Source organism: Pseudoliparis swirei, unplaced genomic scaffold, assembly GCF_029220125.1.
Source record: "Pseudoliparis swirei isolate HS2019 ecotype Mariana Trench unplaced genomic scaffold, NWPU_hadal_v1 hadal_27, whole genome shotgun sequence".
Lineage (NCBI taxonomy): Eukaryota > Metazoa > Chordata > Actinopteri > Perciformes > Liparidae > Pseudoliparis > Pseudoliparis swirei.
Window position 1 is genome coordinate 44,799 of NW_026613263.1, and position 143,462 is coordinate 188,260.

The 143,462-nt window shown below is 48.2% G+C and overlaps 8 protein-coding genes across 15 annotated transcripts in view; 4 read left to right on the top strand and 4 right to left on the bottom strand.

Annotated features, from left to right (window-relative positions):
• The window catches only part of LOC130191145 (chloride anion exchanger-like), a 22,552-nt gene extending 19,388 nt beyond the window's left edge, over positions 1-3,164 (bottom strand). Inside the window, exons 1-2 of the mRNA XM_056410812.1 lie at positions 3,034-3,164; positions 2,276-2,415 (exon numbers count right to left, since the gene is read on the bottom strand). Of these exons, the coding sequence (XP_056266787.1) occupies positions 2,276-2,415; positions 3,034-3,164 (271 nt within the window). The remainder of the gene's footprint in view (positions 1-2,275; positions 2,416-3,033) is intronic.
• Positions 3,165-17,942: 14,778 nt separating this feature from the next.
• On the top strand, positions 17,943-41,386 carry slc26a5 (solute carrier family 26 member 5). 3 transcript variants are annotated; one of them, XR_008831131.1, is made up of 18 exons: positions 17,943-18,344; positions 18,676-18,941; positions 19,452-19,591; positions 20,005-20,115; positions 20,772-20,950; positions 21,032-21,196; positions 21,265-21,500; positions 24,152-24,299; positions 24,990-25,103; positions 25,177-25,254; positions 25,319-25,414; positions 25,547-25,653; positions 25,728-25,797; positions 25,879-25,971; positions 27,737-27,841; positions 28,177-28,385; positions 28,858-28,912; positions 40,789-40,814. XR_008831131.1 is itself a non-coding variant. In XM_056410810.1 (18 exons), the coding sequence occupies exons 2-18, from the start codon at positions 18,709-18,711 to the stop codon at positions 40,962-40,964; spliced, it is 2,292 nt and encodes a 763-aa protein (XP_056266785.1). In that variant the 5' UTR covers positions 17,948-18,344; positions 18,676-18,708; the 3' UTR covers positions 40,965-41,386. The 3 variants fall into 3 exon arrangements, 2 of the variants coding, with proteins under 2 accessions (XP_056266785.1, XP_056266786.1); XM_056410810.1 differs by having other exon boundaries at positions 17,948-18,344; positions 28,177-28,362; positions 40,789-41,386; XM_056410811.1 differs by lacking the exons at positions 17,943-18,344; positions 18,676-18,941; positions 19,452-19,591 and adding an exon at positions 19,605-19,875 and having other exon boundaries at positions 21,032-21,500; positions 28,177-28,362; positions 40,789-41,386.
• On the bottom strand, positions 41,341-44,774 carry psmc2 (proteasome 26S subunit, ATPase 2). The gene is made up of 12 exons (XM_056410824.1): positions 44,616-44,774; positions 44,360-44,397; positions 44,181-44,262; positions 43,948-44,047; positions 43,647-43,778; positions 43,503-43,575; positions 43,349-43,444; positions 43,115-43,279; positions 42,944-43,031; positions 42,582-42,784; positions 42,409-42,505; positions 41,341-41,601 (listed from the first exon to the last, which is right to left on the bottom strand). Exons 1-12 carry the CDS (start codon positions 44,683-44,685, stop codon positions 41,444-41,446), a joined length of 1,302 nt encoding a protein of 433 aa, XP_056266799.1. The 5' UTR covers positions 44,686-44,774; the 3' UTR covers positions 41,341-41,443.
• A 111-nt stretch (positions 44,775-44,885) lies between these two features.
• Positions 44,886-57,680, top strand: dnajc2 (DnaJ (Hsp40) homolog, subfamily C, member 2). The gene is made up of 16 exons (XM_056410813.1): positions 44,886-45,210; positions 46,061-46,251; positions 46,638-46,713; positions 46,803-46,901; positions 46,970-47,192; positions 47,251-47,316; positions 47,506-47,597; positions 47,676-47,797; positions 48,230-48,379; positions 49,640-49,728; positions 50,006-50,075; positions 50,541-50,731; positions 56,039-56,139; positions 57,082-57,192; positions 57,263-57,411; positions 57,527-57,680. The coding sequence occupies exons 1-16, from the start codon at positions 45,156-45,158 to the stop codon at positions 57,590-57,592; spliced, it is 1,851 nt and encodes a 616-aa protein (XP_056266788.1). The 5' UTR covers positions 44,886-45,155; the 3' UTR covers positions 57,593-57,680.
• pmpcb (peptidase, mitochondrial processing subunit beta) lies at positions 57,609-62,243 on the bottom strand. Of its 6 annotated transcripts, none has more exons than XM_056410819.1 (13): positions 62,125-62,243; positions 61,811-61,915; positions 60,847-60,933; positions 60,631-60,760; positions 60,137-60,335; positions 59,987-60,066; positions 59,795-59,901; positions 59,578-59,721; positions 59,346-59,506; positions 58,314-58,399; positions 58,141-58,229; positions 57,843-57,956; positions 57,609-57,750 (listed from the first exon to the last, which is right to left on the bottom strand). In XM_056410819.1, exons 1-12 carry the CDS (start codon positions 62,206-62,208, stop codon positions 57,843-57,845), a joined length of 1,386 nt encoding a protein of 461 aa, XP_056266794.1. In that variant the 5' UTR covers positions 62,209-62,243; the 3' UTR covers positions 57,609-57,750. The 6 variants fall into 6 exon arrangements, with proteins under 6 accessions (XP_056266794.1, XP_056266793.1, XP_056266798.1 ...); XM_056410818.1 differs by having other exon boundaries at positions 57,843-57,918; positions 62,125-62,241; XM_056410823.1 differs by having other exon boundaries at positions 57,843-57,918; positions 61,811-61,957; positions 62,125-62,204.
• Positions 62,244-62,758: 515 nt separating this feature from the next.
• On the top strand, positions 62,759-64,399 carry phax (phosphorylated adaptor for RNA export). Its single transcript, XM_056410828.1, has 2 exons — positions 62,759-62,856; positions 63,020-64,399. Exon 2 carries the CDS (start codon positions 63,056-63,058, stop codon positions 64,187-64,189), a length of 1,134 nt encoding a protein of 377 aa, XP_056266803.1. The 5' UTR covers positions 62,759-62,856; positions 63,020-63,055; the 3' UTR covers positions 64,190-64,399.
• Positions 64,400-78,083: 13,684 nt separating this feature from the next.
• ccdc107 (coiled-coil domain containing 107) lies at positions 78,084-92,999 on the bottom strand. Its single transcript, XM_056410832.1, has 6 exons — positions 92,607-92,999; positions 90,665-90,870; positions 90,519-90,588; positions 88,036-88,126; positions 79,257-79,360; positions 78,084-79,173 (listed from the first exon to the last, which is right to left on the bottom strand). Exons 1-6 carry the CDS (start codon positions 92,743-92,745, stop codon positions 78,869-78,871), a joined length of 915 nt encoding a protein of 304 aa, XP_056266807.1. The 5' UTR covers positions 92,746-92,999; the 3' UTR covers positions 78,084-78,868.
• A 37,511-nt stretch (positions 93,000-130,510) lies between these two features.
• cmah (cytidine monophospho-N-acetylneuraminic acid hydroxylase) overlaps positions 130,511-143,462 on the top strand; it is a 29,761-nt gene continuing 16,809 nt past the window's right edge. The window contains exons 1-4 of the mRNA XM_056410793.1: positions 130,511-130,530; positions 131,088-131,369; positions 131,532-132,093; positions 135,477-135,527. Of these exons, the coding sequence (XP_056266768.1) occupies positions 130,511-130,530; positions 131,088-131,369; positions 131,532-132,093; positions 135,477-135,527 (915 nt within the window). The remainder of the gene's footprint in view (positions 130,531-131,087; positions 131,370-131,531; positions 132,094-135,476; positions 135,528-143,462) is intronic.

The following is a 143,462-nucleotide window of genomic DNA, read 5'->3' on the forward strand; positions in this document are numbered from 1 at the left end:
TCTTTAGATCCTCCAAAACCTAATTATATCTCATGTTTAGCCGCTACGGAGACGTCAGAGCCAGCAGAGCATTTCAAAAAGTCCTGCCGAGATCAGGCTTCTCTCGGCGGCCGCACAGCGCTGGCGCCCTGGAGCTCACTGGTCCCAAGAGCAGGACCTCAAATCTCCGTCGCATATCCTTATTAGGCTGAATCTCGATAAACCGACCACAGATTTGATGCTTAAACTACTAACTTCTCGGCTGAAAACATCCTTAAATTACATTCCGTGACTCAACAACAGTAGTATTTAGAATGTACAGACAAGAATGCATAATAAACGCTGTTCGTCTACAGGTCCTAGTGCTAGGGATCGATTGCTTCTGTCTTGCTCTCCGACTTGACCAATCCTGTTCAACAATGAGGTTCGGACCGCCCCAGCTCATTTGAATATACGGACACGTAAATGTCACACATAAATAAATGAAGAAATACGTGTGGACACATAAATAGAGATATAAATAAATGAAGAAATACAGAAATGTAGAAATACATTTATTTAATGATCGCTGTTGAGTTATAACTTATATTTATTAATTTCTGTATTTATACATTTATTCTTGTATTTATTTATACATTTATTTAAGCATTTATTTATTTATTCTTGTATTTATTCATGCATTTATTTATTTATTTATACTTAAGTAATTTTAAGTCCTCCATAGATGTATAAATGTTGCGCGCACCAACATTTTTTTTGGGAGCACCGAAGACCCATTTTGACCCAGGAAAAACCCTGCTAACTAGCTAACTTGCTAACAGCATGAAGCTAACGAGCTAACAGCATGAAGCTAACTAGCTAACAGCGTGAAGCTCACTAGCTAACACCATGAAGCTAACGAGCTAACAGCATGGAGCTAACTAGCTAACAGCATGAAGCTAACGAGCTAACAGCATGAAGCTAACTAGCTAACAGCATGAAGCTAACGAGCTAACAGCATGACGCTAACCCTGTCTCAGACCGAACTGCATCGAAACACAAGGAAGAAGTTGTGAAACAGACACATTCCCTCAGAATGATGGAGGCTGATTACAGACATGATGACTTTAACCAGAGAGTTATGGAGACGACCTTTAGAGAGAGGAGCTACTTGTCTTTACTGTAGTGAGTCGACTCTGTCAAACAGTTAGAAATGCATTCTGTCATTTCTTGTCTTCAATGTATTGTATTTTATTTTTGTTTGTTGTTCAACGATATTGTTGAGTGTTTGTGAATTTTATTTTAATGAGCTATTTTTATTTAGCGTTATTTTAAAAAAATCTGTTTCCTGCGGCATTGCTTTCCATCTGTTGCACTTCCTGCTCCTGAGTCCCGTCTTTCCCTCACAATGGTTTCATATTGCTGAGGGTGAGTTGAGTGAAAAACGATGTTGAACTATTTTGGCTATATTCTTTAATAAAAATTAAACCGTTTATGTTACATACAGTAATGGAATGCTAATGCGATCACGGCGTCCAGCTGTCGTGTCATTTAGACCGTCAACATATACGTTTGGTGGCGGTTTCTTTGAGCCACTTTGGCACCGTTTGTTTAGCTACATCCGGTCGCCCCGACGTATATTTTCCTTGTGTAAATTGTGTTGTTTTGCGTGTATAGGAAGTGGAAGTGCAGAGACAGACCAGAAGGCAAATGTGTGTGTTCTGTTGTCTTCTGCAGAATAAATAAGTGCTGGGAAAATCCACCATCTGAGCCGATTTCTTCCATGCCCGTTCCACATCTGTTACATCTGCTCTGAACCTCTTTCATGTGAGGGTGAAACTCTTTTATTTTGTAAACCTCTGAAGCCCCGCCCCCCATGTTCCTTAAAGTTGCTCTGAACCTCTCATGCTAAAGTCACAGTGTGTTTAGTTGTTGTTGGACCGTGTTGAGCACGCTGTGTTCTTGAAATAAAGCTTTGTTTTTTACAATATTCTACTCAAAACCTCTTTTCTTCTCATTGTTGAGTGATATTTAAACCACGTCGCCAAACTGCGTCCCCCCCCCCAAAAAATTCACCAGCCGCCACTGGTCAGAAGTAACTTCAGAAACACGTCTCCCGTCTCTTCCAACGCCAACGCTCAGCGCTCTGAGGCTCTGAGGCCCTGAGACTCTGAGGCTCTGAGACTCTGAGGCTCTGAGGCCCTGAGACTCTGAGGCTCTGAGACTCTGAGGCCCTGAGACTCTGAGGCTCTGAGGCCCTGAGGCTCTGAGACTCTGAGGCGCTGAGGCTCCGCCTCCGGCTGTGGCGGCCGCTCACCTTGCAGCACCGCCACTAGGCCGGTGCTCACGCCGGACACCAGGTCGCTGAGCAGCCACTCCTTGAGCCGGTACATCTTCATCCAGCCGACGACCGGCAGGAGGGAGAGGCACGCCGCCTTGGCTCGCTTGGCGTCGCATCTGTGCAGCGGCAGAAAGACGTTAGCTAGCGGACTCACGGGCTCCACCGCGCAGGTGTGTCCACCTGGGGAAGACGGGGACGCTCTGCATTACAGAGGACTGCGTGTTCTCCAAGCCGCTCCTAGAGTCTGTCCGGCTGAGCGTGTCTCCATGTCTCAGAGGGAGACCTGGAGTCCTCTATAGAGGACTCACATGGGAGTCCAGGTGATGAGTTTCACAAACAGAAGCAACACGTCTCTCGTCTCGTTGGCTGATCTCACATCGTCCATCGTAGTTTCAACTCAAATTTAAACCGTTGAAATTGAGCCAAACGTTAAAGTAAATGTTTTAATGCTGTGAGAAGAACAAGAACAAGAAGAACAAAAAGAACAAAAAGAACAAGAAGAAGAAGAACAAGAACAAGAAGAACAAGAAGAAGAACAAGAACAAGAAGAACAAAAAGAACAAGAAGAAGAACAAGAAGAACAAGAACAAAAAGAACAAGAAGAACAAGAAGAAGAACAGGATGATTTAACCCTCTACCTCCTCCCACTCGCCCTTTCTTCCCCTTCATCTCTACCTCCATGAAGACGAGGCCTCTGGTTAAACTGAGCAGCCATTGGTCAGGAAGCCCCTTACGTGAAGTACTGCTTGACGTGGTCCAGCATGGTCTTGCGGGGCCTGTAGACCTTCTCGTGGTCCTGGGCGAAGGACTCCTCCGAGTACAGCGGCCTGGCCACCACGTACTGCTGAGCTCCCCGTCGGTTCATCTCTGCTGCCGCCGGAGCGCTGCTGCTTCCTCTCTACGTGGCCCTGGAACCAATAATCACATCATGGGGAGGAGGAGCGAGCACCTTTGAACATCACTCACCAGACCAGGTCCACGGAGGACTACAAAGGGCCAGGCGGCCCGGCTGGAGCCAGGGCACACCAGCCAGCCCGGGTCCTGTCCGTCCTGTGGGAGGGGGTAGGGGGGTAGAGGTGTAGAGGTGTAGAGGGGAAGAGGTGTAGAGGTGTAGGGGTAGTGGTGTAGAGGGCTAGAGGGTAGTGGTGTCGAGGGCTAGAGGGTAGTGGTGTAGAGGGTAGTGGTGTAGAGGTGTAGTGGTGTAGAGGGTAGTGGTGTAGTGGTGTAGAGGGTAGTGGTGTAGAGGTGTAGTGGTGTAGAGGGTAGTGGTGTAGAGGTGTAGAGGGTAGTGGTGTAGAGGTGTAGTGGTGTAGTGGTGTAGAGGGTAGTGGTGTAGAGGTGTAGTGGTGTAGAGGGTAGTGGTGTAGAGGGTAGTGGTGTAGAGGTGTAGAGGGTAGTGGTGTAGAGGTGTAGTGGTGTAGAGGGTAGTGGTGTAGAGGGTAGAGGTGTAGTGGTGTAGTGGTGTAGAGGTGTAGAGGTCTAGAGGTGTAGAGATGTAGAGGTGTAGTGGTCTCGAGGTGTAGTGGTCTAGAGGTGTAGAGGTCTAGAGGTCTAGAGGTGTAGTGGTGTAGAGGTCTAGAGGTGTAGTGGTGTAGAGGTCTAGAGGTGTAGAGGTCTAGAGGTGTAGAGGTGTAGTGGGGTAGAGGTGTAGAGGTCTAGAGGTGTAGAGATGTAGAGGTGTAGTGGTGTAGAGGTCTAGAGGTGTAGAGGTCTAGAGGTGTCGAGGTGTAGTGGTGTAGAGGTCTAGAGGTGTAGTGGGGTAGTGGTGTAGAGGGTAGTGGTGTAGAGGTGTAGAGGTCTTTGGGTCTGGAAACAAGACCACCGGCCCCTGAAGCCCCTCTGGATCCCGGCTCCTCGTGTGGACCCTCTGGTCTAGAGAGCCCCCCCCCCGTCACAGAGCGATCCCACGTACCTGTGGGGACTGATCCGTCTCTGGTCCTCGGTTCCTCCTCCTGCTGCTCCTGAGATCCACTGAGACCTGCGACCTGGTTCCATAAATGCCACCTGGCTTATCACGGCTGTAATTATTAACGTGAGGATGATGAGTCCCCGTTAGCTTATCGCACCATTGTCCCCGTTAGCTTATCGCACCATTGTTTCACTGATACCTGCAACCTGCAACTTCAGGAAGACCTCCCGCCCCGAAGAGGAAGATGTTGTTCTGATGGGCAGGATAGGAGGAGGAGGAGGAGGAGGAGGAGGAGGAGGAGGAGGAGGAGGAGGAGGAGGAGGAGAGGAGGAGGGAGAGGAGGACAGGAGGAGAGGAGGAGGAGGAGAGGAGGAGGATGAGGAGAAGAAGTAGGAGGAGAGGAGGAGGAGGAGGGAGAGGAGGACAGGAGGAGAGGAGGAGGAGGAGAGGAGGAGGAGGAGGAGAGGAGGACAGGAGGAGAGGAGGAGGAGGAGAGGAGGAGGAGGAGGAGAGGATGACAGGAGGAGAGGAGGAGGAGAGGAGGAGGAGGAGGAGGAGGAGGAGGAGGAGGAGGAGGAGGAGGAGGAGGAGGAGAGGAGGAGGAGGAGCAGGAGAGGAGGAGGAGGAGAGTAGGAGAGTAGGAGGAGGAGGAGGAGGAGGAGGAGGAGGAGGAGGGGAGGAGAGGAGGAGGAGGAGGAGAGGAGGAGGAGCAGGAGAGGAGGAGGAGGAGGAGGAGGAGAGGAGGAGGAGAGGAGGAGGAGGAGGAGGACAGGAGGAGAGGTTCGGGTGAGGCCCGGTGAGGCTCCGGTGAGGCCCAGTGAGGCCCAGTGAGGCCCAGTGAGGCCCAATGAGGCCCAGTGAGGCTGAGTGAGGCCCAGTGAGGCCCAGTGAGGCCCAGTGAGGCCCAATGAGGCCCAGTGAGGCCCAGTGTGGCTGAGTGAGGCCCCGGTAAGGCCCCGGTAAGGCTCCGGTGAGGCCCCGGTGAGGCCCCGGTGAGGCCCGGTGAGGCCCGGCTCTCACAGTGAAGCGGTGTGGGCTTTGATCAGCTGGTGTCGGCGAGCCTTCCTTTGATGGCGCCGCTCGCTGATGGATGACTCGATATCTGAGGGAAGCTGCGATCAGCTGTTGATTACACTCAAGGTCAAACTGTTTCCACTGGGCACAGCTCCTGTTTCCATTGGCTGAGAGAGGAATGCTCCTGCAAGAGCAGCCGGTTCTCACAGGCCTGAGGAAACAACTCCACTGCTGCATTTTTGATCCTCAAATTTGCACCATATTGCTTTTTTGGATCAGACAGCAGAGAATGACACAAAGAATCCAACAACTGGCAACTAATGCACACACCGTGTCCTGGAGCTCAGGCTGTGAAGCCACTGCAACACTGTAGTGTCACAACACTGAGAGCTGCTGCTGGGAGGAAGACGAGGAGGACTTCAGGAGACAGCCGCAAAGCTTAAAGGGACACTACTCCATACAGTTTATTTATCACAATACACAAATAAGAAATTCCCCTCAGAGGGCTTTACAATCTGTACACATAGACATCCCTGACCTTTGACCTTTGATCTCACATCGGATCAGGATCAACTCCTAAAAAAAGTCAAGAAACCTTCAGGAGAGAACAGAGGAGGATCCTCTAGTCTACAGGATGGATAGAACAATAGATGTCATGTGACCAGATGAACAATAGATGTCATGTGACTAGATGAACAATAGATGTCATGTGACCAGGTGAACAATAGATGTCATGTGACCAGGTGAACAATAGATGTCATGTGACCAGGTGAACAATAGATGTCATGTGACCAGATGAACAATAGATGTCATGTGACCAGATGAACAATAGATGTCATGTGACCAGATGAACAATAGATGTCATGTGACCAGATGAACAATAGATGTCATGTGACCAGATGAACAATAGATGTCATGTGACCAGATGAACAATAGATGTCATGTGACCAGATGAACAATAGATTTCATGTGACCAGGTGAACAATAGATGTCATGTGACCAGATGAACAATAGATGTCATGTGACCAGATGAACAATAGATGTCATGTGACCAGGTGAACAATAGATGTCATGTGACCAGATGAACAATAGATGTCATGTGACCAGATGAACAAAAGATGTCATGTGACCAGGTGAACAATAGATGTCATGTGACCAGATGAACAATAGATGTCATGTGACCAGGTGAACAATAGATGTCATGTGACCAGATGAACAATAGATGTCATGTGACCAGATGAACAATAGATTTCATGTGACCAGGTGAACAATAGATGTCATGTGACCAGGTGAACAATAGATGTCATGTGACCAGATGAACAATAGATGTCATGTGACCAGGTGAACAATAGATGTCATGTGACCAGATGAACAATAGATGTCATGTGACCAGATGAACAATAGATGTCATGTGACCAGGTGAACAATAGATGTCATGTGACCAGGTGAACAATAGATGTCATGTGACCAGATGAACAATAGATGTCATGTGACCAGGTGAACAATATATGTCATGTGAGGGTCATTTATTGGTTTCAAAGTGTCACAAATGAAGGCTGTTATTGTTGTCTCTTTTTTCCTGTAACTCGTGTTTTCGACAGCGATGAAACAACATGGCCGTTTCTCCCGACCCGTCCCTCTCTGTTGAGTCTCCTCCTGGCCCTCGCTCGGTGTTGATTTCTTTGGGCCAACGTCCTCCAACACTCTGAGTGTCCTGAGAGGAAGTCAGGAGAGCCTCTCAGACTGCTCTCCACGTGATGAACCACCTCTGACCCCGAGGAGGAGGCAGGAGGCTGCTGTCCTCAGTCTGGATGCAGAGTGAACAACCATCTGATTGTCCTGCTGCTGCTGCACCTTTTTGCTTTCCAAACATTTATCAGCACGAGAGCTCCTAAATGAATGGGATGCGTAGAAGATTGACTTCACTCATTATCTTTCAGTGTGAAGCACCATGACAGTCGTACCCATGGGAACTCTTACGTGTTGCACATGCATATCGGACTCAGAGCAGGAAATCACTACTTTAGTATCTTGTTACTTTTTATTATTCCTCTGACTAATGAAAAGGTTAATACATGAATAGCAAAACACATTGTCAAATAAATACACTCATAAATCACAGCTGCTACAGCCTTTTATGGTCTGGTATTACCATTAGCTTGTTCTGATATTACCGTTAGCTTGTTCTGATATTACCATTAGCTTGTTCTGGTATTACCATTAGCTTGATCTGTTAATACGATTAGCTTGTTTTGGTATTACGTTATCTTATTTTGGTATTACCGTTAGCTTGGTCTGGTAATATCATTAGCTGTTATGTGTATTTCCGTTAGCTTGTTTTGGTATTACCGTTACATTGTTTTGGTATTACCGTTAGCTTGTTCTGGTATTACCATTAGCTTGTTGTGGTTTTACCATTAGCTTGTTCTAGTATTACCGTTAGCTTGATCTGCTTATACCATTAGCTTGTTTTGGTATTACCGTTAGTTTGTTTTTGTATTACCGTTAGCTTGGTCTGGTATTACCGTTAGCTTGTTCTAGTATTACCGTTAGCTTGTCCTGGTATTACCGTTATCTTGTTCTGGTTTTACCGTTAGCTTGTTCCAGTATTACCGTTAGCTTGTTCTAGTATTACCGTTAGCTTGTCCTGGTATTACCGTTATCTTGTTCTGGTTTTACCGTTAGCTTGTTCCAGTATTACCGTTAGCTTGTTCTGGTATTACCGTTATCTTATAGTTAGGGCTGAATCAGGTTTGCCCTGGTCCAGCCCCTTGATATGCTGCTATAGGCTTATAGCTGCCGGGGGACGTTTAGGATGCACTGAGTACCTATCTCCTCTTTTTTCTCTCCTTAAGGATGAATTTTCATCTCTCCATCACACGTTACTAACTCTGCTTTCTCCCCGGAGTCCTTTTGACTTCACGTCTCATGGGGTCATCGGACCCTATGAGACGGCATAGATCCTATCTGCTGATGGATCATCGAGGTCTGGGTCGTGGAATTCCTGCTCCTGACTGCGCCACTGTCCTGTTGAGACTCCGCCCACTGTTGAGACTCCGCCCACTCCTCCTCCCCACCGCCATCTGCCTGATGGATCGTGGAGGTCTGGGTCGTGGAATTCCTGCTCCTGACTACGCCACTGTCCTGTTGAGACTCCGCCCACTGTTGAGACTCCGCCCACTCCTCCTCCCCACCGCCATCTGCCTGATGGATCGTGGAGGTCTCCATCGTGGAATATGCCTACTATGAACTATTCATACACTCTGTCACATTCATTGAATGTATTTTAACTCTAAATCTGTCCTTCTGTACACATGACATCTATTGCATCTGTCCATCCTGGAGAGGGATCCTCCTCTGTTGCTCTCCTGCAGGTTTCTTCCCTTTTTTTCCCCCTGAAGGGTTATTTGGGAGTTTTTCCTGGTCCGATGTGAGGTTTTGGGGCAGGGATGTCTATGTGTACAGATTGTAAAGCACTCCCAGACAAATTTGTAATTTGTGAAATTGGGCTATACAAATAAACTGAATTGAATTGAATTGTTCTGGTATTACCGTTAGCTTGTTCTAGTATTACCGTTAGCTTGTCCTGGTATTACCAGTAGCATGTTTTGGCTAATATTAGCACACTTTGATGCTCTCTATTTGACATTAATGAGTAAACTAGTGAGACTTTATGACCCCTTTTCAACTTGTGCAACAATAGCCATTAATTTCACCATTTACAGTTTCCAATATGGTGACGATGTATTTTATGGATAATTCACGACGTCGTTTACTGGATACATTTGTGTTCCGCAGTGTTTACCAATCGAGTCCCGCCTGCTTGCTCTTTCCTGTTGTTATTGATTCCTCTCGGCCGAGTGAACCGTACACTTTGTACCCGGCGTTGGCGCTCGGGAGGAAACGTCACCAGGCATCAGCGTGGTTCACTGAGGGCGGAGCAGTGTTGACTGTCCTCACACTGAGGAGGCAGCTGGAGGCCGCTGGTCAGGACATCAGTCACACACACACACACACACACACACACAGACACACACACAGACACACACACACACTAGGGCTGCAACTAACGATTATTTTGATAATCGATTAATCGGTTGATTATTTTATCGATTAATCGATTAATCGGATAAAAAAACAAAAACACTTTAATTTTCAACCCTTTATTCTAAACAGGGTCCGTACGGTCATGGGAAACCTGGAAAAGTCATGGAATTTTTAAATGGCTATTAGCAGGTCTAGAAAAGTAATTGAACTGTTCTGCACTATTTGTTTCTGTTTGTTCTGTGTTGTAATGTACATTTTGTGTAAGCACAGAGACACTTTACCAAGACAAATTCCTTGTTGTGCAAACTACTTGGCCAATAAAACTGATTCTGATTCTGATTCTGAAAAAAATAAAATCCCAAAATATTTGGAAAAGTAATGCAAATTAGTTTTATTCAAATGTTAATTTACACGGTATATATACGGTATGCTTTGGAATTCTCATTGTTATTTTAAATACTACATCTTCTCACTTTGTCACGTATAGACAGAGTTCTCACAAAATGTTTAATCATAGAAATTTGGTTTAAAGTCATGGAAAGGTCCTGAAGATCCACTGGTCACCATGGTGATGAACCTGTTCACTGGTCAGCATGTGGATGAACCTGTTCACTGGTCAGCATGGTGATGAACCTGTTCACTGGTCAGCATGGTGATGAACCTGTTCACTGGTCAGCATGTGGATGAACCTGTTCACTGGTCACCATGGTGATGAACCTGTTCACTGGTCAGCATGGTGATGAACCTGTTCACTGGTCAGCATGTGGATGAACCTGTTCACTGGTCAGCATGTGGATGAACCTGTTCACTGGTTACCATGGTGATGAACCTGTTCACTGGTCAGCATGTGGATGAACCTGTTCACTGGTCAGCATGGTGATTAACCTGTTCACTGGTCAGCATGGTGATGAACCTGTTCACTGGTCACCATGGTGATGAACCTGTTCACTGGTTACCATGGTGATGAACCTGTTCACTGGTCAGCATGTGGATGAACCTGTTCACTGGTCAGCATGGTGATTAACCTGTTAACTGGTCACCATGGTGATGAACCTGTTCACTGGTCACCATGGTGATGAACCTGTTCACTGGTCTCCATGGTGATGAACCTGTTCACTGGTCAGCATATGGATGAACCTGTTCACTGGTCACCATGGTGATGAACCTGTTCACTGGTCACCATGGTGATGAACCTGTTCACTGGTCAGCATGTGGATGAACCTGTTCACTGGTCACCATGGTGATGAACCTGGTCACAATGGTGATGAACCTGTTCACTGGTCACCATGGTGATGAACCGTCACAGACTGACAGCTTTCCTCTCCTGAGCAGTGGTCCCCATGTGGCCCCGCCCCCTGAACAATATCAGAGAGGCGTTCCGATTTATTATTTTTTTCACCCGCTGCCGTTGAGATTACAGTGAGACGCGGAAAAAATGTGGAGTGGTGCTCTTCACAATAAAACATCTTTGATGGGACGTGTCGCGTCTCGGCCAATCAGCGTTCAGATGTCCACAGCGTTTGGGAAGTTAGGTTAGCTTGAATGTTAGTCCGCTACATCTGCTGCTGTCACGCTGCACGGTGTAGCGATGCTAACAAAGTACTCATACGTTAAACACGATGTGATTTAGCATATTTTTAATATCGATACTCCGTTAAATGTTGTCTGCACGCGCAGCGCTCACAGCGAGTGGGGGCGTGGCTTATCTCCGTTGCCTTTCTCCGTGGAAAAATATGTTCCGCTATCCGCCACGGAATAAATAACCACATTTTCTACGTTCTACTCTTGTGGCAATGCCACACGTCGTGACATGTAGCGCCCTGGTGTCTGGGGTCATGACGTCACCCGGAGGCGCACTTAGCTCCGTGAATGTCTCCGACGACGTGAATGACTTCCGCATCCAGCGCCACGTGAGCAGCAGCAGCCAATTAGATTCATCAACAGAGGAGCAGCTCAGCGCTGATTGGCTCTCACAACGCAGCGTTCCGTCGCTCCCTCCCTCTGGTTTCTCCTGCGCCGCTCTGCGCTCAACTCAACTTTGTTTATACTCCGTGACTTATTGAGCGCCGTAATAATCGCTCGACACAACGAATCGATAATGAAATTCGCTGCCAACTATTTTAATAATCGATTTTTATCGATTTTATCGATTCGTTGTTGCAGCCCTAAATACACACACACACACATACACACATACACACACACACACACATACACACATACACACACACACACACACACATACACACATACACATACACACACACACAAACACACACACATACACACACACACACACACTACAGGGAGTCCTCTGCAGCCTGCCGCTCATGTGGAAGCTTCTAGTGCGTCGGCAGAGACGTGAGCGCCACAACTTATAAGATACTTGGAGGCCTGATCGCCATCGGAAAGTTTTAACTGCTCAATATTGACAGTTTCTCTGCGTCGTCATGTGACACGACTCTGTGAATCATTGTCCTCCAGAGCTGGAAGTGGAGAGTCAAAAATCCGCCGTTATCGGTCCGTTGTCCTGAATCTTTGATTGCATCTGCAATCTTTGTCCACAATCCCCACCGCTGGCTCCGCTCTTTATGACCGTGATGGGTTCAAAGTCTGTGCCATGAAATAAGAACAGTGTCGGGCCTCAGTGGCTGAACGTGTTTAGTGGACGCAGACATTTTATTGGGTAAATATTTAAAGGAAGGTTTCTTTGCGGTTCCCTAAACTCCTCTGGTGGGTCTGGACTGTATATTAAAGTTCCATCTTTCCTATGATAACTGTGAACCTCACTGGACTCTGGAGAGCTGCGTGCTCATGCCGAGTGACCTTCCAGTAACACCTCATCGGGTCACTGTTGACATGCTCGTCTCTTGAAGCTCTCAGTGGGTTTGTGAAAAGGAGCCGATAGAAGTCAGAACGGTGCTCTCCTTTGTTCTGGTGACGCATTCATTGTTTCATGTTGTTCATTCAGGAGAGAACCAGAAGGAACCATGACAGAGCTACAGAACCTAGAGACGCTGCTATAGGCTGAGAGGCTGCTCTCTCCTGAAGGACGCTTAGGAGACACTGAGCTCCTCTCTCCTGAAGGACGCTTAGGAGACACTGAGCTGCTCTCTCCTGAAGGACGCTTAGGAGACACTGAGCTGCTCTCTCCTGAAGGACGCTTAGGAGACACTGAGCTCCTCTCTCCTGAAGGACGCTTAGGAGACACTGAGCTCCTCTCTCCTGAAGGACGCTTAGGAGACACTGAGCTGCTCTCTCCTGAAGGACGCTTAGGAGACACTGAGCTCCTCTCTCCTGAAGGACGCTTAGGAGACACTGAGCTCCTCTCCTGAAGGACGCTTAGAGACACTGAGCCCTCTCTCCTGAAGGACGCTTAGGAGACACTGAGCTCCTCTCTCCTTAAGGACGCTTAGAAGACACTGAGCTCCTCTCTCCTTAAGGATGCTTAGGAGACACTGAGCTCCTCTCTCCTGAAGGACGCTTAGGAGACACTGAGCTCCTCTCTCCTGAAGGACGCTTAGGAGACACTGAGCTCCTCTCTCCTTAAGGACGCTTAGGAGACACTGAGCTCCTCTCTCCTGAAGGACGCTTAGGAGACACTGAGCTCCTCTCTCCTGAAGGACGCTTAGGAGACACTGAGCTCCTCTCTCCTGAAGGATGCTTAGGAGACACTGAGCTCCTCTCTCCTGAAGGACGCTTAGGAGACACTGAGCTCCTCTCTCCTTAAGGACGCTTAGAAGACACTGAGCTCCTCTCTCCTGAAGGACGCTTAGGAGACACTGAGCTCCTCTCTCCTGAAGGACGCTTAGGAGACACTGAGCTCCTCTCTCCTGAAGGACGCTTAGGAGACACTGAGCTCCTCTCTCCTTAAGGACGCTTAGAAGACACTGAGCTCCTCTCTCCTTAAGGATGCTTAGGAGACACTGAGCTCCTCTCTCCTGAAGGACGCTTAGGAGACACTGAGCTCCTCTCTCCTTAAGGACGCTTAGGAGACACTGAGCTCCTCTCTCCTGAAGGACGCTTAGGAGACACTGAGCTCCTCTCTCCTTAAGGACGCTTAGGAGACACTGAGCTCCTCTCTCCTTAAGGACGCTTAGGAGACACTGAGCTCCTCTCTCCTCTCCTCTCTCCTTAAGGACGCTTAGGAGACACTGAGCTCCTCTCTCCTCTCTCCTTAAGGACGCTTAGGATACACTGAGCTCCTCTCTCCTCTCCTCTCTCCTTATGGACGCTTAGGATACACTGAGCTCCTCTCTCCTCTCCTTATGGACGTTTAGGATACACTGAGCTCCTCTCTCCTCTCTCCTTATGGACGCTTAGGATACACTGAGCTCCTCTCTCCTCTCTCCTTATGGACGTTTAGGATACACTGAGCTCCTCTCTCCTTATGGACGCTTAGGAGACACTGAGCTCCTCTCTCCTCTCCTCTCTCCTTATGGACATTTAGGATACACTGAGCTCCTCTCTCCTCTCTCCTTATGGACGCTTAGGATACACTGAGCTCCTCTCCTCTCTCCTTATGGACGCTTAGGATACACTGAGCTCCTCTCTCCTCTCCTCTCTCCTTATGGACGCTTAGGAGACACACAGCTCCTCTCTCCTCTCTCCTTATGGATGTATCTTCATCTCTCCATCACACATTATTAACTCTGCTTCCTATCCTGAGTCCTTGTGACTTCACGTCTCAGAGGGTCCATTGGACCTGCTGGTTCTGATGTCATGGCGCTGCTGAAGCCCCGCCCACTCCTCCTCTCTACCTCCATCTGATGGATCATGGAGGTCTGGATCGTGGTCCATGACTACTACCAACTATTATACACTCTGTCAGACTCATTGAATGTGTTGTTACTCTGTAAGGATTCCTTCTGGTCACATGACATCTATTGTTCATCAGGTCACATGACATCTATTGTTCACCTGGTCACATGACATCTATTGTTCATCTGGTCACATGACATCTATTGTTCATCTAGTCACATGACATCTATTGTTCATCTGGTCACATGACATCTATTGTTCATCTGGTCACATGACATCTATTGTTCATCTAGTCACATGACATCTATTGTTCATCTGGTCACATGACATCTATTGTTCATCTGGTCACATGACATCTATTGTTCATCTGGTCACATGACATCTATTGTTCATCTAGTCACATGACATCTATTGTTCATCAGGTCACATGACATCTATTGTTCATCTGGTCACATGACATCTATTGTTCATCTGGTCACATGACATCTATTGTTCATCTGGTCACATGACATCTATTGTTCATCTAGTCACATGACATCTATTGTTCATCAGGTCACATGACATCTATTGTTCATCTGGTCACATGACATCTATTGTTCATCTGGTCACATGACATCTATTGTTCATCTGGTCACATGACATCTATTGTTCATCTGGTCACATGACATCTATTGATCATCTGGTCACATGACATCTATTGTTCATCTGGTCACATGACATCTATTGTTCATCTGGTCACATGACATCTATTGTTCATCTGGTCACATGACATCTATTGTTCATCTGGTCACATGACATCTATTGTTCATCTGGTCACATGACATCTATTGTTCATCTAGTCACATGACATCTATTGTTCCTCTGGTCACATGACATCTATTGTTCATCAGGTCACATGACATCTATTGTTCATCTGGTCACATGACATCTATTGTTCATCTAGTCACATGACATCTATTGTTCATCTGGTCACATGACATCTATTGTTCACCTGGTCACATGACATCTATTGTTCATCTAGTCACAGGACATCTATTGTTCACCTGGTCACATGACATCTATTGTTCATCTAGTCACATGACATCTATTGTTCATCTTGTCACATGACATCTATTGATCATCTGGTCACATGACATCTATTGTTCATCTGGTCACATGACATCTATTGTTCATCTGGTCAGATGACATCTATTGTTCATCTGATCACATGACATCTATTGTTCATCTGGTCACATGACATCTATTGTTCATCTGGTCACATGACATCTATTGTTCATCTGATCACATGACATCTATTGTTCATCTGGTCACATGACATCTATTGTTCATCTGGTCACATGACATCTATTGTTCATCTAGTCACATGACATCTATTGTTCATCAGGTCACATGACATCTATTGTTCATCTGGTCAGATGACATCTATTGTTCATCTGGTCACATGACATCTATTGTTCATCTGGTCACATGACATCTATTGTTCATCTGGTCACATGACATCTATTGTTCATCTAGTCACATGACATCTATTGTTCATCTGATCACATGACATCTATTGTTCATCTGGTCAGATGACATCTATTGTTCATCTGGTCAGATGACATCTATTGTTCATCTGGTCACATGACATCTATTGTTCATCTGGTCTCATGACATCTATTGTTCATCTGGTCTCATGACATCTATTGTTCATCTGGTCACATGACATCTATTGTTCACCTGGTCACATGACATCTATTGTTCATCAGGTCACATGACCTCTATTGTTCATCTGGTCACATGACATCTATTGTTCATCTCGTCACATGACATCTATTGTTCATCTGGTCACACGACATCTATTGTTCATCTGGTCACATGACATCTATTGTTCATCTGGTCACATGACATCTATTGTTCATCTGGTCACATGACATCTATTGTTCATCTGGTCACATGACATATATTGTTCATCTGGTCACATGACATCTATTGTTCATCTGGTCACATGACATCTATTGTTCATCTGGTTACATGACATCTATTGTTCATCTGGTCACATGACATCTATTGTTCATCTGGTCACATGACATCTATTGTTCATCTGGTCACATGACATATATTGTTCATCTGGTCACATGACATCTATTGTTCATCTGGTCACATGACATCTATCACACCGTACACCCGGCACGTTCGCTCCGCTCGGCAACAGCCAATCGTCTTGTGCCTCCTGCACCTCGAGCTAATCGCTCTACATCCAGACTGTTTGCTGTCCTGGCTCCTCAGTGGTGGAACGAGCTCCCCACTGACATCAGGACAGCAGGAAGTCTCTACATCTTCCGCCGGAGACTGAAAACACACCTTTTCCGACTATATCTGGATTAAAACACAGATTTGCACTTCAGTGGCACTTAAATAGCACTTATTATGGTACTTTCGTAGTTCGACTATGTTAAGGAAATGTTACTTCCTGTATTCTTGTTGTTCTTAGTTTATACTCTAGGTTGAAATGCACTTATTGTAAGTCGCTTTGGATAAAAGCGTCTGCTAAATTACATGTAATGTAATGACATCTATTGTTCACCTGGTCACATGACATCTATTGTTCATCTGTTCAGAGGAGGACATGAAGACATGAGGACAGATGTAATTTTAATCAAGAAAGTTTCAGATTTGCTTAAAATAAAATTCAAATATTGCCATAATATTAATAATATTTATTTTTCGCTAACTTTGAATTTAATTTATTCAAAATCCACACAGTAATATCTCATGACAATATTCAGGGGCCTAGCAGAGGTCACCAATAACAAGACTGCATTGTACCTTTTTTCAAGAAAGTTACAGATTTGCTTTAAATAAAATCCAAATATTGCCATAATATTAATAATATTTATTTCTCGCTAAACTTAAACTGAATTCATTCAAAATCTACACAGTAATATCTCATGAACATATTCATGGGCCTAACAGAGGTCACCATTAACAAGACTGAAGTGTAATTTTTATCAAGAAAGTTACAGATTTGCTTAAAATAAAATCCAAATATTGCCATAATATTAATAATATTTATTTTTCGCTAACTTTGAATTTAATTTATTCAAAATCCACACAGTCATATCTCATGAAAATATTCAGGGGCCGAGCAGAGGTCACCAATAACAAGACTGCATTGTACCTTTTTTCAAGAAAGTTACAGATTTGCTTTAAATAAAATCCAAATATTGCCAGAATATTAATAATATTTATTTCTCGCCAACTTTAAATTGAATTCATTCAAATCCACAGTAATAGCTCATGAAAATAATCATGGACCTAGCTGAGGTCACCACTAACAAGACTGCATTGTACCTTTTTTCAAGAAAGTTTCAGATTTGCTTAAAATAAAATTCAAATATTGCCAGAATATTCATAATATTTATTTCTCGCTAACTTTAAATTGAATTAATTCAAAATCTACACAGTAATATCTCATGGAAATATTCATGGCCCTAGCAGAGGTCACAATTAACAAGGCTGCAGTGTAATTTTCTTCAAGAAACTTTCAGATTTGCTTAAAATAAAATTCAAATATTGCCATAATATTAATAATATTAATTTCTCTCTAACTTTAAACTGAATTCATTCAAAATCCACACAGTAATATCTCATGAAAATAATCATGGGCCTAGCTGAGGTCACCAATAACAAGACTGCACTGTAGTTTTTTTCAAGAAAGTTACGGATTTGCTTAAAATAAAATTCAAATATTGGAAATATATTAGTATTATTTTCTTTATGAAGTGCTTTCATTTAGAAATCAAACGTCAGAATGTCTTGATTATCTCTGGATGACACCTTGAGGTACTCTACCATGAATCAGAAGTGAAAATATCTTATAACTACGCACCATTTTGTTCTAAATCTATTCTGAAATTAGACACATTTGCGCATGAATGTGATTTTCTGTATCTTTTATTTTGAAATTCTAAATCAGAATATCCCAATATTGGAATAATTACTTTCTTTCATTTAATGTATTCATCATTCATACCATTCATGATTTTTCATCTCTTCATTTAGTTTAATCTATCACTATATCACGTTCACCGGAAGTTCGCTCTTATTTTGAAAACAGTTTTCACACACTCGCACCGTAATGCCTGGTATATACGTGTCCTGAAAAAAATCGTGCGGGCTGGCTTGACTGTGTTTTCCGAAGTGGCGGCTGGCTTGACCGCAGTTCCTCCTGGAAGGTTAAGCTTTAACTCCAGCCGCCGGTTCCCGTGAAGCTGAGCCTCCGCGTCCTCCTCCTCCGGCAGCAGCAGCAGCCTCATCCCGCAGGAGCCGCAGGTCCGAGTCCCGTCTGAACGCCATGTTTATGCTAGCTTGATGCTCAACGGTTAGGGAAGCGTTTAGTTCTCCCGGCCAGGCGAACCGCTCGACCGACGAGCTGCTTCCTCTGACGATGCTGACTGCGAACTGAAGCGAACTGAAGCGAACAGTACACCAGATCTTGCTCGTGAGGCGCGTACGTGTTACAGGCGAGGGTTGACTTACAGACACGAGAACAGGCTCGTGAGGCGCGTCCGCGTCCCTCGGTGAAGCGCGTGCGTGTGTGACCGGCTGTTTACGCTGAGCGGCGGAGCGACGTGGTGTAGTGATCACGTGTCTCTCTCCTCAGGAGAGGAGGGTGGACCTCCCGACCCATGAAGGGATGAGAGACGGAGAGACGAGGGCTTTGGCCGCCATGGCGCCAGAGGAGGCGCCAGAGGAGGCGCCAGAGGAGGCGCCAGAGGAGGCGCCAGAGGAGGCGCCAGAGGAGGCCGACTCACAGCCCACCTACAGGATCCAACGGCCGGTCTACGATGAAGCCTTCCTCAGGTCGCAGCTGCTCCACCGCAGAGGGAACGCCACCACCCTCCGACAGAGGCTGGCGCAGCGGCTCAGGTGAGCTCACGCTGATCGGTCCTGCTGACGTGCTCTTGAGCAAACCCCGGAATCAGTGTCGGGGCACAAGTCCAACAGGAAGTCTCCTCAACCAGGCTGGTCATGGTCGACTGTGTGACTCCAGAACACTCTGAAGATGGATAGATGATGGATAGATGGATAGATGGATGGATAGATGGATGGATAGATGGATGGATAGATGATAGATGGATAGATGATGGATGGATGATAGATGGATAGATGATAGATAGATGGATAGATGATAGATGGATGGATAGATGATAGATGGATAGATGATAGATGGATAGATAGATGATTGATGGATGGATGATAGATAGATGGATGGATGGATAGATGATAGATGGATGGATATGAGGTGTGGGGTGTCCATGGAGCAGCGTAGAGACTGTGTGAAGGCGCTGCAGTATGAATGTGTCCACCAGGGGGCCAGCGAGCAGCACCTCCTCTCCCTGTGTCTCTGAGGAGTGACTCCTGCTCTCCTGGGTCCAGGTGCTCGTCCCAGAAGGCCAAGGCGGCGGCCTTCAGCGCGCTGCCCATCCTCACCTGGCTGCCCTCCTACCCGCTCAGGCAGTACCTGTTCTCAGATGTGGTGTCGGGCCTCAGCACCGGCATGGTGCAGCTGCCTCAAGGTCAGTGACCCCTGGGGGAGGAGTCATCTCCCTGGTGGGAGGAGTCGTCTCCCTGGTGGGAGGAGTCGTCTCCCTGGTGGGAGGAGTTGTCTCCCTGGTGGGAGGAGTCGTCTCCCTGGTGGGAGGAGTCGTCTCCCTGGTGGGAGGAGTTGTCTCCCTGGTGGGAGGAGTCGTCTCCCTGGTGGCAGGAGTCGTCTCCCTGGTGGGCGTCGCCCTAAAAACACACAAGCGGAACACTCCCAGCCGGCCCTGCTGCGTGATGAAGACCTTCTCACATGACTCATGTTGGTTTTGTATCTGGAGCTTGTGTTCCTCTGCTCCTCTCGTTCACCTCTGCGCCTCCTCTGCTCCTCCTCTCCTCCTCCTCTGCTCTGCTCCTCTGGTTCACCTCCTCCTCCTCCTCTGCTCCGCAGGTCTAGCCTACGCCATGCTGGCGGCCGTGCCTCCGGTGTACGGGCTCTACTCCTCCTTCTACCCCGTCCTGCTCTACACCTTCTTCGGCACGTCCAGACACATCTCCGTGGGTGAGGAACCTCCTGGAGCTGCTCCTCCTGTCACGTGGTCACGTGGTCACGTGGTCACGTGGCATCACAGCTCCAGGAGTCCAGACATGAGTCTCTCCACCGGTCTCTTTGCTCGTGACCCCTCAGTGAAGCCGTGACCTGAGGCCTTCAGGCGGACCTTTCACACCTTCATTCATGTTGAGAACATCCTGTGACGCTTGTGCCGCCATGGTTTCCATAAATAGTAAACCTGCCACTACTTTAGGAAATGCAGCAACAGGAACATGACCCCTGGTCCTGGTCCTGGACTCATACCGAGGGGCTCGGGCCGCCCGGGGGGGTCACGCGGGGTCCTCGGCCTACACGGCTGCCTGAGACTACCAGTCCATCCAAAGGATCTGCAGCTGCTCCTTAAAACCAGAGGAGACCAGAAGTGATGACAGGAAGCAGCTGGTGGAGCCCGGAGGGCCGAGGGGGGGGGAGGGTCGCAATAATGTGGCTGCTGGTCAAGTGACACGGGTTCAGCTTTGGGGTCACGGGTCTGAAACTAGCTGACCTCTGACCTTTGAGCCCCTCTGTGGACACACTGACCCTCAGGAAGGCCTGAACCCAGTGACAGAGCACGTATTCCCCCACAATGCACTCTGACAGCACGCCGCTCTGCGTGTGCTCTGCAGGCACCTTCGCCGTCGTCAGCCTGATGATCGGCGCCGTGGTGGTGAGGGAGGCGCCGGACGCCATGTTCTACGTCCCGGCCAACGGCACCAACGCGTCCGCCGTGCTGGACGTGGAGGCCCGGGACGCCAAGAGGGTGCAGGTGGCCGTGGTGCTCACCACCCTGGTGGGCATCATCCAGGTGAGCCTGTTGATTGACCTTTGACCCGTCCCAGTAACGTGATAACGTGACCCCTGCGCGTTGCGCTCCTCCTCCTGTCAGCTCTCCTTCGGCCTCCTCCGGTTCGGCTTCGTGGCGATCTACCTCACGGAGCCGCTGGTGCGCGGCTTCACCACGGCGGCGGCGGTGCACGTGGTCGTCTCTCAGCTCAAGTACCTGCTGGGCGTGAAGACGCGGCGCTTCAGCGGGCCGCTCGCCGTCCTCCACGTACGTCCCGTGAGCTTCAGAGTGGGAGGAGCCCCGAGCGGCGCGGTGACGGTCCTCTGTCCCCACAGAGCCTCCGGGCCGTCCTCGGGGGCGTGGCCGGCACCAACCTGTCCACGGCCGCCCTGGGCCTGGCGTGCCTCGTCTTCCTGTACGCCGTAAAAGACCTCAACGAGCGCTTCAAGAAGACGCTGCCCGTCCCCGTCCCCGGGGAGATCATCGTGGTCATCGTGTCCACCGGCGTCTCCTACGGCATGTCCTTGTCCCAGGACTACGGCGTGGACGTGGTGGGGAAGATACCGACCGGGTAGGCGGAGCCTAGAGAGGGTTCAGAGTCCATGACCAGCACAGACGCTTCAGACGGGGCCCGACATGGAACACCTGGGGAAGGCCTTGGCAGAGTGTTATGATATTCATCTGTTCATTACGCGGAGTTTCAAATAATTCACAAGCTTTTAAAAGAAAGCAAAATATAAGCCGCCATAAGCTCTCATACTGTTTTAATCAAACTATCGTCTCTGTTCATTGGCCATGTGGATGAACCTGTTCATTGGTCATGAGGATGAACCTGTTCATTGGTCATGAGGATGAACCTGTTCATTGGTCATGTGGATGAACCTGTTCATTGGTCATGAGGATGAACCCTGTTCATTGGTCATGAGGATGAACCTGTTCATTGGTCATGAGGATGAACCTGTTCATTGGTCATGTGGATGAACCTGTTCATTGGTCATGTGGATGAACCTGTTCATTGGTCATGAGGATGAACCTGTTCATTGGTCATGAGGATGAACCCTGTTCATTGGTCATGAGGATGAACCTGTTCATTGGTCATGTGGATGAACCTGTTCATTGGTGATGAGGATGAACCTGTTCATTGGTCATGTGGATGAACCTGTTCATTGGTCATGTGGATGAACCTGTTCATTGGTCATGAGGATGAACCTGTTCATTGGTCATGTGATGAACCTGTTCATTGGTCATGAGGATGAACCTGTTCATTGGTCATGTGGATGAACCTGTTCATTGGTGATGAGGATGAACCTGTTCATTGGTCATGTGGATGAACCTGTTCATTGGTCATGTGGATGAACCTGTTCATTGGTCATGAGGATGAACCTGTTCATTGGTCATGAGGATGAACCCTGTTCATTGGTCATGAGGATGAACCTGTTCATTGGTCATGTGGATGAACCTGTTCACTGGTCATGAGGATGAACCTGTTCATTGGTCATGAGGATGAACCTGTTCATTGGTCATGAGGATGAACCTGTTCATTGGTCATGAGGATGAACCTGTTCATTGGTCATGAGGATGAACCTGTTCATTGGTCATGTGATGAACCTGTTCATTGGTCATGTGGATGAACCTGTTCATTGGTCATGTGGATGAACCTGTTCATTGGTCATGAGGATGAACCTGTTCATTGGTCATGAGGATGAACCCTGTTCATTGGTCATGAGGATGAACCTGTTCATTGGTCATGTGGATGAACCTGTTCATTGGTGATGAGGATGAACCTGTTCATTGGTCATGTGGATGAACCTGTTCATTGGTCATGTGGATGAACCTGTTCATTGGTCATGAGGATGAACCTGTTCATTGGTCATGTGATGAACCTGTTCATTGGTCATGAGGATGAACCTGTTCATTGGTCATGTGATGAACCTGTTCATTGGTCATGAGGATGAACCTGTTCATTGGTCATGTGGATGAACCTGTTCATTGGTCATGTGGATGAACCTGTTCATTGGTCATGAGGATGAACCTGTTCATTGGTCATGTGATGACCCTGTTCATTGGTCATGTGGATGAACCTGTTCATTGGTCATGAGGATGAACCTGTTCATTGGTCATGAGGATGAACCTGTTCATTGGTCATGTGGATGAACCTGTTCATTGGTCATGAGGATGAACCTGTTCATTGGTCATGTGGATGAACCTGTTCATTGGTCATGTGATGAACCTGTTCATTGGTCATGAGGATGAACCCTGTTCATTGGTCATGTGATGAACCTGTTCATTGGTCATGTGATGAACCTGTTCATTGGTCATGAGGATGAACCCTGTTCATTGGTCATGTGATGAACCCTGTTCATTGGTCATGTGATGAACCTGTTCATTGGTCATGAGGATGAACCTGTTCATTGGTCATGTGGATGAACCTGTTCATTGGTCATGTGGATGAACCTGTTCATTGGTCATGTGATGAACCTGTTCATTGGTCATGAGGATGAACCCTGTTCATTGGTCATGTGATGAACCTGTTCATTGGTCATGTGATGAACCTGTTCATTGGTCATGAGGATGAACCCTGTTCATTGGTCATGTGATGAACCTGTTCATTGGTCATGAGGATGAACCTGTTCATTGGTCATGTGGATGAACCTGTTCATTGGTCATGTGGATGAACCTGTTCATTGGTCATGTGATGAACCTGTTCATTGGTCATGAGGATGAACCCTGTTCATTGGTCATGTGATGAACCTGTTCATTGGTCATGAGGATGAACCCTGTTCATTGGTCATGTGATGAACCTGTTCATTGGTCATGAGGATGAACCCTGTTCATTGGTCGTGAGGATGACCCTGTTCATTGGTCAGGAGGATGAACCTGTTCATTGGTCAGGAGGATGAACCTGTTCATTGGTCAGGAGGATGAACCTGTTCATTGGTCGTGAGGATGAACCTGTTCATTGGTCAGGAGGATGAACCTGTTCATTGGTCGTGTGGATGAACCTGTTCATTGGTCGTGAGGATGAACCTGTTCATTGGTCGTGAGGATGAACCCTGTTCATTGGTCATGAGGATGAACCCTGATAAATATGGTTTTCTTCGCCTCTAAAGCATTTGAAACATAACCTTTGAACTCCAGACGAGTCATATTTATTTCTGTTGGTTGTATTTTCATAAAACTCATTTCCGCTCCAGGATAACACGAGTGGCGCTCTGTCTTTAGGCTCCTCCCTCCCGCCGTCCCGGACTTCTCTCTGCTCCCCAGTCTGGTCACGGACTCCTTTGCCGTCGCCATCGTAGGATTCTCGATGGGCATCTCGCTCGCCAAGACGTTCGCCCTGAAGCACGGCTACAGCGTGGACGGTAACCAGGTGAGTCTCACCTGGCAACACCAGCTCACCATACATATATATATATGTATCACGTCTCTTGGGGTCATCGGACCCTATGAGACGACATAGATCCTATCTGCTGATGGATCATCGAGGTCTGGGTCGTGGAATTCCTGCTCCTGACTACGCCACTGTCCTGTTGAGACTCCGCCCACTGTTGAGACTCCGCCCACTCCTCCTCCCCACCGCCATCTGCCTGATGGATCGTGGAGGTCTCCATCGTGGAATATGCCTACTATGAACTATTCATACACTCTGTCATATTCATTGAATGTATTTTAACTCTAAATCTGTCCTTCTGGTCACATGACATCTATTGTTCTGTCCATCCTAGGAGAGGGATCCTCCTCTGTTGCTCTCCTGCAGGTTTCTTCCCTTTTTTTCCCCCTGAAGGGTTGTTTGGGAGTTTTTCCTGGTCCGATGTGAGGTTTTGGGGCAGGGATGTCTATGTGTACAGATTGTAAAGCACTCCCAGACAAATTTGTAATTTGTGAAATTGGGCTATACAAATAAACTGAATTGAATTGAATATATATATACACACACACACACACACACACATATATATAATATATACGTGCGAATGACGTGACGAAACCAGTCACGTGAGTAGAGCGTTGTATATTGTCGTGGTGTGAGCGCGGCCTGAAGATGGCTCCTCCCCCTCAGGAGCTCATCGCCCTCGGCCTGTGCAACTTCCTGAGCTCGTTCTTCCAGACCTTCGCCATCTCCTGCTCCATGTCCAGGAGCCTGGTGCAGGAGAGCACCGGGGGCCAGACTCAGGTAGCGCCGTACTTCAGTGTGTCGTCACCCCCCCCCAGCGGGCTGTTGTCACGGTGACCGCCTGTGTGTGCAGATCGCCGGGCTGCTGGCGTCCCTCGTGGTGCTGCTGGTGGTGGTGGCCGTCGGGTTCGTCTTCCGGCCGCTCCCTCAGGTGAGTGACGGAGAGCCTCCGCCTCCCCTCAAGCCGGTCCAGTGACTTCCTGTGTCGTCCCCAGACGGCGCTGGCGGCCATCATCATGGTGAACCTGCTGGGCATGTTCCGGCAGCTCCGGGACGTGGCGGCGCTGTGGAGGACCAGCAGGCTGGAGCTGGTCAGTAGTCCAATGGAGCCCCTCAGGGCGTCACATTGACTGTCCCCATTGACCGTCCCCTGTGCGTCCCCATTGACCGTCCCCTGTGCGTCCCCATTGACCGTCCCCTGTGCGTCCCCATTGACCGCTCAGGCCATCTGGCTGGTGGCCTTCGTGGCGTCGGTGCTGTTGGGTCTGGACTACGGCCTCCTGGTGGCGCTGGCCTTCGCCCTCCTCACCGTCATCTACAGGACACAGAGGTGCTGAGTGTGTCTTGACCTCTGACCTCACCTTTCTGTGTCTTGACCTCTGACCTCACCTGTCTGTCTTCCAGTCCTCAGAGTGCCGTCCTGGGCCACGTCCCTGGAACCGGGCTGTACTGTGACGTGGACGAGTATGAAGAGGTGCGTCTGGGTCGGCGGAGCATCGGCGGTCACTCTGACCTGACTGTTGACCTCTGACCTGACCTCTGTGTTTGTTCCCAGGCAGTGGAATACGAGGGCATCAAGATCTTCCACTTCAACTCCTCCATCTACTTTGCCAATAGCGACCTTTATGTGAACACCCTCAAGGAGAAGGTAACCAGCCATGGGAGGAGGAGGAGGAGGAGGAGGAACATGTGGTCACATGGTCACGCAGACCAGACTTAATAACTCAAACTAACCGGTGAAGTGACGTCATGTAAGAAGTTATCAGCTTTCACAGCACATGCAGGTTCTTTAGAGACATTATAATACGTTGGTGGAGTTGTGGATGCTATACTCTCATGAGCTAACGGGTTGAGGAGGTGGTGAGCTAACGGGTTGAGGAGGTGGTGAGCTAACGGGTTGAAGAGGAGGTGAGCTAACGGGTTGAGGAGGTGGTGAGCTAACGTGTTGAAGAGGAGGTGAGCTAACGGGTTGAGGAGGTGGTGAGCTAACGGGTTGAAGAGGTGGTGAGCTAACGGGTTGAAGAGGTGGTGAGCTAACGGGTTGAGGAGGTGGTGAGCTAACGTGTTGAGGAGGTGGTGAGCTAACGGGTTGAAGAGGTGGTGAGCTAACGGGTTGAAGAGGTGGTGAGCTAACGGGTTGAAGAGGAGGTGAGCTAACGGGTTGAGGAGGTGGTGAGCTAACGGGTTGAAGAGGTGGTGAGCTAACGGGTTGAGGAGGTGGTGAGCTAACGGGTCCTGCTGTAGTCCTGCTGTAGTCCTGACATAGTCCTGCTGTAGTCCTGACATAGTCCTGCTGTAGTCCTGACGTAGTCCTGCTGTAGTCCTGACGTAGTCCTGACATAGTCCTGATGTAGTCCTGCTGTAGTCCTGACATAGTCCTGCTGTAGTCCTGACATAGTCCTGCTGTAGTCCTGACGTAGTCCTGACATAGTCCTGCTGTAGTCCTGACATAGTCCTGCTGTAGTCCTGACGTAGTCCTGCTGTAGTCCTGACGTAGTCCTGACATAGTCCTGCTGTAGTCCTGACATAGTCCTGCTGTAGTCCTGCTGTAGTCCTGACATAGTCCTGCTGTAGTCCTGACATAGTCCTGCTGTAGTCCTGACATAGTCCTGCTGTAGTCCTGACGTAGTCCTGCTGTAGTCCTGACGTAGTCCTGCTGTAGTCCTGACATAGTCCTGCTGTAGTCCTGACGTAGTCCTGCTGTAGTCCTGACATAGTCCTAACGTAGTCCTGCTGTAGTTCTGCTGTAGTCCTGACGTAGTCCTGCTGTAGTCCTGCTGTAGTCCTGACATAGTCCTGCTGTAGTCCTGACATAGTCCTGCTGTAGTCCTGACATAGTCCTGCTGTAGTCCTGACGTAGTCCTGCTGTAGTCCTGACGTAGTCCTGACATAGTCCTGATGTAGTCCTGCTGTAGTCCTGACGTAGTCCTGCTGTAGTCCTGACGTAGTCCTGCTGTAGTCCTGCTGTAGTCCTGACGTAGTCCTGCTGTAGTCCTGCTGTAGTCCTGACATAGTCCTGCTGTAGTCCTGACGTAGTCCTGCTGTTGTCCTGCTGTAGTCCTGCTGTAGTCCTGACGTAGTCCTGCTGTAGTCCTGACGTAGTCCTGCTGTAGTCCTGTTGTAGTCCTGACGTAGTCCTGCTGTAGTCCTGACGTAGTCCTGCTGTAGTCCTGACGTAGTCCTGCTGTAGTCCTGACGTAGTCCTGCTGTAGTCCTGACATAGTCCTGCTGTAGTCCTGTTGTAGTCCTGACATAGTCCTGCTGTAGTCCTGACATAGTCCTGCTGTAGTCCTGACGTAGTCCTGCTGTAGTCCTGCTGTAGTCCTGTTGTAGTCCTGACGTAGTCCTGCTGTAGTCCTGACATAGTCCTGCTGTAGTCCTGACATAGTCCTGACGTGCTGCTGTCTCCTCAGACGGGCGTCGACCCCAAGGCCTTGCAAGCCGCCCGCAACGCCCAAAAGAACCGGAGGGAGAAGAGAACCAGCAACCGAGAGCCGTCACTGGACCTGTGTGGCAAGGTGAGTCCTGACCATGAAGCATCAACGATGACATCATGCTGTGTAGAAGAAGACTAGAAACTAGAGACATGTTTACTGAGGGAAGTAGTCACTATATAGACTTCTATACAACCAGAGGAGCCCCCTGGTGGTCAGGAGAGAGAATGCAGCTTTAACACATGAAGCGTAGACTACTATACAACCAGGAGTCGCCCCCTGGTGGTCAGAAGAGAGAATGCAGCTTTAACACAAGAAGCATAGACTTCTATACAACCAGAGGAGTCGCCCTCTGGTGGTCAGGAGAGAGAATGCAGCTAGTAACTAACCCCAGAGTGCCCGTGTGTGATTGGCTGCAGGCAGCGCAGCAGGAAGTGACCCATGAGGTGTTGTCCTATGACGTCGAGGAGCAGAGCAACGGGAGGTGGGGGTCCCATGAGGAGGGGGCCGTGTTCCTGGAGCCTCTGACCGCCGTCCACTCCGTCGTCCTGGACTGGACTCCGGCCGCCTTCATGGACTCCGTGGGGGCCAAGGCCGTCAGACAGGTTCTTCCCTCTTCTAGTTGAGGGTGTGTTCCCAGCAGGGCCTCGGGGTCAAGGCCTCGGGGTCAGGGCCTCGGGGTCAAGGCCTCGGGGTCAAGGCCTCGGGGTCAAGGCCTCGGGGTCAGGGCCTCGGGGTCAAGGCCTCGGGGTCAGGGCCTCGGAGTCAGGGCCTCGGTGTCAGGGCCTCGGGGTCAGGGCCTCGGGGTCAAGGCCTCTGGGTCAGGGCCTCGGTGTCAGGGCCTCGGGGTCAGGGCCTCGGGGTCAGGGCCTCGGGGTCAGGGCCTCAGGGTCAGGGCCTCGGGGTCAGGGCCTCGGGGTCAGGGCCTCGGGGTCAAGGCCTCGGGGTCAGGGCCTCGGAGTCAAGGCCTCGGGGTCAGGGCCTCGGGGTCAGGGCCTCGGGGTCAGGGCCTCGGGGTTAGGGCCTCGGGTTAGGGCCTCGGGGTCAGGGCCTCGGGAGGCTCTGGACTGTTCGTGGGTCAACGTGTGTGTCCTCTGCAGGTCATCAAGGAGTTCGCGGAGGTGGAGGTTCAGGTGGTGATTGCCGGCTGCAGCAGTGAGTTCTCCTGTGACCTTTGACCTGTGTTCTGTGTATAAGGGGGCCGATCCCCTCAGCACCAAGGCCAGAGGAACCTGGGTCCAACCATGACTCGTCATGAGGAGTCATGAGGGGTCCATGAGTCATGAGGGGTCCATGAGTCATCAAAGTCAAAGTCAAAGTCAGTTTATTTGTCAATTTTCCATATGTGCAAACATACAGAAGATCGAAATTGCGTTTCTCTTCTGTCCAACATAAAGTGAATTGTGCAACATATAGACAACATAGAGTGCAAAAATAGTAAAAAACATGTAAACATATAGACAACATAGAGTGCAAAATAGTAAAAAAACATGTAAACATATAGACAACATAAATTGTGCTAGCAGCATTCAGACATGTGAGTCTGAAAGAGGACGGAGTGGGAGGATGGGGAGTCATGAGGGGTCCATGAGGTGTCATGAGGGTTAGGGTTAGTTGGTCAAATCCACGGATGTTATCACATCTGAAGATTTTGAAGGGGACTCTATTTTCCACCCGCCTTCCCAATCACTGTTCACCCGCGTTCCGGCTTTTCCGGAACATTGTCCGAAGACTCTGTTTGTTCTTGGCTTTTTTCCAAATCAGTTCTTACTTCGTTCAATGTCCTTAACGGACTTGGAGCTGGGGCACAATGTGTCAGGTGATGCCACTTCGCACCCACCTTGCCTCTGACCTGGACCGAGTGTGACGTAACCTCCTTTACTTCGTACGGTCCAGTCCACCTGGGTTCAGTCCACTTTCTTCTGTGAACTTGAACTCTGACCCAGTCTCCTACCTTTACCGGTGTCTCCTTTCCTTCCGGATCGATCGACTGGGCACGAACAACCTGGTTGGAGAGATCTTTGATAAGAGATATTAGTGCAGCCATGTATTCACTCATTTCGATTTTGCTAACATCCAGAGATGGCATATGACCTTCATCTCTGGGTGGCCCGGCATTCTCCTGCCGGTTAACAACTCATGCGGTGACACATGCGTATCCCCACCTGGTGATGTTCTCATCGACATCAATGCCAGTGGTAACGCCTCCACTCATGTAATCTTGGTGCCATCGCACATTTTTTGCTATCTTCCATTTTATTGTCTGATTGGCTCTTTCGACTAGCCCCTGAGACTGAGGATGATATAACGACCCAAACTTGTGGGTTATGCCCAGTGCTCGTTCAACTTCTGCCAAGTGTTGTTGAAATGTGTTCCATTGTCAGACCTGATGCATCTTGAAACTCGATACCTTGAGTGTGTGCGTGTGCACTATATATTTGTGCACAACATTTTTTCAATTTTCTAATGGTTCCCGTCAGGGTCCCTGATTCTAAACCTACTGATATCTGATATATTGGTCTGTACTCGGGGGCCCTCCTCTGGGGACTCTGGCGTTAACATAGATTGTCATGTTCTTCCCTCCCCCTTTTGAAATAGGACGGAATTCCTAAATCCGTCCTTTTCAATAATAATACTCTTAATGAACAGAGTCAACATCTAGAAGAAAAAATAATTAATTGGTGTATTCCAGGGAGCCCTCGTCCTCTCCAGTACACCTGCCTATAACAGCCATTCTATGGTTTTAGAAATTCCTACAGTCTGTTTCATCCTTAAGGGATGCTGATGACGATTAAAATGGAATCGTACGCGGGTTTAATTCTATCTCAACGGGAGCCATCGGAGTCAGTCACACATCAGTTCACCCTTTAGTCCAAAAAGTGTCTGGAAATAAGTTAAGCATGTTGTCAGTGTCCCCATGATCAGTGTTCTCTCTTACTATGTGTGCAGCTAAGCATGTGTTTCTGATACTAACTGGACCTCCGATGTGTGTGCAATTCTGTACATGTTCTCAAATGTGGAGTAATGCCAGTGTTAATTTGTGTGGGCACCAGTCCGTAGCCTCGACCCCTGCTTTCACCACTGTTCTTCTCTTTGCCTCCTCTCTGGAGCAACACTGTGATGTGGAGCTGAGGAGCTGCGGTGTCAACGACTGCATACAATCTGCAGCTCTGGTGTCCATTCACCAGCCGCTGCTACTCCTTGCTTCTCATCTTGTATCAGGGTGCAGTTAATTAAGAGCACAATGTTTTTGGTCTTCTGGTGGCGAGTCGGGATGCAGGACTTTGAACCAAAGTCTCCACTGCTGGATGGTGTCATGCAGAGGTGTGATGTCATCATCATCTACCCTGTCCCACCAGACCTTTTCTTCCTTTTCAGTGTCTCTTTATTCTCCAGTTGAATCATTGGCTGACCCGTGGGCGTGGCACATTTATGTTCAGTGGATACAGTTCGCTGTCAGCTGTTGGATCTGGGCACCGCTAATGTTGTGTCTCTGATCCGGGCCTGGTGCCGTGGATCACTGTTACCTTGTGGCTTTGTGTTGGATGCTTGTTATGGCGGGGTTAGACATTATGGGAGCACTGAAGCGGTCCTGACTGAGACTGCTAACCCTGTGGTAGAAAAGGACAAACATTAGCCCAATGTCCAGCCTGACTATAATTTAAAAGTTATTCATATTCCGTCTAAAGCCTCCGTTGCGCCAACTTCCCCTCACCCACCGTCTTCCCTACGGTGACGCCCAATGTGGGGCTGCTGACCCGCCTGTTGCGGGACATAATGTGTGAGGGAACTGCGGTGCAACGCGGCTTGCTGTGGCTGATGATAGATCGGTGCGTATGGATGTAGCGGAGGGGCTGGATACGGATTATAAGGGACGTATGGTCCAGGTGTTTGTGCTGCTGTCTGCTGCACCGAGGTGCCTTGTGGCTGAAAAACTGTAGTTATGCTTGAAAGGGGTCAAATCTTTAAGAGAGATTGAGGAAAAATGATAATAAAAATATAAAATAAATAACTATAAAAATAAAATAAATAAAAAATAAAATAAAAAAATTAATAACCCACAACCCTGAGATTAAGAGTCTCATGCTCTACCGACTGAGCTAGCCAGGCAAAAAAACAATTAATGAATCAATTGATCAATAAATTTAAAGAACAATTTAAAATAATGCATTTATCTAAAACATTTTTAAAAATCTAATAAAAAATGGTCGTACACTTCCAATTCATAGTATGTCGACCTCAGTTTGGCTAATGTAGTATGTGTGTGTACTTAACCACAAGAAGAGAGGAGAACTCCCTCAGAGCTCAAGTTCAGGTGGAGGCGGAAAGTGGACTGTGCTCCGTCCTGTGCAGGCGGCGCGCTTTGCGGGGGCGTGCAGAGAGTGCAGCTGAGCACAGCGAGGCTATCATCCTAAGTGGGTAGGGGAGGGGCCGCTCCTGTTATTGTATTTTTCAGCTTTTTTCTGGGGATTTTTTCAACTTTAGGTCTAAGCAGTTTATTCAAATCGTCCGCAGATCGAACCTCAGTTATATCAACCTCAGTGTCAGGACTCGTAATTGTATCGTCTTGTTTTACCACAGATATGTCTTCATCAATTACAAATTTGTTAAAATCTTCCTCCGTTTCAAATTCTATAACATCCGACTGAATCATTTAAAACCATATCCAACTTATTTATTACGACTCGAAACTAGTATTTACAGAAACTTGTACAAAAAACACAAAAGCAATTTACACGCTTATAAAAAACATGAAACTCCCAGAGTGGCATCCAGACACCTGTCCGGTCTTCGAACCCGGCACAGTATCCAACCTCACAGAAGCAATTTACACATTCATCATTTTGATCTGCTACGACCGGCAAAGTCCAGAGCACCTCCGCAGAAACCTGTCCGATCTCTTCCAGATACGGCACAGTATTACAGATACTCAGACGCGATTTTACACGGACGTGCTTTTAATATGTTTACGACGTGAAACTTCCAGAGTTTTAATCAGAACTCCGAAGCAATTTCCACGCTCGTTTTATGACGCGGAACTTCTCTTTTTTATGACGCGAAACTTCCAGAGTTTTAATCAGAACTCCGAAGCAATTTCCACGCTCGTTTTACGACGCGGAACTTCTCTTTTTTTATGACACAACACTTCCAGAGTTAATCGTAACTCAGAAGCAATTTTCACGCTCGTTTTACGACGCAAAACTTCTCTTTTTTATGACACAACACTTCCAGAGTTATTCATAACTCAGAAGCAATTGTCACGCTCGTTTTACGACGCGAAACTTCTCTTTTTTATGACACGACACTTCCAGAGTTATTCATAACTCAGAAGCAATTTTCACGCTCGTTTTACGACGCGAAACTTCTCTTTTTTATGACACGAAACTTCCAGAGTTATTCAAAACTCAGAAGCAATTTTCACGCTCGTTTTACGACGCAAAACTTCTCTTTTTTATGACACGACACTTCCAGAGTTATTCATAACTCGGAAGCAATTTTCACGCTCGTTTTACGACGCGAAACTTCTCTTTTTTATGACACGACACTTCCAGAGTTATTCATAACTCGGAAGCAATTTTCACGCTCGTTTTACGACGCGAAACTTCTCTTTTTTATGACACGACACTTCCAGAGTTATTCATAACTCAGAAGCAATTTTCACGCTCGTTTTACGTTATCACATAGTCATCAACAATGCCCTGGAACAGTTTTCTAACACACTTTTAACACTGTAAATCTAATTTTTTTGTTTTATCACTACAATGACTATGACATTTTACTCACGCATCCTCTGGTCAAATTTGGTTTTTTACTATAACTACAATATACACAATTCAATTAAATAGGTTTCTGCGTACCTTTTTATTTGTTCAGGCGCCTGAGACCAGTTGAGGATGGGTGTGTAATCTGCCGATGGACTTCTCTCAGGTTCCTTGGATCTCCAGGTCCCGGACCCTAGGCACGGGTCGGGGGACTCGCACCTCTTCGTCCAAAAATGGTCACCTTTTCACCGTTATATCACATCAGGGTCACCAATTTGTCGAAGGTTGGGAAAAGATGACCAGGACGGCAAAGTAAAATTCAAAACAAAGTGGATTTAATTAAGTGTGGTCGAACAAAAGTCTCAGACACAAAACATTTAACTTTCAGCACGGGCCTGGATGAAGTCAGCTCAAAGCATCGTTCGATAACAGACTGGAGTTCTCCAGGAGAACATGACTATATCTTTCAGAGCAAGCGTGATTAGATAATATAGATGGAGACGTCACTCGGTTTAATCTTTGTCCGTCTCATCGTTGGAGCTCAGGGTGGTCCCACCCTCTGGGCTCACGACAGCAGCACTGGTTGGTTAAAACAGATGGAGGTGTTCCTGGTTTAGACTTTGAACACCTTCTGATGGAGCTCAGGGTGGTCCCACCCTCTTGGCTCACGATCTTCTCGTCATCATCATAATCAGTGTGTGTGTATGTTGTTCTCCATCTAAAGCAGGAGATGTGCAGTTTCTTTAATATAATAGAAACTAAAAGGCATTGAAACTATCTGTTGCTTTCATAAACAAATTCTTTGACGGTGACAGGTACGGCTCTTATTTAAATCTCAATTCTACGACTGAGCGGTCAGGGTGAGGTCAGAGCCAAGGGTTGCACAGAGTTCCTGATTATCTTCCCTGTGTGGATGTCATCTTCTGGCCGAGGTCAAGAAGTGTTTGTTCCTACAGTATCTGTGCTTCTTATCCAGCAGTGTCAGTATGTTCCATGTGGGTGAGCATGCGTATGAGCTGTTCTCTCTGGTCAGAGCCCTAATGTCATAGAAGGACACACAGTTTGGTGCTTCGGGGCCTTAATGCAAAGCGAGTGACATGGGGTACTAAGTATGTATTTTTATATTCTTAACAGTCCATGAGTCATGAGGGTCCATGAGGAGTCATGAGGGTCCATGATGAGTCATGAGGGTCCATGAGGAGTCATGAGGGTTCATGATGAGTCATGAGGGTCCATGAGGAGTCATGAGGGAGGCATGAGGGTTCATGATGAGTCATGAGGGTCCATGAGGAGTCATGAGGGAGGCATGAGGGTTCATGAGTCACGAGGGTCCATGAGGAGTCATGAGGGTCCATGAGGGAGTCATGAGGGTCCATGAGGAGTCACGAGGGTCCATGAGGGAGTCATGAGTCACGAGGGTTGATGATGAGTCACGAGGGTCCATGAGGAGTCATGAGGGTCCATGAGGAGTCATGAGGGAGTCATGAGGGTTCATGATGAGTCACGAGGGTCCATGAGGAGTCACGAGGGTTCATGATGAGTCACAAGGGTCCATGAGGAGTCATGATGAGTCACGAGGGTCCATGAGGGAGTCATGAGGGTCCATGAGGAGTCACGAGGGTCCATGATGAGTCACGAGGGTCCATGAGGGAGTCATGAGGGTCCATGATGAGTCATGAGGGTTCATGATGAGTCATGAGGGTCCATGAGGAGTCACGAGGGTCCATGAGTCATGAGGGAGTCATGAGGAGTCACGAGGGTCCATGAGGAGTCACGAGGGTCCATGAGGAGTCATGACGTTCATGATGAGTCACGAGGGTCCATGAGGTGTCATGAGTCACGAGGGTCCATGAGGGTTCATGAGGAGTCATGAGGGAGTCACGAGGGTCCATGATGAGTCATGAGGGAGGCATGAGGGTCCATGAGGAGTCATGAGGGTCCATGAGGGAGTCATGAGTCACGAGGGTTGATGATGAGTCACGAGGGTCCATGAGGAGTCATGAGGGTCCATGAGGAGTCATGAGGGTCCATGAGGAGTCATGAGGGAGCCATGAGGAGTCACGAGGGTCCATGAGGGAGTCATGAGGGTCCATGAGGAGTCACGAGGGTCCATGATGAGTCATGAGGGGTCCATGAGGAGTCATGAGGGTTCATGAGGAGTCATGAGGGTTCATGATGAGTCACGAGGGTCCATGATGAGTCATGAGGGAGGCATGAGGGTTCATGATGAGTCATGAGGGTCCATGAGGGTTCATGAGGAGTCACGAGGGTTCATGAGGAGTCACGAGGGTTCATGAGGAGTCATGAGGGTTCATGATGAGTCACGAGGGTCCATGATGAGTCATGAGGGAGGCATGAGGGTTCATGATGAGTCATGAGGGTCCATTAGAGGTCATGAGGGTCCATTAGGGGTCATGAGAGGTCACGAGGGTCCATGAGGAGTCATGAGGGTCCATGAGGAGTCATGAGGGAGTCATGAGGGTTCATGATGAGTCATGAGGGTCCATGAGGAGTCATGAGGGAGTCATGAGGGAGCCATGAGGAGTCACGAGGGTCCATGAGGGTCCATGAGGAGTCACGAGGGTCCATGATGAGTCATGAGGGGTCCATGAGGAGTCATGAGGGTTCATGATGAGTCATGAGGGAGTCATGAGGGTTCATGAGGAGTCACGAGGGTTCATGAGGGAGTCACGAGGGCTCATGAGGGTTCATGATGAGTCATAAGGGTCCATGAGGAGTCATGAGGGTTCATGATGAGTCCTGAGGGTCCATGAGGAGTCAGGAGGGTTCATGATGAGTCAGGAGGAGTCATGATGAGTCATGAGGGTTCATGATGGGTCCATGAGGAGTCATGAGGGTTCATGATGAGTTACGAGGAGTCATGAGGGTTCATGATGAGTCATGAGGGTTCATGATGAGTCACGAGGAGTCACGAGGGTCCATGAGGGAGTCATGAGGGTCCATGAGGAGTCACGAGGGTCCATGAGTCATGAGGGAGTCATGAGGAGTCACGAGGGTTGATGAGTCACGAGGGTCCATGAGGAGTCACGAGGGTTCATGAGTCATGAGGGAGTCATGAGGAGTCACGAGGGTCCATGAGGAGTCACGAGGGTTCATGATGAGTCACAAGGGTCCATGAGGAGTCACGAGGGTCCATGAGGAGTCATGACGTTCATGATGAGTCACGAGGGTCCATGAGGTGTCATGAGTCACGAGGGTCCATGAGGGTTCATGAGGAGTCATGAGGGAGTCACGAGGGTCCATGATGCGTCATGAGGGAGGCATGAGGGTCCATGAGGAGTCATGAGGGTCCATGAGGGAGTCATGAGTCACGAGGGTTGATGATGAGTCACGAGGGTCCATGAGGAGTCATGAGGGTCCATGAGGAGTCATGAGGGTTCATGATGAGTCATGAGGGTCCATGAGGAGTCACGAGGGAGTCATGAGGATCCATGAGGAGTCATGAGGGAGCCATGAGGAGTCACGAGGGTCCATGAGGGAGTCATGAGGGTCCATGAGGAGTCACGAGGGGTCCATGAGGAGTCATGAGGGTTCATGAGGAGTCACGAGGGTTCATGAGGAGTCATGAGGGTTCATGATGAGTCACGAGGGTCCATGATGAGTCATGAGGGAGGCATGCGGGTCCATGATGAGTCATGAGGGTTCATGATGAGTCATGAGGGTTCATGATGGGTCCATGAGGAGTCATGAGGGTTCATGATGAGTCACGAGGAGTCATGAGGGTCCATGAGGAGTCATGAGGGTTCATGATGAGTCATGAGGGTTCATGATGGGTCCATGAGGAGTCATGAGGGTTCATGATGAGTCACGAGGAGTCATGAGGGTCCATGAGGGAGTCATGAGGGTCCATGAGTCATGAGGGAGTCATGAGGAGTCACGAGGGTTGATGAGTCACGAGGGTCCATGAGGAGTCACGAGGGTTCATGAGTCATGAGGGAGTCATGAGGAGTCACGAGGGTCCATGAGGAGTCACGAGGGTTCATGATGAGTCACAAGGGTCCATGAGGAGTCACGAGGGTCCATGAGGAGTCATGACGTTCATGATGAGTCACGAGGGTCCATGAGGTGTCATGAGTCATGAGGGTTCATGAGGAGTCATGAGGGAGTCACGAGGGTCCATGATGAGTCATGAGGGAGGCATGAGGGTCCATGAGGAGTCATGAGGGTCCATGAGGGAGTCATGAGTCACGAGGGTTGATGATGAGTCACGAGGGTCCATGAGGAGTCATGAGGGAGTCATGAGGGAGTCATGAGGGTTCATGATGAGTCATGAGGGTCCATGAGGAGTCATGAGGGTCCATGAGGAGTCACGAGGGAGTCATGAGGATCCATGAGGAGTCATGAGGGAGCCATGAGGAGTCACGAGGGTCCATGAGGGAGTCATGAGGGTCCATGATGAGTCATGAGGGGTCCATGAGGAGTCATGAGGAGTCATGAGGGTTCATGATGAGTCACGAGGGTCCATGATGAGTCATGAGGGAGGCATGAGGGTTCATGATGAGTCATGAGGGTCCATGAGGGTTCATGAGGAGTCATGAGGGTTCATGAGGAGTCACGAGGGTTCATGAGGAGTCATGAGGGTTCATGATGAGTCACGAGGGTCCATGATGAGTCATGAGGGAGGCATGAGGGTCCATGAGGAGTCATGAGGGTCCATTAGGAGTCATGAGGGAGTCACGAGGGTCCATGAGTCATGAGGGTCCATGAGGAGTCATGAGGGAGTCATGAGGGTTCATGATGAGTCATGAGGGTCCATGAGGAGTCATGAGGAGTCACGAGGGAGTCATGAGGGAGCCATGAGGAGTCACGAGGGTCCTTGAGGGTCCATGAGGAGTCACGAGGGTCCATGATGAGTCATGAGGGGTCCATGAGGAGTCATGAGGGTTCATGATGAGTCATGAGGGAGTCATGAGGGTTCATGAGGAGTCACGAGGGTTCATGAGGGCTCATGAGGGTTCATGATGAGTCATAAGGGTCCATGATGAGTCCTGAGGGTCCATGAGGAGTCTGGAGGGTTCATGATGAGTCAGGAGGAGTCATGAGGGTCCATGATGAGTCATGAGGGTTCATGATGAGTCATGAGGGTTCATGATGGGTCCATGAGGAGTCATGAGGGTTCATGATGAGTCACGAGGAGTCATGAGGGTCCATGAGGAGTCATGAGGGTTCATGATGAGTCATGAGGAGTCATGAGGGTCCATGATGAGTCATGAGGGGTCCATGATGAGTCATGATGAGTCATGAGGAGTCATGAGGGTCCATGATGAGTCATGAGGGGTCCATGAGGAGTCATGAGGGTTCATGAGGAGTCATGAGGGTTCATGAGGGAGTCACGAGGGAGTCACGAGGGTTCAGGAGGAGTCATGAGGGTCCATGAGGAGTCATGAGGGTCCATGAGGAGCAGTGGCGGCTGGTGAATTTTTGGGGGGGGGGGGGGGGCGCAGTTTAAATAGCACTCAACAATGAGAAGAAAATAGGTTTTGAGTAGAATATTGTAAAAAACAAAGCTTTTTTTCACGAACACAGCGTGCTCAACACTGTTCTAAATATGTCCTTCTGTACACATTGCATCTGTCCATCCTGGAGAGGGATCCTCCTCTGTTGCTCTCCTCCAGGTTTCTTCCCTTTTTTTCCCCCTGAAGGGTTATTTGGGAGTTTTTCCTGGTCCGATGTGAGGTTTTGGGGCAGGGATGTCTATGTGTACAGATTGTAAAGCACTCCGAGACAAATTTGTAATTTGTGAAATTGGGCTATACAAATAAACTGAATTGAATTGAATTGTCCAATAACAACTATCAACACACTGTGACTTTAGAGGTTCAGAGCAGCTTTAAGGAACATTGGGTTGGGTTTCAGAGGTTTGCAAAATAAAAGAGTTTCACCCTCACATGAAAGAGGTTCAGAGCAGAATAGAGTCAGAAAGAGATCACATGTTACATTGGGGGACAGAGTAGAGCCACTACTGTAAAGACAAGTAGCTCCTCTCTTTAAAGTTGGCAAACTTCTCAATAACTCTCTGGTGAAAGTCAATCATGTCTGTAACCAGCCTGTTTCATTATTCTTGAGGGAATGTCTGTTTTTCAGAACTTCTTCGTTGTGTTTCGATGCCAGTTCGGTCTCCTACTGCTCTGCATGAAGCTAACTCGCTAACAGCTGTTAGCGAGTTAGCTCCATGCTGTTAGCTAGATAACTGCGGCAAGATTTGTGCTTTACACTTGTCTGAAGCTCTGTAGATCCCTCACCCCGTCCAGAGAGTTTCAGTCCCAGGACTTTGGAACAACAGACAGGGGAAACAAAAAACGAATTACTCATGGAGCATTCAGCTAACCAGCTCCGGTTAGCATATCGGCTTGAGGAGAATCTCCGGGTGTACGTCCTCCCGCGGTCAGCGCTTTGCTGCTGAATTTTTAATTCCGGATGTTCGGGTCCCAACTCTTTCAGCCTCTTCTTGTCAATATCTGACCGTCGATTGAAAGGTCTTTCGCGTAGAGATACCACAGAGTTTTCAGTCACCGACGCCATGCTAACAACAAGCTTCTGCTAGCTATGTTGCTCGCGTACCTGCGTGGAGGTGGAGGTGGAGCTCCCTGGCAGGGTTGCCAGGTCTGTGAGATAAAACCAGCCCAATATCAGAACTCAAAATATGCCCGTGCCAAACCATATACACTGCTTTTAAAGTCCAACAGCATTGCTATCATTGCCAAATGTATTGTAATATCTACAAAGTAACATGTTTAGTTTGCCAGCATTAAAAGCAGTTTTCCCTCAAGTTATTTCACCTAGGTCCTAAAATGGCCTTGTGTAATTAGATACAGTATATTATCATAAATAAAATGTGTGTACGTGCTGATCTGGAGTCAGTTTGGTAGGATTTGGGTATGAATAAATTATTTCATTTAAAATATGGATTTTTATTTAAAGATATTCATGTAATTTGCATGCAAAATAGGTCTACCCGATCAACGGACAAAAAATTCAACCCGCGCAACACTTCAAAAGTGGCCCGATTCCGCAGGAAAACCGCGGACCTGGCAACACTGCTCTATGGGCTGAGGGAACATACGGGTCTCTGTCTGATCTGAATAGTCCAATCGCGTGCGCACATTTGTCCATGAGGAGTCATGATGAGTCACGAGGGTTCCACATAGTCATCGCTGCTCCGGCCTCCAGGGACCCCATGAGACTCAACAGTTCTAGCTGGAGGTACCAGGCCCGTTTGACTGACCCTGTTCTCCTGTGATCCACCAGGAAGCCTCCTGGACGAGCTGGACACCTTACAGTTCTTCTCTGGGGTCGTGACCCCGGCGATGGCGTTCCCCACCGTGCACGACGCCGTGCTGCGCTGTCGCCGCTCGCCGGCCGATGGAGCGGCGCAGCGGTTCCACCCGGAGCCGAGAGGAGCGGACGGGGGTCCTCCAGACTAGGACTAGCAGCGAGGGCTGGGCGGGTTGAGGTAGAGACGCGTGAGTCACGCTCAAACCCATTGGTCGGTGCTTAGGTGAGGCTCCGCCCCCATGACGACCTCGTGACCTTGGAGACGCTCAGCTCTGAACACAACACTGAGGCTTTAAGGAATCCGGACCGTTAACGACCGTTCCTCTTTGTGTTAAACAGTGGTGTCGGGATCGGGTGCCTACAAGATAATATATTACATATTATATATATAATATATCTATATATAGCTGCTGGTGGAATGACGGTGAATCCTGAAGCTGCTGTAAACGTTTGTTACTGAAGTATTTGGTGCTGAGATCTGGACCAGCTGTTCCCAAGAGGCTCGTGTCACATGTCAACTCAGACTCAAATGTGGAATAAACTTTATTTTTTAAGCAAACAAGACAACAAATGACTTTTTGGGGCAGACTGGTTCTTACAGTGACGCCCCGCTGGACCTCACACACACTCAGTTGTAGGTCATGTATCGGGGCGTGGCGCTGAACTTGGCGTAGGACTTGATGACCTTGTTGATGGCCTCCAGGAAGTCCTTCTCCGTGGCGATCTTCCTGCGAGCCCTGATGGCGAACATGCCGGCCTCGGTGCACACGCTGCGGATCTCAGCACCTGCAGAACACAAGAGGGTTCTGATCCAGACTCCATGGGGGGTAGCCTGGGTTCTGATCCAGACTACACGGGTAGCTCTATTTCAATAATGCTGGTGTTATAATAAAGGAAACATGAGCTTCGGGTCAGGCGTGTGAATATTAGTATATATGTTACCGGTTAAGAGGAAATAAAGACGACACTCCTATGAAAATAGAAGTTTCAGGTTCAGCTAGAAAAGAAAAAACGCTTCATGGTGAGAACTCAAATCACCAGAGAACAAGCTGAGAGCTTCGGAGGAGGAGGAGAGGAGGAGGAGCCTCCAGTCCAGAACTGAAGCGCCTTCTAAAAGGTCTTCTGTGCATATCAGAACAGATTTACCTTCCATACGACTTATGGTCTGTCTACTGCAGTCTGGAGCACATGGAGGTCACACGACAGCCATCATGCTCCACCGGTCCAGACGTGTGAGACCTGCCTCTCCACCGCCTTGTGACGGCCATATAGAAGCAGCTCCACTGTCATGTGATGGTTGTATAGAAGCAGCTTCTTCAGACCTCATCACAAGCAGAAGGTTTGGAGCTTGACTTGAGATCTCTTCATGTGAACATCGCTCCATAGAAACTTGTCATTACCTTTAAAAGGCTAAACTAAACCCAGAGGCACTTTCATTAGCCAGTGTGACAGCGCCCCCTAGTGGCCACACACAAGAACTGCACTGGGTTTCACCAACGATTTGAGGGCACATTTTAAAACTGAGAAACTAGCAGTCGGTATTCCACCGTTCCTGTTGTGAAGCTTCAGGACAGGAAGTGGGAGTGTCCTTACCGGTGCTGTTGGGGCAGAGGCGGGCCAGCAGCTCGAAGCGGATGTCCCGCTCCACGCTCATGGAGCGGGCGTGGATCTTGAAGATGTGCGTGCGACCCTGAAACACAAGCCGTCGGCGTGAGGCGGGCCCCGACAGAACCGCCTCACGCCGCTCTGGGACCGCGCCGCCTCACCTCCAGGTCCGGCAGGCTGAACTCGATCTTCCGGTCCAGACGGCCGGGCCTCATCAGCGCCGGGTCCAGGGTGTCGGGCCGGTTGGTGGCCATCAGCACCTTGATGTTGCCTCGCGGGTCGAAGCCGTCCAGCTGGTTGATGAGCTCCAGCATCGTCCTCTGGACCTCGTTGTCTCCGCCGGCGCCGTCGTCAAAGCGAGCGCCTGGCCGGGTCAAAGCAGCGTGAGGACACTCATTGGACTTTGCTTGATACTGGTTATTAAAAGAATAGCATTCAGCAATTAAATAACAGACTTCATCGTACACCTTCTACGAGTGATCGTAAGGATCTGGAGGCTCTTGGCCGGGTCAACACGCCTCACCTCCGATGGCGTCGATCTCATCGAAGAAGATCAGACACGCCTTTTTGGTCCTGGCCATCTCAAACAGCTCCCGCACCATTCGGGCTCCCTACAGACACCCACACATGAGGTTCAGGTCATCAGGCCTCACGGACCCCACAGCTGCTCCTCCTCCTCCTCTTCCTCACTCACCTCTCCCACGTACTTCTGCACCAGCTCGGAGCCGATGACCCGGATGAAGCAGGCGTCGGTCCGGTTGGCCACGGCGCGGGCGCACAGCGTCTTGCCGGTGCCCGGCGGGCCGAACAGCAGCACGCCCTTCGGCGGCTCGATGCCCAGACTGACGAACCTCTCGGGCTGGAGGAGCAAGAGGACGGGGTTGACTACTGGCCACGCCCCTCACAGGGCGGCGGCGTGAGCACTCACGTGGAGCAGCGGCGTCTCCACCACCTCCCTCAGCTTCTCGATCTGCTCCTTGCACCCGCCCACGTCGCTGTAGGTCACGTCGGGCTTCTCCTCCACCTGCAACACAACCGTGTTTGTTCTGTGTTTGTGTTTTCGCTCTCTCTCTCTCTCTCACCTGCATCATGGTGACAGTCGGGTCGATCTTGGGAGGCAGAGGAATGTGGATCTGGTACTTGTTTCTGTCCACTCTGGGAGGAAAGACACGACATTTAGCAGAGCGCTTCACGATTCTTTGACCTCGCCGCGGAGCGCGCCTCACCCGACCCTCATGCCCTCCTCGATGTCGGTCGGGGCCACCTGGTCGCTCAGGTCCACCACGAACTTGGCAAACTGTTTGACGTTGATGATGTATTTGGGGTCCTCTGAATCTGCGTTGATGATCTTTGTGCATCTGTTGGAAGAACTTTGTTACGGGAGGGGAACGTTGAGAACCATCACTTCAGAGCCATCGCTCAAGAACACGTCTTATTGTTATTGTGACAGGGGGACGTTGAGTTGAATGCAGCAGGAGGGCTGAGCGTCCAACAGAGCCGCCACATGGACCCAGAGCTGATGTTCACCTTGCCACCTGCAGCGGCTGCTCGCTCTGCAGAGTCTGCTTGTCTGCAGCCAGGTCCCAGAGGGCCGGCGGCGCCAGGCCCGTGTCGGACTCCTTGATGCCTGAAAGTCACACAAAGGAACTTCAAACAAAGACACGGCCGTGGTCAAGCGTGGTTCTGGTCACACGGCCGTGGTCGCGCGGTTGTTCTGGTCACGTGGTGGTTCTGGTCGTGCGGTGGTTCTGGTCACCAACCTGTCAGCTCGTTGATCTTTTTCAGCAGCTGCTGGATGTCATCTTCCACCTGTTTGATCTGCCGGGAGTAGGTGCTCTGGCCCTGCGGACACACACGAGTCAGAGCAACGCAGAGGAGCCCGGGCCCGGTGGCCCTGCGCTGGGCCCGGTGGCCCGGTGCAGGGCCCGGTGGTACTTACATATGTCTTCAACAGGGCGATGTCCCCTTCATCCAGAGCTGCGGAGGGAAACGACATGAACCCGTTAGCGAGCTGAGCCGCGCAGTTTAATCCCGCCACATCGTAACCTCTAAAGTCATGGTGACGGCATCTTCTCTGTCCACACTTTGTTATCACGGCCGGAGGTCAGAAAGTAAAGCTAACACACAGCGCTAAGCTAAGTAGCTAATGTCGACGGTTCTCCGCATCTAAGATGTCCTGCAGGGTCTCGACGTACATCGGATCGGGGCGTCGTCCTTCTCCTCTTCCTTCGTCTTCCTCTGGTCGTTTCCCAAGTAGTCCGGCATCTTAAATCTGAAGACCAACGGTTCTCTCAAAGACACGAAGCTGCTTCGGCAGCTAAACTGAACGATTACACAGCAGCTTTGGGTTTCCGCTTGTTACCGGAAATCCACGGCGGACTTATTTGTAGGCCGCACCACCCGTTACAAAAGGACAGTATAGATGTTTGGTCAAATTAAAGATACTCATTCAGTTATAAGTCTACGTTCTTAATAATAATAATTAAATGTTAGTAATAAGTGTCACAATAAGCGGGTTACGCGCTGCGACGTAAAACGCGCATGCGGAACCAAAGTGAGATAGCAGTAGTCCCGACACGGAGCCGGTAACGGTGTGACAACGCAGCGCGTTTGCGGCACTTGGAGAGGGAGGCCCATGTGGTGTGTTAATGAGCAGCGCACACACTTAAGCTCTCTCAGAAACCGTTCGCTCGATTCTCTCGGCGCGGGACTGCGCGTGTAGCCGGTTCTCTACGATGCTGTTGGACGCGCGGGCCGGGGAGGAGACGGCGGTGTTCGCCGCCGCTGCCGGTAAGACTCGGGAGGCCGGGAGGAGCGGCGCGTGGAGGCTGCTGCTACACGTTAGCACGCAGCTCGAGAGCCGACCGGGAGCAGCGAGCTGCTGTCGGCTCGGAGGAGCTTCTTGGTGGTCGTGGATGTTCTCCTGTGTGTTTCACGAAGCCGCGGCGGCCCTCTCGGGGCTCGACTGGCTGCACTGGCTTCAATCAAACGTGGAGCTCTTGCAGTGCGCTGCCCAGCGGCTCGCCGGCAGCTCCTGATCCTCGACATGCGCTCGGTTGATCTGTCCTGGCTCGCATCATAAAGACATGCACCGCAGCCTCGCCCCGGTTCGTATGGATGTGAATGAGTGTTGGTGGTGGTCGGAGGGGCCGTAGGCGCTGATTGGCTGCCACGCTTCCGTCAGTCTGCCCCAGGGCAGCTGTGGCTACTGATGCAGCTCCACCACCGGGATGACTGTGTGTGTATGACTACTGGACTCTGTACTCTGTAAAGCGACTTCGGGTGCCTTGAGAAGCGCTATATAAAATAAATGATTATTATTATTATTATTATTATGTGTCCGCCATGAAGCACCGGCATGCCGCCCCGCAGCTGCTGGGCCCTCGGGTCGTGTGACTGCGGACTATTATTACCAGGACGCAGCGTGCTCTTTGCTCTGTAAAGCCACAGGCAGGAAACAGGAAGTGCATGTTCCATGTAAACAAACAAAGCTCTCTGGGGTCAGCGGTCGTTTCTCCTAAATGTCCTAACGTGTCGTGACTGATGGCCGATCGGGGATGTGTTCTATCAGCATGGCTGGCACTAAGTCATGATGGCAGCAGATGTATTTAAAGTGGTGCTCCTCCCCTCCTCCCCTCAGCCTCTCTGCAGATCCAGGTGGAGCCCGTGGGTCGATGGTTCGAGGCCTACTTGAAGAGGAGGAACAGGAACGCATCCGTCTCCTTCCAGGAGCTGGAGGAGGAGCAGGTGTCCTCCGAGGAGTCCGAGGATGAGGAGTTCCAGCTGGAGGAGTACTCGATGCTCCGAACACTTGACCCCAAAGACTGGAAGGTATGGTCCCGATAGGTGTTGGTGATTTATCCTCATCAGCTCTTCTTCATCCTCCTCTTGTCCTGTGGAACAGAGTCATGTGACCCTCTGGAGATCAGAGGGAGTCGAGTGGCAATAACATGAAACTGATCAAAATGAATCTGTGGCTGGAATGAGAATTATTCAAGTTAAAAGCAAAGAAAATAATATTTTCTTAATTTAAACTATTAATTCTCACAGTAGTTGTTGATAAAAGATGTTTGAACTTTCTGATATTTAAAGACCCGATAATGTAAAGACGACCTCTTGAACCCGTTCTGTGGTATTTGATCAATGTTTCTCTTCCTGAGCCGGACGCTTCATTCTGAAGTCCTCTGGACCCTCCTCACTCTGGACTTGTCCCTCAGAACCAAGACCACTACGCTGTCCTGGGGGTCCCTCACCTGAGATACAAAGCCACGCAGAAGCAGATCAAAGCTGCGCGTGAGTACTGCTCCCAGTGCTCCCAGTGTTCCCAGTGCTCCTCCTCCAGAGGAGCGCCGCGTCCCGCTCACGCTGCCGTCTCTCAACAGACAAGTCCATCGTGCTGAAGCACCACCCCGACAAGAGGAAAGCGGCCGGCGAGCGCATCGTGGAGGGAGACAACGACTACTTCACCTGTATAACGAAAGGTAACGCCCGGCGCCACGGTTAAGGCCGCGGGGCCCCAACTCACGCCGCCGCCCCCTGTGACCTTCAGCTATAGAAACCCTGTCGGACCCCGTGAAGAGGAGGGCCTTCGACAGCGTGGACCCCACCTTCGACAACGCCGTGCCCTCCAAGAACGAAGGCAAGGAGAACTTCTGGGACGTGTTTGCTCCCGTGTTCGAGAGGAACGCCCGCTGGTCCTCCAGGAAGCACGTCCCCAAGCTCGGCACCATGGAGTCCTCCTTCGAAGACGTGGACAACTTCTACTCCTTCTGGTAGGAAGAGTTGATGGAGCTGCTGGAGGACAGTCTTCTCACAGGTGTCATGTTACAGGTACAACTTTGATTCATGGAGGGAGTTCTCCTACCTGGACGAGGAGGAGAAGGAGAAGGCCGAATGGTAATGAACACGCTTCTCCTCGTGCACAGAAACACATCAACAGTCCCTATAACAAGTGTTATAACAAGTGTTATAACAAGTGTTATAACAAGTGTTATAACTGTTATAACTGAGTTATAACTCTAGTATAACTGAGTTATAACTCTAGTGTTATAACTCATAATTCTGTTTAACTCTTGTCTCTGTCAGTCGAGATGAGAGGAGATGGATCGAGAAGCAGAATCGAGCCTCCAGAGGTCAAAGGAAGAAGGAGGAGATGAACAGATTACGAACACTAGTTGGTACAGACACACACAGAAACGCACACACACACCCTGATGTCGGAGTGAAGCTGATGGCATGTTCCTCCTCACCTGTAGATGCCGCCTACGGGAATGACCCTAGAATAAAGAAATTCAAAGACGAAGAAAAATCCAGGAAGGAGTCTGAGAAGAAGGCGAAGGTGGAAGCGAAGAAGAGGGAGCAGGAGGAGAAGGAGCGCGTGAGTCGTCTCTTCTCGTCTCAAAGGGAGCATGTTGGAATATTTGCAACGGCGGATGAATCCTCGTGTCGGTCATTCCCAAAGACTTATGACGTCTTCTATTGAACGCGTCTTTACCTGCAGTACACCCCTCGGCCACAAGAGGCAGCCTGGCTGTCGCTGTGGTCGAGGCTCGTGTTCGTTCTGCTCGTTTACTGATGAGGAAGAACCCCGGAGCTCATCGAGTCTTCCTCTGGCTCCACGTGAAGTAGTGAAAGTGTTTTATTGAACGTTGGCGTCTCCCAGATGAGCTGGGGACGAGGACGTGTCCGTCTGAGGGTTCAGAGACCCCCACGTGCTGGAGCTCGCCGCTCGCTTCTGGTTCTGGGTTCTTGTGAACCGGTCTCGCCCCGTTGGCTGGAGCTCACCGGTCGGTTCCCCTGTGCTCCGCAGGCCCGGCAGGCGGAGCTGGAGGCGGCTCGCCTGGAGAAGGAGAAGGAGGAAGAGGAGGCCAAGCAGGTGGCTCAGCTGGCCAAGAAGGAGAAGGAGATCCAGAAGAAGGCCTTCAAGAAGGAGAGGCTGAAGCTCAGGACCACCTGCAAGGTAGACCCTCACAGGAGGACTCTGTGACCACGTAGACCCTCACAGGAGGACTCTGTGACCACGTAGACCCTCGCAGGAGGACTCTGTGACCACGTAGACCCTCACAGGAGGACTCTGTGACCACGTAGACCCTCGCAGGAGGACTCTGTGACCACGTAGACCCTCGCAGGAGGACTCTGTGACCACGTAGACCCTCAAAGGAGGACTCTGTGACCACGTAGACCCTCACAGGAGGACTCTGTGACCACGTAGACCCTCACAGGAGGACTCTGTGACCACGTAGACCCTCACAGGAGGACTGTGTGACCACGTAGACCCTCGCAGGAGGACTCTGTGACCACGTAGACCCTCGCAGGAGGACTCTGTGACCACGTAGACCCTCGCAGGAGGACTCTGTGACCACGTAGACCCTCGCAGGAGGACTCTGTGACCACGTAGACCCTCACAGGAGGACTCTGTGACCACGTAGACCCTCACAGGAGGACTCTGTGACCACGTAGACCCTCGCAGGAGGACTCTGTGACCACGTAGACCCTCACAGGAGGACTCTGTGACCACGTAGACCCTCGCAGGAGGACTCTGTGACCACGTAGACCCTCACAGGAGGACTCTGTGACCACGTAGACCCTCACAGGAGGACTCTGTGACCACATAGACCCTCGCAGGAGGACTCTGTGACCACGTAGACCCTCGCAGGAGGACTCTGTGACCACGTAGACCCTCGCAGGAGGACTCTGTGACCACATAGACCCTCACAGGAGGACTCTGTGACCACGTAGACCCTCGCAGGAGGACTCTGTGACCACATAGACCCTCGCAGGAGGACTCTGTGACCACGTAGACCCTCGCAGGAGGACTCTGTGACCACGTAGACCCTCGCAGGAGGACTCTGTGACCACATAGACCCTCACAGGAGGACTCTGTGACCACGTAGACCCTCGCAGGAGGACTCTGTGACCACGTAGACCCTCACAGGAGGACTCTGTGACCACGTAGACCCTCACAGGAGGACTCTGTGACCACATAGACCCTCACAGGAGGACTCTGTGACCACGTAGACCCTCGCAGGAGGACTCTGTGACCACATAGACCCTCACAGGAGGACTCTGTGACCATGTAGACCCTCACAGGAGGACTCTGTGACCACGTAGACCCTCACAGGAGGACTCCGTGACCACGTGGACCCTCACAGGAGGACTCTGTGACCACGTAGACCTGCACGAGTCCCAGCACCTCATCAGGCGTGTTCTTGCTCCTCAGAACTGGAACTACTTCTCTGTGAGCGAAGCGGAGAACATCAAGATGATGGAGGAGGTGGAGAAGCTGTGTGACCGGCTGGAGCTCACCAGGTAACATGACGTGGATAGAGACAGATAGATCTAGATCTATCTCTCTATCCACGTCTATCTCTATCTGTCTCTCTCTGGAGAATGATTCCTGTCTGCACATTCAACCACTCCAATGTATTTTATGAATGAAGACGTAAGAACACGATGCACATGTAACGACAACATTGACATGAAATCTGTTATCTGAGTTATTAGAGTGAGTCTCGTTTCACTGGCGGTCTGACGGGCTACTGGTCTGATGGTCTGGTGGTCTAATGGTCTGGTGGTCTTGGTCCAGTCTTCAGGCTCTGAATGAGATCCTGGCCCGGGGCTCAAAGGAGGACAGCAAGGTCGCCGTGGAGAAGCAGGTAACTTATAACTTATTTTGACAAATTTTCCCTTGGGGATTAATAAAGTATCTATCTATCTATCTAATAGGTCTGTGAGGTCAAAGGTCAGGGATGTCTACACAAGGTCAGGGATGTGTATGTGAGGTCAAAGGTCAGGGATGTGTATGTGAGGTCAAAGGTCAGGGATGTGTACATGCAGATTGTAAAGTCCTCTGAGGGGAGCTTGTGGAGTGGAGTGAAGGGGAGGGAAGGGGAGTGGAGTGAAGGGAAGGGGAGTGAAGAGGAGTGGAGTAAAGTGAAGAGGAGTGGAGTAAAGTGAAGAGGAGTGGAGTAAGGAGGAGTGAAGTGAAGAGGAATGAAGGGAAGGGTAGTGAAGAGGAATGAAGGGGAGAGGAGTGGAGTAAAGAGGAGTGAAGAGGAATGAAGGGAAGGGGAGTGAAGAGGAATGAAGGGGAGAGGAGTGACCACCATGCTGCTCCTCAGATGCAGGAGGTGAACGCCCAGCTGCAGAGGGAGAAGGAGGCCGAGATCCAGAGGAGGCAGACGGTCCGCAGCACGGAGCAGGCCGGAGGAGGAGGAGCAGGAGGAGCAGCAGGGGGGAAGGGCTGGAACGAGGAGGACCTGCAGCTGCTCATCAAGGCCGTCAACCTGTTCCCTGCTGGGACCAACGCCAGGTGAGGCTCCTCCCACCTGAAGGGCTGCCGGCCGGAGGAGCGCTCTGACGTTTTGACCTTTAACTAACGGCTCATGGTCCTGCTGAACAATAGGTTCGTCGTAGAGGAACCTATTGTTTTTCTAAGAGTTATTATTTCTCCGTCAACGAAAGTGTTTTTGAGACCTTTATTATATCCCAAACATTGTCAAATTTGACATGCATATCAGGAGTGGTGAAAATGTTGATATTTGATAGGTCTTGCATTTTAGTACAAAGAAATTGCTCTATAGCGCCCCCTTTCAGTAGAAAGGATGCCATTTTTGAAAGCTATGACCGATTGTTCTGAAATTTGGTATAAATGTTCACTTGGACCTGCTCTACAAATAAGTTAATGGTGGCCATCAAATGGGCCTACTTAGATTTTCCGCCATTTTGAATTTTGTAAAAAAATATTTTTTCACTTTTTTCCGAAACACTTTGTCCGATTCATCCGAAAATTTCTGGGGTCCATTATTGGTTCAATGTCATCATAACTACTGAAGATCTTGTTGATATCTCATTGCGTTGAGAGAATATAGACCAATGAACATTTAAAGGGTGTGGCCTAATATTTGAAGTCACACAACTTCTAAATTATTTGGCCTATCCTCACCAAATTACTAGCCTATGTCCATATCGCATCCCTTAAACTACATTATTTTTTTCATAATATTTTAACATTAGGGGGCGCTGTAATTAATTCCTCAATATCTGCATTTTTGGCCCTTTTTAAGCCTTTTTTCATGTTTTTGGCAGTTGTAAAACTGTTAACTCCTCCTAGAGCTTACACCCGATCCATTCCAAACTTGCCCAGTATGATCTTGAGACCTTTGCCGTGAAAAATCTTTGAAAGAATTAAAAAATATTAAACTTTGTGCGGTGGGTCGAACATCAAAAAACACCATTCGCCATAAAAATCCAAGTTGATGTAACTCGCCCATACATTATGTAATCTGCTCCATATTTCTCATATATCATGACATAATGACCCTGAACAGATCCATATGCTAATTTTTTATTATGGTCTTAGCGCCACCTAATGTTACAGTTAAAGTTACAGTTTTTCTACTTGTATACCCTTCTCCTCACACATTCAGATCCCTCTCAAAATATACCAGAATAGATGTAAGACCTTGATAATGCTTCCCTGTGAAGGTCGTAATGACACGTTGAAGTGTGGCGAGTCGTAGCATCAGCAAACCTTGCTCCTTCGCCGTGAACAAATAAACAATGTAACATGCTCGAAACGTGACTAAACTTGGCACACACATTTAAAGTCAAATATGTGGTTACCTGATATGATTTGAATGCTTCGGAATGACAATATGGCTCGATAGCGCCCCCTAGAATGAATTTTTGTTCAAAAGCCCACGTTTTTTGCCTCGAATGACTAATTGATTCGTAATTCAGCATACATCTCCGCTTGGATCTGCTCTACAAAAAATATTATTATGATCATAAGCTACGTCAACTTAGATTTTCCGCCATTTTGAATTTGGTAAAAAACTGTTTTTGTGCACTTTTTTTCAAAACGCTTGTTCTGATTCATACCAGAATTTCTGAGGTCCAATATTGGTTCAATTTAAAGGAATAAATTTCAGGAATTGTTGATATCTTATTGCGTTCAGAAGATATGGACCAATGAACATCCAAGGGGTGTGGCCTAATATATAAAGACACCTAACTTCCAAATCACTTTGACTATCTACACCAAATTAATAGCCTATGTCCACAAGGATACCCTTAAGCTACCTTAATATTTTCATAATATTTGAACATTAGGGGGCGCTACAATCAATCCCTCAAAATATGCCTTTTTGGCCTTTTTTCATGATTTTAGGGGTTGTAAAACAGTTAACTCCTCCTAGAGCTTGAACCCGATTCATTCCAAACTTGGGCAGTATTGTCTTAAGACCTTTGTCTTGAAAAATATTTGAAGGATTTCAAAAATATTAAACTATGTGCGTTTGCCGGACCGGTAAAGAAATGCCATTCGCCATGAAAATGTACGTTGTTGTAACTCGGCCATACATTGTCTAATCTGCTCCATATTTCTCATGTCATGACATACTGACCCTGAAGAGATCCATATGCTAATTTTTAATTATGGTCTTAGCACCACCTAGTGGCAACGCGAACAACAATTGTTTATTCTTTGGCTTCCTTCTCTGAGAAGGTACATCAGATCAACATCAAATTTGTTCCACATGAAGGTTAGACTTTCATGATGCCAGAAGACGAAGCATTTTATGTTTCGTCTAACACTGTTGCCGTGGCAACCCATTCTTCGCGTCAAACAACGAAGGGGCTTTAGAAGGACTTAAAATGCTCGAAACGTAACTAAACTTAGCACACACATTTAAAGTTAAAGATGTAGTTACCTGATATGATTTGAAATGCTAATATGGCTCAATAGTGCCCCCTAGACTGTATTTTATGTTCAAAAGTCTACGTTATTTGCCCCCGATGACCAATTACCTTAAAATTCATCATACATGTCCCCTTAGACCTGCTCTAAAAAAATTACATTATAACCATAAGCTCCGCCCACTTAGATTTTCCACCATTTTGAATTTAGTAAAAAACAAATTATTTTCAACTCCTCCAAAACGATAGTTGCGATTCATACACGACTTGTTGTGGTTCATTAATGTCAATGCAATCAAAAATCTTTAAAAGATTGTTGATATCTCATTGTTCAGAGAATATGAACCAATGAACATCCAAGGGGTGTGGCCTGATATTTAAAGACACCTAACTTCCATATCACTTGGTCAATCCTCACCAAATTACTAGGCTATGTTCAAATGACATCCCTTAAAGTACCCTAATTTTTTCATAATATTTGAACATTAGGGGGCGCTACAATCAATCCCTCAATATATGCCTTTTTTGCATTATTTGGTCACGTTTTGGGGGGTTGTTAAACAGTTAACTCCTCCTAGAGCTTAAACCCGATTCATTCCAAACTAGGCCAGTATAGTCTTGAGACCTTTGTCTTGAGAAATCTTTGAAAGATTTTAAAAATATTACGGTTTGTGCGTTCTCCGGACCGGCAAAGAAACGCCATTCGCCATTAACATGTAAGATGATGTAACTCGGCCATACATTATCCAATCTGCTCCATATTCCTCGTATGTCATCACATACTGACCCTGAAGACATCCATATTCTAATTTTACATTCTAGTCATAGCGCCACCGAGTGGCCAAAGCAAATCAGCCTAAAAAGCATCACATTCACATGTAATTTACATCAGTGGTCCCCAACCTTTTTTGAGCCACGGACCGGTTCCGTGTCAGAAATAATTTTCACGGACCGGCAATATAAATGACGTAATACATATGACGTCATACAATTATACGAAGGGCATAAAGTGCCAAAACTACAACTCATCATGACGCCGAGTGTGAGCCGTGCTCTTGTTGACCTGCAACGAGCCGCTAATGGAGACGGCGACAGACGTGTGTTTGGTCCGCTGCTCCTAACCGAGTTCTGGTCGCTGTCATTAGAACACCGGCAGAGTTGTTGTGTGAAATGTCCCTTAAGGCCACCGTCATTTGCATCTCCAGCACATTTTTTTCTAGCTCGGACGGCTCGATTCACCGGGTGGGTTTGTTTACAAATGGGTTGCAGGTCTATTCTGTTGCAGTCGGGTCTTTTGTGGTTGGAGTACCGCTCAAACTCTTTGAAAAGCCTCTTCCACCCGGTCAACGTCTGAAACATGTAGAATATTCCGCTGTTCACTCGCCCTGCAGCAGCGACTTTATCGGCCAACTTGAAAACAGTTGTCATTTCCCTGAAGTGACAGAATTCATTGAGCAGGTTGAATATGTTTTAAGATTCTTTGTGACTGTGCCGCCAGCAGAGGGTTCGGCGCGTGAGACTCGCCTGCAGCGATAAACCCGAACTTTAAGACTCCTGAACGCGGCTCAGACACACGGGTATCCGGTCCTTTTTCAAAATAAGATATTTTTCCGACTGATTTAAAAATAAAAAAAATTTTAAACTTTATTTATTCACTTTTTTTCCGCGGCCCGGTTCCAACCAAGCCGCGGACCGGTACCGGGCCGCGGCCCGGGGTTTGGGGACCCCTGATTTACATGACAAGGTCTAGACTTCACGTGGATACACGTGATGCTCAAATTGTCACAGCGCCCCCTGCTGGCTACACTGGACTCGCTCGAATCTGCTCCAAACTTCTCATGCTTCATAGAATTCACGGCCTGAGGATATCAACAAGCCTTTTTTCACTCAGTCAGCTTTGCGTACTCGGCCGAGGGGCAGCTTTAATATTATATATATTTCACAATATGATTTATTAAAGAGCTGCTCCTGTCCTGGGGCTTCTTCCTAATACGATAACTTTGGTTCGCCATCATTTTTTTTTTTTTTTTATCAGTCGGAAAAATATCTTATTTTGAAAAAGGACCGGATACCCGTGTGTCTGAGCCGTGTTCAGGAGTCTTAAAGTTGTGGTTTATCGCTGCAGGCGAGTCTCACGCGCCGAACCCTCTGCTGGCGGCACAGTGACAAAGAATCTTAAAACATATTCAACCTGCTCAATGAATTCTGTCACTTCAGGGAAATGACAACTGTTTTCAAGTTGGCCGATAAAGTCGCTGCTGTGTGGGCGAGTGAACAGCGGAACATTCTACATGTTTCAGACGTTGACCGGGTGGAAGAGGCTTTTCAAAGAGTTTGAGCGGTACTCCAACCACAACAGAATAGACCTGCAACCCATTTGTAAACAAACCCACCCGGTGAATCGAGCCGTCCGAGCTAGAAGAACATGTGTTGGAGATGCAAATGACGGTGGCCTTAAGGGACATCTCACACAACAACTCTGCGGGTGTTCTAATGACAGCGACCAGAACTCGGTGAGGAGCAGCGGACCAAACGTCTGTGTCGCCGTCTCCATCAGCGGCTCGTTGCAGGTCAACGAGCACGGCTCACACTCGGCGTAATGAGTTGTAGTTTTGGCACTTTATGCCCTTCGTATAATTGTATGACGTCATATTTATTATGTCATTTATATTGCCGGTCAGTGAAAATAATTTCTGACACGGAACCGGTCCGTGGCTCAAAAAAGGTTAGGGACCGCTGTTTTAAATGATTAACTTCATGACATTTAATAATTCAATGTTTTTATATTTATGTAAATCTGTTTATCCCAAAGGAAACAGGAAGAGGTTCCAACTTGTTTATTGGCTCGTAGCTAAAGGTCACGGGGTCAGGAGAATAAAGTCATATCCAGGTTTGATAACTTTGCTGATGTTCCCTTCAGGTGGGAAGTGATCGCCAACTACATGAACCTGCACTCAGGCAGCGGCCTGAAGAGGACGGCCAAGGACGTCATCAACAAGGCCAAGAACCTGCAGCGGCTCGGTGAGCGCCTCATGGTCCACATGTATTTATAGAATCACTCAGTGCGGTTACATGCAATCCAATTATTGGCTTAGTCGGACTGAAATCGAATTATCCGTTTCATGTCAACACCTTAGTCGGACTATGTGCGGTCCGACTTCGGTCCGATTAACACCCTGGATAGCTCGGTCTGATCCAGTTGATAATTCGACTCTCGCGGCATGTAACTCTGAATTCGATTTGGAACTGGACTTTGCGTCTTTGCGCATGCTCGAGATCCCGCCGCCCTCCCCCCTCCCTCCCATGTCGTGACCCGGAAGTCGAAAGAGACGATAAATTAAATTCTCTGTGTACCTTCGGCGACGGCGTCTTCTCTCCGTTATCAACTCAGCCAATAGCGCCATTTGCATTCGCTGTCCTCCTATGAACACCATGGAATAGTAGAGGGATGTAGCTTCGCCTCGCTCTCTGTTCGCCATCTTTCTCCAAATGTTGTTGTTGGTGGTGAAGAGGTCAAGCGGAAATGGCTGCATCACCACGAGTTGTCATGAAAACAGCGCCGCCTATGGTATCGGATATGACATGCTTTCAAAGGCCAATGAATTACTCACTGCATGTATATTGGGATAACAGCTGATCCCCCAAAAGAGAGCAGAGTCCGACTAAAGCAAGATTCGAATTATACCATCATGTAAACGCGCTGAGTATGTTAAACTGTCTCCAGTTCAGAGGAAGAGACGTTCACGCCCCATAAAGCTGGAACGTGGTCCTGCTGTTTAATAGAATCACTGAAACAGATATAAAACCAGCTCCATCAGAATAAGTAATACGAGTTTTCAATCGCAGAACTAATAGTTAACTGTGTGCAACCTGTTCAGCACTGAATATCCCACCTGTCATGCCGTGGCGCCCCACTAGAGGGCCGCGACCCACAGTTTGAGAACCCTGAGCTCTGGTCCTCAGATCCGGTGCAGAAAGACGACATCAACCGAAAAGCCTTCGAGAAGTTCAGCAAGGAGCACGGCGCCGTCGCCCCGACCATCGACAACGCCGTGCCGTCGGAGAGGTTTGATGGTGAGTGTCGCCGCACGGCGCCAGAACCGGGTCCCCCGGGGAAGGTTCTGACGCCGGGTCCCATGTTCAGGTTCTGGAGGAGCCTCCTGGACCACCGACGAGCAGAAGCTTCTGGAACGGGCCCTGAAGACGTTCCCCGTCAGCACCGCCGAGCGCTGGGAGAAGATCGCCGCCGCGGTGCCGGGCCGCAGCAAGAAGGACTGCATGAAGCGCTACAAGGTACCACCAGAACCAGACCCCGGGCCCGAGAGTCCGGACCCCGAGAGTCCGGACCCTTAGCCTCTCCTCCTGGAGTCCGGCACCAGAACCTAACCAGAACCCTCTTCTCTCACAGGAGCTGGTGGAGATGATCAAAGCCAAGAAAGCTGCTCAGGAAGTTGCAGGAAAGAGTAAAAAATGACTAGAAGCTCAAAGAATAGTATTTGGTGTTATTTTAACATGTGTTGGTCTTTATTTTATAATAAAATTAAAGGAGGGAAACTAAAGAAGAGTGATGTCATTTCATCCAGAACATTCCACTGTGGACCTGCTGGTAGTCGGCCAGCTGACCAATGGGCCCTGAGGACACACATTACATCATGGTCATCATCATTACATCATGGTCATTACATCATGGTCATGTTTATACTGTTGTCTCTCGTTTGACGTACCTACGGCTGCGATGGCCGGCGCCTTGTTGAAGATGTACTTGGTGCACACGTCCCTGATGGTCGTGGCGTCGACGGCCTGAAGGAAACAGTAGTTTCTAGGACAGGAAGTCCATTCTAGGACAGGAAGTTCCTCATTCATAGACAGGAAGTCCATTCTAGGACAGGAAGTCCCTCATTCATAGACAGGAAGTCCCTCATTCTAGGACAGGAAGTCTTCATTCTAGGACAGGAAGTCCCTCATTCTAAAAACAACGAGGTTCCTCTCCTGCGCCCTTCAGCAAGAGGTCACATGACTCACGTGGATCCGGGCCTCCAGCTCGTGCAGCGGGATCCTCCGGCTGTAGCACAGCATCTGTCGGCCGATGTCCTCGCAGACGGGCGTCGACCCTGGAGGGGTCAAGAGGTCACGGTGAAGAGCTGACGTCAGACTACAGCTGTGTGTTGACGGTGTTATTATGGGATGGATCTCACCATCCAGATGCAGCAGCATGTTGGTCTTCAGAAGGTTTTTGGCCCTCGCGACCTCGGCCTCCGTCACACTCGTACAGAGAGACATCCTGAGGGGGCCACGAGAGACCAGAGACCCTCTAGAGACCCTCTAGAGACCAGAGACCCTCAAGAGACCAGAGACCCGCCTCTAGACTAGAGACCCTCAAGAGACCCTCCTCTAGACCAGAGACCTCTACATCAGAGACCATCCTCTAGACTAGAGACCCTCTACATCAGAGACCCTCCTCTAGACCAGAGACCTCCTCTAGACTAGAGACCCTCCTTTAGACCCTCTACATCAGAGACCCTCCTCTAGACCAGAGACCTCCTCTAGACCCTCTACATCAGAGACCTCTAACCCAGAGACCCTCCTCTAGACTAGAGACCCTCTTCTAGACCAGAGACCTCCTCTAGACCAGAGACCCTCTAGACCAGAGACCTCCTCTAGACTAGAGACCCTCCTTTAGACCCTCTACATCAGAGACCCTCCTCTAGACCAGAGACCTCCTCTAGACTAGAGACCCTCCTTTAGACCCTCTACATCAGGGACCCTCCTCTAGACCAGAGACCCTCCTCTAGACCAGAGACCTCTACATCAGGGACCCTCCTCTAGACCAGAGACCTCTACATCAGAGACCCTCCTCTAGACCAGAGACCTCTACATCAGAGACCCTCTTCTAGACCCTCTACATCAGAGACCCTCCTCTAGATCAGAGACCCTCCTCTAGACCAGAGACCTCTACATCAGATCAGAGACCCTCCTCTAGACCAGAGACCCTCTTCTACACCAGAGACCTCTACATCAGAGACCCTCTTCTAGACCCTCTACATCAGAGACCCTCCTCTAGATCAGGGACCCTCCTCTACATCAGAGACCTCTACATCAGATCAGAGACCCTCCTCTAGACCAGAGACCCTCCTCTACATCAGGGACCCTCCTCTCGACCCTCCTTATGACCAGAGACCCTCCTCTCGACCCTCCTCTACATCAGGGGCCCTCCTCTCGACCCTCACCATTCCATCTGGGTGGAGTGCATCATGGCGTCGATGGTGCCGGGCTCACACACCATGTAGAGCCCCCACAGGCCGGTGTCGGTGTAGCAGGTGTTGAAGGACTGGAAGCTGTGGCACAGGTTCCCCTGGCAGGCCGTCTGGGCCAGCTTACTGGACAGGTTCTGTTCACAGGACGCAGCGATCAGGACCACGCAGAACCCGCCGCTCGGGCCCTCGAGCCGAGGCCCCTCACCACTCCTCCCCCGAACGAGCGGTCCCAGTTCCCGATGAGCGTGTTGGCCACCATGAGGGGGATGGTGTCGGGGTGCGCCCAGCCCACCGCCTCCACGGCGATGGCGATGTGGGCCAGAGGCATCTTGTCGTCACGCACACGGATCTGAAGGAGCGACACGTCGTCGTGAGGGTTCTGGTATCTACAACACATCTGGTCCCCCTCCCCCCCCCCTTACCTCACTTCCTGTGAAGTGGCAGGGAGGCAGTGCCGGGGCTTCCCCTCTGCCGGGAAGCTTCCCGAAGTGATACCGGGCCAGATGGATGAGCTCATCGTGAGAGACGCCTGAGCAGAAACACGCCGTTAGGCCCTCGTGACGAGGGTCGGCATTACCCAGCATGCATGTGGGTTTGAGGCGAGCAGCTCTGACCTCCAGCAGCAGCCAGCACCATCCGGGGCCCCTTGTAGTGCGTGGTGATGTACTCCACCAGGTCGCCTCGGTTGATGGTTCTGCAGTCAGAGACAGCGTGAAGGAACCGGAGAACACGTGGAGAACACGACACACTCCTCCCAGACCTACTTGATGTTCTCCGTGGGGCCCAGGATGGTCCGGCCCAGGGCGGTGGACTGGTACGCCGTCGCGTGCAGGTAGTCGAACACCACTTCCTGCAGGTTGGTCTCCACTTCCTGCATCTCCCGGAGGATCACCCCTCGCTCCCTCTCGATCTCGGCCTCGCCCAGCGTGCTGTTCTGGATGATGTCCGCCAGGATCTCCACGGCTTGGGAGAAGAAGAAGAAGAGTTGTTATGGCGATCTCTTCTCCTCGGGACTCGTCGGCCCAGTTCAGCTCGCCGTCGACATCCAGAGGAGAAGTCTGACCGCTCTTCTGAAACTTGAAGAACAGAGTTACACTTCATGAAACGTTCATCTGGTCGTGAGCGCCGCGGCGTCATGAGGACCTTCTGGATCTCACAGGACTCCGACCTGATGAGAACCCTGTGTCACCACTCTACGGTCCCTTAGAGCCACTCCCACTATCGCCACATGTGGGCGTGGCCTCAGGCCGGCCAGTACCTCGGGGAAGGTCTTTAGAGAAGGCTTTGGCGTAGTACACGGTTTGCTCTCGGGACGTGTAGGCGTTCAGGTGAGCCCCCATGTTCTCGATCTCCAGCTCCAGATCCAACTGGGAGCGCTTCCTGGTGCCCTGACACACACACACACACACACACTGAGTCTCTCTTCCATGGCCCTACGAAGCAGTCGTTAGGAACGCTCGCGGTCCCATCTCACCTTGAAGGCCATGTGCTCCAGGAAGTGGGCGGTGCCGTTGTTCCTCTCGTTCTCGTAGCGGCTGCCGGCGTCGATCCAGAGGCCCACCTGTGAACAGACGAGCGTCGACAGGCTGAGGACGGAGGCAGCTTCGCTCGGAACCGTGACACACACCAGATGCTCTGCTGCAATATTTTAAAACAAAACCACCCAATTTTGATTTATTTAGTATTATTTCTGGTTCAATGTCTTCTTATTGCAGACACTTCATTGATGAGTTATAACCCGTTGAAGAGGAATCGGGGCCAACGACGCCGTCCTGCAGGTCAGACGAGCTTTCCTCCGTCAGCGCTCTGGATCCGTTACAAACTAATGAAATACTGAACTGTTGTCATAATGGTTCAGGCTCCAAAAAAAGACATTCAATTATATGTATCATTAGTAGTTTTCAATATCATTATAAATACAAGCTGGATTTCTTCCTTTTTGGTCCATTCTGACTGATCTCTTAACCTGATGCATATACACTTGTATCTCTCTCCTATCTGACTGCTGGTCTCACACACACACACGTGTGTGTGTGAGACCCCAGTCGGTTACTTTAAGGCATGTGAGGTTCTTGCTGCCGTCTCCCCCCTCGTCTCTTCTTGTGTCTGAGCCGCCTGGTCCTCTCAGTCTCCTCTCGACCGGTTCAGACTGGAGCAACAGCTGGCTGGCTCTGTGTGTGTGTGTGTGTGTGTGTGTGTGTGTGTGTGTGTGTGTGTGTGTGTGTGTGTGTGTGTGTGTGTGTGTGTGTGTGTGTGTGTGTGTGTGTGTGTGTGTGTGTGTGTGTGTGTGTGTGTGTGTGTGTGTGTGTGTGTGTGTGTGTGTGTGTGTGTGTGTGTGTGTGTGTGTGTGTGTGTGTGTGTGTGTGTGTGTGTGTGTGTGTGTGTGTGTGTGTGTGTGTGTGTGTGTGTGTGTGTGTGTGTGTGTGTGTCCAGCTCACCGTGCAGGTGGTCAGCCCGGCGTCCTCAGAAGACACCCGCAGCCCGTTCTCTAAGGTGGTCACCTTGGTCTCCGGCACGTTCAGAGCCGCCGGCTGCGTGGCCAGCTGCAGCACACGAGGAACGTCACGTGCTCAGTGACCGGCTAACTGCCCACAAGCATCAAGCCACACGTTGATAACACATTACGTCATTCTCATCTCGCAATAGCCCAGCATGTAGCAGCTGTTAGCTAACAGGCTAGCATACACCGAGCATGACGAGGCGGTTTCCTCCGCGCTGCGTCACACACAACAAGCGAACACGCACGTCTTACCCTGCGGACATAGTGTGTCTTCAGGAAGTGTTTTTGAAGGAGATGCTTCCCAGCAGACGTGAGGCACTGCAAGGACGCCGCCATGTTGTTTATCCGTCACACTGCGCAGGCGCCGTCTTCGTTGACGGGATCGTAAGGTCCTCTTCCTCTGCTGTCCCCGCCGGAAGTAGCGCACGATACTTCCGGCGGGGACAACAGAGGAAGAGGACCGTTAAAATACCAGAGTATTCAAATGTTATAATATTAAGACACGTTTTAATAGCAAATCAAATATAGATATATGTATATGTTGCAAATTAATAGATGACTTGATTGAAACTATGTGATGAATACATTTCCCCATGGAATAAACAATCTCTCTATCTATCTAATTAATTTACATTCCCTATTCCCTAACTTCTATATTCACAATTAGGCGTCGTCAAAAATATGTGTTTCCAACTTATTATATTATATATATAATACTTGACTTTGGTGGTTTCCTGTTAAGTGAACCCCGTGGTCCGGTTTATTTGTATTTATTTTTTGGGTTAAGAGAGTCTGCTGTCCGAATAATACTCCAGAGCAGAGGGTGGCGGTAATGCAGCAACTATATGGATGCCAACCGCCGTTAAAAGAAGAAGAAGAAGAAGATTTATTTTGAAAGGATGTGAGGCGGAAGTGGCGCTTTAGTTTAGCGGGAATTTCCTTCAGAAGGTCTCCAGGTTGCCCATCTCGTCATACCCGTTCAAAGTGAGTGGAAGCGGGGGGACGTTGTGCCCTCTGTCAGACATTTTATGCGTTTCTGTTAAAAAAAGAACTCTTTCCCGGGTTTAATATTAACTTCCGTAGCATCGCTAGCTTCCAACTCCGACTGGCGTTAGCTGCTGTTGCTAACTCGTAGCCTCCGCTTCAGCCGATGCATTGAACCAGCCACAGCGGCGGGGATCCAATGGAAGGGGATCTGGAAGACGGGGAGATCTCCGGCTCGGACACGGAGATGGGTGCCGCTCGACCCCAGGTTCCCCCGGCTTCCAGCGGCCAGTCCTTCCACGGCCGAGCCGCCGCCTACCGCAGCACCGGCCGGACGGTGGAGTCCAGCGACAGCGACGCGGACTCGTCGGACGAGGAGGCGACCCTGTGGCGCCGCAAGCGGCACAAAGTCTCCCAGCGGCCGGAGCCGAGCCGCCTGCCCGCCCCCGACGCGCCTGGAGGCCGCAAGGTGAACAACATCTGGGGCTCCGTGGTCCAGGAGCAGAGCCAGGACGCCGTGGCTGCAGAGCTGGGCTTCTTCGGCATGGAAGGGGAAGTGAGCATGTCCAGCAGAAATGTCGAGACTTATAACTTTGTGCTGGCCCGGAAGATCATGGAGAAGGAGAGAGAGCTGGAGAGGCGGGCGAACGATGGCGGCAGCGAGGTGAGCATGCTGGACGCCCAGCTGGAGGACTACATGAAGGAGCGCGAGGACAGGGACGCCAAGAGGAAGAGGCCGGCCAAAGAGAGACTGGGCCCCAGGGCGGAGATGGACACCGAGGGCCGGTACGAGGTCACAGAGGACGACCCCGAGGCCAAGGTGACGGAGGAGATCGCTCACAGGCTGCGAGAGCCCAAGAAAGACCTGATCCAGCGCATCGTCGCAGTCATCGGGAATAAAAAAGCCATCGAGCTGCTGGGAGAGACGGCCACGCTGGAGGAGGCCGGCGGCGTGCACACCGTGGACGGCAGCAGGCGAAGGACGCCCGGCGGCGTGTACATCAACCTGCTGAAGAACACGCCCAGCATCAGCAGGGCCCAGGTCCGCAAGATCTTCTCGGAGGAGCAGCAGAGGGAGTGCAGGAGCAAGAAGGCGGCCCAGAAGAGGAGGCGGCACGCCGTGGCCCAGAAGATGAAGCGGGCCGTCGGCACGCCCGACCTGCAGGAGCACGACGACGTCTCCAGGGAGACCTTCGCCGGCGACACCCACGACGCCTTGGAGTCGCTGGAGGAGGCCGCGGACGACGAAGAGGAGGGTGGCGAGGAAGCGGCCGCGGGCATCGAGGAGACGGCGTCCGTGGTCTACAGCGCCGCCGACCTGGAGGTGTTCTGAGGGGCGGGGATGAAGCATGGAGGACCTCCTCCGGGCCGTCTGTGTGTCCTCACGGCTGACCGGAGCAGAGCGTTGGTCCTGAAGGTCTGAGGAGGAGGAGCCGGTCCGTGAGGAAGAGGCTTTGATCTCATCGTCATGGTCACAAGTTGTTAAGCATGTGGGATCACTGAGGCTCCTGGGACACAAATAAAGAGACGACCTGAACCTCAACGCTTACTGTCTGTTCATTGTGACGCACAGACACAGAGTCACTGAGACACAGAGTCACAGACAGAGACACAGAGTCACTGATGCACAGACACAGAGTCACAGAGACAGTCACTGATGCAGAGTCACAGAGACACAGAGTCACAGACAGAGAGAGACACAGAGTCACTGATGCAGAGTCACAGAGACACAGAGTCACAGACAGAGAGAGACACAGAGTCACTGATGCAGAGTCACAGAGACAGAGAGTCACTGACGCAGAGTCACTGACACACAGTCACTGACGGAGAGTCACTGACACACAGTCACTGACGGAGAGTCACTGATGCAGAGTCACTGACAGTCACTGACACAGAGTCACTGACGGAGAGTCGTTGTGACAGTCATTTTGCTGGACTGATTATCTCGGAATCCGGTTGGTTTTCTTGGCCCGAGCAGAAGTTTGTCCACTAGGGGGCAGACGTCTGCTGTTTCGATGAAGTACTGATGTAACCAGAGCACACATACAAAGTAGTTTAATGGTTACACGGCTGGAAGGTGCAAAACACTATGTACACATATTATAAAATATAAACTGTAATATCAAAATCAACTCAGAAATGAAGCCATAAGATAAATAAACTATGACTTAAAGTTCAGAAATGGACTACATTATTCATGATTTTAATTATTGTGTAATATCTGACTAAGACTGGTTTGAATGGGTCTTCTTCTCAATGTCGTCTACGGGAGCCCAGAAGGGACAAACCAAACTGTTGGTGAATCCTCAACAGAAACTGGGACTACAAGTAAATTCCACGTGAAGATATTTCATCATTTCTTTAGTGCTGTTTCTGTTGAGCACCAATAATACAATTACACCGACTGTACTGTAATCAACAGTTATGCCTAACTGGGCTCATGGGTTCGTGCAGCCGTCAAATGTACCGGTCGCTTGGTTCTGTCACTTCTCGGTTCAACATCTGGTTCCGGTTCCGGTGTCCCCTCCCACCGGAAGGGGACCACAGTGAGCGGCGCATGTTGGATATATTTGTTCTAACAGGTACCAGACCTGGCCGCTGGGTGGCAGCAGAGGGCTGCTTCTCCCAGTGATCACGAGGAGACTGAACACATCCGCCACCTTTAAACCATAAAGCAGAAGAAGCTCCGCCCTCGACATACGGAGCAGGACGTCAGGTGACATCTAGTGTTCATCTGGTCACATGACATCTATTGTTCACCTGGTCACATGACATCTAGTGTTCATCTGGTCACATGACATCTAGTGTTCACCTGGTCACATGACATCTATTGTTCACCTGGTCACATGACATCTAGTGTTCACCTGGTCACATGACATCTATTGTTCATCTGGTCACATGACATCTAGTGTTCACCTGGTCACATGACATCTATTGTTCACCTGGTCACATGACATCTATTGATCATCTGGTCACACGACATCTATTGTTCATCAGGTCACATGACATCTATTGTTCACCTGGTCACATGACATCTATTGTTCATCTGGTCACATGACATCTAGTGTTCACCTGGTCACATGACATCTATTGTTCACCTGGTCACATGACATCTAGTGTTCACCTGGTCACATGACATCTATTGTTCACCTGGTCACATGACATCTATTGTTCATCTGGTCACATGACATCTAGTGTTCACCTGGTCACATGACATCTATTGTTCACCTGGTCACATGACATCTATTGTTCATCTGGTCACATGACATCTAGTGTTCACCTGGTCACATGACATCTATTGTTCACCTGGTCACATGACATCTAGTGTTCACCTGGTCACATGACATCTATTGTTCACCTGGTCACATGACATCTATTGTTCATCTGGTCACATGACATCTAGTGTTCACCTGGTCACATGACATCTATTGTTCACCTGGTCACATGACATCTATTGTTCATCTAGTCACATGACATCTAGTGTTCACCTGGTCTCATGACATCTATTGTTCACCTGGTCACATGACATCTATTGTTCATCTAGTCACATGACATCTATTGTTCATCTGGTCACATGACATCTATTGTTCACCTGGTCACATGACATCTATTGTTCATCTGGTCACATGACATCTATTGTTCATCTGGTCACATGACATCTATTGTTCATCTGGTCACATGACATCTATTGTTCACCTGGTCACATGACATCTATTGTTCATCAGGTCACATGACATCTATTGTTCACCTGGTCACATGACATCTATTGTTCATCTGGTCACATGACATCTAGTGTTCACCTGGTCACATGACATCTATTGTTCATCTAGTCACATGACATCTATTGTTCACCTGGTCACATGACATCTATTGTTCATCTGGTCACATGACATCTATTGTTCACCTGGTCACATGACATCTATTGTTCATCTGGTCACATGACATCTATTGTTCATCTGGTCACATGACATCTAGTGTTCACCTGGTCACATGACATCTATTGTTCATCTGGTCACATGACATCTATTGTTCACCTGGTCACATGACATCTATTGTTCATCTGGTCACATGACATCTATTGTTCATCTAGTCACATGACATCTATTGTTCACCTGGTCACATGACATCTATTGTTCCTCTGGTCACATGACATCTATTGTTCACCTGGTCACATGACATCTATTGTTCATCTGGTCACATGACATCTAGTGTTCACCTGGTCACATGACATCTATTGTTCCTCTGGTCACATGACATCTATTGTTCATCTGGTCACATGACATCTATTGTTCATCTGGTCACATGACATCTATTGTTCATCTGGTCACATGACATCTATTGTTCATCTGGTCACATGACATCTATTGTTCATCAGGTCACATGACATCTATTGTTCATCTGGTCACATGACATCTAGTGTTCATCTGGTCACATGACATCTATTGTTCATCTGGTCACATGACATCTATTGTTCACCTGGTCACATGACATCTATTGTTCATCTGGTCACATGACATATATTGTTCATCTGGTCACATGACATATATTGTTCATCTGGTCACATGACATCTATTGTTCATCTGGTCACATGACATCTATTGTTCATCTGGTCACATGACATCTATTGTTCATCAGGTCACATGACATCTATTGTTCATCTGGTCACATGACATCTATTGTTCATCAGGTCACATGACATCTATTGATCATCTGGTCACATGACATCTATTGTTCATCTGGTCACATGACATCTATTGTTCATCAGGTCACATGACATCTATTGTTCATCTGGTCACGTGGCATCTATTGTTCATCTGGTCACATGACATCTAGTGTTCACCTGGTCACATGACATCTATTGTTCACCTGGTCACATGACATCTATTGATCATCTGGTCACACGACATCTATTGTTCATCAGGTCACATGACATCTATTGTTCACCTGGTCACATGACATCTATTGTTCATCTGGTCACATGACATCTAGTGTTCACCTGGTCACATGACATCTATTGTTCACCTGGTCACATGACATCTAGTGTTCACCTGGTCACATGACATCTATTGTTCACCTGGTCACATGACATCTATTGTTCATCTGGTCACATGACATCTAGTGTTCACCTGGTCACATGACATCTATTGTTCACCTGGTCACATGACATCTATTGTTCATCTGGTCACATGACATCTAGTGTTCACCTGGTCACATGACATCTATTGTTCACCTGGTCACATGACATCTATTGTTCACCTGGTCACATGACATCTATTGTTCACCTGGTCACATGACATCTATTGTTCATCTGGTCACATGACATCTAGTGTTCACCTGGTCACATGACATCTATTGTTCACCTGGTCACATGACATCTATTGTTCATCTAGTCACATGACATCTAGTGTTCACCTGGTCACATGACATCTATTGTTCACCTGGTCACATGACATCTATTGTTCATCTGGTCACATGACATCTATTGTTCATCTGGTCACATGACATCTAGTGTTCACCTGGTCACATGACATCTATTGTTCACCTGGTCACATGACATCTATTGTTCATCTGGTCACATGACATATATTGTTCACCTGGTCACATGACATCTATTGTTCACCTGGTCACATGACATCTATTGTTCATCTGGTCACATGACATCTATTGTTCACCTGGTCACATGACATCTATTGTTCATCTGGTCACATGACATCTAGTGTTCACCTGGTCACATGACATCTATTGTTCATCTGGTCACATGACATCTATTGTTCACCTGGTCACATGACATCTATTGTTCATCTGGTCACATGACATCTATTGTTCATCTGGTCACATGACATCTATTGTTCATCTAGTCACATGACATCTATTGATCATCTGGTCACATGACATCTATTGTTCATCTGGTCACATGACATCTATTGTTCATCTAGTCACATGACATCTATTGTTCATCTGGTCACATGACATCTATTGTTCATCTAGTCACATGACATCTATTGATCATCTGGTCACATGACATCTATTGTTCATCTGGTCACATGACATCTAGTGTTCACCTGGTCACATGACATCTATTGTTCACCTGGTCACATGACATCTATTGTTCATCTGGTCACATGACATCTATTGTTCATCTGGTCACATGACATATATTGTTCATCTGGTCACATGACATCTATTGTTCATCTGGTCACATGACATCTATTGTTCATCTGGTCACATGACATCTATTGTTCATCTGGTCACATGACATCTATTGTTCATCTGGTCACATGACATCTATTGTTCACCTGGTCACATGACATCTATTGTTCATCTGGTCACATGACATCTATTGTTCACCTGGTCACATGACATCTATTGTTCACCTGGTCACATGACATCTATTGTTCACCTGGTCACATGACATCTATTGTTCATCTGGTCACATGACATCTAGTGTTCACCTGGTCACATGACATCTATTGTTCATCTGGTCACATGACATCTATTGTTCATCTGGTCACATGACATCTAGTGTTCACCTGGTCACATGACATCTATTGTTCACCTGGTCACATGACATCTATTGTTCATCTGGTCACATGACATCAATTGTTCCTCTGGTCACATGACATCTATTGTTCCTCTGGTCACATGACATCTATTGTTCCTCTGGTCACATGACATCTATTGTTCCTCTGGTCACATGACATCTATTGTTCATCTGGTCACATGACATCTATTGTTCATCTGGTCACATGACATCTAGTGTTCACCTGGTCACATGACATCTATTGTTCATCTGGTCACATGACATCTATTGTTCACCTGGTCACATGACATCTATTGTTCACCTGGTCACATGACATCTATTGTTCATCTGGTCACGTGACATCTATTGTTCACCTGGTCACATGACATCTATTGTTCATCTGGTCACATGACATCTATTGTTCACCTGGTCACATGACATCTATTGTTCATCTGGTCACATGACATCTATTGTTCATCTGGTCACATGACATCTAGTGTTCACCTGGTCACATGACATCTATTGTTCATCTGGTCACATGACATCTATTGTTCACCTGGTCACATGACATCTATTGTTCATCTGGTCACATGACATCTATTGTTCATCTGGTCACATGACATCTATTGTTCACCTGGTCACATGACATCTATTGTTCCTCTGGTCACATGACATCTATTGTTCATCTGGTCACATGACATCTATTGTTCACCTGGTCACATGACATCTATTGTTCCTCTGGTCACATGACATCTATTGTTCATCTGGTCACATGACATCTATTGTTCATCTGGTCACATGACATCTATTGTTCATCTGGTCACATGACATCTATTGTTCATCAGGTCACATGACATCTATTGTTCATCTGGTCACATGACATCTAGTGTTCACCTGGTCACATGACATCTATTGTTCATCTGGTCACATGACATCTATTGTTCATCTGGTCACATGACATCTATTGTTCATCTGGTCACATGACATCTATTGTTCATCTGGTCACATGACATCTATTGTTCATCTGGTCACATGACATCTATTGTTCATCTGGTCACATGACATCTATTGTTCATCAGGTCACATGACATCTATTGTTCATCTGGTCACATGACATCTATTGTTCATCAGGTCACATGACATCTATTGTTCATCTGGTCACATGACATCTATTGTTCATCTGGTCACATGACATCTATTGTTCATCAGGTCACATGACATCTATTGTTCATCTGGTCACATGACATCTATTGTTCATCTGGTCACATGACATCTATTGTTCATCTGGTCACATGACATCTATTGTTCATCTGGTCACATGACATCTATTGTTCACCTGGTCACATGACATCTATTGTTCATCAGGTCACATGACATCTATTGTTCATCTGGTCACATGACATCTATTGTTCATCTGGTCACATGACATCTATTGTTCACCTGGTCACATGACATCTATTGTTCATCTGGTCACATGACATCTATTGTTCATCTGGTCACATGACATCTATTGTTCATCTGGTCACATGACATCTATTGTTCATCTGGTCACATGACATCTATTGTTCATCTGGTCACATGACATCTATTGTTCATCTGGTCACATGACATCTATTGTTCATCTGGTCACATGACATCTATTGTTCACCTGGTCACATGACATCTATTGTTCATCTGGTCACATGACATCTATTGTTCATCTGGTCACATGACATCTATTGTTCATCTGGTCACATGACATCTATTGTTCATCTGGTCACATGACATCTATTGTTCATCTGGTCACATGACATCTATTGTTCATCTGGTCACATGACATCTATTGTTCATCTGGTCACATGACATCTATTGTTCATCTGGTCACATGACATCTATTGTTCACCTGGTCACATGACATCTATTGTTCATCTGGTCACATGACATCTATTGTTCATCTGGTCACATGACATCTATTGTTCATCTGGTCACATGACATCTATTGTTCATCTGGTCACATGACACTTATTGTTCATCTGGTCACATGACATCTATTGTTCATCTGGTCACATGACATCTATTGTTCATCAGGTCACATGACATCTATTGTTCATCTGGTCACATGACATCTATTGTTCATCTGGTCACATGACATCTATTGTTCATCTGGTCACATGACATCTATTGTTCATCTGGTCACATGACATCTATTGTTCATCTGGTCACATGACATCTATTGATCATCTGGTCACATGACATCTATTGTTCATCTGGTCACATGACATCTATTGTTCATCTGGTCACATGACATCTATTGTTCATCTGGTCACATGACATCTATTGTTCACCTGGTCACATGACATCTATTGTTCATCTGGTAACATGACATCTAGTGTTCACCTGGTCACATGACATCTATTGTTCACCTGGTCACATGACATCTATTGTTCATCTGGTCACATGACATCTATTGTTCACCTGGTCACATGACATCTATTGTTCACGTGGTCACATGATATCTATTGTTCACCTGGTCACATGACATCTATTGTTCACCTGGTCACATGACATCTATTGTTCATCTGGTCACATGACATCTAGTGTTCACCTGGTCACATGACATCTATTGTTCACCTGGTCGCATGACATCTATTGTTCATCTGGTCACATGACATCTATTGTTCACCTGCTCACATGGTCGCGACATCTGACCCATTTCATCTGGTCACATATAGTGTTCACCTGGTCACATGACATCTATTGTTCACCTGGTCACATGACATCTATTGATCATCTAGTCACATGACATCTATTGTTCACCTGGTCACATGACATCTATTGTTCACCTGGTCACATGACATCTATTGTTCATCTGGTCGCAATCATTGTTCACCTGGTCACATGAGTGTTCATCTATTGTTCACAGATGCTGGCTTGACATCTATTGTTCATCTGGTCATTATTACTCCATGACATCTATGACATGTGTTCATCTAGTCACACTTGATGACATCTATTGTTCACCTGGTCACATGACATCTATTGTTCACCTGGTCACATGACATCTATTGTTCATCTGGTCACATGACATCTATTGTTCACCTGGTCACATGACATCTATTGTTCATCTGGTCACATGACATCTAGTGTTCATCTGGTCACATGACATCTATTGTTCATCTGGTCACATGACATATATTGTTCATCTGGTCACATGACATCTATTGTTCATCTGGTCATTTGACATCTATTGTTCATCTAGTCCACTTGACGCCTGTTATTCACCTGGTCATGACATCTATTGTTCATCTAGTCATGACATCTATTGATCATCTGGTCACATGACATCTATTGTTCATCTAGTCACATGACATCTATTGTTCATCTGGTCACATGACATCTATTGTTCATCTGGTCACATGACATCTATTGTTCATCTGGTCACATGACATCTATTGTTCATCTGGTCACATGACATCTATTGTTCATCTGGTCACATGACATCTATTGTTCATCTGGTCACATGACATCTATTGTTCATCTGGTCACATGACATCTATTGTTCATCTGGTCACATGACATCTATTGTTCATCTGGTCACATGACATCTATTGTTCATCTGGTCACATGACATCTATTGTTCATCTGGTCACATGACATCTATTGTTCATCTGGTCACATGACATCTATTGTTCACCTGGTCACATGACATCTATTGTTCATCTGGTCACATGACATCTATTGTTCATCTGGTCACATGACATCTATTGTTCATCTGGTCACATGACATCTATTGTTCACCTGGTCACATGACATCTATTGTTCATCTGGTCACATGACATCTATTGTTCACCTGGTCACATGACATCTATTGTTCATCTGGTCACATGACATCTATTGTTCATCTGGTCACATGACATCTAGTGTTCATCTGGTCACATGACATCTATTGTTCCTGGTCACATGACATCTATTGTTCATCTGGTCACATGACATCTATTGTTCATCTGGTCACATGACATCTATTGTTCATCTGGTCACATGACATCTATTGTTCATCTGGTCACATGACATCTATTGTTCCTCTGGTCACATGACATCTATTGTTCCTCTGGTCACATGACATCTATTGTTCACCTGGTCACATGACATCTATTGTTCACCTGGTCACATGACATCTATTGTTCATCTGGTCACATGACATCTATTGTTCATCTGGTCACATGACATCTATTGTTCATCTGGTCACATGACATCTATTGTTCATCTGGTCACATGACATCTATTGTTCATCTGGTCACATGACATCTATTGTTCATCTGGTCACATGACATCTATTGTTCATCTGGTCACATGACATCTATTGTTCACCTGGTCACATGACATCTATTGTTCATCTGGTCACATGACATCTATTGTTCACCTGGTCACATGACATCTATTGTTCATCTGGTCACATGACATCTATTGTTCATCTGGTCACATGACATCTATTGTTCATCTGGTCACATGACATCTATTGTTCATCTGGTCACATGACATCTATTGTTCACCTGGTCACATGACATCTATTGTTCATCTGGTCACATGACATCTATTGTTCATCTGGTCACATGACATCTATTGTTCATCTGGTCACATGACATCTATTGTTCATCTGGTCACATGACATCTATTGTTCATCTGGTCACATGACATCTATTGTTCATCTGGTCACATGACATCTATTGTTCATCTGGTCACATGACATCTATTGTTCATCTGGTCACATGACATCTATTGTTCATCTGGTCACATGACATCTATTGTTCATCTGGTCACATGACATCTATTGTTCATCTGGTCACATGACATCTATTGTTCATCTGGTCACATGACATCTATTGTTCATCTGGTCACATGACATCTATTGTTCATCTGGTCACATGACATCTATTGTTCATCTGGTCACATGACATCTATTGTTCACCTGGTCACATGACATCTATTGTTCATCTGGTCACATGACATCTATTGTTCATCTGGTCACATGACATCTATTGTTCATCTGGTCACATGACATCTATTGTTCATCTGGTCACATGACATCTATTGTTCATCTGGTCACATGACATCTATTGTTCATCTGGTCACATGACATCTATTGTTCATCTGGTCACATGACATCTATTGTTCATCTGGTCATATCTATTGTTCATCTGGTCACATGACATCTATTGTTCATCTGGTCACATGACATCTATTGTTCATCTGGTCACATGACATCTATTGTTCATCTGGTCACATGACATCTATTGTTCATCTGGTCACATGACATCTATTGTTCATCTGGTCACATGACATCTATTGTTCATCTGGTCACATGACATCTATTGTTCATCTGGTCACATGACATCTATTGTTCATCTGGTCACATGACATCTATTGTTCATCTGGTCACATGACATCTATTGTTCATCTGGTCACATGACATCTATTGTTCATCTGGTCACATGACATCTATTGTTCATCTGGTCACATGACATCTATTGTTCATCTGGTCACATGACATCTATTGTTCATCTGGTCACATGACATCTATTGTTCATCTGGTCACATGACATCTATTGTTCATCTGGTCACATGACATCTATTGTTCATCTGGTCACATGACATCTATTGTTCATCTGGTCACATGACATCTATTGTTCATCTGGTCACATGACATCTATTGTTCATCTGGTCACATGACATCTATTGTTCATCTGGTCACATGACATCTATTGTTCATCTGGTCACATGACATCTATTGTTCATCTGGTCACATGACATCTATTGTTCATCTGGTCACATGACATCTATTGTTCATCTGGTCACATGACATCTATTGTTCATCTGGTCACATGACATCTATTGTTCATCTGGTCACATGACATCTATTGTTCATCTGGTCACATGACATCTATTGTTCATCTGGTCACATGACATCTATTGTTCATCAGGTCACATGACATCTATTGTTCACCTGGTCACATGACATCTATTGTTCACCTGGTCACATCTATTGTTCACCTGGTCACATGACATCTATTGTTCATCTGGTCACATGACATCTATTGTTCATCTGGTCACATGACATCTATTGTTCATCTGGTCACATGACATCTATTGTTCATCTGGTCACATGACATCTATTGTTCATCTGGTCACATGACATCTATTGTTCATCTGGTCACATGACATCTATTGTTCATCTGGTCACATGACATCTATTGTTCATCTGGTCACATGACATCTATTGTTCATCTGGTCACATGACATCTATTGTTCATCTGGTCACATGACATCTATTGTTCATCTGGTCACATGACATCTATTGTTCATCTGGTCACATGACATCTATTGTTCATCTGGTCACATGACATCTAGTGTTCACCTGGTCACATGACATCTATTGTTCATCTGGTCACATGACATCTATTGTTCACCTGGTCACATGACATCTATTGTTCATCTGGTCACATGACATCTATTGTTCATCTGGTCACATGACATCTATTGTTCATCTGGTCACATGACATCTATTGTTCATCTGGTCACATGACATCTATTGTTCATCTGGTCACATGACATCTATTGTTCACCTGGTCACATGACATCTATTGTTCATCTGGTCACATGACATCTATTGTTCACCTGGTCACATGACATCTATTGTTCATCTGGTCACATGACATCTATTGTTCATCTGGTCACATGACATCTATTGTTCATCTGGTCACATGACATCTATTGTTCATCAGGTCACATGACATCTATTGTTCATCTGGTCACATGACATCTATTGTTCATCAGGTCACATGACATCTATTGTTCATCTGGTCACATGACATCTATTGTTCATCTGGTCACATGACATCTATTGTTCATCAGGTCACATGACATCTATTGTTCATCTGGTCACGTGGCATCTATTGTTCATCTGGTCACATGACATCTAGTGTTCACCTGGTCACATGACATCTATTGTTCACCTGGTCACATGACATCTATTGATCATCTGGTCATGACATCTATTGTTCATCAGGTCACATGACATCTATTGTTCACCTGGTCACATGACATCTATTGTTCATCTGGTCACATGACATCTAGTGTTCACCTGGTCACATGACATCTATTGTTCACCTGGTCACATGACATCTAGTGTTCACCTGGTCACATGACATCTATTGTTCACCTGGTCACATGACATCTATTGTTCATCTGGTCACATGACATCTAGTGTTCACCTGGTCACATGACATCTATTGTTCATCTGGTCACATGACATCTATTGTTCATCTGGTCACATGACATCTATTGTTCATCTGGTCACATGACATCTATTGTTCATCTGGTCACATGACATCTATTGTTCATCTGGTCACATGACATCTATTGTTCATCTGGTCACATGACATCTATTGTTCATCTGGTCACATGACATCTATTGTTCATCTGGTCACATGACATCTATTGTTCATCTGGTCACATGACATCTATTGTTCATCTGGTCACATGACATCTAGTGTTCACCTGGTCACATGACATCTATTGTTCACCTGGTCACATGACATCTATTGTTCATCTGGTCACATGACATCTATTGTTCATCTGGTCACATGACATCTATTGTTCATCTGGTCACATGACATCTATTGTTCATCTGGTCACATGACATCTATTGTTCATCTGGTCACATGACATCTATTGTTCATCAGGTCACATGACATCTATTGTTCATCTGGTCACATGACATCTATTGTTCATCTGGTCACATGACATCTATTGTTCATCTGGTCACATGACATCTATTGTTCATCTGGTCACATGACATCTATTGTTCATCAGGTCACATGACATCTATTGTTCATCTGGTCACATGACATCTATTGTTCATCTGGTCACATGACATCTATTGTTCATCTGGTCACATGACATCTATTGTTCATCTGGTCACATGACATCTATTGTTCATCTGGTCACATGACATCTATTGATCATCTGGTCACATGACATCTATTGTTCATCTGGTCACATGACATCTATTCATCTGGTCACATGACATCTATTGTTCATCTGGTCACATGACATCTATTGTTCATCTAGTCACATGACATCTATTGTTCATCTGGTCTCATGACATCTATTGTTCATCTGGTCACATGACATCTATTGTTCATCTGGTCACATGACATCTAGTGTTCACCTGGTCACATGACATCTATTGTTCATCTGGTCACATGACATCTATTGTTCATCTGGTCACATGACATCTATTGTTCACCTGGTCACATGACATCTATTGTTCATCTGGTCACATGACATCTATTGTTCATCTGGTCACATGACATCTATTGTTCATCTGGTCACATGACATCTATTGTTCATTTGGTCACATGACATCTATTGTTCATCTGGTCACATGACATCTATTGTTCATCTGGTCACATGACATCTATTGATCACCTGGTCACATGACATCTATTGTTCATCTGGTCACATGACATCTATTGTTCATCTGGTCACATGACATCTATTGTTCATCTGGTCACATGACATCTATTGATTCTCCTCTGTTACCTAGCGTTAGCTTTCTAACAGAAAGCTAACGCTAGGTAACCCGATGCTACTTTCATAGCATTGTTACCTAGATGAATTAATTCGGCCATAATGTATATATTAAAAATAAAAGTCTCGACCAACAGCATTACCGTTTTAATGGTTTTATTTTCTTCCGAGTCCCCCCCACATCAAACACACTCCACACTACAGGATGCACAGGAGGGGAAGTGGTACGAAACATTTGACTAAATCAATCACAGCAAATATTGGTTGATCCTAAGACGTGTAAACCTTTAGAATCCGAACTCAGGAAACCAGAGAAGATATGAAACCAGCTACTTATCGATGTGGGTGTCACAAAATAAATTCATCTTATATTAGAACTGCGATAAACCTTGAATAACGTCGCCGAGCATTTAGCCAATTTTATTCCATCAACATGTGGGCGACGACCATGGCAAGCTGACATGAAACTGCAGACATGTGATGCCAACCATCACATTCCTTCATCTACTTTAAATGAGGAACTGGATGTTTTCATTGTACTTGTATCTTTACATCTCAACATCCCTCAGGTCACCAGCTCATGATGCATCAGTATGCAACAGGTTAACAAACCCGATGAGGGGACGAGTTAGGATGTAGTCTGGAGACTTCCAGGAGCATGTAGCACGTAGCATGGTGGAACATGATGTCAGCAGGAGAGAAAACACCAGAACCAGAACGCTTTGTTGTTGTTGTTCTTTGTTGTCATATCTGGACTAGGTACACACACAATCTATAAAACTAATTCAGAATTATAAAAAACTAAGAAATAAGTAATATTTGTTAATAGTTGTTTAAAAAAATGTAATAATAAATAACCACAAGAAATACGAATACAATTGAATATGATTGTCTGATTTATGGCACACAGACACACACACACAGTCAGTCCGGCCTGGTGCGGCGCCGGAGGCCGGACGCCAGCCGCTCCGCTGCCGCCTCCTCCATGTTGGTCTCATACGAGTCCTCGAGTGAAGGCATGACCTCAGTGGCCTCCCATCCTTCCTCTTTACCACCACCACCACCACCCTCCTCCTCCTCCTCCTCCTCCTCCTCCTCCTCCGGTACGAGCTCCTTCATCTCTTCTCCTTCGGTTGCGGCTCCATCTTCGTCTCTCGTGGCCCCTGGCGCCGGCTGCTCGGCTCCCAGCGTCTCGATGAGGTCGTCCAGGTTGCGCTCGCAGGACGCCTCTGAACAGACAGCAGAGAACATGAGGGACAGGCCGGCTGGGGGAGGAGCCACACACATCGAGAGGATGGTCACACACACACACCGGTCAGGGGGGGGCAGTCCATCCCCCTCTTCTTCATCAGGCTCCGGATGGTCTGCAGCTGAGACATGATCTCATTCTTCTGGTCCTGGGCCACCGACTTCACGCTGGAGAGGAAACACGAGACTCAGAGCTGGAACACAGGGATGCTGCTCATGGGCCTGTGGAGAGGCCGGGGGTTTGAATCCCTGCCGCTTTGAAAGACAATGGAGCAGTCCTGAGACAATCCCCCACAGCCCCATCAACAAGCCACAGACCATCAGCCCACCCTCCCCCAGCCCATCAGGGGCTCACACCTCTGGAGCACCCTCCATCTCCTCAGCGACGACCCTCGTCATCCTGGAGAGAGCCGTCAACAGGCTGTTCAAAAAGCAGAACCCCCGCAAAGCAGCGGGCCCGGACTCCGTCTCCCCCTCCACCCTGAAGCACTGTGCTGACCAGCTGTCTCCGTGTTCACCGACATCTTCAACACCTCCTGGAGACATGCCACGTTCCAGCCTGCTTCAAGGCCTCCACCATCATCCCGTCCCCAAAAAACCCAAGATCACAGGACTCAATGACTACAGGCCCGTCGCCCTGACCTCTGTGGTCATGAAGTCCTTTGAACGCTTGGTCCTGTCACATCACAAGACCATCACAGACCCACTCCTGGACCCCCTGCAGTTCGCCTACAGAGCCAACAGGTCTGCAGACGACACAGTCAACATGGCCCTTCACTACATCCTCCAGCATCTGGACTCCCCAGGAACCTACGCCAGGATCCTGTTTGTGGACTTCAGCTCTGCTTTCAATACAATCATCCCGTCCCTGCTGCAGGACAAGCTCTCCCAGCTGCACGTGCCCGACTCCACCTGCAGGTGGATCACAGACTTCCTGACCGACAGGAAGCAGCACGTGAGGCTGGGAAAACACGTCTCAGGCTCCCGGACCACCAGCAGGTTCCCCCAAGGCTGTGTTCTCTCCCTCTGCTGTTCTCCCTGTACACCAACAGCTGCACCTCCAGTCACCAGTCCGTCAAGCTCCTAAAGTTCGCGGATGACACCACCCTCATTGGGCTCATCTCTGGTGGGGACGAGACCGCCTACAGGTGGGAGACTGACCACCTGGTGACCTGGTGCAGCCAGAACAACCTGGAGCTCAACGCTCTAAAGACAGTGGAGATGGTTGTGGATTTCAGGAGGAATGCAGCCCCACCCGCCCTCTCATCCTGTGTGACTCCCCGTCGGCGCTGTGGAGTCCTTCCGCTTCCTGGGCTCCATCATCACCCAGGACCTCAAGTGGGAGCTGAACATCGGCTCCATCACCAAGAAGGCCCAGCAGAGGATGTTCTTCCTGAGGCAGCTGAGGAAATTCAACCTGCCAGGGAGAATGATGGTACAATTCTACACGGCCATCGTTGAGTCCATCATCTGCTCCTCCATCACCGTCTGGCACCCTGCAGCCACGGCCAAAGACAAGTGCAGCTGCAGAGCATCATCCGCTCGGCCGAGAGGGTTATCGGCTGCAATCTGCCTTCCCTCCAGGTCCTGTTCACTTCCAGGTCACTGAAGCGGGCCAGAAAGATTGTCGCTGACCCCTCCCACCCTGGACACTCCCTGTTCGAGTCCCTCCCCTCGGGGAGGAGGCTGCGGTCCATCATGACCAGTGTTGGGCAAGTTACTGAAAATTAGTAATTAGTTATAGTTACTAGTTACTTCTTTTAAAAGTAATTGAATTACTTTACTAGTTACTGTATATCCAAAGTAATTAGTTACTAGGGAAAGTAACTTTTAAGTTACTTTTATGTCTGCTTTTTTAATGTCATGAACAGTCAAACACAATAAACATGTTGTAGACCTATTTATTGCAATCAACAGGGCAACAGGCCTTCAAATCAAGCAGGAGTACAAAAGTCCCTTTTTTAGTTAACTTAATACAAAATAACTGTCTCAGTGATTTAACAGTGTTTTTTTTTTACCACATTAGGCCCAATGAAATAAAAGTGATTGGCCTATAGTATTAACACTAATTAAAAGAGAAAACAAAGGTGCCTTGAGGTGCTGCATATAATTGAGGGGGGGGTGCTAGTGAGGCGTGTACGTGCTGATCTGGAGTCAGTTTGGTAGGATTTGGGTATAAATAAATTATTTCATTTAAAATATGGATTTTTATTTAAAGATATTCATGTAATTTGCATGCAAAATAGGTCTACCCGAACCAGCGGACACAAAATTCAACCAGCGGCAAAAACCGCGGACCTGGCAACACTGGAAGTGGCTGTCAATCACAGTGTGGCACCGTGATGCTGGTCGAGGGGGCGTGCCTGTGATTGGCGGAGTAGAGGGGAGGCGTGCCTGTGATTGGCGGAGTAGAGGGGAGGCGGGGTTAACCTGTCGGAAAACGGAAGTTACGGGTGGTTGACGGGAACCGTTGTTGTTGATGTTCGAGCTGCTGAGCTGAGAGGAGCAGCTGTCTGTGATGGTGGATGCCCAATAAAGGAGGAGTAATAACGTGGTCCCGTCTCCGTGTCATCAGTCCATAACGTCCGAGACGTTCCATCATTGCGCCATCAAGGTCCTGCGATGTCAGATCAGAAGCAGCTAAAGTAGCCTAGCTTGTCTTCTTGTCTGCAAGTGTTCATTTTTCACAAAAGAGAGTAACGCGAGTAACGAACTCATTTAAATTTCAGTAACTGTAACTGCGTTAGTTGATTAAAAAAAATACTTCGTTACACTCTCGTTACCGCTAAAAGTAGTGGAATTAACGCGTTACTTTGTAACGCGTTACTCCCAACACTGATCATGACAAAGACCTCCCGCCACACCAAAAGTTTTTTCCCGTCGGCAGTCGGGCTCATCAATGGAACCCGGGACTGACTGACTGTCACCCCCAGGACTACCACCTCTTCTTCCACCTTCCTCTCTCCTCCTTCTTCCCGCGCCTTCCTCTTCCTCTTCCTCCCACTCCTCCTCCCTCCTCCTTCTTCTTCCCTCCTCCACACACGTCACTTTAACATGCACTTTAACTTGAGGCCTCCTCCACACACATGCCACTTTATTTGCATGCACTTTAACTTAAACACACGCCACGCGTAACATACACTTTTAACTAAAACACACCACTTGAAGCACACACCCAAACACTTTCACATTACTTGTTGTCTTTCTGTCGTGTTGATTGTTGTTTGTTTGTCATGTCCAAATGTTGCACCTTCCACCAAAAAAAAATTCCTCGTTTGTGTAAACATTCCTGGCAATAAAACTGTTTCTGATTCTGATTCTGATTCTGTTCTGACTTCCTGGACATTTACACACACACACACATAAGTGTCTATGTATGTATACATACACATTTATATGCATACACATGCATGTGTATGTATGTATGTTTCAGGCTGTCTATAAGGGCGTGGCTCATGTTTCAGGCCATACATAAGGGCGTGGCTCATGTTTCAGGCTGTACATAAGGGCGTGGCTCATGTTTCAGGCTGTACATACGGGCGTGGCTCATGTTTCAGGCTGTACATAAGGGTGTGGCTCATGTTTCAGGCTGTACATAAGGGCGTGGCTCATGTTTCAGGCTGTCTATAAGGGCGTGGCTCATGTTTCAGGCTGTACATAAGGGCGTGGCTCATGTTTCAGGCTGTACATAAGGGCGTGGCTCATGTTTCAGGCTATACATAAGGGCGTGGCTCATGTTTCAGGATGTCTATAAGGGCGTGGCTCATGTTTCAGGCTGTCTAGAAGGGCGTGGCTCATGTTCAGGCTGTCTATAAGGGCGTGGCTCATGTTTCAGGCCGTACATAAGGGCGTGGCTCATGTTTCAGGCTGTACATAAGGGCGTGGCTCATGTTCAGGCTGTCTATAAGGGCGTGGCTCATGTTTCAGGCTGTCTATAAGGGCGTGGCTCATGTTTCAGGCCGTACATAAGGGCGTGGCTCATGTTTCAGGCTGTACATAAGGGCGTGGCTCATGTTTCAGGCTGTCTATAAGGGCGTGGCTCATGTTTCAGGCTGTACATAAGGGCGTGGCTCATGTTTCAGGCTGTACATAAGGGCGTGGCTCATGTTTCAGGCTGTCTATAAGGGCGTGGCTCATGTTTCAGGCTGTACATAAGGGCGTGGCTCATGTTTCAGGCTGTCTAGAAGGGCGTGGCTCATGTTTCAGGCTGTACATAAGGGCGTGGCTCATGTTTCAGGCTGTACATAAGGGCGTGGCTCATGTTTCAGGCTGTACATACGGGCGTGGCTCATGTTTCAGGCTGTACATAAGGGTGTGGCTCATGTTTCAGGCTGTACATAAGGGCGTGGCTCATGTTTCAGGCTGTCTATAAGGGCGTGGCTCATGTTTCAGGCTGTACATAAGGGCGTGGCTCATGTTTCAGGCTGTACATAAGGGCGTGGCTCATGTTTCAGGCTGTACATAAGGGCGTGGCTCATGTTCAGGCTGTCTATAAGGGCGTGGCTCATGTTTCAGGCCATACATAAGGGCGTGGCTCATGTTTCAGGCTGTCTAGAAGGGCGTGGCTCATGTTTCAGGCTGTACATAAGGGGATGTGGCTCATGTTTCAGGCTGTCTATAAGGGCGTGGCTCATGTTTCAGGCTGTACATAAGGGCGTGGCTCATGTTTCAGGCTGTCTATAAGGGCGTGGCTCATGTTTCAGGCTGTCTAGAAGGGCGTGGCTCATGTTTCAGGCTGTACATAAGGGCGTGGCTCATGTTTCAGGCTGTACATAAGGGCGTGGCTCATGTTTCAGGCTGTCTATAACGGCGTGGCTCATGTTTCAGGCTGTCTAGAAGGGCGTGGCTCATGTTTCAGGCTGTCTATAAGGGCGTGGCTCATGTTTCAGGCTGTACATAAGGGCGTGGCTCATGTTTCAGGCTGTACATAAGGGCGTGGCTCATGTTCAGGCTGTATATAAGGGCGTGGCTCATGTTTCAGGCTGTACATAAGGGCGTGGCTCATGTTTCAGGCTGTCTATAAGGGCATGGCTCATGTTTCAGGCTGTCTATAAGGGCGTGGCTCATGTTTCAGGCTGTCTATAAGGGCGTGGCTCATGTTTCAGGCTGTACATAAGGGCGTGGCTCATGTTTCAGGCTGTCTATAAGGGCGTGGCTCATGTTTCAGGCTGTCTATAAGGGCGTGGCTCATGTTTCAGGCTGTACATAAGGGCGTGGCTCATGTTTCAGGCTGTCTAGAAGGGCGTGGCTCATGTTTCAGGCTGTCTAGAGGGCGTGGCTCATGTTTCAGGCTGTCTATAAGGGCGTGGCTCATGTTTCAGGCTGTCTAGAAGGGCGTGGCTCATGTTTCAGGCTGTCTAGAAGGGCGTGGCTCATGTTTCAGGCTGTACATAAGGGCGTGGCTCATGTTTCAGGCTGTACATAAGGGCGTGGCTCATGTTTCAGGCTGTACATACGGGCGTGGCTCATGTTTCAGGCTGTACATAAGGGTGTGGCTCATGTTTCAGGCTGTACATAAGGGCGTGGCTCATGTTTCAGGCTGTCTATAAGGGCGTGGCTCATGTTTCAGGCTGTACATAAGGGCGTGGCTCATGTTTCAGGCTGTACATAAGGGCGTGGCTCATGTTTCAGGCTGTACATAAGGGCGTGGCTCATGTTTCAGGATGTCTATAAGGGCGTGGCTCATGTTTCAGGCTGTCTAGAAGGGCGTGGCTCATGTTCAGGCTGTCTATAAGGGCGTGGCTCATGTTTCAGGCCGTACATAAGGGCGTGGCTCATGTTTCAGGCTGTACATAAGGGCGTGGCTCATGTTCAGGCTGTCTATAAGGGCGTGGCTCATGTTTCAGGCTGTACATAAGGGCGTGGCTCATGTTTCAGGCTGTACATAAGGGCGTGGCTCATGTTTCAGGCTGTACATAAGGGCGTGGCTCATGTTTCAGGCTGTCTATAAGGGCGTGGCTCATGTTTCAGGCTGTCTAGAAGGGCGTGGCTCATGTTTCAGGCTGTACATAAGGGGATGTGGCTCATGTTTCAGGCTGTCTATAAGGGCGTGGCTCATGTTTCAGGCTGTACATAAGGGCGTGGCTCATGTTTCAGGCTGTCTATAAGGGCGTGGCTCATGTTTCAGGCTGTCTATAAGGGCGTGGCTCATGTTTCAGGCTGTACATAAGGGCGTGGCTCATGTTTCAGGCTGTACATAAGGGCGTGGCTCATGTTTCAGGCTGTCTATAACGGCGTGGCTCATGTTTCAGGCTGTCTAGAAGGGCGTGGCTCATGTTTCAGGCTGTCTATAAGGGCGTGGCTCATGTTTCAGGCTGTACATAAGGGCGTGGCTCATGTTTCAGGCTGTACATAAGGGCGTGGCTCATGTTCAGGCTGTATATAAGGGTGTGGCTCATGTTTCAGGCTGTACATAAGGGCGTGGCTCATGTTTCAGGCTGTCTATAAGGGCATGGCTCATGTTTCAGGCTGTCTATAAGGGCGTGGCTCATGTTTCAGGCTGTCTATAAGGGCGTGGCTCATGTTTCAGGCTGTACATAAGGGCGTGGCTCATGTTTCAGGCTGTACATAAGGGCGTGGCTCATGTTTCAGGCTGTCTATAAGGGCGTGGCTCATGTTTCAGGCTGTACATAAGGGCGTGGCTCATGTTTCAGGCTGTCTAGAAGGGCGTGGCTCATGTTTCAGGCTGTCTAGAAGGGCGTGGCTCATGTTTCAGGCTGTCTATAAGGGCGTGGCTCATGTTTCAGGCTGTCTAGAAGGGCGTGGCTCATGTTTCAGGCTGTCTAGAAGGGCGTGGCTCATGTTTCAGGCTGTACATAAGGGCGTGGCTCATGTTTCAGGCTGTACATAAGGGCGTGGCTCATGTTTCAGGCTGTACATACGGGCGTGGCTCATGTTTCAGGCTGTACATAAGGGTGTGGCTCATGTTTCAGGCTGTACATAAGGGCGTGGCTCATGTTTCAGGCTGTCTATAAGGGCGTGGCTCATGTTTCAGGCTGTACATAAGGGCGTGGCTCATGTTTCAGGATGTCTATAAGGGCGTGGCTCATGTTTCAGGCTGTCTAGAAGGGCGTGGCTCATGTTCAGGCTGTCTATAAGGGCGTGGCTCATGTTTCAGGCCGTACATAAGGGCGTGGCTCATGTTCAGGCTGTCTATAAGGGCGTGGCTCATGTTTCAGGCTGTACATAAGGGCGTGGCTCATGTTTCAGGCTGTCTATAAGGGCATGGCTCATGTTTCAGGCTGTCTATAAGGGCGTGGCTCATGTTTCAGGCTGTCTATAAGGGCGTGGCTCATGTTTCAGGCTGTACATAAGGGCGTGGCTCATGTTTCAGGCTGTCTATAAGGGCGTGGCTCATGTTTCAGGCTGTCTATAAGGGCGTGGCTCATGTTTCAGGCTGTACATAAGGGCGTGGCTCATGTTTCAGGCTGTCTAGAAGGGCGTGGCTCATGTTTCAGGCTGTCTAGAAGGGCGTGGCTCATGTTTCAGGCTGTCTAAGGGCGTGGCTCATGTTTCAGGCTGTCTAGAAGGGCGTGGCTCATGTTTCAGGCTGTCTAGAAGGGCGTGGCTCATGTTTCAGGCTGTACATAAGGGCGTGGCTCATGTTTCAGGCTGTACATAAGGGCGTGGCTCATGTTTCAGGCTGTACATAAGGGCGTGGCTCATGTTTCAGGCTGTCTATAAGGGCGTGGCTCATGTTTCAGGCTGTACATAAGGGCGTGGCTCATGTTTCAGGCTGTCTATAAGGGCGTGGCTCATGTTTCAGGCTGTACATAAGGGCGTGGCTCATGTTTCAGGCTGTCTAGAAGGGCGTGGCTCATGTTTCAGGCTGTCTATAAGGGCGTGGCTCATGTTTCAGGCTGTCTAGAAGGGCGTGGCTCATGTTTCAGGCTGTACATAAGGGCGTGGCTCATGTTCAGGCTGTCTATAAGGGCGTGGCTCATGTTTCAGGCTGTACATAAGGGCGTGGCTCATGTTTCAGGCTGTCTATAAGGGCATGGCTCATGTTTCAGGCTGTCTATAAGGGCGTGGCTCATGTTTCAGGCTGTCTATAAGGGCGTGGCTCATGTTTCAGGCTGTACATAAGGGCGTGGCTCATGTTTCAGGCTGTCTATAAGGGCGTGGCTCATGTTTCAGGCTGTCTATAAGGGCGTGGCTCATGTTTCAGGCTGTACATAAGGGCGTGGCTCATGTTTCAGGCTGTCTAGAAGGGCGTGGCTCATGTTTCAGGCTGTCTAGAAGGGCGTGGCTCATGTTTCAGGCTGTCTATAAGGGCGTGGCTCATGTTTCAGGCTGTCTAGAAGGGCGTGGCTCATGTTTCAGGCTGTCTATAAGGGCGTGGCTCATGTTTCAGGCTGTCTATAAGGGCGTGGCTCATGTTTCAGGCTGCCTATAAGGGCGTGGCTCATGTTTCAGGCTGTACATAAGGGCGTGGCTCATGTTTCAGGCTGTCTATACGGGCGTGGCTCATGTTTCAGGCTGTCTATACGGGCGTGGCTCATGTTTCAGGCTGTACATAAGGGCGTGGCTCATGTTTCAGGCTGTCTATACGGGCGTGGCTCATGTTTCAGGCTGTACATAAGGGTGTGGCTCATGTGTCAGGCTGTCTATACGGGCGTGGCTCATGTTTCAGGCTGTCTATACGGGCGTGGCTCATGTTTCAGGCTGTCTATACGGGCGTGGCTCATGTTTCAGGCTGTCTATACGGGCGTGGCTCATGTTTCAGGCTGTCTATACGGGCGTGGCTCATGTTTCAGGCTGTCTGCTCTGGGCGTGGCTCATGTTTCAGGCTGTCTATACGGGCGTGGCTCATGTTTCAGGCTGTCTATACGGGCGTGGCTCACCAGCTGGTGAGCGGGTCCAGCTGCGTGAGGATGGAGTTCAGCATCCTCTCCGTCTGCGCCAGCCGCTGCTCCAGCTCGTTCAGCTGCGTCTCTGAACACGGGACAGACGTCACGCCACGCAAAGCAGGCTGCGTGTGTCGGGCTTCACTCGCCACAGACACACCTGCTCCCAGCCTCTACAGACACACCTGCTCCCAGACTCTACAGACACACCTGCTCCCAGACTCTACAGACACACCTGCTCCCAGCCTCTACAGACACACCTGCTCCCAGCCTCTACAGACACACCTGCTCCCAGCCTCTACAGACACACCTGCTCCCAGACTTCTACAGACACACCTGCTCCCAGCCTCTACAGACACACCTGCTCCCAGCCTCTACAGACACACCTGCTCCCAGCCTCTACAGACACACCTGCTCCCAGACTCTACAGACACATCTGCTCCCAGCCTCTACAGACACACCTGCTCCCAGACTTCTACAGACACACCTGCTCCCAGACTTCTACAGACACACCTGCTCCCAGACTCTACAGACACACCCGCTCCCAGACTCTACAGACACACCCGCTCCCAGACTCTACAGACACACCTGCTCCCAGACTTCTACAGACACACCTGCTCCCAGACTCTACAGACACACCCGCTCCCAGACTCTACAGACACACCTGCTCCCAGACTTCTACAGACACACCTGCTCCCAGACTCTACAGACACACCTGCTCCCAGCCTCTACAGACACACCTGCTCCCAGACTCTACAGACACACCTGCTCCCAGACTTCTACAGACACACCTGCTCCCAGCCTCTACAGACACACCTGCTCCCAGACTCTACAGACACACCTGCTCCCAGCCTCTACAGACACACCCGCTCCCAGACTTCTACAGACACACCTGCTCCCAGACTCTACAGACACACCTGCTCCCTGCTCCCAGACTTCTACAGACACACCTGCTCCCAGACTTCTACAGACACACCTGCTCCCAGACTCTACAGACACACCCGCTCCCAGACTTCTACAGACACATCTGCTCCCAGACTCTACAGACACACCTGCTCCCAGACTTCTACAGACACACCCGCTCCCAGACTTCTACAGACACACCTGCTCCCAGACTCTACAGACACACCTGCTCCCAGCCTCTACAGACACACCTGCTCCCAGACTCTACAGACACACCTGCTCCCAGACTCTACAGACACACCTGCTCCCAGACTTCTACAGACACACCTGCTCCCAGACTCTACAGACACACCCGCTCCCAGACTCTACAGACACACCTGCTCCCAGACTCTACAGACACACCTGCTCCCAGACTTCTACAGACACACCTGCTCCCAGACTCTACAGACACACCCGCTCCCAGACTCTACAGACACACCTGCTCCCAGACTTCTACAGACACACCTGCTCCCAGACTCTACAGACACACCTGCTCCCAGCCTCTACAGACACACCTGCTCCCAGACTCTACAGACACACCTGCTCCCAGACTTCTACAGACACACCTGCTCCCAGACTTCTACAGACACACCTGCTCCCAGCCTCTACAGACACACCTGCTCCCAGACTCTACAGACACACCTGCTCCCAGCCTCTACAGACACACCCGCTCCCAGACTTCTACAGACACACCTGCTCCCAGACTCTACAGACACACCTGCTCCCTGCTCCCAGACTTCTACAGACACACCTGCTCCCAGACTTCTACAGACACACCCACTCCCAGACTTCTACAGACACATCTGCTCCCAGACTCTACAGACACACCTGCTCCCAGACTTCTACAGACACACCCGCTCCCAGACTTCTACAGACACACCTGCTCCCAGACTCTACAGACACACCTGCTCCCAGCCTCTACAGACACACCTGCTCCCAGACTCTACAGACACACCTGCTCCCAGACTCTACAGACACACCTGCTCCCAGACTTCTACAGACACACCTGCTCCCAGACTCTACAGACACACCTGCTCCCAGACTCTACAGACACACCTGCTCCCAGACTCTACAGACACACCTGCTCTCAGACTTCTACAGACACACCCGCTCCCAGACTTCTACAGACACACCTGCTCCCAGACTCTACAGACACACCCACTCCCAGACTTCTACAGACACATCTGCTCCCAGACTCTACAGACACACCTGCTCCCAGACTTCTACAGACACACCCGCTCCCAGACTTCTACAGACACATCTGCTCCCAGACTCTACAGACACACCTGCTCCCAGACTCTACAGACACACCTGCTCCCAGACTCTACAGACACATCTGCTCCCAGACTCTACAGACACATCTGCTCCCAGACTTCTACAGACACACCTGCTCCCAGCCTCTACAGACACACCTGCTCCCAGACTCTACAGACACACCTGCTCCCAGACTCTACAGACACACCTGCTCCCAGACTCTACAGACACACCTGCTCCCAGACTTCTACAGACACACCTGCTCCCAGACTCTACAGACACACCTGCTTCCACAGACTTATTGGTTCCCTTGGCGACCTTCTGCTTCTGCTTCTGGTCGTCAGCAGACTTGATCTGAGAGTCGGAAGAAAGAACGACTCAATGTGCATGTTGCCCCTTGTCCAACAGCTGAAAATGACCTTCACTTCACCTTCAAGAACTTGTAGGCTGCAAACACGCCGACCCCGACGGCGTAGAGCGGCATCAGCGTGAACACGTAGCCCTTGTTGCTGTTGGACTTGAACTTGTCGCTCTTCAGCTCTTGCTCCATCAGCTTCTTCATCTGCTGCATGTTCTCGGCGGTCTGCGATGAGCCGGGCTCGTTGGGGTTGGCGGGCTGAGCCCTCGCCGCGCCGGCTGCTCTCAATAAAACAGGAGGAGCGATTAAATACATCAGAGTACACATGGAAACCAGTCTGGCCCTAAACCGGCGGTACAATCCATCTGCAGGGAGGAATCGGTGTTTCCTCTCGCCCCCCCTGGAGGTTCCTCTCTACTGCTGCGTTGTGGACCCAAGTTCATGAGTTGTGTAATGTACTGCAAAGAAAATGGCACTTTTAAAAAATGGACCATTTTGTGAGAAAGTGAGCAATTGTGTGCAGACCCCTTGAATGCATCGCCTCACAATCGCCTCGACACGATTGGCGATGGAAACTCCAGAGCAGCGTTTCTACGAGTGGGTCCCAGAGACTGAAGAAACGAGGGGGATCGTCACCCTCTGCTTTGTGGACTACGGGCCTCTGGTTCTGTATTTTTGCCATGTTGTGTTTCGACATGAGTGACATGAGAGGGAGGAGCTCAGTACAAACAAAACATTAAGAAGAGTTTAAGGCAGCAAAATGTCTCAAATAACACTGACGTGTGTGAAAGAGTACATAAGAGTTATAAGAGAAAAACACACAACAACAAACCGACTCCGCTGCCCTGTATCACTTCAACTGTGGTTAACGGTGCGCTACACCTTTAAGAGATGCTCTTTACTGCGCCTTTAAGAGATGCTCCTTACTGCGCCTTTAAGAGATGCTCTTTACTGCGCCTTTAAGAGATGCTGCTTACTGCGCCTTTAAGAGATGCTCTTTACTGCGCCTTTAAGAGATGCTCTCTACTGCGCCTTTAAGAGATGCTCTTTACTGCACCTTTAAACACATTGACAAATCACGGTGAAATCTTTCTTTCACGAGCTCACGGGGGGAAGGAAATGAAGGAAGGAAACGGAAGAGGAAGGAAACGGAGGAAGGAAACGGAAGAGGAAGGAAATGGAGGAAGGAAACGGAAGAGGAAGGAAACGGAGGAAGGAAACGGAGTGAGGAAACGGAGGAAGGAAACGGAAGAGGAAGCCCTTCTGAATCATTTAGTAGTTTAAACGTATTTCTGTATAATATATATTTTAAAAACGTAAACACGTGTCGGTCGACTCCAGAGGGGTTAAAGAGCATCTATTCAAGAGCATCCATTAAAGAGCATCTATTAAAGAGCATCCATTAAAGAGCATTACATAGCATCCATTAAAGAGCATCTATTAAAGAGCATCCATTAAAGAGCATCTATTAAAGAGCATCCATTAAAGAGCATCTATTAAAGAGCATTACATAGCATCCATTAAAGAGCATCCATTAAAGAGCATCTATTAAAGAGCATTACATAGCATCTATTAAAGAGCATCTATTAAAGAGCATCCATTAAAGAGCATCTATTAAAGAGCATCCATTAAAGAGCATCCATGAAAGAGCATCCATTAAAGAGCATCTATTAAAGAGCATCTATTTAAGAGCATCCATTAAAGAGCATCCATTAAAGAGCATCCATTAAAGAGCATCTATTAAAGAGCATCTATTAAAGAGCATCCATTAAAGAGCATCTATTAAAGAGCATCCATTAAAGGCGTAGTACATCTTTAAGAGATGCTCTTTAAACATCACGCCTGTGTGTGCTACAGGAGCCCTGGCTCCCTCGGCCGTAAACTGTGTCTTCTGTCGTGAAGTACACTTGTTGGACCACGTGATGACGGGGACAGAAGAGGCACATACGGATGTCATGTACGGGCACCCGTACTGCCGCGTACCCTCGCCCCTCCGCGACTAACGCCACTCTACCGTGTTTGGAGTAACGGGGGTCAAATCTCGTTTCCTTCGCTCCGGTCCCGCCGACGCCGAAGATCCGGGGCAGCACGACGAACGTGAACAGCACGGCCGTGAAGGCCAGCGCGACCTGCTGCGACGTGGACAGAACCATCCTCTCGTGAGCGCGCCAACAGCAAGAGACCCAGCGCGAGACCCAGCGCGAGACACCCGCCGAGCAGGAGCAGCAGGAGCAGCGCGAGCGCCGCGAGGGGTGTGGCCGAAGTAACGGGTGCAACACCGTGACACCTGGGCCCGGAGTGTGGGCCGAAACAGCTGTCCGGATGTCTGCAGTAAAAGAACCAGGATTTCCGGGAGGGGAATTTTCAAAATAAATGCGTCAAGTGCCAAAATAAAATGAAAACGCTATGAAACTTTAAAAGCAGTTTCTTAACCGAGTTATTGCCCAACTCTTGTATGCAATAACAAAATAAATAGTGGTGAAGACAGTCCGTTTTAGTTGAGTTGTAACATGTGGGCGACTTGTGGTCCCTAGAGTCTAAAGTAGGAGGAGTCAGAGCCTTCAGGTATCAAGCTCCTCCTCTTTTATGAACCAGCTCCACCTTCAGTCCTGGAGACTCCGCCCCCTCATGGAGACTGAAGACTTTCCTCTTGATGCTCTGATAGTGAGACCTGAACCAGGTGAACCTGGTCCAGACCTAGAGATGCTGCTAGAGGCTGAGAGGCTGAGGGGGACGCTAGGATACACTGAGCTCCTCTCTCCTCTCTCCTTAAGGATGCTTAGGATACACTGAGCTTCTCTCTCCTCTCTCCTTAAGGATGTTTAGGATACACTGAGCTCCTCTCTCCTTAAGGACGCTTAGGATACACTGAGCTCCTCTCTCCTCTCTCCTTATGGATGCTTAGGATACACTGAGCTCCTCTCTCCTTAAGGAAGTTTAGGATACACTGAGCTCCTCTCTCCTCTCTCCTTAAGGATGTTTAGGATACACTGAGCTCCTCTCTCCTCTCTCCTTATGGATGCTTAGGATACACTGAGCTCCTCTCCTCTCTCCTTATGGATGTTTAGGATACACTGAGCTCCTCTCTCCTTATGGACGCTTAGGAGACACTGAGCTCCTCTCCTCTCTCCTTATGGATGCTTAGGATACACTGAGCTCCTCTCTCCTCTCTCCTTATGGATGTTTAGGATACACTGAGCTCCTCTCCTCTCTCCTTAAGGATGCTTAGGATACACTGAGCTCCTCTCTCCTCTCTCCTTATGGATGCTTAGGAGACACTGAGCTCCTCTCTCCTCTCTCCTTATGGACGCTTAGGATACACTGAGCTCCTCTCTCCTCTCTCCTTATGGACGCTTAGGATACACTGAGCTCCTCTCTCCTCTCTCCTTATGGATGCTTAGGATACACTGAGCTCCTCTCTCCTCTCTCCTTATGGACGCTTAGGATACACTGAGCTCCTCTCCTCTCTCCTTATGGACGCTTAGGATACACTGAGCTCCTCTCTCCTCTCTCCTTATGGACGCTTAGGAGACACTGAGCTCCTCTCTCCTCTCCTTATGGACGCTTAGGATGCACTGAGCTCCTCTCTCCTCTCCTCTCTCCTTATGGACGCTTAGGATACACTGAGCTCCTCTCCTCTCTCCTTATGGACGCTTAGGATACACTGAGCTCTCTCCTCTCCTCTCTCCTTATGGACGCTTAGGAGACACTGAGCTCCTCTCTCCTCTCTCCTTATGGACACTTAGGATACACTGAGCTCCTCTCCTCTTCTCTCTCCTTATGGACGCTGAGGAGACACTGAGCTCCTCTCTCTCTCCTTTTGGACGCTTAGGATACACTGAGCTTCTCTCTCTCTCCTTATGGACGCTTAGGAGACACTGAGCTCCTCCTCTCCTCTCCTTATGGACATTTAGGATACACTGAGCTCCTCTCCTCTCTCCTTATGGCGCTTAGGAGACACTGAGCTCCCTCCTCTCCTCCTCCTTATGGATGAATTCTCTCCCATCACATTAATAAAACTTCCTCTCTCCTGAGTCCTTGTGACTTCACGTCTCAGGGGGTCCATTGGACCTGCTGGTCTGATGTCATGGCTGTTGAGCCCCGCCCACTCCTCTCTACCTCCATCTGATGGATCATGGAGGTCTGGATCGTGGTCCATGCCGACTACCAACTATTATACACTCTGTCAGACTCATTGAATGTGTTGTTACTCTGTAAGGATTCCTTCTGGTCACATGACATCTATTGTTCATCTGGTCACATGACATCTATTCTTCACCTGGTCACATGACATCTATTGTTCATCTGGTCACATGACATCTATTGTTCATCTGGTCACATGACATCTATTGTTCATCTAGTCACATGACATCTATTGTTCATCTGGTCACATGACATCTATTGTTCATCTGGTCACATGACATCTATTGTTCATCTGGTCACATGACATCTATTGTTCATCAGGTCACATGACATCTATTGTTCATCTGGTCACATGACATCTATTGTTCATCTGGTCACATGACATCTATTGTTCATCTGGTCACATGACATCTATTGTTCACCTGGTCACATGACATCTATTGTTCATCTAGTCACATGACATCTATTGTTCATCTGGTCACATTCAGTTTATTTTTTCAGTTTATTTGTATAGCCCAATTTCACAAATTACAAATTTGTCTGGGAGTGCTTTACAATCTGTACACATAGACATCCCTGCCCCAAAACCTCACATCGGACCAGGAAAAACTCCCAAATAACCCTTCAGGGGGAAAAAAAGGGAAGAGACCTGCAGGAGAGAACAGAGGAGGATCCCTCTCCAGGATGGACAGAACAATAGATGTCATGTGACCAGAAGGACAGATTTATAGTTTAAATACATTCAATGAATATGACAGAGTGGATGAATAGTTCATAGTAGGCATATTCCACGATGGAGACCTCCACGATCCATCAGGCAGATGGCGGTGGGGAGGAGGAGTGGGCGGAGTCTCAACAGTGGGCGGAGTCTCAACAGGACAGTGGCGTAGTCAGGAGCAGGAATTCCACGACCCAGACCTCGATGATCCATCAGCAGATAGGATCTATGTCGTCTCATAGGGTCCGATGACCCCATGAGACGTGAAGTCAAAAGGACTCCGGGGAGAAAGCAGAGTTAGTAATGTGTGATGGAGAGATGAAAATTCATCCCTAAGGAGAGAAAAAAGAGGAGATAGGTACTCAGTGCATCCTAAACGTCCCCCGGCAGCTATAAGTCTATAGCAGCATATCAAGGGGCTGGACCAGGTGAACCTGATTCAGCCCTAACTATAAGCTCTGTCAAAGAGGAAGGTCTTAAGTCGACTCTTAAACGAGGTGACTGTGTCTGCCTCCCGGACTGAAGGTGGAAGCTGGTTCCATAAAAGAGGAGCTTGATAACTAAAGGCTCTGGCTCCCATTCTACTTTTTAAGACTCTAGGAACTACAAGTAGTCCCGCATTTAGTGAGCGCAGCTCTCTAGTGGGGCAATATGGTACTACAAGCTCCTTAAGATATGATGGAGCATCACCAATCAAGGCTTTGTAGGTTAAGAGAAGAATTTTAAAAGTGATTCTTGATTTTCTTGACATCTATTGTTCATCTAGTCACATGACATCTATTGTTCATCTAGTCACATGACATCTATTGTTCATCTGGTCACATGACATCTATTGTTCATCTGGTCACATGATATCTATTGATCATCTGGTCACATGACATCTATTGTTCATCTGGTCACATGACATCTATTGATCATCTAGTCACATGACATCTATTGATCATCTGGTCACATGACATCTATTGTTCACCTGGTCACATGACATCTATTGTTCATCTGGTCTCATGACATCTATTGTTCATTCAATTCAATTCAATTCAGTTTATTTGTATAGCCCAATTTCACAAATTACAAATTTGTCTCGGAGTGCTTTACAATCTGTACACATAGACATCCCTGCCCCAAAACCTCACATCGGACCAGGAAAAACTCCCAAATAACCCTTCAGGGGAAAAAGGAAGAAACCTGGAGGAGAGCAACAGAGGAGGATCCCTCTCCAGGATGGACAGATGCAATAGATGTAATGTGTACAGAAGGACAGATTTAGAGTTAAAATACATTCAATGAATATGACAGAGTGTATGAATAGTTCATAGTAGGCATATTCCACGATGGAGACCTCCACGATCCATCAGGCAGATGGCGGTGGGGAGGAGGAGTGGGCGGAGTCTCAACAGGACAGTGGCGTAGTCATGAGCAGGAATTCCACGACCCAGACGATCCATCAGGCAGATAGGATCTATGCCGTCTCATAGGGTCCGATGACCCCATGAGACGTAAAGTCAAAAGGACTTCCGAGGAGAAAGCAGAGTTAGTAACGTGTGATTGAGAGATGAAAATTCATCCTTAAGGAGAGAAAAAGAGGAGATAGGTACTCAGTGCATCCTAACGTCCCCTGGCAGCTATAAGCCTATAGCAGCATATCAAGGGGCTGGACCAGGGCAAACCTGATTCAGCCCTAACTATAAGCTCTGTCAAAGAGGAAGGTCTTAAGTCTACTCTTAAACGAGGTGACTGTGTCTGCCTCCCGGACTGAAATTGGAAGCTGGTTCCATAAAAGAGGAGCTTGATAACTAAAGGCTCTGGCTCCCATTCTACTTTTTAAGACTCTAGGAACTACAAGTAGTCCCGCATTTAGTGAGCGTAGCTCTCTAGTGGGGCAATATGGTACTACAAGCTCCTTAAGATATGATGGAGCATCACCAATCAAGGCTTTGTAGGTTAGATAGATAGATAGATAGATATATACTTTATTAATCCCCAAGGGGAAATTTGTCGAGCCAGTAGCAGCAACACACAAGAATAAAAATTAAAATAAAAAACACAAATATAAGAAGGGTTAGGGTGATCTGGCAAGAGGTGAACTGTTGTAGAGCCTCATAGCCGTCGGCAGGAATGTTCTCCTGTATCTCCTTGTGGCAGCGGAGCGTGAGGAGACGTCTGGAGAAAGTACTCCTCTGTCCCTGTAGGAGGTGGTGGAGAGGGTGGTCCGGGTTGTCCAATATGGACACCAGTTTCTTCAACGTCCTCCTCTCCACCACCTGTTCCAGGTGCTCCAGCTGGCAGCCGATGATGGAGCCAGCCTTCCTAACCAGTTTGTTAAGACGGCTGGTGTCACCGGCTCGATGCTGCTCCCCAGCAGACAATGGCAAAGTGCAGCACACTGGCCACAACCGACTGGTAGAATAACTCCAGCATCTTGCTGCACACGTTGAAGGATCGAAGCTTTCTCAGGAAAAAGAGTCGACTCATCCCCTTCTTGTACACAGCGTTGATGTTGGCCTTCCAGTTCAGTCGGCTGTCGATGGAGACTCCCAGGTACTTGTACTCCTCCACCATGTCCACGTCCACTCCCAGGACACTCAGAGGTGTAGGAGCTGTCGCCTTCCTCCTGAAGTCCACCACCATCTCTCTGGTCTTGGACACGTTCAGCCGCAGGTGGTTCTCATCGGCCCACTTTACAAAGTCACTCACCACTGCCCTGTACTCCTCCTCCCGTCCATCCCTAATACACCCGACCACTGCAGAATCATCAGAGTACTTCTGCAGATGGCATGACTCCGTGTTGTACTGGAAGTCACTGGTGTACAGGGTGAAGAGGAAGGAGACAGAAGAGTCCACTGTGGGGCTCCACCATCACTGACCACCGTTCCAGACAGCACACGGCCCATTCTGACAAACTGTGGTCTGCCTGTGAGGTAGTCAGTGATCCAGGAGATGGTGGACGCGTCCACACGGCCACCGCAGCTTCTCACTCAGCAGCAGTGGCTGGATGGTGTTAAATGCACTGGAGAAGTCAAAGAAAGTGACTCTCACAGAGACACCGGTTCCATCCAGGTGCGACTGAGCTCGTTGCAGCAGGTAGATGATGGCGTCGTCCACTCCCACATGAGGCTGGTAAGCAAATTGCAGAGGGTCCAGCGACGATTTCACCTGCGGCCGGAGGTGGGCCAAGACCAGCCTCTCCAGCACCTTCATCACATGGGAGGTGAGGCGACCGGTCGGTAGTCGTTGAGGCCAGATGGTGCTGACTTCTTTGGGACAGGGACCAGGCACGGCGTCTTCCACAGCACGGGACTTCCCCAGCCTCAGGCTGAGGTTGAAGAGGCGCTGCAGGACACCAGACAGCTGGGTGGCGCAGGTCTTTAGGACCCTGGGGCTGATGCCATCAGGACCTTCAGCTCTGCGCTGGTGTAGTTTCTCCAGCTGTCTTCTCACCTGGTCAGTCGTCACAGAGAGAGGGGAGGTGGAGGCGCCCATTGTCATTGAGGGGTCAGTGGAAGAGCAGCTCAGGATGCGGGACAGAGGGGGAGGAGGTGTTTGGGAGGTGTGATGTGTGGAGGAGACGGGGGAGGGCTGTGAACTGAACCTATTGAAAAAACAGTTCAGCTCGTTGGCCCTCTCCAGGGAGCCCCCTGGCTGTCTCCCTCCCACCTTGAAGCCAGTTATCTGCTTCATTCCTGTCCACACCTCCTTTGTGTTGTTCAGCTGGAGTTTGGCCTCCAGCTTCCTCCTGTAGGAGTCCTTGCCCTCCCTGAGCTTCACCTTTAGGTTACGCTGGGCTCTCCTCAGCTCATCCCTGTCTCCAGACCTGAAAGATTCAAGATTCAAGATTCAAGATGTTTTATTTGTCACATACACACACAGGGTGTGCAGTGAAATGAAAGTGGCAATGCTCAGCAGGAATGTGCAAGGGCAACAAGTACACACTATTTACAAAAATAAAAAACAACACAATATTTACAGTAAGTGTGTGTGTGTGTGTGTGTGTGTGTGTGCCTAAGAGGGGCAGTTGTGTGGGTCTATGTGGGGGTCCTGGTGAGGTCGGAGTTCACAATCCTGATGGCCTGAGGAAAGAAACTCCGTCTCAGTCTCTCTGTTCTTGCAGCGTGACTACGGAGGCGCCTGCCTGACCGCAGCAGCTGAAACAGTCTGTTGTTGGGGTGGTGAGGATCCTTCATGATCCTGCCGGCTCTGGTTCTGCACCTCCTGGTGTACAAGTCCTGCAGGGTGGGGAGTGTAGTTACAATAGTGCGCTCAGCCGAACGCACTACTCTCTGCAGAGCCTTCCTGTCCTGAGCGGAGCAGTTGCCAAACCAGGCTGTGATGCTTCCTGTCAGGACGCTCTCTACAGCTCCAGAGTAGAAGGACTGAAGGATCCTCTGGGAAACTTTAAATTTCCTCAGCTGCCTGAGGTGGTAGAGGGCTGCCTTGCCTTTCTCACCAGAGTGTCTGTGTTTGTTGACCATGTCAGATCCTCGGTGATGTGGACTCCCAGGTATTTATACCCGCTCACCCTCTCCACAGTAGTCCCGTTAATCCCCAGTGGTGAGTACGTCCTCTGTTGTTGTACCCTCCTAAAGTCCTCAATCAGCTCCTTAGTTTTGGTGACATTCATGATGAGGCTGTTGTCCTGGCACCAGAGTGACAGATCAGCAACTTCCTCCAGGTAAGCCTTCTCGTCGTTGTCGGAGATCAGGCCCACCACCACTGTGTCATCCGCAAACTTGATGATGGTGTTGGAGCTGAACCTGGCCACACAGTCATGTGTGTACAGGGAGTACAGTAGGGGGCTGAGGACGCAACCCTGGGGGGATCCTGTGTTCAGGGTGAGGGATTTGGAGGTGTGTCTGCCCACCCTGACCACCTGTGGCCTGGCGGTCAGGAAGTCCAGGATCCAAGCACACAGGGGGGTGTTCAGTCCCAGCTCAGCAGCTTTCTTCATGTTAAGAAGCGCCTTCAGGTCCCTGGTGATCCAGGGCTTGTTGTTGGGGAAGCAGCGCACAGTCCGTGATGGGATGGTGGTGTGTTCACAGAACTTGATGTATTCCGTGATGCAGTCGGTCATACTGTTGATGTCCTCCCCGTGCGGTCCACACAACACATCCCAGTCCGTTGACTCGAAGCAGTCCTGTAGAGCGTCGTTAGCCTCCAGAGACCACCTCCTCACAGTCCTGGTGGTCACAGCCTCTTCACCAGAGGAACATACCTGGGTGTCAGCCGGACCAGGTCATGATCAGACCTGCCGAGGGGGGGAAGGGCAGTGGCGCTGTATGTGTCCTTAGTATTAGCATACAGCAAGTCCAGAGTTTTATTGTTCCTTGTTGGGCAGTCTATGTATTGATGGAAGGTTGGCAGAGCTTTATCCAGTGTGGTGTGGTTAAAGTCACCAGTGATAGCCATGAATGCTCCAGGCTGATGATTCAGCAGAGCAGACACAGTGGAGTGGATGGTGTCCACAGCTTCCTCAGCGTCAGCTGATGGCGGCACGTACACGACAACCACAATGGCGGACGTGAACTCTCTCGGCAAATAGTACGGGCGCATCCCCACGGCCAACAGTTCAATGTTCGCTACAGAGGCGCTCCTTCACGCACACATGGTCCGGGTGGCACCACCGTTCATTCACATAAACAGCGATCCCCCCTCTTCTTACCGCTCTGTGTAGCGTCTCTGTCAGCCCGAACAGTCCTGAAGCCGGGCAAAGACGCGCTGTGATCCGGATAGTCCGCGTGTAGCCACGTCTCAGTGAAACACAAGAGACTGCTCTCACGGAAGATCCTCTCGGACATTACCAGCGCCGAGCTCATCCGTCTTATTCGCCAAAGACCTCACGTTCCCCGTTATGATCGACGGTACCGAGGGTTTGTATCTCCTCGTTTTAGCCCTCCGCTTGACACCCGATCTGCAACCGCGAGCCCTTCTCCGTAGCTCCAGCGGGATCACAGGTCTTTCTCCAGGCGGAAGCTTCGGCCTGCACAGCGCGATCAGCTGAGCACGCGAGTAGACGACGGTCCCCGTCATTGTTTTGCTGTAGCTCTCCGATACACACGACAAAGTGAACAAAAGCCACAGTAGAATTATCGAAAAAAGTAGTTACGGTCCAGTGTCCGACCGTAACTAAGACAAACGTGAAAGAAAAGAAAAAGAAAAAGAGAGGAAAAGTGCAAAAAAAGACAATAAAATAAAAGCAAAACGCCACTACTGAAACAAGCAGCCGTTGGCACAGCGCCATTTAAGAGAAGAATTTTAAAAGTGATTCTTGATTTTACTGGGAGCCAGTGCAGAGCAGCTAGTGCAGGAGTGATGTGATCTCTTTTCTTAGTTTTAGTGAGAACACGAGCTGCAGCATTCTGGATCAACTGGAGGGACCTAAGAGATTTATTAGAGCAGCCTGATAATAAAGAGTTGCAGTAATCCAGTCTCGAAGTAACGAACGCGTGAACCAATTTTTCTGCATCTTTTTGAGACAAGATGTGCCTGATTTTTGAAATATTACGTAGATGAAAGAATGCAGTCCTTGAGATTTGCTTTACGTGGGAGTTAAAGGACAAGTCCCGATCAAAGATAACGCCAAGATTCTTTACAGTGGTGTTGGATGCCAGGGCAATGCCGTCTACAGAATCCACATCACCAGATAATTGATCTCTGAGGTGATTAAAATTACTTCGGTTTTGTCTGAGTTTAACATCAAGAAGTTGCAGGTCATCCATGTTTTTATGTCTTTAAGACATGCTTGAATTTTACAGAGTTGGTTGCTCTCCTCTGGTTTTATCGATAAATATAGTTGAGTGTCATCTGCATAACAATGAAAGTTTATGGAGTGTTTCCTGATAATATTGCCCAAAGGAAGCATGTATAAGGTAAATAAAATTGGTCCAAGCACAGAACCTTGTGGAACTCCGTGATTAACGTTGGTGGTTATCGAGGCGTCATCGTTTACAAATACAAACTGAGATCGATCTGATAAATAGGATTTAAACCAAATTAGTGCCGTGCCTGAAATGCCAATCGACTGCTCCAGTCTCTGTAACAGGATGTCATGGTCAATGGTGTCGAATGCAGCACTAAGGTCTAACAAGACCAGGACAGAGAGGAGTCCTTTATCTGCTGCCATTAAGAGGTCATTTGTAATTTTCACCAGTGCCGTCTCGGTGCTGTGGTGTTTTCTAAATCCTGATTGAAATTTCTCAAATAAACTATTATGATGTAGAAAGTCGCACAACTGATTTGCGACCACTTTCTCAAGGATCTTGGAGAGGAAGGGAGGTTAGAGATCGGTCTGTAGTTAGCCAATACCTCTGGATCCAGAGTGGGCTTCTTCAGGAGAGGTTTAATAACAGCCACCTTGAAGGAGTGTGGTACGTGGCCTGTTAGCAGAGACACATTGATAATATCTAATAGAGAGCCGCCAATTAAAGGCAAAACGTCTTTAAGCAGCCTCGTCGGGATGGGGTCCAAGAGACAGGTAGACGTGTTCAAGTAGAAACCGTTGAAAATAATTGGTCACGGTTGATAGGAGAAAATCCTCCAAATATACACCAGGGCATACAGCGGTTTCCAAGGCCATTCCACTTGAGGACAGATTGGCACTGGTTATGGGCAAGAGATTATTAATCTTGTCCCTAATAGTTAAAATCTTTTCATTAAAGAAGTTCATAAAGTCATTACCACTAAGGTTTATAGGAATGCTCGGCTCCACAGAGCTGTGACTCTCTGTCAGCCTGGCTACAGTGCTGAAGAGAAACCTGGGGTTGTTTGTATTGTTTTCTATTATTGATGAGTAATAGGCTGCTCTGGCATTACGGAGGGCCTTCTTATATGTTTTAAGACTATCTCGCCAAACTAAGCGGGATTCTTCGAGATTAGTTGAACGCCATATGCGTTCAAGCTTTCGTGACGATTGCTTCAGTTTGCGGGTCTGTGGGTTATACCAGGAGCAAACCTCCTCTTCCTCACTGTCTTCTTCTTCAGAGGCGCTATCGAGTCCAGTGTCATTCTCAGAGAGCCTATGGCACTGTCAACAAGATGATCAATCTGGGACGGACTAAAGTTAGACCAGGAGTCCTCTGTTATATTGAGACGTGGTATCGAATCAAATACAGAAGGAATCGCTTCTTTAAATTTAGCTACAGCACTATCAGTTAGACATCTAGTGTAGAAACTTTTGACTAACGGAGTACACTCCGGTAGTATAAATTCAAAAGTTATGAGGTTGTGGTCTGACAGAAGAGGATTCTGTGGGAAGACGTTCAAATGCTCAATGTCAACGCCATAAGTAAGAACAAGATCAAGCGTGTGGCCAAAGCTGTGAGTGGGTTTCTGTACTCTCTGACAGAAGCCAATCGAGTCCAACAAGGAGATGAATGCAGCACTAAGGCAATCATGATCAACATCCACATGGATATTAAAATCTCCAACAATAATAACTTTATCGGTTTTAAGAACCAAACTTGATATAAATTCTGAGAATTCAGATATAAACTCTGAATATGGACCTGGTGGCGGTACAGAATCACAAATCGAATTGGCTGTAGTGTTTTCCAGGTTGGATGTGAAAGACTAAGAACAAGGCTTTCAAATGAGGTGTAGTGTAATTTTGGTTGAGGATTAATTAATAGGCTCGATTCAAAGATGGCTGCTACTCCACCTCCTCGACCGGTGCCTCGAGGAATGTGAGTATTAATATGACTTGGAGGAGTCGATTCATTCAGGCAGACATATTCTTCATGGCTCAGCCAGGTTTCAGTTAGGCAACATAAATCAATGTGATTATCTGATATTAAATCATTCAGTAACACAGCTTTAGATGACAGAGATCGAATATTTAGGAGACCACATTTAATAGACCTATTTTGTTGCACTGCTGAAATAATTGTGTTAACTTGTATAAGGTTATTGTGTACGACTCCTCTTCTGCTTACTTTTGATTTATTTAATTGAAGTGGCCGTGGGACAGACACAGTCTCTACTCTAAAGTCATGGGTGGGTAACTGCTCGAATGGAAGAGCAGAGAAGGGTGTTAAACTACAACTCTGCTCCCGGTTCCTGATCTGAACCCTGGGTTGTCATAGATTAAGTCCGGTGATCAACTTGGTCATATTCGCAGAAATGAGACGCTCCGTCCAACGTGGGATGAATGCCGCCTCCTCATCAGATCAGGTTTTCCCCAGAAAGTCTTCCAGTTGTCTACGAGCCCACATTATTCGCTGGGCACCACCTCGACAGCCAGCGGTTGAAAGACGACATTCGGCTATACAATTCGTCTGTCTGCAAATTTGGGAGAGGGCCAGAGAAAATTACGGTGTCCGACAACGTCTTGGCATAAGCACACACCGATTCCACATTAATTTTAGTGAGTTCCGAGCGGCGGGCTCAGGCGTCATTACCACCGGCGTGTATTACAATCTGACTGTATCTCCGCTTATCCTTAGCCAGCAGCTTCAAACAAGACTCCACGTCGCCCGCTCTGGCCCCCGGGAGGCACACGACTCTGGTCCGCGGCTTCGCTATTTTCACGTTCCTGACTATAGAGCTCCCGATAACCAGGGTGTGTTCCTCAGCGGGTGTGTCGCTGAGCAGGGAAAACTGGTTCCGTGAAGTGGTTGGTGCACAGCGGGCTTCTGTGTAGACTTACTACTCCTGCGAACAGTTACCCACGATCCCGGCTGATCGGGCACCACCGGAGAACAGCTAACAGCTGACTGTAGCTCCGCGCCGGCTACGGGAGAGGGCGGGCTAACTAGCATAGCTGTCTGAGCTTCGATAGCGCGGAGCCGTGCATCTAACCCACTTAGACCTGCCTCCAACCTAGCAAATAAACTACACTTGTTGCATGTATCGTTATCATTAAGGGAGGCAGGGGGATAACTATACATGAGACACACTGAGCAAGAGGAGCGGGAGGGAGAGAAGAAGAAGTCATGCTCGCTGTTGAGCTGGCAACCAAAGCTTACCGGAAGAGTGAGATGATGCGTTCAGGAGCAGCTGGGAAAATCATCTAGTCACATGACATCTATTGATCATCTAGTCACATGACATCTATTGTTCATCTGGTCACATAACATCTATTGTTCATCTGGTCACATGACATCTAGTGTTCACCTGGTCACATGACATCTATTGTTCATCTGGTCACATGACATCTATTGTTCACCTGGTCACATGACATCTATTGTTCATCTAGTCACATGACATCTATTGTTCATCTGGTCACATGACATCTATTGATCATCTAGTCACATGACATCTATTGTTCATCTAGTCACATGACATCTATTGTTCATCTAGTCACATGACATCTATTGTTCATCTGGCCACATGACATCTATTGTTCATCTGGTCACATGACATCAATTGATCATCTAGTCACAAGACATCTATTGTTCACCTGGTCACATGACATCTATTGTTCATCTGGTCACATGACATCTATTGTTCACCTGGTCACATGACATCTATTGTTCATCTGGTCACATGCCATCTATTGTTCATCTGGTCACATGACATCTATTGATCATCTCGTCACATGACATCTATTGATCATCTAGTCACATGACATCTATTGTTCATCTGGTCACATGCCATCTATTGTTCATCTGGTCACATGACATCTATTGTTCATCTGGTCACATGACATCTATTGTTCATCTGGTCACATGACATCTATTGATCATCCCGTCACATGACATCTATTGTTCATCTAGTCACATGACATCTATTGTTCATCTGGTCACATGACATCTATTGTTCATCTAGTCACATGACATCTATTGTTCACCTGGTCACATGACATCTAGTGTTCACCTGGTCACATGACATCTATTGTTCATCTGGTCACATGACATCTAGTGTTCACCTGGTCACATGACATCTAGTGTTCACCTGGTCACATGACATATATTGTTCATCTAGTCACATGACATCTATTGTTCATCTGGTCACATGACATCTATTGTTCATCTAGTCACATGACATCTATTGTTCACCTGGTCACATGACATCTAGTGTTCACCTGGTCACATGACATCTATTGTTCATCTGGTCACATGACATCTATTGTTCATCTGGTCGCATGACATCTATTGTTCATCTGGTCACATGACATCTATTGTTCATCTGGTCACATGACATCTATTGTTCATCTGGTCACATGACATATATTGTTCATCTAGTCACATGACATCTATTGTTCATCTGGTCACATGACATCTATTGTTCATCTGGTCGCATGACATCTATTGTTCATCTGGTCACATGACATCTATTGTTCATCTGGTCACATGACATCTATTGTTCATCTAGTCACATGACATCTATTGTTCATCTGGTCACATGACATCTATTGTTCATCTGGTCACATGACATCTATTGTTCATCTGGTCACATGACATCTATTGTTCATCTGGTCACATGACAGCTGAATAAACATGTGATCTCATTCTCAAATGTCTCATGTCATCAATGAGTTCTTATTGGGTGAAATGATACGTACCATGGCATGTGTCCGTCTTTCAGAATGGAGACGTTCTAAGCTTTTATTTTGAATTACACTACTCAGAGTTCCAGCACTCCTCCGCTGACTTCTTCTCTGGTCCGCCACTGCCCCCTGCTGGCATCAGGGCAACAGGACAGCCGAGAGAAGGCATTTACCGTCATTGGTGATGAGGGTGAGGATCCAGGTCCGTGTGGAGAAGGAACTGGCCGTTCCTCAAAGACCTTCGTGTGAACTGAGACCAGAACCGGAAGTAGACCGAAGAGAGCAGCTTCACAACATCAGGACATACAACACATGCGTGAGTGATATCTCTCATAGTGAATGGTGCAGATGAATTGTGAGATAGTAAAGCCATAAAAGCCACATTGAGAACAGATTGTCCTCCTCCCTTGAATGGTCTGATGACGGAACAAAGCCCTACTTAAAAGATAAGATCAGTCACTATGCACCTCTACATCCATACACCTATAAACCTATCTAGATAGATAGATAGATATGGCAGGGGCTACGGACTATTACAAACTACCAGAGCAGACCCCGCGCAATGGTGAGTGCCGACGCATCCCTAGCGGACGACCTGAACTCATTTTATGCACGGTTTGAGGCTAGCAACAACAGCGCTAGCTCGCCGGCTAACAACAACACCGTTAGCGTAGCCGAGGTGAGTTCTACCGCTGGGGATGAACACACACTCTCTGTGACCGAGCACAGTGTGAGGAGGGCTCTGTTAAGGGTGAACACCAGGAAAGCTGCAGGTCCAGATAGCATATCTGGGCGAGTACTGAAGACCTGTGCTAACCAGCTAGCTCCAGTGTTCACCACAATATTCAACCTCTCCCTGGCTGAGTCCGTGGTCCCCGCCTGCTTCAAGAGATCCACTATTGTCCCTGTGCCCAAGAATGCTTCTCCAGCATGTATGAATGACTACCGACCGGTGGCCCTCACCTCGGTGGTCATGAAATGCTTTGAGAGGCTGATAAAGGACTACATCTGCGCCTTCCTCCCTTCCTCCATGGACCCGCTGCAGTTTGCTTATCGCCCAAACAGATCCACGGATGATGCTGTCTCCCAGGTACTGCACACCACACTCTCTCATCTGGACAGCCAGAGTGGGGGCTATGTGAGACTGCTGTTCATTGATTATAGTTCAGCTTTCAACACCATAGTCACCTCCAGACTGGCCGGCAAGCTGACTGAGCTGGGACTGAACACCCCCCTGTGTGCTTGGATCCTGGACTTCCTGACCGCCAGGCCACAGGTGGTCAGGGTGGGCAGACACCTCCAAATCCCTCACCCTGAACACAGGATCCCCAGGGTTGCGTCCTCAGCCCCCTACTGTACTCCCTGTACACACATGACTGTGTGGCCAGGTTCAGCTCCAACACCATCATCAAGTTTGCGGATGACACAGTGGTGGTGGGCCTGATCTCCGACAACGACGAGAAGGCCTACCTGGAGGAAGTTGCTGATCTGTCACTCTGGTGCCAGGACAACAGCCTCATCATGAATGTCACCAAAACTAAGGAGCTGATTGTGGACTTTAGGAGGGCACAACAACAGAGGACGTACTCACCACTGGGGATTAACGGGACTACTGTGGAGAGGGTGAGCGGTATAAATACCTGGGAGTCCACATCACCGAGGATCTGACATGGTCAACAAACACAGACACTCTGGTGAGAAAGGCAAGGCAGCGCCTCTACCACCTCAGGCAGCTGAGGAAATTTAAAGTTTCCCAGAGGATCCTTCAGTCCTTCTACTCTGGAGCTGTAGAGAGCGTCCTGACAGGAAGCATCACAGCCTGGTTTGGCAACTGCTCCGCTCAGGACAGGAAGGCTCTGCAGAGAGTAGTGCGTTCGGCTGAGCGCACTATTGGAACTACACTCCCCACCCTGCAGGACTTGTACACCAGGAGGTGCAGAACCAGAGCCGGCAGGATCATGAAGGATCCTCACCACCCCAACAACAGACTGTTTCAGCTGCTGCGGTCAGGCAGGCGCCTCCGTAGTCACGCTGCAAGAACAGAGAGACTGAGACGGAGTTTCTTTCCTCAGGCCATCAGGATTGTGAACTCCGACCTCACCAGGACCCCCACATAGACCCACACAACTGCCCCTCTTAGGCACACACACACACACACACACACACACACACACTTACTGTAAATATTGTGTTGTTTTTTATTGTAAATAGTGTGTACTTGTTGCCCTTGCACATTCCTGCTGAGCATTGCCACTTTCATTTCACTGCACACCCTGTGTGTGTATGTGACAAATAAAACATCTTGAATCTTGAATCTTGAATATATACTTTATTAATCCCCAAGGGGAAATTTGTCGAGTCAGTAGCAGCAACACACAAGAATAAAAAAACAAAACACAAAATATAAGAAGGGTTAGGGTGATCTGGCAAGAGGTGAACTGTTGTAGAGCCTCATAGCCGACGGCAGGAATGATCTCCTGTATCTCTCCTTGTGGCAGCGGAGCGTGAGGAGACGTCTGGAGAAAGTACTCCTCTGTCCCTGTAGGAGGTGGTGGAGAGGGTGGTCCGGGTTGTCCAATATGGACACCAGTTTCTTCAACGACCTCCTCTCCACCACCTGTTCCAGGTGCTCCAGCTGGCAGCCGATGATGGAGCCAGCCTTCCTAACCAGTTTGTTAAGACGGCTGGTGTCACCGGCCCGATGCTGCTCCCCAGCAGACAATGGCAAAGTGCAGCACACTGGCCACAACCGACTGGTAGAATAACTCCAGCATCTTGCTGCACACGTTGAAGGATCGAAGCTTTCTCAGGAAAAAGAGTCGACTCATCCCCTTCTTGTACACAGCGTTGATGTTGGCCTTCCAGTTCAGTCGGCTGTCGATGGAGACGCCCAGGTACTTGTACTCCTCCACCATGTCCACGCCCACTCCCAGGACACTCAGAGGTGTAGGAGCTGTCGCCTTCCTCCTGAAGTCCACCACCATCTCTCTGGTCTTGGCCACGTTCAGCCGCAGGTGGTTCTCATCGCCCACTTTACAAAGTCACTCACCACTGCCCTGTACTCCTCCTCCCGTCCATCCCTAATACACCCGACCACTGCAGAATCATCAGAGTACTTCTGCAGATGGCATGACTCCGTGTTGTACTGGAAGTCACTGGTGTACAGGGTGAAGAGGAAGGGAGACAGAACAGTTCCCTGTGGGGCTCCAACATCACTGACCACCGTTCCAGACAGCACACGGCCCATTCTGACAAACTGTGGTCTGCCTGTGAGGTAGTCAGTGATCCAGGAGATGGTGGACGCATCCACACCGGCCACCCGCAGCTTCTCACTCAGCAGCAGTGGCTGGATGGTGTTAAATGCACTGGAGACCAATACATCTATAATCCAATACATCTATACATCTATAAACTAATACATCCATACACCTATAAACCTATACATCTATACACCTATAAACCTATACATCTATACACCTATAAACCTATACATCTATACACCTATAAACCTATACATCAATACATCTATAAACCTATACATATATACATCTATAAACCAATACATCTATACATCTATAAACTAATACATCCATACACCTATAAACCAATACATCCATACACCTATGAACCTATACACCTATAAACCTATAAACCTATACATCTATAAACCAATACATCTATAAACCTATACATCTATACATCTATAAACCTATACATGTTATGATTTGGAGTGTTTCCTGTTTTGTTTTGAAGTCCCTGTCTCGTTTCCTGTTTCCCTGCGCTTCCTTCCCTGTGCTTGTCTGTTTCGTTCCTGATTGTTCCCAGCCACGCCCTGATTGTTTCCACCTGTGTCTCGTTTCCTCAGTGTATTTAGCTTGTGTCTTTCTGCTTGTTCTGGGTCTGTTCGTTTTTGTTCCTGTCCGGTTCTTGTCCCTGTTTCTGCTAGATCTTTAATAATAAATCCTGTGTTTTTTTTAAAGAACTCTGCCTGCTGCGTTTGGGGCCAAACCTTGCATCACACAACAATACATCTATACACCTATGAACCTATTCAACTATAAACCAATACATCTATAAACCTATACATCTATACATCTATAAACCTATGAACCTATTCAACTATAAACCAATACATCTATAAACCTATATATCTATACATCTATAAACTAATAAACCTATACACCTATAAACCTATACATCTATAAACCTATAAACCTATTCATCTATAAACCTATACACCTATAAACCTATACATCTATACATCTATAAACTAATAAACCTATAAACCTATACATCTATAAACTTATACACCTATACATCTATAAACCTATACATCTATAAACCAATACATCTTTAAACCTATTCATCTATAAACCTATACATCTATAAACCTATACATCTATACAACTATACATCTATAAACCTATACATCTATAAACCTATTCATCTATAAACCTATACATCTATAAACCTATAAACTAGGGCTGTGAAACGATTAAAAAATTTAATCGGGTTAATCACAGGTTTCTGTGGATTAATCATGATTAATCACATATTACCGATATTCTCGGTATATTTTGTGAGAACATAGAGATTTATGACAAAAGACGGATATATACATTTATACATTCTTCTATACAATGGTGCTGCAACTCAGCAGTTATTTAGCAGTTTTCTTCCATATGGAACATTAATACATCTTCATCCTAAACAGAATGTTTAACCCTCCTGTTACCTTTCGGGTCAATTTGACCCCATTCAGAAATATCAACTTTTTTATTTATTTAAAGGGCTATTTAGGCAGTCAACAAACAAACATAAAGTACCTCTCACTTAAACTTGGGAAGCAATATTAATTCTAATAATTTTCTGGAGGTTTTAATTGCTGGGGTCAAATTGACCCCGAGGGTAAAATATGTGAGTAAATGTAAAGGTAACAGGAGGGTTAAACAGAGCATTTTTCTCTTGTTTGTCAACCATTAACTCCACCATGATACAATCTAAAGGCCTCTAGTCTTCCTCTAGCAGCTGCTGAGGCAAACTGACTGTGTGGGTTTTCTTCATGAACTGGGCCGTGATGAAAGGGACGGCGGGGACACCGCTGCAAAGCTGAAACCTCACCTTTTTGCTCGTTCCCGATGCGCGCGCACGGAGCTCTGTGGCGCGCGAGACGGAGATCGATAAGTGTTAACGCAACGCGAAGAGACAGAAATGACATGCTGCTGTGGAGATACGATCAACAACAGACGTTTAGTTTAATAAAAGAACAAAGACGTGCTATAGAGAACATGTCAGGGGGCGGGCCAATCTCTTTAATGTCATGCGATCTACCGACACTACGCCGCGATCGACTGGCAGGTCGCGATCGACGTGTTGAGACCCTGATCTACAGGAAGTAAAAGTCGTAACAAGGTTTCCGGAGGTGAACCTGCGGAAGGATCATTACCGATGAACAGACCGTCTGCATGAGAGCGGACAGAGTTCAGATTGAAGTGGTGGATTGGAAGCTCATTTTGCAAGTGACTTTTTTTTCGTCCCGACGACCAACAACAGACGGATTGGAAGCTCATTCTGCGCATGCGTTAAATGCGTTTAAAAAAAACAACTAGTTAAACCTGTAATTTAATTAACTTGAGTTAACGCGTTATTTTTCACAGCACTACTATAAACCTATATATTCTGTCCTAGCAATTGTGTGCATCCTTACAAGGCATGGACAGATAGCTAACCAAAGAGTGCAGAAGGAATGACGCTCCAGAATGTTTTGTTGATGAACTTTACTTTCAGATGTTCATTCTTTAGATAACTCTGTTGCTCTTCTTTTCTCTCTTTTTTCAGGTAAAACTATAAAATAAACAGAAAGACAACATATCACATATGTCTCATTACTATATCGTTAAACATGTGTCTTGTAAACAAGCAAAATGCTAAACATATCTGACAATAACCACAAGTTACATAGTTAGCAAACACAAGCTAGTTAGCAAGCTAGTCATGCCAGCATAGGTTCATAACCAAATGTAAAATTATGCTAATTCGTTTTCTTTAGAATGATCACAGAGGTATTTTGTAACTGTTAACATCTTATGTCTCAAACAATAATAACATAGAACACTTACGGACGTATTTACTCCAAGGATCTGACCGCTAGAAACTGCTTCGATCCATACAGCTCTTTGAACACGTTAGAACTGGATTTAGCCGGCGGGCCAAAACAAAGGCACTTAAGGTGCGATACCAAAATACACCAGCAGGTGTCTTTCTTGGACAAGCTTAAACAATAAAGAGAGCAAACTCAGTAAATTAAGTCAGAACACTATACATCTATTAACCTATAAACATATACATCTATAAACCTATACATCTATACACCTATTCATCTATAAACCTATACATCTATAAACCTATAAACATATAGATAGATAGATAGATATATACTTTGTTAATCCCCAAGGGGAAATTTGTCGTGACAGTCGCAGCAACACACAAGAGTAAATAAACCTATACATCTATAAACCTATAAACATATACATCTATAAACCTATACATCTATAAACCTATACATCTATAAACCTTTACATCTATAAACCTATACATCTATAAACCTATTCATCTATAAACCTATACATCTATAAACCTATACATCTATAAACCTATTCATCTATAAACCTATACATCTATAAACCTATTCATCTATAAACCTATACATCTATAAACCTATACATGTATAAACCTATACATCTATAAACCTATACATCTATAAACCTATACATCTATACACCTATACATCTATAAACCTATACATCTATAAACCTATACATCTATAAACCTATACATCTATAAACCTATACATCTATAAACCTATACATCTATAAACCTATTCATCTATAAACCTATACATCTATAAACCTATACATCTATAAACCTATTCATCTATAAACCTATACATCTATAAACCTATACATCTATAAACCTATACATCTATACACCTATACATCTATAAACCTATACATCTATAAACCTATACATCTATACACCTATACATCTATAAACCTATACATCTATAAACCTATACATCTATAAACCTATACATCTATAAACCTATACATGTATAAACCTATAAACCTATACATCTATAAACCTATACATCTATAAACCTATACATCTATGAACCTATACATGTATAAACCTATACATCTATAAACCTATACATCTATAAACCTATACATGTATAAACCTATACATCTATAAACCTATACAGCTATAAACCTATACATCTATAAACCTATACATCTATAAACCTATACATCTATAAACCTATACATCTATAAACCTATACATCTATAAACCTATACATCTATAAACCTATACAGCTATAAACCTATACATGTATAAACCTATAAACCTATACATCTATAAACCTATACATCTATAAACCTATACATCTATAAACCTATACATCTATAAACCTATACATCTATACATCTAACCCTAACCCACGTTGGCTCTGGGTGTGTTGGATGATATTGAGGTGACTATAATCTTGTATAATCTTCTGAAGGTTTTGGGGCCCTAATCTCACATAACCCTTGTGTGGTGTTCGGGTTTGTGGAACTGGTTTACATGTTTTATCAAAACAAAAATCATTTGATTGATTATTTGTTCAAGCTCAGCCTCATTAGCCGCGGCTCATTGTCTGTGAAGAACATACATCAGAAGATAATGTCAATAAGCACACACTGTACACCCCCTACACACGTATGCTGCAAATGGTGGGGGCGGAGCTTATGGTTCCCTTGAAGATGTTGATAGTCCACACGTCATGAGGGGTGGAGCTAACGTAGAGGGCTTGCACAGCAGCCTTCCACACTTGTCTTGGTCCTCTTTGCTGTCTTTCTGCTCTCTTCAAACTCCTCCGGTGTTCTCACAGGAGGGTTCTGTCCATCAGAGCTGTCTCGACTCTTTGACCGTGACAGTGACAGGATGATGAGGAGGAGGACCTGATTATGAGCTTCCTCCTCTGATGAGGATGAGACCCTCAGTGGTGGCCCTCCTGTCTCTCAACCACCAGCAAACATACTGCCTTCCAAAAAAGGAAAGTTATTATGGTCTGTGAACAGTTTGTGGCCGGGGTGGTTATTGTCTTTCATCATCCGTTTGGCCCTGGCCACGCACCGCTTGGTGTATATGTCCAGGATGGAGGGAAGCTCACCTCCAACGATGTACTGTGCCGACCGCACCACCCTCTGTAGTGCCCTACGCTCCAGGGCGGTGCAGTTCCCGTACCAGACGGTGATGCAACCTGTCAGAACACTCGATGGTACTGGTGTAGAATGTTCTGAGGATGCGGGGGGCCATGTTGAATTTCCTCAGTCGCCTAAGGAAATACAGGCGTTGTTGGGCCCTTTTCACCACGTGAGTGGTGTGCGTGGTCCATGTGAGGTCCTCGGAGATGTGCACGCCGAGGAACTTGAAGCTGCTGACCTCTCTACTGCAACCCGTCTATGGAGATGGGGTGTGTTCTCCTCTCCGCTTCCTGTAGTCCACGATCAGCTCCTTGGTCTTCTTGACGTTGAGGACGAGGCTGTTCTCCTGGCACCACTGTACCAGTGATCCAACCTCCTCCCTGTAGGCTGTCTCGTCGTCGCCGGTGATCAGCCCCAACACTGTTGTGTCGCCAGCAAACTTGATGATGACGTTGGAGCTGTGCATGGCCGCAGTCGTGGGTGTACAGGGAGTAGAGGAGGGCTCAACACGCATCCCTGAGGGGCTCCCGTGTTGAGGGTCAGCGGCTCTGAGGTGGTACCGCCCATCCTCACCACCTGGCGGCGGCCCGACAGGAAGTCCAGTATCCAGCTGCACATGGTAGAGTGCAGGCCTAGACCTCTGAGCTTGGTGTCGAGCTTGGCGGGAACAATAGTGTTGAACGCTGAGCTGTAGTCCACAACCAGCATTCGCACACAACAGTTCCTCCTCCAGGTGGGAAAGGGCGGTGTGAAGTGCCATGGCAATTGCGTCGTCGGTGGATCTGTTTTGACGATATGCAAATTGCCATGGGTCCAGCGTGGCAGGCAACATGGAACAAATGAAGTCCTTGACCAACCTCTCGAAGCATTTACTGACAATCGAGGTGAGGGCTACGGGTCTCCAGTCATTCAGGCAGGTTACCTTGGGGTGTTTGGGCACCTATACATCTATAAACCTATACATCTATAAACCTATACATCTATAAACCTATACATCTATAAACATATACATCTATAAACCTATACATCTATAAACCTATAAACATATACATCTATAAACCTATACATCTATAAACCTATACATCTATAAACCTATACATCTATAAACATATACATCTATAAACCTATAAACATATACATCTATAAACCTATACATCTATAAACCTATACATCTATAAACCTATAAACATATACATCTATAAACCTATACATCTATAAACATATACATCTATAAACCTATACATCTATAAACCGATACATCTATGAACCTATACATCTATAAACCTATACATCTATAAACCTATAAACCTATTCATCTATAAACCTATAAACATATACATCTATAAACCTATACATCTATAAACATATACATCTATAAACCTATACATCTATAAACGTATACATCTATAAACCTATACATCTATAAACCTATACATCTATAAACCTATAAACATATACATCTATATACCTATACACCTATAAACCTATTCATCTATAAACATATACATCTATAAACCTATACATCTATAAACCTATTCATCTATAAACCTATACATCTATACATCTATAAACCTATTCATCTATAAACCTATAAACATATGCATCTATAAACCTATACATCTATATGTAGCCCTGATAATATATTTTGATAAAGTTACTCCTAATAATAATAATAAGGTGTATATATATACTAATATTTGAGTTTTCTAATTTTGTTTTGCTTATTTAAATTTCTAATTGAGTTGGTGATCGGTGGTCATTGTTTTCTGGTGTGGGAGACCAACCGCCAATCCAGCTTCACTATCAGTGAGAGGGGCGTGGCCTAAACGCAGGTATGGTGGTGGAATAGGTGACAGCAACAGCTGTTTAGCTGCGTCAAAGTCATGGCGGGACGTCAAAGGGCTGACCCATAGAGCCACATTGGAGCTCCTGTGAGTCAGGAGACGACAACCGAGGAAGCTGAGCTGGTTCCCGAGGCTGCTGCTACAGACCTGCTGTTCCTTATTCCGTCAGACAATCCTTCCCTCTCTTCACTTCCCTTTCCCAACACATCGTGAGTACACAGACATTTCACAGCCCGTTTGTTTTGGCTTGTGTGGATAAGTGAAACGGTCACGATCGTTTAAGGCCACTACGATCTCCAGCAACGACTCGTGCCTGAAACGGGGTGTGGTTGGTGTGTGTGTGCGCTAGGGTGTGGTGTGAGTGCATTTGTGTTCTTTGTTTTATTTGTGATACTGTATTTATTATATTTGTTGTGGTGGTTGTATTTGTGGTATTGTAGAGGTTCTTAGGAAGAGAGAGCGAGTTATATACATTTTGTGTGTTTTCGTTGTATGAGGATTGGTGTTTAGTTTTGTTTTGTGAATAAATATGCTGTGGTGTAGGAGCGTGGGAATGAACGATATGGACAAAGTCACTTTCTTTGGCTACACACCTTTGTGGCCGTTTATTTCCTCACACAAACATTTCACCTGTGACACTGACACCTCGTGACCTTTAAACCCCTCGACGCCACCCTGTTGCCCTGGTTACGCTCCCAGCTCTTAAAGGGACCCGGTCACGTATCATGCACACCACCCTACTCGTCTTGTGAATTATGTGCTCCCAACAGAGTCCCCTACATACGCCCCCCCAGAATTCACCAAGACTAAAGAAAACAAAAAACCACACTCATTGTCTCGGGGCCCGAATCAACCGTCCTGCCTGACTCCTTGTTACTGGAGCCGGAATTGGAGGCAGCGCGGCCGTTGCCGGCAGCTTCTGGGCCTTGCAGTGGCGTGGCGGAAATATAGGAGGGCGCGCCGCGGGGGTTCGGCCAACCTTACCGGCTGGTCTAGGTCGAGCTGTGCTGGTTTCAGGCGATCAACCGACAATTGCTCCACCTTACCGCCAACGTTGACTTTGAAGGTTTTGTCCCCGGGCCTCTCGAACGCGAAACGGTCCTTCGTAGGGCGGTTTAAAGGGCCCATGGCGGCCGTCCTGGCGAATGAAGACGTACTCTGCTGTCTTTAGGCTGGACGGGACGTGTGAGTGCGGGAGGCCGTGCTGCGACGTGGGCACAGGGGTGAACACTCCAGCCTTTTCCAGGAGAGCGGCCCGCTGTTGTGTCGCAGACCACGGGTCTGTGACCTTGGGGATGAACTCCCCAGGAACCCGCAGCGGCTGGCCGTACACCAACTCGGCGGATGAAGCTTGAAGGTCCTCCTTGGGGGCTGTTCTGAGCCCCAACATGACCCATGGGAGCCTGTCCACCCAGCCCCCGTCCTTGAGGCTGGCCCGGAGAGCAGCTTTCATTGAGCGATGGAACCGCTCGCACAACCCATTAGCCTGTGGGTGATAAGCAGTAGTACGGTGGAGCTTCACCCCCAGGCTTTCTGCTACTGCGTTCCAGAGCTCCGACGTGAACTGTGGGCCTCTGTCCGAGGAAACGTCAGCTGGGGCCCCAAACCTGGCGACCCAAGTCCCAATGAACGCTCGAGCCACCTCATCCGATGTCGTTGATGACAGCGGGACGGCCTCTGGCCAACGCGTGGTTCGGTCCACCATGGTGAGGAGGTGTGTGAACCCTCGGGACGGAGGAAGGGGTCCCACCAGATCCACATTTACATGTTCGAACCTCCTTTCTGGAACTGAGAACTGTGACAATGGGGCTTTTATGTGGCGGTGAACCTTGGCACGTTGACACACCACACAAGTCCCTGCCCATTTTCGCACATCTTTCTTCAAGCCGTGCCAGACAAACTTCGCCGTCACCAACCTCTGCGATGCCTTCTTGCCGGGGTGCGAAAGACCATGAATAGTGTCAAACACTTGCTGTCTCCATCCGGTGGGAATAACCGGTAGTGTCTGACCTGTGGAGACGTCGCAGAGGAGCGTGGTCCCTTTTTCGCCGAATGGAACCTCCTCCAATTGCAGTCCCGTTGTTGCTGTCCTCAATTCTTGCATGCCTGGATCCGAAACTTGATCCTCCGCCATCTTAGCATAATCCAGTCCCAAATGAACCGGCCCCACGATAGCTCTTGATAAACAGTCTGCAACCAGGTTATGTTTGCCTGCCACATGTTGAACATCTGTGGTGAATTCGGAGATGGAGAGCTGGCGCTGCTGGAGGCCTGACCATGGTTCAGCTGTCTTACGCATAGCGAATGTCAATGGCTTGTGATCCACAAAAGCTGTGAACTGTCGAGCCTCTAGCAGGAACTGGAAATGTCGAATGGCAAGAAACAGGCCAAGGAGCTCCCGATCAAAAGTGCTGTACTTTCTCTCGTTAGGACGCAGCTGTCGACGAAAAAAAGCAAGTGGCTGCCATGCCCCTTTCACCCACTGCTCGTACACGGCACCCACTGCAAAATCTGAAGCGTCAGTGGTAATGGCGATCGGAGCCTTGGGTGCGGGATGTGCCAGCATCGTTGCCCTTGCCAGAGCAGTCTTGGTATCCCCAAATGCCTGGTCACGCTCCTCTGTCCAGTCAACAGCTTGTTTGACAGTCTTGCCTTTCAGGGCTTCGAAAAGGGGTCGCATCAACTGTGCTGCCCGGGGGATGAATCGATGGTAAAAGTTTACCATTCCTAAAAACTCCTGCAGTGCCTTCACTGTGAGCGGGCGCTGAAAGTTAGCCACCGCATCCACCTTCGCTGGAAGGGGAACGGCCCCGTCTTTAGTGATGCGATGTCCAAGGAAGTCAATGGTTGTCAACCCAAACTGACACTTAGCTGGGTTGACGATCAACCCGTGTTGGTTGAGCCGAGCAAACAATATCCGCAGGTGAGACATATGCTCTGCCCTCGATGAACTGGCAACCAGGATGTCGTCCAGGTAAACAAACAAAAAAGGCAGGTCCCTAAGCACAGTGTCCATGAGGCGCTGGAAAGTGTGCTGTATTTTTGAGGCCAAACGGCATCCTCAAAAATTCAAAGAGGCCGAAAGGTGTGATCAGTGCCGTCTTGGGAATATCCAGAGGTTGAACGGGCACTTGATGATAACCCAGAACCTGGTCGACCTTAGAAAACACCACACTACCGGACAAATGGGCAGAAAAATCCTGGATGTGCGGAACTGGGTAGCGGTCCGGGATCGTTGCATCGTTGAGCCGGCGATAATCCCCACACGGACGCCACCCACCTCCAGGCTTCGGTGCAATGTGCAGGGGTGACGCCCACGGGCTGTTGGAGCGGCGAATGATGCCCAGGCGCTCCATGTTGTCAAACTCTGTCTTGGCGATGATGAGCTTTGCCGGGCCCGGGCATGTACCGGTGGGCCAGTGGGTCGAGATGTAATGATCTACCCCATGTTTGACCTTGCAGGATGAGAAGGTGGGTAGTGTGAGGTCTGGGAACTCAGCCAGCAACTGAAGAAACTCATCCGCAGCTGAGAGGCTAGCCAGCCTGGTTGCATCTGCTCCCCCTAGTGTGCACGGGTAAGAGAAGAAAGTCAAAGCAAGTCTCCCCCTCTGATCCACAGAGGAACGGAGGGGCGACGTGTCAGGTGACGCGGCGCGGAAAGAACTCATCACACAAAACCTTCACCGTGATTGGTCAATCCGTTTGTTTGACAACATTTTGGGGAAAAAACAACCAATGAACACTCAGTAAATCACAAAGGACCTCCCACCTCACAGGTAAGGCTCATTAGCAGCCTGTCAGTCAGAGAACCAGAGAACACGGCGCGAGGACAATGAGCCTCATTGAATAGAGCTGAGATTGTTCTGGAATGTTTGATGTATAACACGTGGGGGTGTGTCATATGCAAACGCCTTTAAAAGGTGAATTTTGTTGTTGTTGTAAAATGTATAAAATGCCCCCAGCCTCCAGAGGGTTAACGTGACATATGTGAATGTCAGTCAGTTCCCAAGGCCACTGGTTCTGCTGTTCAGTGGTAAAGATGACAGGACCAATGGGATCTCAATATACTTCTTTTTTTTACTTATCTGATGTTTCACTGAAGAAACAATTTATAATCCACAATATTAAATACCTCGCTGGCACTTTATAGGTAGGAGCCTCTTTGAAAACACAGCTCTGTGTGAAGTTTGGTCTTTAAAAAGAATGAACTTTTAACTTTTAATTGCGTTTAATCGCGATTAATGAATTTCAAAATGTGCGATTAATTAGTTACATATTTTTTATCGATTGACAGCCCTACTATAAACCTATACATCTATAAACCTATACATCTATAAACCTATTCATCTATAAACCTATACATCTAACCCTAACCCACGTTGGCTCTGGGTGTTGGATGATATTGAGGTGACTATAATCTTGTATAATCTTCTGAAGGTTTTGGGGCCCTAATCTCACATAACCCTTGTGTGGTGTTCGGGTTTGTGGAACTGGTTTACATGTTTTATCAAAACAAAAATCATCTGATTGATTATTTGTTCAAGCTCAGCCTCATTAGCCGCGGCTCATTGTCTGTGAAGAACATACATCAGAAGATAATGTCAATAAGCACACACTGTACACCCCCTACACACGTATGCTGCAAATGGTGGGGGCGGAGCTTATGGTTCCCTTGAAGATGTTGATAGTCCACACGTCATGAGGGGTGGAGCTAACGTAGAGGGCTTGCACAGCAGCCTTCCACACTTGTCTTGGTCCTCTTTGCTGTCTTTCTGCTCTCTTCAAACTCCTCCGGTGTTCTCACAGGAGGGTTCTGTCCATCAGAGCTGTCTCGACTCTTTGACCGTGACAGTGACAGGATGATGAGGAGGAGGACCTGATTATGAGCTTCCTCCTCTGATGAGGATGAGACCCTCAGTGGTGGCCCTCCTGTCTCTCAACCACCAGCAAACATACTGCCTTCCAAAAAAGGAAAGTTATTATGGTCTGAACACCAGGCTAGACTTAGCGCTGCTAATGTTATCGCAGTGGTTCCCCCACCAGAGACGCTGTCAGCCATGTCCAAGACCTCACATCAGCATGTGAGCTCTTCATGACACCGTCAATAGAACAGGATGTGCTGGAGGGGACACCTGTAGAGGGGAGGCCATGGGACAGGTGGGAGGACTTGGATGTGACCCATGAGCAAGCCTGTATATATTGGGTTGCTCGTGTTGGCCGGAGCGTACAGGTCAGCAGGTGAAGCAGCAGACCCTGGAGGATGAGATGTCCATCCTCCATGTGTCCGTGTCTTTGAGCTCAGAGGAACAGGGCGGGCCGACGGGAGGACAGACACTGGAATGGAGCTCCTGAAGGAAGATGACGCTCTGTTCCATGTGTTGAACTCATTTTAGTGACTCTGTTTTTACGATCTCACACACACACACATTCACTTACAGCACCGAGTGTAGCACAGACCAACCATTGGCACCAGGCCCACATGTACTTTTAAATACTTTGTGAGTAAATAAATACCTGTTATGTGTTCCTCACTGATGCTCTGATGAAGAGGATGTTCTGTTTTACTAATATCTTTATCCTTCTAAATTTCTGGAATTGTTTGTTTTTCCTGAACATAATCCACGTGACTATTCTTGATAACAGAAATAGTTTTTCATTACATATTTTAGGAATATGTACTTATAAATAATATAAAGCTATTAAAACACCAAAAATATATCTCTTTCCAATTTTAGGTTAATCAGTGAGATTTTAATGGTGATCTGCATATTTCGCCATAGTCGTGAACAGGTATTCTGGATGTATCACGTGTGTGTGTGCCGCGCACCTCCCTCCTCCTCCCCCCGCTGCGCACCTCCCTCCTCCCCTGTTCTGCTGCGCACCTCCCTCCTCCCCCCGCTCCGCTGCGCACCTCCCTCCTCTCCGCTGCGCACCTCCCTCCTCTCCGCTGCGCACCTCCCTCCTCCTCCCCCCGCTGCGCACCTCCCTCCTCCTCCCCCCGCTCCGCTGCGCACCTCCCTCCTCCTCCTCACGCCGCCTCAATATCAGACTGAGGCGTTATAACGTTTTTACAGAAGTTAAATATTTTCCTGCATTTAGAAAAGTTTTTTATTATTTGCCATTTTTCTTTCCTATCATTTTGTAAATAAAAACAAATTGTAATGTTAATAGAAAACATTTCATTTTGCTCAGCTCTCATGTCTCACAAACACAATATGCTTCAGGTGTTGCTATAGCAATCAATTACTTAACTTCAAGTTACAGCGATCAATAGAAAAATCATTTTGCGATGGGTGCCCTTTTTGTTGGTTTGAGCACCTGCCCCCAACATGTCTGTGCGCCTGCTGCTGCTGTGTCGGTTGTAATTGCTGGTGGAGGTTGTTGGTCCATGTGAAGGAGCCGAGTCATCTGAAGAGACTCAGCACTACACTCAGGTCCAGGGGCGGCTTGTCCATAAGGGCGATTGGGGCGACGCACTGACTAGGGGAAAAGGAAAAAAAAAAGTCTGTCGGATTCTACCACTAGACCGTCTGATCTGCCTCTGTATGTCATTGTCCAATCAGGTAACAGTCATTCAGTCAGCCTAAAGTCGTGCTTCAAATGGCCCCGCCCCTTCTGGGGCGACTTTGGGCGAAATGAAAATCGCCCCAGACCTCTCCCATTGACTCCCATGTTAAATCCATTTTTTTCACAAAACAGAGCTCTCAATGCATTCTCTATGGCTTCCGGGAGGACTCGCCCCTCCAGGCCATGTCATCAGTAATCGACGTAAAAGTGTATCAGTACGTCATACAGCTGCGACAGAGGCGTATTCAGTCGAGATGACCGGTAACAATGAAGGCACATCGGCAACAATAGAAGTAGGACCTCCTAGAGCAGCGGTCGCCAACCCGTCGATCGCGATCGACCGGTCGACCTCGGAGACGTTCGCTGTCGCTCTCCGAAATAAAATGAAAATAAAATCAGAAACACATTGTTCCTCATTCTCGAACATTTTCTGAAGTGTCTCCTGAAATGTTTTCTTCCTGACTGGAAGATCTCCGCCTGATTTTAATGAACGCCTGTAAACGGGTTCTCTGACAGCCGTGTTGTCAGCTGTGCTCCCTGACAGAGGAACGTACCACTACAGGTGAGGCGCAGGGGAAATGCAGAAAGACCTTTATTGATAACTTCACATATTACACAAGGTCAAAGTACAAAGACATAAAACTAAGTCATCAATAAATAAATGTTGAAATGTCTGTACCTTCGTGTAAATGTTTATGTTACGGCATTAACAAGTTACGCCCAGTAGCGGTGCGTCCATAGAGGGCGCTAGGGCGCCGCCCCTCTTAAAATTTTGAGATGAAGAAAAAAATATGATATATCCTGTCAAAAAACATTATATACCAAATCATTTAAATAGTAAATATACCGTGTTGACGCGCTCCATGTGTGTGGGAGACCGTCAGCCTGTCAACAACCACTTAAGTTAAATGTGACATAAATAATATATCTCCACTCATCCTCACGGAGAGAAGCCCCTCCCCATTTTCAAACATTTCACGGTCGTTTCGTCAAAGACGGCTTCTCATTGGCGGATGAAACGTGAATCTTGGGGCACAAAAATGTGCCCTGGCCAATCACATAGTTTTTCTTATTTCACATGACTGGACTATTCGGCCAATCAGAGACCGGTATCGTCCCCTCAGCCAGAGAGCTCCACGGAGCTACGGGAGCAGGTTGCTAACGGAGCTGTTAGCTGGAGCTCAGTGAGTAATGCTGTTTAGTTTCCCCTGTCTGTTGTTCCAAAGGGACTGAAACTCTCTGGACTACAACGGGGGGAGGGATCTAAAGAGCTGCAGACAAGTGTAAAGCACGAATGTTAACGCAGCATCTAGCTAACAGCATGGAGCTAACTAGCTAACAGCATGAAGCTAACTAGCTAACAGCATGAAGCTAACGAGCTAACAGCACAAAGCTAACAAGCTAACAGCATGAAGCTAACTAGCTAACAGCATGAAGCTAACCTGCTAACAGCATGAAGCTAACTCGCTAACAGCATGAAGCTAACCCTGTCTCAGAGCAGCAGAAGGAGACCGAACTGCATCGAAACACAAGGAAGAAGTTCTGAAACAGACACATTCCCTCCAGAATAATGGAGGCTGGTTACAGACATGATGACTTTAACCAGAGAGTTATGGAGACGACCTTTAAAGAGAGGAGCTACTTGTCTTTACAGTAGTGGCTCTGCTCTGTCACCCAATGTAACATGTGATCTCTCTGGCTCTATTCTGCTCTGAACCTCTTTCATGTGAGGGTGAAACTCTTTTATTTATAAACCTCTGAAGCCCCGCCCCCCATGTTCCTTAAAGCTGCTCTGAACCTCTCATGCTAAAGTCACAGTGTGTTTAGTTGTTGTTGGACCGTGTTGAGCACGCTGTGTTCTTTAAATAAAGCTTTGTTTTTTACTATATTCTTCTCAAAACCTCTTTTCTTCTCATTGTTGAGTGATATTTAAACCGCGTCGCCCAACTGCGCCCCCCCCCCAAAATGTCACCAGCCGCCACTGGTTACGCCCACGCATGCACGACAGTCGAGATTCTTGCCGACTTGCCAGGTCCTACCTCCGTGAGTTCGGCTTTTCACAAATGGGGATCTCATATGTATTATTATTATAATTATTTAAATCTTGTTGAAAAATCACCAAATCAAAGACCAGGAGCTGGATTACTGACAGCAGCTCACAGGCGGCCTCAGACTGTCTGTCTGCTTCTGAACTAACGACAAGCTCACAGACAGAGTTCAGTCACAGCCGTCACACTGACCGGAGTCACATGACTTGATGGCATTGTGTGAGTTAATCATTATTTAAAAAATTGCCGTCAGTCCCGCGCCTCCTCCCGCGAAGAAGCATCTCCAGGTGAGGAGCGGCAGGTGGCACCTCGCCCACCTGTTGCTGTCACACACACATTCATGCGTTTATGGTCCGCGTCTGTTCTTCACTACATGTCATATGATGTCATGTGATGTCATGTGTGACACACGACCCGCGGCTTGATTCATGAGATCTGCGCATCGGACCGTCAGTCTCCGATCAGTCCGTCCATGTTCTGCGTTCTGAGGAGCAGCGCGAGGCGTTCTGCTCAGAGGAGCGCGAGGACGTCGCTATCTGATTGTAACGCATGAATTGATTCATCAAAAGAGGCGCAGCTCTCGGGGTCGCGTCTCCGGACTGGCTCACCGGGTCCTGGATTCACATGAAGATCCTCAGCTCGACGAGGTGTTAAGAACTGTTTGAAGTTCCTCCAGCTGCTGCTCTCAGGTCTACACTGTGATCCTACTCTTCATGTGATATGCCCAGGGGATGCAGTCAAATACAGTAGAATATAATCCGCCATATTACAAACAACCAGTACAATCTGCGCGTACAGTCATTTACTTTTGTTTTGGGGAACTGCAAAGACTTTGGGGACTGTCGGGATCCGGGGATTATACTTTGTTTTGAGTGGGTTTGATTGTTTGCAGTGTGTGTTCATTTTGGAAGCTTGCTGATGCATTGAATTTTATTTAATATAATAATATTTGAGTTTACGCATTTCGACTGTTTTTCTTTTACCACCGTTTGAGCAGACACTTAACACCATAATTCGCAGATCCGCCCATTCCCTTTTTTTGCGTATTGTACCTTTTCCCCTTGATTGATTTATAAGGGCGAATTGTTACAGAGTGGTGGCCAGTATGGGGACCTGGAGGATTAGATAAATAATTGTGATTTTGGTGTTAACTGGTTACTGCTTAATCTGGAGGATTAATTCTTTTGAATGTTTTGTTTCTATGCCAAGGCAGTTATAGTGAGATAATACTGTTTTCTGCTGGGATTCCCAGAGCTCTTTCACCAGAGAGGAGCTCTTGAATATCAGGGGAACAACTCCAGCGGATTTACTTCCAACGTTTTTAACTTCTGTGGAGTTACTGGACATTTTGTAAAGGTGTGCTCACCTTCGCCACGTGGTGAAACGCCCGGAGAGGGAAACGTTCGAGCGCCATGCGGCACGGAAACGGGATCTCGTACAGCGCTGCCGGGCATATTTCTCCAACGTCCGCTCACTGTGCAACAAACTGGACGAACTCCAGCTGCTGGTGGGAGAGACAGAGACTTCTCCTCATCCTCCGTTCTGTGTTTCACGGAATCATGGCTTAGTGGCTCGATACCAGACTCTGCGCTCCAGCTCGCTGGCTTCCAGCTGTTCGAGCGGACCGGGTCTCGGAGCTCTCCGGTAAAAAGGTGGAGGAATCTGCTTACCCCAACAACGGCTGGTGCAACGACGTAACGGTGATTCTACAGCACTGTTCGCGGACCTGGAATCTTTATCATCCACTGCAAACCCTTCTACTCCCACGTGAGTTCGCTTCATTCATCCTGGCCGGAGTTTACATGCCACGCGGGAACGTGACGAGGCACAACAGACACTCGCTGAACAGATACGCGTGTGGAGCGGACCTTCCCGGACTCTTTAGTTATTGTACTGGGATTTTAACAAAGGAAACCTCAGCCACGAACTCCTAAATATAGACAGTTAATTAAATGCCCTACCAGAGAGAAGAGCATTCTGGACCACTGCTACACAACAATCAGCAGGGCCTATCACGCCGTTCCTCGAGCTGCACTGGGAAACTCTGACCACGTCATGGTTCATCTGATTCCCTCATACAGGCAGAGACTAAAGCTCTGCAAACCTGTGGTGAGGAAGTTCAAGAAGTGGACCAGTGAGGCTCTGGAGGATCTACGGGCGTGCTCTGACTGTACTGACTGGGATGTCTTCAGGACTGCTACCAACAGCCTGGTTGAGTACACAGGGGCTGTAACTTGCTACATCAGCTTCTGTGAGGTCAGCTGTATTCCATCCAGCTCCAGGGTGAGTTATAACAACGACAAACCCTGGTTCACAGCAGAGCTCAGGAAGCTAAGACTGCAGAAGGACCAGGCATTCAGGAGTGGGGACAAGGACCTGTACACAGAGTCCAAATACAGGTTTAGCAAGGCGGTGAGAGATGCTAAACGACTGTACTCTGAGAAACTGCAACAGCAGCTCTCAGCAAACGACTCTGCTTCTGTCTGGAGAGGGCTCAGGCAGATCACCAACTACAAGCCCAAATCACCCCACTCCATGAACAATGTGCTTCTGGCAGACGAGCTAAATGAGTTCTACTGCCGCTTTGAAAGACAATGGAGCAGTCCTGAGACCATCCCCACAGCCCCACCAACAAGCCACAGACCATCAGCCCACCCTCCCCAGCCCATCAGGGGCTCACACCTCTGGAGCACCTCCATCAACTCAGCCTCGTCATCCTGGAGAGAGCAGTCAACAGGCTGTTTAAAAGCAGAACCCCGCAAAGCAGCGGGCCCGGACTCCGTCTCCCCTCCACCCTGAAGCACTGTGCGGACCAGCTGTCTCCGTGTTCACCGACATCTTCAACACCTCCCTGGAGACATGCCACGCAGCCTGCTTCAAGGCCTCCACCATCATCCCCGTCCCAAAACCCAAGATCACAGGACTCAATGACTACAGGCCCGTCGCCCTGACCTCTGTGGTCATGAAGTCCTTTGAACGCTTGGTCCTGTCACACCTCAAGACCATCACCGACCCACTCCTGGACCCCTGCAGTTCGCCTACAGAGCCAACAGGTCTGCAGACGATGCAGTCAACATGGCCCTTCACTACATCCTCCAGCATCTGGGCTCCCGAGGAACCTACGCCAGGGTCCTGTTTGTGGACTTCAGCTCTGCCTTCAATTCCATCATCCCGTCCCTGCGGCAGGACAAGCCCTCCCAGCTGCACGTGCCCGACCCCACCTGCAGGTGGATCACAGACTTCCTGACCGACAGGAAGCAGCACGTGAGGCTGGGAACACGTCTCAGGCTCCCGGACCACCAGCACGGGTTCCCCAAGGCTGTGTTCTCCCTCTGCTGTTCTCCTGTACCAACAGCTGCACCTCCAGTCACCAGTCCGTCAAGCTCCTAAAGTTCGGATGACACCACCTCATTGGACTCATCTCTGGGGGACGAGACCGCCTACAGGTGGGAGACTGACCACCTGGTGACCTGGTGCAGCCAGAACAACCTGGAGCTCAACGCCTGAAGACAGTGGAGATGGTTGTGGATTTCAGGAGGAATGCAGCCCCACCCGCCCTCTCATCCTGTGTGACTCCGACGCTGTGGAGTCCTACCGCTTCCTGGGCTCCATCATCTCCCAGGACCTCAAGTGGGAGCTGAACATCGGCTCCATCTCCAAGAAGGCCCAGCAGAGGATGTTCTTCCTGAGGCAGCTGAGGAAATTCAACCTGCCAGGAAGATGATGGTACAGTTCTACGGCCATCGTTGAGTCCATCATCTGCTCCTCCATCACCGTCTGGCACCCTGCAGCCACAGCCAAAGACAAGCGCAGGCTGCAGAGCATCATCCGCTCGGCCGAGAGGGTTATCGGCTGCAATCTGCCTTCCCTCCAGGTCCTGTTCACTTCCAGGTCACAGTTGCGGGCCAGAAAGGTTGTCACCGTCCCCTCCCACCCTGGACACTCCTGTTCGAGTCCCTCCTCGCGGGAAGGAGGCTGCGGTCCATCATGGCGACCTCCCGCCACACCAATAGCTTTTTCTGACGGCGGTCGGGCTCATCAATGGACCCGGGACTGACTGACTGTCACCCCAGGACTACCACCTCTTCTTCCACCTTCCTCTCTCCTCCTTCTTCCCCCTCCTTCCTCTTCCTCCTCCTCCCTCTTCCTCCCACTCCTCCTCCCTCCTTGCGTTGATTGTTGTTTGTCATGTCCAAATGTTGCACCTTCCACCAAAAAAAATTCCTCGTTTGTTTGTGAAAACATTCATTCTTTGGCAATAAACCTGTTTCTGATTCTGATTCTGATTCTGATAATTGTGGGGCTGTATTAATAATATTAATACAACCTTGGCAAAATTGCATTTTTTGTTTTACACAGAGGGTTTTTCTCGGTTAATGACCGTAGATAGATGTGTAGTGTGTAGACAGGATTACTGGTTCTACAGCCGACACTATACAGTTAACATAACCACCCTCAACCATACATACATACATATTCTACGCAAAACATAACTCCACGTACACACACAAATATACACCATGAGCCACCGGGGGCCAGCCATGGACAATGAGTCACTGGAGAACTGACATCCCCTCTTATAGAGATAGAACACAGTGATACCCCGCCTGCGGTCGATTCCGATGCTGACCCTTACCGCCACGTCACCTCTCGACATGCTGGAAGTGGTTTCTTAGAATTTACCAGCTTGTTGGAAACTATGTATCTGGAGCAACCAGAGCAGGAACCTCCACAGCCTGAGGATGAGGTGTTGGCACTAAGAGAAGAGCTTTGTGATCTCCATGCCAGGGTTGACGCCCTAGAGGTTAGACTTAGCGAAGCGGTTGATAGCGCGCTCCAGCGGGAAGAGGGACGCAGGGCTGCCCTTGAGACCATGGCGGAGGCGGCTAAGGGGTACGTTGAGGCGAGGCTGCAAGGTTTGGATCGTGCCATAATGGCTTGTTTAGATCGAAGAGACGTCCATTGGGGACAGGAGCTGACAAAGGCCCTTGATAGAAATCGGCTCTCTTGGAGGTCGGGCGGGTTTTCTACCCCTGCAGGGCCAATATCAGACGGCCGGCATAAGGCAGAGGGGGATACCGGTATTTCATCCCGGCCTGCAGTCAATTTCTACATGGCAGTACTGGAAGACGACAGTACCGAACAGCCTGCAAATCCGCTTTGGGAGGCTCAACCGGAGGCGGTCAGGTCGCTGTTGTGGAGTGGCCTGAGGTGTGGACAGAGTCCACTGGGGCCACCGATATTATAAAACACAAGATCTGGACGACAGATGAGCTGCCTGTCCGAAAGAGAGCCTACCGAGTGTCACCGCAGAAACAGACGGTTATTGAAGAAGAACTTCAAAAAATGCTCCGCAACGGCGTCATCGAGCCATCCTCTTCGGCATGGGCCTCACCTGTAGTCTTAACCCTACGGAAAGATGGGACACCCCGTTTCTGTGTGGACTACAGGGGAGTTAATGCAAAAACCCACCATGATGCCTATCCAGTGCCGCTGGTCCATGAAATTCTGGAGTCCTTGCAGGGGGCCCAGTACTTTAGCTCCTTGGATCTCCGCAGTGGATACTGGCAGATGGCAATGGATGTGGAGAGCAAGCAGAAGACCGCCATGATCACCCATCTCGGCCTATTCCAATTCAAGGTCATGCCATTCGGTTTGCGTAATGCAGGTGCCACCTTCCAGAGGTTGATGGAAAGAGTACTGGGAGAGTTGAAGCGGAAGATCTGCTTTGTGTACATAGATGATATCATTGTCTTTTCTCGGACTCAAGAGCAACACTTGCTGGATCTCGATGCGGTTTTTCCGAAACTCCACCAAGCTCAACTAACCCTCAATGTAAAGAAGTGTCATCTTCTCCAGACCCAACTCGACTTCCTTGGGCATGTTGTCTCCAGAAGAGGCGTCGAAGTTGAACCCTCAAAGGTCGATGCCATCACCGCCTATCCAGCCCCCACGGATGTGAAAAGTCTCCAAAGGTTCCTGGGTCTAGTGGGCTGGTACCACAAGTTTATCCCTAGGCTGGCTGACATTGTGTCCCCACTCAACAACCTCAAGAAGAAAGGGGTAGCGTGGGAGTGGACGGCGCAATGCCAGGCCGCCTTCGAACAACTCAAGGATCGGTTGCAGTCGTCACCAGTGCTGGCTCAACCGAGGCCCGATCTTGCTTTTCAAGTTCACTGTGACGCTAGTGGGGCGGGGCTTGGAGCCGTTCTGATGCAGGTCATTGAGGGAGATGAGAAAGTCATCGCCTTCGCATCAAGGGCTCTCCAGGGTGCTGAACTGAGGTATTCCACATCAGAGCAAGAATGTCTGGCAGTTGTGTGGGCGGTGGAGAAGTGGCGTCATTTCTTGGAAGGTGAACCGTTTGATGTGTTCACAGACCACAGTGCTCTGGCGTGGGCATTCAACTGTCCCAAAGCCTCGTCGAGGCTCACCAGGTGGACTCTGCGCCTGCAGGCATTCTCTTCCGGGTTCATTACAAGAAGGGTTGTTGCAACGTTGTTGCGGATGCGCTGTCCCGCGCACCACCGCCATCACAAGTAGGTAATGTGTGTGTGGCTGTCGCCAAGTCCCACTGGTCTGATCTACCCAGTTCGCTAAAGGACATTGAAGAGGCTCAGCAGCCTGACACATTGTGCCAAGAGCTTAGTCAGACTGTTTGCCAGCCCACACCCGGCCGCATTCACTATCAACTACAACAGGGAGTGTTATACCGTGGCATACCTTCCAAGTACGGAGGTTTTAACTACCAGTTAGTCGTTCCGGCTGTACTTTCACCAGAGTTCAGAATCAGAATCAGAAACAGTTTTATTGCCAGGAATGTTTACACAAACGAGGAATTTTTTTTGGTGGAAGGTGCAACATTTGGACATGACAAACAAACAACAATCAACACGACAGAAAGACAACAAGTAATGTGAAAGTGTTTGGGTGTGTGCTTCAAGTGGAGTGTTTTAGTTAAAAGTGTATGTTACGCGTGGCGTGTGTTTAAGTTAAAGTGCATGCAAATAAAGTGGCATGTGTGGAGGAGGCCTCAAGTTAAAGTGCATGTTAAAGTGACGTGACGTGGAGGAGGGAAGAAGGAGGAGGAGGAGGAGGGAGGAAGAGGGAGGAGGAGGAAGAAGGAGGCGGGAAGAAGGAGGAGAGAGGAAGGTGGAAGAAGAGGTGGTAGTCCTGGGGTGACAGTCAGTCAGTCCGGTTCCATTGATGAGCCCGACTGCCGACGGAAAAACTTTTGGTGTGGCGGGTGGTCTTTGTCATGATAGACTGCAGCCTCCTCCCGAGGGGAGGGACTCGAACAGGAGTGTCCAGGTGGGAGGGTCAGCGACAATCTTTCTGGCCCGGCCCAGTGACCTGGAAGTGAACAGGACCTGAGGGAAGGCAGATTGCAGCCGATAACCCTCGGCCGAGCGGATGATGCTCTGCAGCTGCACTTGTCTTTGGCTGCAGGGTGCCAGACGGTGATGGAGGAGCAGATGATGGACTCAACGATGTCCGTAGAATTGTACCATCATCTTCCTGGCAGGTTGAATTTCCTCAGCTGCCTCAGGAAGAACATCCTCTGCTGGGCCTTCTTGGTGATGGAGCCGATGTTCAGCTCCCCACTTGAGGTCCTGGGTGATGATGGAGCCCAGGAAGCGGACGGACTCCACAGCGTCGACGGGAGTCACACAGGATGAGAGGGTGGGTGGGGCTGCATTCCTCCTGAAATCCACAACCACTGTCTTTAGAGCTGTTTTAGAGCTCCAGGTTGTTCTGGCTGCACCAGGTCACCAGGTGGTCAGTCTCCCACCTGTAGGCGGTCTCGTCCCACCAGAGATGAGCCCAATGAGGGTGGTGTCATCCGCGAACTTTAGGAGCTTGACGGACTGGTGACTGGAGGTGCAGCTGTTGGTGTACAGGAGAACAGCAGAGGGAAAGAACACAGCCTTGGGGGAACCTGTGCTGGTGGTCCGGGAGCCTGAGACGTGTTTCCCCAGCCTCACGTGCTGCTTCCTGTCGGTCAGGAAGTCTGATCCACCTGCAGGTGGAGTCGGGCACGTGCAGCTGGGAGAGCTTGTCCTGCAGCAGGGACGGATGATTGTATTGAAAGCAGAGCTGAAGTCCACAAACAGGATCCTGGCGTAGGTTCCTGGGGAGTCCAGATGCTGGAGGATGTAGTGAAGGGCCATGTTGACTGCATCGTCTACAGACCTGTTGGCTCTGTAGGCGAACTGCAGGGGTCCAGGAGTGGGTCGGTGATGGTCTTGAGGTGTGACAGGACCAGCAGTACATAGAACTCCATGACCCCAGAGGTCAGGGCGATGGGCCTGTAGACATTGACTCCTGTGAGCTTGGGTTTTTTGGGACGGGATGATGGTGGAGGCCTTGAAGCAGGCTGGAACGTGGCATGTCTCCAGGGAGGTGTTGAAGATGTCGGTGAACACGGAGACAGCTGGTCAGCACAGTGCTTCAGGGTGGAGGGGAGACGGAGTCCGGGCCCGCTGCTGCGGGGTTCTGCTTTTGAACAGCCTGTTGACGCCTCTCTCCAGGATGACGAGGGTCGCTGAGTTGATGGAGGTGCTCCAGAGGTGTGAGCCCTGATGGGCTGGGGGAGGTGGGCTGATGGTCTGTGGCTTGTTGATGGGGCTGTGGGGATTGTCTCAGGACTGCTCCATTGTCTTTCAAAGCGGCAGAACTCATTGAGCTCGTCTGCCAGAAGCACATTGTTCATGGAGTGGGGTGATTTGGGCTTGTAGTTGGTGATCTGCCTGAGCCTCTCCAGACAGAAGCAGAGTCGTTTGCTGAGAGCTGCTGTTGCAGTTTCTCAGAGTACAGTCGTTTAGCATCTCTCACCGCCTTGCTAAACCTGTATTTTGACTCTGTGTACAAGTCCTTGTCCCCACTCCTGAATGCCTGGTCCTTCTGCAGTCTTAGCTTCCTGAGCTCCGCTGTGAACCAGGGTTTGTCGTTGTTATAACTCACCCTGGAGCTGGATGGAATACAGCTGTCCTCACAGAAGCTGATGTAGGAAGTTACAGCCTCTGTGTACTCATCCAGGCTGTTGGTAGCAGTCATGAAGACATCCCAGTCAGTACAGTCCAAGCACGCCCGTAGATCCTCCAGAGCCTCACTGGTCCACTTCTTGAACTTCCTCACCACAGGTTTGCAGAGCTTTAGTCTCTGCCTGTATGAGGGAATCAGATGAACCATGACGTGGTCAGAGTTTCCCAGTGCAGCTCGAGGGGCGTGATAGGCCCTGCTGATTGTTGTGTAGCAGTGGTCCAGAATGCTCTTCTCTGGTAGGGCATTTAATTAACTGTCTATATTTAGGAGTTCGTGGCTGAGGTTTCCTTTGTTAAAATCCCCAGTACAATAACTAAAGAGTCCGGGAAGGTCCGCTCCACACACCGTATCTGTTCAGCGAGGGTCTGCTGTGCCTCGTGCACGCTTTCCCCGGCATGTAAACTCCGGCCAGGATGAATGAAGCGAACTCACGTGGGGAGTAGAAGGGTTTGCAGTGAATGATAAAGATTCCAGGTCCGCGAACAGTGCTGTAGAATCACCGTTACGTCGTTGCACCAGCCGTTGTTGAGGTAAAAGCAGATTCCTCCACCCTTTGTTTTTCCGGGAGAGCTCCGTGACCCGGTCCACTCGGAACAGCTGGAAGCCAGCGAGCTGGAGCGCAGAATCTGGTATCGATCCACTTAGCCATGATTCCGTAAGCACAGGACAGAGGATGAGGAGAAGTCTCTGTCTCTCCCCACCAGCAGCTGGAGTTCGTCCAGTTTGTTGCACAGTGAGCGGACGTTGGAGAGAAATATGCCCGGCAGCGCTGTACGAGATCCCCGTTTCCGTAGCCGGACAAGCGCCCTGAGCGCTTCCCTCCGGCGCCTCACCGCTGGGCGAAGGTGAGCACACCTTTTACAAAAATGTCCAGTAACTCCACAGAAGTTAAAAACGTTGGAAATAAATCCACTGGAGTTGTTCCCCTGATGTTCATGAGCTCTTCTCTGGTGAAAGAGCTCCGGGAATCACAGCAGAAAACAGTATTTAAGACGAAAACAACAAAAAACATCGCGCACCAACGCACCGAGGCGGCCGTCCGCGGCGCCATCAGTATCATCATCAGTTTCTGGCCTACTTCCACGATAGCCCCTTTGGAGGGCATCTAGGATGGATAAAGACGCTCCTAAAGATCCTCGAGGTGGCGTGGTGGCCAACAGTCCACAAGGATGTTTGGGGCCATATCCGTGTCTGTCAGACGTGTCAGCAATATAAAGGCACGAACAAAAAGCCCGCTGGTCAGCTCCAAACGACTGAGGTCAAACAACCTGGCGAAATGATCGGTGTTGACTTCATGGGCCCTTTCCGCTCAGCAAGGCACGTAATTCAGTCTTGATGGTAGTGGTGGACTATGGTAGTAAATGGGTCGAGCTGTTCGCTCTTCAGGATGCCAAGACTCCAAAGGTCTGTCAGATTTTGAAAAATGACATTTCAAGTTTCAAGTTTCAAGTTTCAAGTTTTTATTGTCACATCCCCTTTTATACAAGTATAATCGGTTCGTGAAATTCTTATGTGCAAAACAATCTTACAAGGTAGTAGACCAAAAAAAAGAGAATAAGAATGAGAATAAACTAAAGCAATATCCACAAAAAAGAAGAAAAGTATTAATAATATATATATAAAACAATGCAATAGAATATACATCATGGCAATACATATATAAACATGCAATAAAATATACACTTTTTGAGACTATATATATACATATATGTATATACATACAATATATATATACAATATATATATATATAAACAATGCAATAAAATATACACCATGGCTAGATATTCATACAGAATATGGCCTGGTGAAAAGAATGAGGAATCCTAGCTCTGTTCAGCAGCTCTGATGGCCTGACTGAAGCTGTCCCTCAGTCTGTTTCCAGCGGCACTTGATACTGCGGTATCAGCCTGCCCACGGTAGAAGGCAGCTGCTCAGGCCGGGGTGGCTATGTCTTCATCATCCAGTTTGGCCCCTGGCCACACCGCTTGGTGTATATGTCCAGGATGAGGAAGCTCACTCCAACGATGTACTGTGCCGACTGCACCACCTCTTGTAGTGCCCTACTCCAGGGCGGTGCAGTTCCCCGTGACCAGACGGTGATGCAACCTGTCAGAACACCTCGATGGTACTGGTGTAGAAATGTTCTGAGGATGTAAATATGTTGAATTTCCCCAATGCCCAAGGAAATACAGGCTGGGTTCCTTTTCACCACGCCGTGAGGGTGTGCGTGGTCCATGGAGGTCCTCGGAGATGTGCACGCCGAAAATCCTGAAGCTGCTGACCCTCTCTCTACTGCAACCTGGCTCATGGAGAGATGGGGTGTGCTCTCCTCTCCGCTTTCCCAGTCCACGATCAGCCCTTTGGTCTCTTGACGCTGAGGACGCAGGCTGTTCTCCTGGGTACCACTGTACTAGGGTGATCCAACCTCCCTATAGCTGTCTCGCTGTCGTCGGGTGATCAGCCCCACACTGCTGTGTCAGCCAGCAAACCTGATGATGAAAGTTGGACGTGCGCTGCAGTCGTGGGGTGTACAGGGAGTAGAGAGGGTCACGCATCCCTGAGGGGCCCCGTGTTGAGGGTCACGTTCTGAGGTGGTACTCATCCTCACTACCTGGCGTCTTAGGAAGTCCAGTATCCAGCTGCACATGGTAGAGTGCAGGGCCTTGTACCCTGAGCTAGTGTCGAGCTTGGCGGAATAGTGTTGAACGCCGGCGCCAGTCCATAACCAGCATTCGTGACATAACAGTTCCTCCCTCCAGGGTGCGCGAAGTGCCATGGCACCGCGCTGCCGGTGGATCTGTTTTGACGAGTATGTCTGCTATATCCAGCGTGGCAGGCAACAGGAACAAACAGTCCCTGACCAACTCTCAAGTATTTACTGACAATCGAGGTGAGGGCTACGGGTCCTGTCATTCTGCAGGTTACCTTAAAAAGTGTCAGGGACAGGCAGCCAATGGTGACACTTTGAAGCTCCCAGGAACAAATACCTGAAGCAGTGTAGAGAGGTTGAAGATGTCTGCGGAAGACTCCTGCCAACTGGTCTGCACATGCCTGAGGGCGTCACTGTGGGCGCACTGGGCGTACCTGGTCTCTGATCGGGACCCTAATTTACAAAGCCAGCTAAATGCCCAGCCTGTGAGAGCTGGGGAGTGGCGAAAGTTTCCTGCATGTGCTACCACCGTGGACTAATCTGAAAGAGGGCCAATAGGAACTGGAAGACCCACGCCCCCTTTGTAGGTGATCGTTCACCAAGATTGGGACCGTGCTGCCTGAGTTCCTGAAGCACAACAATACAGCAGTATATGAGACCACCGCGCGACTCCTGCCATGCTGGCCCCAACATGGGTTAAAGGCCTAGAGCGCTCTGGTGCACTAGACCCTACACTCCAACACATCCACATACCACATTACACACACTCATGATGCTAAAAGAGTACGAAAGACATGTTGGTGTGGGCAAAAGCCAGATGTTTTGCAGTACTATAATGCACGCCTGGGAGATGGACACTTTGCTGGCAAGCGACCTGGTTTGATTAGGTCGACTCCAGTCTAAAGTTTTCTCCAGACAACTTCTTCGCCAAGTTTGCACCCAGATGGTCAGGGGCCTGTGAGGGTAGAGAAGAAGAAGGTCCTATTAACCACTGTCAATGGGTTGACTGGTAAACAAGGCGGATAATGTAAATGGGAAGGGATATGAAACCCTACTATGGTTCTGATACCGCTATTGGGGGCGGGGAATGTAATGATCACATGGTCTATTTGTGTACGGGTAATCGTAAAGGGGTAAACTTTTACTGCTATTTTCCTATATATGTGCCGCATCAGTGTTTTTATCAGGTGCCTCAAGTGAGCTTGGGTCAGTTAGGATCATGTGCTCTTTGTATTATGATTGTTGTAATTATTATTATTGTTGTGTCACGGGCCATAAAAGGTGACGAGGGGAAGTGACGGGGTTTTGTTTGGAGCGCGCTGACAGGCTCCGTGTTGAGCGGCCCAGGACGGCAGCAACCGCGACTACTGGGATTATTGTGGATTTATGCCAACGGGCGGACTACTGGTGAAGATCGCGTGAGAACACTGTCAACTGAGCCTGCTCCCGACCGGGACTCAGGGTGACGAGCTGTGAGGCAACGCCCGCGCCCGCCACGCTTCCCTGTTCGCAGCTTGCCGCTTTTTGGGGAGGGGTAAATTGAGCCAGGCAGTCATTTACTTTTGTTTTGGGGAACTGAAAGACTTTTGGGGACTGTCGGGATCCGGGGATTATACTTGTTTTGAGTGGGTTTGATTGCTCTGTGGGGGTTTTTTTGGGGAAAAGCTTCTGGATCCATTGAAATCTAAAATAATAATAAAGCCCATTTGCTTTTTTTTTACCACCCTTGGGACCTTCCCTAATTCGGATCCCCCTTTCCCTGGCGTATTGCCTTTTCCCGGGGGTTTGATTTAAAGGGGCGAATTGGGTTACAAACCCCCAAATTTTTCCATTTTAAACAACTGTTTTCTAAATTTTTTTAAAGCATTTTGGTGTAAAAGAAAAGGGGTTATTGACCCAGAGTAATTTTGGGGCCGATGGTTTGGTTTGGGTCCCGCAAAATTAAATAAAACCTTCCCGGTTTGAAAGAGGTAGGGCCCGGAGGGTAGAAGAAGTTGGTTTTCCTTAAACTCCTGTTAAGGTTTGCGGTTTGGGGGGCTGTTGGGGTTACTGAAAAATCCCAAAGCCCTGGGGGGAATGTTAAATACAGGTTTCCGGTTTAACTAAAAAAACTTTTAACCCCTTTTTCCTTTTAGGCCCCGAAAGTTTTTTTCGGGGCCTCTGATTTTTATTAAAATTGGGGGTTTTGAAATTATGTTTGGAAATTTTTATTTTTTTTTAAAGGGTCAAAAATACAGGGGATGGGGGTTTGGGACCTAACTTTTTGAGGGTCAAGGGACAAGCAACGAGATTTTCCTCCTGAAAGACGGCGGGCCCTGTCCCTTTTGGAGCCCCCCCATGGGTTCCTCGCTGGGTAACGGCGGTGCCCTTGCCGGGGAGCTTCGCTTGGGAGGGTTTGGCACAGTTTTTCCTTTTGTTTTAACGCATTTTTGGGGACGGTCGGACCGGGAAATTTTGTTTTAGGGGGTTTGATTTTTCCATTTTTCATTTAACTTTGAGATTGAAACCTTTTTAAAAATATGATTTAGGATTTAAACTTTTTTTTCCACCTTTAAAAGGCGGGAAAATTAAAAACAAACTGTAGGTTCCGGATTGATTTTCCCGGGTTAAAGGGCGATTTAAAAACCAGGAAAATTCCTTAAAACAACGGGAATTTCGGGTTTTAGAAAAAGAAAATTTGGAAAGTGTGTTGTGACCGGGAGAAAACGGGAGAAAAAGGAAAAAAAAAGGGTTTGTGTGAAATAAAAATAATCCCATGGGGTATGAAAAGGTAGGAGCCGAGCTGTCAAAAGTTGAGATTTTCCCATAACTCTTTTAGGTAAAGGTGGGGGTTTTTGTTCTCCAGAAAACCCCCCTGGGGGTTTTTGGGGAAGTACGTAGTCCACATAACTTACCAAATTTCCGGTTTGAAGGGTGATTTCGGAAAGCACTGAACTACAAAACCCTTTGGGGAAAATTTGAATTTCCCTAAAGTGAAAATGGGTATTTTTAAATTCAAAAATTTCAGGGGCCTTTGGGACCAATTTATTTTAAAAAGCCCAAAACAATTTCCCCCCGAACGGACGGGCGGGGCCCCCTCGGTGGTTTCCTTTGTTTAGACTCGGGCCCCGGGTTGGCCTGGGCCCTTTAAAGCAGGGGCCCTTGCTTGCCGGGCCTTTTGGGCCTTCAGTGAGGCCCCACAAGTCCCACGGAAAACCACCCTTTTATTCCTAAATTTTCCAGGGCTTAAAATAACTTAGAGTAACGACGGGACCCCCAAAACCCCTTCGTCAACCTTAAAATTAATTTTCCCCTTTCGGAAGGCAGGAAGAGAAAAACGGGAAAAAGGGTTAACTAATTGGCAAGCTTAACCAGGGAAAACGGGGTTTAAAAATCTTTTTAAAAAATTTCTGGTCCAAAAAAAAAGCAATCCAATTTTTTACAGGGACAAAACGGGGATTGTACCAAAGCGGGTTTAACCGGTAAAGGAAGAAGATAAAAGGGGTTCCTGCCCCAAAACTGACACAAAATTTGAGTTTTTCCCAAAAACCTCTTTTTCCATGTTTTGTCGGTGTTCCCGCAGCTTTTTCCCTTGGGGAACGTAGGATCCCGGTCCCAAAAAAGTTTTAAAACCCCCGGTGCTTTTGGGCACCAATTTTTGGGCTCGTTCCCTTTGGGTTAGAAATTTTAATTTTGAAAAGCCGGGTTGCCCCAAACCCCAAAAATCAATCATTTTTGAAAAATTTTTTTAAAAGCCTTAAAAACTTTTCCCGACCTTTGGGTAGCGCTCTAGGGGGAATTTTGGGTTCCAGCCCTGCCCCCGTGCCGGGCCTTAGCGTGGCGTCTTGGGCCTTGGGGGGGGCCTTATAATTAAAATCCCCCCCAAATTTAATCCCCTCCTTCCCATTTGGGTTTGAAAAACGGGTTAGGGGAACGCAAAAACGTTTACCAAATTTTTTTTCCCTTGGGTTGGGGGAAGGTCTCATTCCCTTCCCAATGGGAAAACCCGGGTCCAATTATTTAAATTTTCCAATTTTTCCCAAAAGATTTTTAAGCCAACTCCGGTGTTACAAAACCCTTGTCCGGTTTTCCCGGGGAAGTGAAGGCCTTTTTCCCAAAACCAATTAAAGCTTTTTTGCCCTTTTTCTTCACCTTTCATTTGAGCTCCGGCCCGAAATTGTTGTTCTGGGGCCTGGCCCCAAAATTTTTTAAAGCCCCTTTTGGGGCCAACACCGGGGCCCCTGGAAAATAATTTGGCAAAAGGGGTTCTAAACAAAAGACCACTTCCAAACTTCCCTGGGGTGGCAGAGCTCAACCAAGGGAACGCTATTGGAAATTTGAAATAACCTTCCCCGGGGAAAATTTAAAACTTTTTTTGGGAAATTTAAAATTTAAGAAAAAATATATTTCTTTTGTTTGTTTGGAACAAAAGGGCCTTGTGGCCTTAGGGTTTATAAAAATTTATTTTAGCTTTCTGTTACCTGCCTTTGGGAAAAGGGCCTCTAAAATTTTGGAACCAAAAAAGCGCTGGCACTGGCCGCTAGACCCGTCCTTGCCACAAAAGGGGGCCTTCAAAAAGCCCCCCAAAGGAGGTTTAAAACTTTCTTTCACTTAAAGAGCCCGGGGCCCCCAAAAAAGGGGAAAAACCTGAAAGGCCCAAGGGGGCCTGTTACGGGAAAACAAGATGGGGGGAAATGAGGTGGTTCTCAAAAGACCAGAAACCAAGGGGGGGCACCCAAACCGGGAAAACCGCTTGTTAAAGCCACCGGGAAATAAAAACTTTTTTTGGGGAAAATTAAATTTGAATAATACGTGAACCCCCCAGAAGCTTCCTGCGACGGCCTGATGAAAATTTTTCGGGACCGCCTTTTGAGAAAGGTCTTGAGGTAGTGGAGGACGCAGACCTTCCCCTCAGGAGGAGTAATTTCAAAAGCCCCCAGAAATCTTCATCTTTTAAAGGGCCAAAAGTGAAGAAAATGAAGCCCAAAAAGGGGGTTACAAATAAAAACCTTTTTATTTCTCAAAATGAGAAAAAAACTGCCCCGCTGCCCCCTCCCCACACACCAAACACCAACACAATTAATTAAACCCCCCAAAAAATGTGCCCCCAGAAGCTTTGGGAGGAGGGGGCCTTCCATTTTTGGGGGCCTGAGCCCATCGGACCCTGGAGGCCATCGAGCCCTTTACTCCGGGAAAGGAGAAGTAATAGTCTGCCCCTTTTTTTCCACTTTTTAATTTAAAAGTTTTGAATTTTTTTACCCCCAAAAAGTGGGGTTTTGGCTTCCTTTTTTCCCAGGTTTAAATTGAGGAAACACACACCCCACAAAAATTTTTTAAAACGAAATTTCCCAAAAGGGGGGGAAGGGGGTTCCTTCTCCCCATCCCCAAAAAGGCCGCCCTTTAAGGTTGGGGACCAGGAAGGAAAGTTGGAATCGTTCCCTACACCTTTAATTTAGTTTAACCTGTTCAAAACCTCATTGTTGGGGGGGGCCTCCTGTTTCCCAGGATTGGTTCCACTTAACCCCCCTTTTGCCCCAAAATTTGGGGTTCCCAATTAACACCACCTGTTCCACTAGCACCACCTGTTCCACTAACACTACCTGTTCCACTAACACTCCCTGTCCCTAGCACTACCTGTTCCACTCAACACTGACCACCCACCAACACTACCTGTTCCACTAACACTCCCTGTCCCACTAACACTACCTGTTCCACTAACACTCCCTGTCCCACTAGCACTACCTGTTCCACTAACACTCCCTGTCCCACTAACACTACCTGTTCCACTAACACTCCCTGTCCCACTAGCACTACCTGTTCCACTAACACTACCTGTTCCACTAACACTCCCTGTCCCACTAACACTACCTGTTCCACTAACACTCCCTGTCCCACTAACACTACCTGTTCCACTAACACTCCCTGTCCCACTAGCACTACCTGTTCCACTAACACTACCTGTTCCACTAGCACTACCTGTTCCACTAGCACGACCTGTTCCACTAGCACTACCTGTTCCACTAGCACGACCTGTTCCACTAACACTCCCTGTCCCACTAACACTACCTGTTCCACTAACACTACCTGTTCCACTAACACTACCTGTTCCACTAGCACTACCTGTTCCACTAGCACGACCTGTTCCACTAA

Excerpts from the sequence above, each read along its gene's own strand:
- ccdc107 (XM_056410832.1), bottom strand. The coding sequence starts at position 92,745 with ATGGTTCTGTCCACGTCGCAGCAGGTCGCGCTGGCCTTCACGGCCGTG. Across the intron at positions 90,871-92,606 it reads CCCCCGTTACTCCAAACACG|CCGGCGCGGCGAGGGCTCAG; the intron begins GTAGAGTGGCGT and ends TATTGAGAGCAG. Across the intron at positions 90,589-90,664 it reads CAGCCTACAAGTTCTTGAAG|ATCAAGTCTGCTGACGACCA; the intron begins GTGAAGTGAAGG and ends TCCGACTCTCAG.
- pmpcb (XM_056410818.1), bottom strand. The coding sequence starts at position 62,208 with ATGGCGGCGTCCTTGCAGTGCCTCACGTCTGCTGGGAAGCATCTCCTT. Across the intron at positions 61,916-62,124 it reads AGACACACTATGTCCGCAGG|CTGGCCACGCAGCCGGCGGC; the intron begins GTAAGACGTGCG and ends CGTGTGCTGCAG. Across the intron at positions 59,902-59,986 it reads GGTGCTGGCTGCTGCTGGAG|GCGTCTCTCACGATGAGCTC; the intron begins GTCAGAGCTGCT and ends GTTTCTGCTCAG.
- phax (XM_056410828.1), top strand. The coding sequence starts at position 63,056 with ATGGAAGGGGATCTGGAAGACGGGGAGATCTCCGGCTCGGACACGGAG.
- psmc2 (XM_056410824.1), bottom strand. The coding sequence starts at position 44,685 with ATGCCGGACTACTTGGGAAACGACCAGAGGAAGACGAAGGAAGAGGAG. Across the intron at positions 43,576-43,646 it reads GAGGAGGGCATGAGGGTCGG|AGTGGACAGAAACAAGTACC; the intron begins GTGAGGCGCGCT and ends CTTTCCTCCCAG. Across the intron at positions 42,785-42,943 it reads TGAGATCGACGCCATCGGAG|GCGCTCGCTTTGACGACGGC; the intron begins GTGAGGCGTGTT and ends TGACCCGGCCAG.
- dnajc2 (XM_056410813.1), top strand. The coding sequence starts at position 45,156 with ATGCTGTTGGACGCGCGGGCCGGGGAGGAGACGGCGGTGTTCGCCGCC. Across the intron at positions 47,598-47,675 it reads CAGATTACGAACACTAGTTG|ATGCCGCCTACGGGAATGAC; the intron begins GTACAGACACAC and ends CCTCACCTGTAG. Across the intron at positions 48,380-49,639 it reads AGCTCAGGACCACCTGCAAG|AACTGGAACTACTTCTCTGT; the intron begins GTAGACCCTCAC and ends CTTGCTCCTCAG.
- slc26a5 (XM_056410810.1), top strand. The coding sequence starts at position 18,709 with ATGAGAGACGGAGAGACGAGGGCTTTGGCCGCCATGGCGCCAGAGGAG. Across the intron at positions 20,951-21,031 it reads CCCTGGTGGGCATCATCCAG|CTCTCCTTCGGCCTCCTCCG; the intron begins GTGAGCCTGTTG and ends TCCTCCTGTCAG. Across the intron at positions 25,972-27,736 it reads TGAACACCCTCAAGGAGAAG|ACGGGCGTCGACCCCAAGGC; the intron begins GTAACCAGCCAT and ends CTGTCTCCTCAG.